Source organism: Lygodium microphyllum, chromosome 11 (assembly GCF_053477565.2).
Source record: "Lygodium microphyllum isolate KBCC chromosome 11, Lygodium_microphyllum_v1.1.10, whole genome shotgun sequence".
Taxonomy (NCBI): domain Eukaryota; kingdom Viridiplantae; phylum Streptophyta; class Polypodiopsida; order Schizaeales; family Lygodiaceae; genus Lygodium; species Lygodium microphyllum.
In genome coordinates, this window is record NC_141145.1 from 65,249,805 (window position 1) to 65,393,983 (window position 144,179).

General features: G+C 42.1%; 1 protein-coding gene across 3 annotated transcripts; it reads right to left on the reverse strand.

The window, feature by feature from the left end:
• Positions 1 to 9,828: 9,828 nt before the first annotated feature.
• Positions 9,829 to 88,983, reverse strand: AT-HF (HIS HF). 3 transcript variants are annotated; one of them, XM_087687661.1, is made up of 20 exons: positions 88,628 to 88,983; positions 88,445 to 88,527; positions 59,763 to 59,857; positions 59,488 to 59,591; positions 59,229 to 59,398; positions 59,038 to 59,152; positions 58,644 to 58,714; positions 52,295 to 52,348; positions 52,098 to 52,196; positions 51,832 to 51,894; positions 51,632 to 51,694; positions 51,454 to 51,536; positions 29,686 to 29,794; positions 29,472 to 29,525; positions 28,952 to 29,039; positions 28,789 to 28,826; positions 28,552 to 28,657; positions 10,766 to 10,932; positions 10,445 to 10,532; positions 9,829 to 10,349 (listed from the first exon to the last, which is right to left on the reverse strand). In XM_087687661.1, the coding sequence occupies exons 1-19, from the start codon at positions 88,809 to 88,811 to the stop codon at positions 10,473 to 10,475; spliced, it is 1,806 nt and encodes a 601-aa protein (XP_087543787.1). In that variant the 5' UTR covers positions 88,812 to 88,983; the 3' UTR covers positions 9,829 to 10,349; positions 10,445 to 10,472. The 3 variants fall into 3 exon arrangements, with proteins under 3 accessions (XP_087543787.1, XP_087543789.1, XP_087543788.1); XM_087687663.1 differs by having other exon boundaries at positions 59,743 to 59,857; XM_087687662.1 differs by having other exon boundaries at positions 58,656 to 58,714; positions 88,628 to 88,982.
• Between the last annotated feature and the right edge of the window lie 55,196 nt (positions 88,984 to 144,179).

Here is a 144,179-nt window from a genome sequence, read left to right on the forward strand (position 1 = left end):
TGATGACAAAAATGAGCATTTATTTATGGTGCAGCACATGAACAATTCTGTGGCAAGTGCAGAAGAAAGCAATGAAGTGTGGTATGTTGACTCAGGTGCATCAAACCACATGAGAGGTCATGCAGAATGGATGCAGGATGCAAGGAAAATGGAAAAACCAAGATTTGTAGAGACTGGTGATGATATTGCACATCCTATTATGCAGATTGAAAAAATTCCTTTATCTATGAAGGATGGGAAAAAGAAATACCTGTTAAATGTATTTCATGTCCCGAGTATCACCAAGAATCTGGTTTCTGTTGGTCAAATGGTTGAGCAGGGCTTGCAGGTCAAATTTAATCCTCATGGATGCTTTGTTGAGGATATGAAAAATAAAGGTCGCTTGATAGCAAAAGGAAAGAAGAAGGGCATAATGTTTACGTTGGATGCAGACATGTCTGAATTGAGTGCAGCAATGTTTGCACATGGGACTGGTGTAGTTGTAAATATTGATATCTGGCATAAACGCATTGGTCATGTTAATGTACATCGACTTAAATCAATGCAGGCCCAAAATATTATTGTAGGATTGCCTAAATTCAAGGTTGCAGAAATGCATAAGGTATGTGAAGCCTGTCAATTTGGAAAACAGGCAAGGAAACCATTTCCTAGACATGTTCAAGAGAGTAAGAAGCCATTGGAATTAATCCACTCTGATGTGTGGACTACTAAAGCTGCATATATTGGAGGCTGTCATTATTTTGTCACTTTTATTGATGACTATTGCAGAAAAGTTTGGGTGTATTTTATGAAAAAGAAAAGTGAAGTTTCTAGGCATTTCAAAACTCTTAAAGCTATGGTTGAAAAAGAAACAGGCCTGCAAATAAAATGCTTAAGGTCAGATGGAGGGGGAGAGTACCTCTCAAATGAGTTTGCAAGGTTCCTGCAGGAGCATGGCATAAAGCAGCAATATTCATGCAGTCATACCCCACAACAAAATGGAATTGCAGAAAGGAAAAACAGGCATATTGGAGAGGTATCTTGTGCCATGCTCAACGAAAAAGACCTGCTAGATTTTTATTGGGCTGAAGCAGTTGCTACAGCAGTCTACATAATGAATAGGACTCCCACTGCAGCAATACATGGCATGACTCCAGAGGAGAGGTATACTGGTAAGAAACCAGATATTTCTCATTTGAAAATTTTTGGTTGCATTGCCTATGTTCATATGCCAAATGAGTTGAGATCCAAGTTGGATCCAAAAGCTGAGAAGTGCATCTTTATTGGTTACTCTCTATAGAAAGGGTATAGATGCTATAACCCTTCTACTCGTAAGTTAACAGTGAGAAGAGATGTTGTTTTTGATGAGATGAGTAGCTGGTATAAACCAGTAAATGTGATTGATAATGTAGATGCACAAAATGGTAATGCTGCACAGAATTCACAGCAACAGTCACAAGATATTAGTGGGTTTGGAGTGTCCTCTAGCAGTGGTTCACATTCTTGGCCATGGATAGGTAGATTGAGATCAAGAGAATCTCCTCAAAGCAATGCAGATAGTGGTATGCAGGTTTCACGAAAAGGAAAAGAGAAGGTAGATCAGCCCATGTTAGATGTGAATGCAGGTCACTCTTATGTGGATGGTGAATCTAGTGGCTCAGAACAAAGCATTGATGATGAGTTGGGTATTCCTTCTATTGTTACACCTGGAGTTAAGAAGACCAGGGATGTTTTGAGAGCACCTGGGAGTGAACCTACTTTGCACAGGTCTACCAGAGCTAGGTATCCTGTGGATAGGCTAAAATATGATGGATTTACAGTCATTCACTATGCCTATATAGTCAAAGTGATACAGGAACCAGAACCCACTTCTTTTGAGCAAGCCATGGGAAAAGTAAAATGGGAGAAAGCCATGGATGAAGAAATGGATGCCTTGGAAGCAAATGCTACATGGGAATTGGTACCTTTGCCTAAAGATAAGAATGCAATTGGTTGTAAGTGGGTTTATAAGGTGAAGCACAATGCAGATGGTTCTGTGAATAGATACAAGGCAAGATTAGTAGTCAAGGGGTATACACAAACATATGGCATTGATTATGAAGAAACATTCAGCCCAGTTGCAAGGATGGCAACCGTAAGAGCAGTCATTGCTATGGCTGCATCAAAGGGATGGTCTTTACATCAGATGGATATAAAGAATGCCTTCTTGCATGGTGATTTGCAAGAAGAGGTCTATATGGAGCAGCCACCAGGTTATGTGCATGCTGTTCATCCTGAGTTTGTTTGCAGGTTGAAGAAAGCCTTGTATGGCTTGAAGCAAGCACCTAGAGCATGGTCTGACAAGATAGGTCAGTATCTTGTCACTATTGGCTTTCAGATTTCCAAGGCAGATTTCTCACTTTATGTGAGAAAAACAGAGAAAGGTATTATGCCACTTGTCATTTATGTTGATGATTTGATTATCACAGGTGATAGTGATGAAGATATCCTTCATGTGAAAATGTTATTGAAGCAGAAGTTTGAGATGAAGGATTTGGGAGAGCTGCGTTATTTCTTGGGCATTGAGGTGATTAGATCACCAAGTGGGATAGGGCTCTTGCAGAGGCAATATGGATTGGACATGCTGTCCAAATATGGGATGACAGGCTGTAAGCCTATTTTAGTTCCTTTGGAGCAGAATGTGAAGTTGAGTGCAGATGCAGGTGAGCTTCTGGAAGACCCTACTATGTATAAACACATAGTCGGAAGTTTGATTTATATGACTATTACCAGGCCAGATTTGAGCTATGCTATTGGATTGGTAAGTCAGTTTATGCAGGCTCCAAGGAAACTGCATTTGGATGCGGCTAGACGCATACTCAGGTATGTCAAGTCCACATTGCAGTATGGACTATTTTATGAGATTGGGGTTCAGATACAGTTGCATGGATACACTGATGCTGATTGGGCTGGTAGTATTTCTGATAGACGATCTACCAGTGGATATGTGTTCTCTTTTGGGAGTGCTGCAGTCACTTGGAGCAGCAAGAAACAACCTACAGTTGCCTTGTCGAGCACAGAGGTTGAGTACAGGGGTGCATCAATGGCTGCATGTGAGGTAGCTTGGTTGAAATTAGATGATGATTAAATAGGATCATTGGAGTTTGATAATATATTATGTGAGTACAAAAATATGTTATTTTGCAAATATTGCTAGTAGAGCATACCATACAAAAGAGTCCGATAATAAAGTACCTACATCTCTCTTTGAGGTTAGTTTGTATTCTTTGAAGATGTCATCCAGAGAATTGACTTGGTCTGTGTCTTTAGAGCTACACACAAACTTGTATGTTGTTTTTTAGGGAAACCTTGTAAAGAACTTGTCTACACAAATTGTGTGAGTCCCACAACAACCCACTCAAGATTTTAGTTGTGGGTGGAGAACATGCCTCAATGTATATCTTCTCTTGAAGTCTATATATGAACTTCCAAATGTGAGTAAGTTTTATCATGTAAGCCTATTTTGCCAATTAAAGCTTAGCTTTTTGTAACTTTATTTTTTGCACAAGATAAATCTCTAACTTTAAGATGTTTGAATGGACTACTAGATTATGTGTATAATCTAGAAGACCTTGACACCTGTTTCCAACAAACCTTAGCAATAAGGAACACAAAGAGAATGGTGGGGTGCTCCTTATTGTACGATGCACAAGATACAACTTACCATCAATCCATAGATCAATATTCTTTTTACCCTATGATCTCAATACTTCCATTACACTTTTTACATTATCAAAAACCTTGTTTCTTTTACAAATGTGTTCATACTCATCTTCCAAATGAATGTGGAGATGGTATAGACATCGTCTACAATCATTCGTGCTTGCAATAGAGTTAGCAAGAGTGATCCATACTTGCAATATGGATGTGGTTTAGATTTTGTTGAAACAAAATTTTGAAATGAAGAGGGAATATTTTGAGAGAGTCATTGAAGGAGAGATTCTAAGTGGTGGTGAGGCATTGAAGGTGACAAGTACATGTGACGCCTTCATAGTCAATGATAGACAATGAAAGTGCCAAGGTACAAAAGGGTGAAAACTCCTTGGATTGTGATTTTATTTCCAATCTTATTTTTTTAAAATTGCACAGCACTTTCTCTCTCCTCAATTTCTTATATTGTCAAAAAATGACCTCAAATCTCTCCTAATGTGGACTTTCCAATGTCTTTTGGTAATCTTCAAGAAGTTGTTGAAGCCTTCTCTTTACAATTTCATTTTGACTATACTTTCTTTCCTTAAATGGATAGTGTATTTAGGTCTTGGACTATCTTTTTTTTACTCCATCTTCTTGAAGCGCTTGATCTTGTGGAAATAACATATGGGACAATATCACCTCTTCTGTGTTACATGGTACGTTGATAATTGTCCTAGCATTCTCAAAGAATGCACTATTCTCAACTTTGCAAAGGAAGGAGAACCGCTCCTCTTCTAGGGATTCATCTATTGCGCTAACTTCAACACACATGTCCTTTGTAATATCTAAATATTCTAACTTTTCATCATCAATATCTTTGGTTTTTTCTAGATCAATTGGTATATCATGTCCATGTCTATATCTCTAGCTTTGCGTCGTCAATATCTCTAATATTCTTCTCTTGATTGGCCTTCATTTTCACTAAAATTACCAAAGACTTCCAAGAAGCCACCATTAAAGTATGTCTTAATATGGATGTCATTCACAGTTGAATTTCTCAAGAGATATCTACATTCTTCTTCATTTCATGCACTAGTTTATAATAACGATAGACTTATAGCCCAAGCTTAAAGGCCTCATATCGAGATAAAAGAAAGAGGAAAAGAGCAAGTAACTCATGAAATATTATTTCTACATCCTTGGATATTGAAGATTACCATGCTGATATGCTAGACACTCTTAGTAGGGTGGCTAAGACCAATATCCATGATGTAATGGACACTTGACTGGAGGTAGAGAGTCACGTTAATGATGGATTTGGAGATAGACTTGAGACAAAAGCATGTTCAAATTTTTTTCCTTATGTTATGCAACCTGAGATTGCATTGTTGGATGATAGTGGAGAGGAGGTAAACATATATATATATATATATATATAAGGGAGAGGATACATAGATAAGGGAGATGACATTTTGAGAAAAACTAAGTTGTTGTGATTGTTTGGTTGCCAGTCAATCCCTCTTTGTAGATTGATAACATATGCCAAGATTAGGGGTGTGACGGATGATGTTAGTCGTTTAAAAATAGCTTTTGGAACAGAGGGGTGTGTTGCAAAAAAGGTGCCCTTATTATCTATGTATGGACTTGTTTGGGTGAGGACAAAGTAGTTAGTGAGGGGATTATAGCACAATGGGATGCCATTTGGCAAGAGGTACACATGCAATTTGAAGAAAAGCTGCAAAAAACCCAAGAACTACAAGTTTTTTCAAGCAAAATGTTTCTTATTTTGGAGGGAAATCACTTAAGCCACATAATGCTACAACTAAAAGGAATAACTACCTCTTACCATGTATAAATGAAATTCTAGATTTTATTAGAAGATCGGAACCATATTCATGTGTCACCATCCACACAGCCTACCACATGTCATCTTTCTTACAATGCCAAAGGTATGGGTGCCATGTAGCAAGTAGGATGATGTTGACTCATACATGTGAGGTGAAAAGTATAAAATCAAGGTCCTATTTCTTTTTTTTTTTACTAGCTATCATTTCAGTCGACCACACATGCTGATTGCCCACATTCCTTCTAGGTTGTTGTTCCAACCTTACTTCCAGATTGCTACCCCCCAACCTTCCTTCTAGCTTGTTGCCCTCAACCTCCAACACATCTAGAGGTATGCCTTCCACAACCTTCAAAACATGGTTCAAGTATGTTTTGCCTTTGTTCAAAAACAAGACTCAACAATGTATAGGGTTTGAGTTCATAAAGGCCTAATGAATATTGTAAGTTATATAATGAAAGTGTTATACAATTGGAAGTATCATTCTAAAGATACTAATCTTAAATCAACAAAAGCACTCAAAAGGCACATGAAAATTGACAATATTAATAAGCTTAAAGCTTTGAAAATTTTACAATGCCTTACTAGTGTAGCTCATTATATATATACGATTTTCATGCTCTCCTTTCAATAAATTCACCATTAATCCTAATGGGGATCTCATATCCATGGTTACGAATAGAAGTTAAAGGGCTTCTCTTACATCTGTAAATGTTCATTTCTTATTTAGCAGCAAACACTTGGATCCTCATCCTCCAAATGGAAAGTTATAGTAAAGTGATTGTTACTATACTTAGGGTCTAAAGGTGCCCATGTACCCTTAGTATTTTTTTGTTTACTTGGAATAGCTATAATAATGAGGTTCTCTACCCATTTGCAAAGAAACAAATCACCCTTCTATACTTTCTCTGTTGACTTTTAGTCTGGTCCAAATGTATTAACTAATGTGATGATAAGATTTTCTTATGCAACGATATCATTTTTATTGTATGCAAATCAATTCCTTAAAATATTGATCCAAAAACATGAATTGGGATAAAGTAAAATAAAATCAATCTCGTTGATGTTCCCCCAATCTTCATTGAGCTTTAAATATATTTGATAACCTTTAGCTTGAAGCCATGGATGGTTTTATCATCAAGAGTATTCCAATTTACAAATGAATTGAGATTAGGTGAATGAAGCTCTAGTAAACATAAAATTATTTTCAATAAAGAAGGACGAAGAATGGTTGGGTAAATAAGGTTATCAAATTCAATATGCATGATGTTAAATGTACTTGTGAGTGACTCCAATAGCTATCATTCCACACTTGTTGATGCAAACAAATTTGCACAAAGTTCGCAAAGTTAGTCTAAAAGCTTGGTAGAACAATGAAAACTAAAATTTTAAAACATACTTAATGTGAAATTCCCATGAAAGGTAAATCTGATTGCCTTACAGTGATGTGGAAAGTGTTGTTACATAGAAGGCTCCAGGTGAAGATCCATTGTAGAATACACATGTTGAATGTTTGTTGACCATGTTTTATCATCTACCTTAAACCCTAGAATTCATCCTTTCTAGTGAAAGCCTACATTTTCTGTTTTCCATTTATTAATCTTCTAACGAGGTTTACAAGATGGAAACATTGTTATCCAATTATAGCTTGTGGGTTGTTGGATCCCACATATCATCCTCTCTTGTATTATACCATGTACATGCCTATAGAGAGTTAGATGGTCGCCTAGAAAACGCCATGGAAGTTTGGGGTATCGATGAGAAATGATGTTGGAATAGAGCAAAGGTAATAAATAAAGGAGTTTGAAAGAGCTAAGGCACCAAAACAATGAGAGGTACAAGATGAATGCATATGAAAAGGACGAACTACAAAATATTTCAAAATATCTCTCAGACTAAGATAAAATATTTTTCATTTTTTAAATTTTTAGGTGACTTAAAGGCACTTTCCAAAAATTCACAAGAAGGTGTTGAAAGCAAGAAAAGAAGAGCTGAAAAACATCATTATCAAGGATAAACCTTCTAGTTGGAATCACCTTGTGAGGACAAGTTAAGAGGCCTTTTCTAGAGGTAGATAAAGGTTGGATTAATTAATAAAGTCAAATGTTACATTGGACCACACATGGCAATGTTCTATTGTCCTATTCACTAGTGTAATCATTAGTGAGAACTAATTAAAAGACTCGTGCATCCTCAAAATTGGCCCTCATGATTAGTGGAGCACCAATCTATGCAAAATGAATGGGTAGCTTGCCTTTGAAACCCCCCAAACATGAGCCATTGCAAACATTAAGGATCCTAGCTTCTTGAAATAGTCAAGGTTTGCGCTTTATTAGTATACCAGATTATAACCTCATCCAACCGCCATGAACATGCACAATAGAACCAACAACAAAACATAAAAATAGTATACTAATGAGCAATACAAATAATGACCAAAATACACAAAACTTGAGTTTACAACTACCAAGAGCAACAAATTCATGGAGTTCAACCATATTATTGGCACATAAAAATGATGAAATTTTTTTGCCCAAATACATAGGTTGTTTCCATTCCAACATAAATCAAGTTGACAAAAACATTGTGCCTAGATGAACATGACATTTTCCCTTCTAGCACAAATCAAATTAATGAGATCGAGTTCCACTTTTATAAGGCCCCATAATCTATAGAGCACCATACCAATCATGTCTAAAAGAGCAAGAGTTGATAACATAGAGCTTCCCTATGACATGTCTAATTATGGCATATGGCGGGTCATACATAGAAATTGCCAACAAACCATTAATGTTGTCTGATGGTAGGTACAGAGCCATATTCTACAAGACATACAAAAGTACCTCTTAACTATAACATAACCTCATATTCTTGAAGCTAAAGCAAGTTTTAGAGATAAGTCCTTACACACCAGAATCCACATGAATTTTTTATTTCATATAGCTATCATTTACCTTATATATCACTTTTGACTATAGAGAAATATCCCATCAAAGCACAAGTAATTAAACCAAATCTTGAATACCCAAGACTTCGAGATTTGGAGTATCTCTTAAGTGAGTTTCCCGAGAAAACCTTGAACCCATTGTACATAATTTATCCTATTGTCAACAAAAGACGACCAAAAAACACATTGCCAAAAAAGCCCTTTACCATAATGTATATGAGATAGTTCAATGTTGTGTTGGACTCTTCATACACTAGAGTTTTATTATTACGTCTAAGAATACTTCTTGCATACAAAAATGTTACAATATAATGCCTTAGAGAGAATATCATTGCAACAAAATTCCTAGGACATATACATATACCATACCTACTATAGGATATCCCAAATACTCCCAATCTCTACACCTCAAAGCATCAAAAAAACGTTGAAGCCTACAAATGTGTGCAATGCATGCACACAAGTTGCCATGCAAGTGACTTCAACATCTCTTGCATAGACATGGTAGCCCATTTATATGTGTGCAATGCATGTACACATGTGAGCACAAGTTGCCATGTCAAAGATTCTGACATCTCCCGCACAGCCGTACTTTACCATTGTGTTTTTAAATTGGCTTTGCCATGAACTCTATCCTCCTAGGTTTTCATGACATACTGAATAGTGGTTTCGCAAAGAAAAAGGTGCTATTAAGAAAAAGGAGATGTCATAATAGACACAGAGGTTATACATAAAAGGTGGACAACATTGTGGTCTTATCTACAAGCTCTTGTCTACTCATGATCACACACAAACATACACATTCTTCCTTTTGATTCACTATGTATTGAACGATCTGATTGTAAAGGCATGAGTTTGCTCCTAAGCTGGTCTAATTTGCACATGAAAGTCTTTTCAAATCAAATTTAAGGGACATTTTTATCTTCACATATTTCATTTATACTAAGAAATATTGTGCTCCTCTAGTGGCATACTTTGTTGGTATGATGAAGCCGTTAATATCTTACTACGATTGGCTTCTCTTCGATCACATGCACATATTCAACAATACTACCTAGAGAAGTGCCAACGAATGGAGGAGAGACGTCTACTATTTATTAAGTGTGCATTCAAGCTACAAATGCTCCATACAAAACATTAAAATGGCAATGAGTAATGTACATGTTGGTAACATATGCTCGTCATAGAGATACTATCCCTCCCAACATTGCATCAAAAGAGAAAAGACTTGTCTTCATTAGTAGAAAACACATGAAAAATAAGAGACCTACATATGCAAGACAAAAAGATACAGCAACAGAAGGACAAGTCTTGATAAATCTATCATCATGATATGTGCACAATATGTACAACAAACTTATACAACAGATTCTTTAATGGAGCATAGTTTGCAATAAAATTTGCTCTATTGATATTGCTTTGAATGTTGAACTCTAGTATACATGGAGATGTTACACAAGTTTGATTTCTATTATCATTTCAGTAGCATGGTCTACTGTGTGGCTGAAGCATTACCTTTGGTTGTGCAGGCTGAAAATTCTGACTGTCTTTATTGGGCAACATTGTATACTGTATAATTTGGTGACTGCAAAATATTAAGCTCGAGTAGGGATGGATATCATGTCAAGGACCTCTACTGATTTAATATGCTGCCTGTTAACAAAACTAAATTTGAATTTGAACAACAATATGGCAGTTCAATGACCTTTGTTGTCGCTAATTTGTCAATCTCAGCCTCATGAATACTGAAGCATTCTAATTTCTTGCCGTGTCAGACTAGCTCACCTTTGATGTATCAAGTCAGAAAATGAAAACTCTGTCTGTTCTATGAAGTTTCAGCCTTGTTGCTGGATCCCGAGGAGCAGCTGTGTAATGAGCACAGACACCATGAAGTGCTCTTCGCTTTGCCTAGACCAACAACCAAATGTCAAATTATAGTTGAACAAATTTTCTTTTAAAGAGAAACTAGTGACAAAATATAAGCAGATCATTGCAAGTAATACATGGAAAACAGAAATCGATGTCCTCAAATTATAATCTGGTCTCGATGTTCTCCTTCAACAAGTGTTCTTTAACTGCTGCAATCTTCACCTGATAAAATGAAAAGCAATCACTCAACTCTGTGGTACTTAGTCTAAGCTTTCTACTTGCAAGGAAACATTCCAAAACACTCCATCAGCAAGTAATATTTTGCCATATTAATCTTGATAGGCAAAATAACTTAAACACAAACAAGTATAACCCACACTGTGGGAGCCAACACCTAAATTCCCTAATCACAATTTGAGTACTGATTACATCACCATAAAAAACCAAATGCATACCTCTTGCCTGTGAAAAATGCCGGCTGCAAGGGCAGCATTTGCAGATGTCTTATGGAAGACTTCTGAGAAGTGTTGTACACAACCAGCTCCACTGCTCGCAATTACAGGGATACTTACAGCACCAGAAACAAGCTTCACAAGATCAATATCAAATCCTTCTCTTTGTCCTGCAATCAATAAAACAGACATCAACCACAAAGAATTTCAGTTCAAAATTTATGCATTAGCAAAATTATCATGTTTTACTTCAACCACCTAAACTAGCATTATTCTCTATCTTTGTAGAGAATACGGTTAAATGCAATATAGGGATAGTGGTGGCTCTATTGTTTCATACGATTGGGGAGACTCCAGATAGAAATGCCACTCTATTTGTGCCTGTTACCTTTTGCTCCCATGGTCTTGATTCTTATTGATCTTGAAGAGAAAGAGGTTTTGGAATATCTGTACAGCTGCAGTGATGGAGCTATACAATCTTTTGCATATGTCCAGAGAGGTCATTTCATGCAGGCTTCTATGATTGCAGTTCATAGGCCGTCCCTGAGATGGATCTTCACGATAGCCCAAATCCCCCTTCCTACGTAGCTTGCTCTGTCTGGGGCGAGGCTTCCATAAGGCCCTAATCCAGAGCCCTCGAGGCTGCTAGGAGGAGATAGACCCTCAACCGGTGATCTAGAACCCCAAGGTCAGAGATCAGGAAGAGGCACAAATTGGCGAGCGCCCCCATATCCAACGGGCTGGTTGGGAGGCCGACCCGGCTCTACCATCAAGACATGGCGGGAGGTGTACAGGATGGTGGACGAGAAGATGCTGCAGCGAGTAGCATGCTGCCAAGGAGGAATGGAGCTGAGAAGAAGGGAGATAGACGCAGCAATACCTCAAGAGTGGCTTCCTCCCCCGATTCGAGAGCCAATAGAGCCTGGGGAGGTATGGGCCACTAGGTTCTCACCAGCAGGTATTTCCCTACAAGTGGCAGGTAGAGTGGGCAATGCCCCACCTGGGACCTTCACCGTGCAGAAGGGGGGCCGTTTGGCCCTTGACAGAGGGCAGCAGGATGAGGGGATAGCTGTCCTTTCATGGAGAAGGGTGCGGTGATTGGCCTTCAAGGAAAGACATGGCGGTTGGACCCTTATGTCTTCTAGGAGAAACTCATGGAGTGGCGCATCTAGATCTGGGACGGCAGGCCACTTAATGAGCTGGAGTGGGACCCGGGAGAGTGGCTATGGCCAACCACTGCGGTCGCCAAGAAGCCACCAAGGTTCCTAGAGTACACTGCCAAGATTGGTAGACACGTACTGATGCAAGAGAACATGGATTGGGCACTCTCACGTAGCAGGCATTGGGCAGAGGAGAGTATCACAAAGCCTTTCCGACGGTCCTTCTGGCACCGCCTATGGGATAGTTGGAGGCCGAGGAGGGTATTGTATTTTTTATGGCAGGTGGCACACGGAAGCTTGGCGGTGGGAAGTTGGCTAGCCTAGATGTAGAAGGAGGGAGGTTGTAAGCGCTGCACACAACAGTCTATGGAAACCCCAAAGCATTGCCTTTGGTCGTGCGAGGCGGCGCAGCTAGTGTGGAGAGAAGCATGCCGCATCTTTCGTCATATAGCACCCAGCCTTGGATGTATCTCATGGGGAGCTTTCTGCTGGCAGGCAATCAGCTAGGGCCATCACCTACTATATGAGGCCGGGATGCATGACACGATATTCATTATTGAGACAAGGTCATACGCAGTGGTCTGCTTGGAGGCTCTACCCAGTACTAAAGCCCACAGTAGACCACTCTAAGGTATGGGAGATCATAGGGAGTCTTACTGGATGGCATATCTCCAAGGTGTGGTGTCACGATGCTTTTGGTGGAGAGAGACTTTCAGCACAAGCGACCTTAGCAGAGCTCTTGACCTCCATCATCCACTTCCTCCGCGGCCGATGGGACTAAGTGGGGCGAATCCAGGGCTTGGCAGGAGCTCCGTTGTCATTTCTTGCGCACTTGGGGCAACTAGGACCTGTTTTTCGTGATGCAAGCAGGTCCCCCATCCCCCCTAGACCGCCGCCCTAAGAGGCTTGTACATCTAAAAGATCTGTGACTCTGCATCAGCTCCAGCTAGTCTGTTTGAGCATGAGCACTTCCTTGTATTCAAGATTTTTCTGAAGCAGCATAATTAGCCACATTTTATTTGCAAAAAAAAAAAACAATAATTGTGCCTTAATCCTTCTGACAGCAAGCATGGAACCACCATTTAGCAAGAGAATCAGTATAATGCATAAAGCAATTAGTATGTTTGTCTTATCCAAGGCTCGAACTACAGGATAGTATAATTTCTCTTGCATGTTATATCAGACGGAGAATAGTTTATTCCATTGTATAAAATGCTCCACCAATCCTACAATCTATCGTAACTTTTCAAAGCAGGAACTCAATGAAATGGCATCCAAAGCAATTTCCAAAGGGACCTATAGTGATCACCCGAACCATACATCCTTTGAGCATGTGCTCAATGTCCACGTCCGTGCACACTTTTCTGTGATAAATTGTACCATATGATATCAATGTACAAAGAGGTCAATGTTCCGTATGGACATAGCTATAACAAAAACATTGAAAGAAGACAAAATATTGATCCTGATAAAGGTCTTGGAGTCTAAGGCAATCGTATCATGACTGCTACATAGAGTCCTTAAAGAAGGGAAAAGATACAATAGGAAAGTCATCAAAGACCATATGGTTTAAGATTTCAAAATGGTTTGAAGAACTAGAAGCAAACTCAAGTGAAAATTGAGAAGAGACCTTCCAAACAAAAGATGGGATGAAACCAAGCTTTCTTCTCGAATAGGGTGGTAAATGCAGAGTCACAAATATATCAGATGTACAATCCTCTCAAGGCGGTCTAGGGGGGATGGGGGCAAGAAGCCATGGAGGGGGGGTGTAATGCCGTTTGGGACTACTTGCTTGCATCTCAAAAAACAAGTCCTGGTTAACCCAAGTGCGCATGAGATGATAACGGAGCTCCTGACGAGCCCTAGACTCGCCCTGCAAGTGATCCCATCGGCCGCAGAGGGAGGGGATGATGGAGGTCCAGAGCTCTGCTAAGGCCACCTGTACTAAAAGTCTCTCTCCGCCGAAAACCTCCTGACACCGCGCCTTCCAGATATGCCATCCAGTAAGACTCCCTATGATCTCCCATACTTCAGAGCAGTCTACTATGGGCTCCAATACTTGGCGGATGGGTAGAGCCTCCAAACCAACCACTATGCACGGCCCTACCTCGATAATGAATAGTGTGCCCTGCATCCGAGCCTCGTACAGAAGGTAACGGCTCTAGCTGACAGCCTGCCAACAGAAAGCTCCCCAAGAGATACATCCAAGACTGGGAGCCATGCAGCGAAGGATGCGGCCTGCTCCTCTCCACACTAGCTGCGCCGCCTCACACGACCAAAGGCAGTGCTTTGGGGTTTTTTCCGGAGGCTGCTATGTGAAACACTTACAACCTCCCTCCTTTTGCATATGGGCAAGCCAACTTCCCACCGCTAAGCCTCCATGTGCCACTAGCCATAAGAAATATGATACCCTCCTCGGTCTCCAACTATCCCATAGGCGGCACCAAAAGGTCCGTCAGAAAGGCTCCGTGATGCTGTGCTCCACCCAGTGCCTGCTATGCAACGGCACCCAATCCATATCCTTCTACATCAGTACGTGTCTACCAATCATAGCAATGTACTCCAGGAGCCTCGATGGCTTCTTGGCAACCGTTGTGGCCGGCCATAGCCACTCCCCTGGATTCCACTCCAGCTCATCAAGTGGTCTACCCTCCCAGATCCAAAGGCACCACTCCCTGAACTCCTCCCAGAAGACAAAAGTGTCTAAGCGCCATGTCTTCCCCTGAAGGCTGATCACTCGGATCCTCCACCATGACAGGACAGCAATCTTCTCATCCTGTTGCCCTCTGTCAAGAGCCAGACGCCTCCCCTTCTGCATGGTGAAGAAGGTCCCAGGTGAAGCGCCGCCCACTCTACCTGCCACCTGAAGGGGGATGCCTGCTGGTGAAAACCTAGCGGCCCATACCTCCCCGAGCTCTATCGGCTCTCGTATCGAGAAAGCAAGCCACTCCTGAGCTATTGCTGCATTTATCTCCCTTCTCCGCAACTCCACTCCTCTCTGGCAGCCTGGTACTCACTACAGCACCTCCTCGTCCACCATCCTGTACACCTCCCGCCATGTCCTGATGATACGAGCCGGGCTGGCCTCCCAACCAGCCCATTGAATGTGGGGGCACTCGCCAATCTGTGCCCCATCCCGATCTTTGACCTCGGGGTTCCAGATCACCGGGTGACGGTCTATCTCCTCGTAGCAGCCTAGGGGGCTCTGGATTAGGGCCTTACGGAGGTCCTGCCACACCCGGAGCAAGCTGCATAGGAAAGGTGATCTGGGGCGGTGGTCTGGGCTGACATGAAGATCCATCTCAAGGACGACCTCCACTCACCGGTCTACACTCCTAAAGACCCTCCTGCAATAGGACCTTCCAGGTTTGCCCTCCTGGAGTGAGGCCATGGACAACTAGCTTGCCCAAGAGGGCCATACTCTGATACTCTCGGTCTATGATCCCGAGCCCTCCCTCTAATCGATGCCATATGATGGTCGCCCACGCCACCTTGGCCCTAGAATCCCTAGAGCCGTCTGACCCGGACCAAAGGAAGTTCCACACTAGGCAGCGAAGCTGCACTACACAGGATGAGGAGAAGCACCAATACGAGGCGATGTACCAGGCCATCGCCAGAAGGACCTGGTTAACCACCAGGGCTCGGCCTGCTAGTGAGAGGCGAGCCGTGCTCCAATAGGTCAACTTCCTCCGAATAGAATCGAGGACTGGAAGAAACTACTGGGCAAGAGTGATGTCAAGTCCCACTTGGAACCCTAGGTAACGGCCGGCGGTCTGCCCTCTACTCACCCATCTAAATCCCAAGTGGACACCCCACTCCATGCTAGGGTCTGGGTCTGTGAGGAAACCAACCGACTTTCACCAGTTAATTTTCACTCCCGCTGCAGAACAGAAAACCTCAAGAGCCAGCCTCACTCTCTCCAGCATCAACTCATCGTCCTCTATGTAGAGTGTTGTATCATCTACATACTCAGAGTCTAACAACTCAATCTCATCCCTCACGGGAAGTCGGAGGCCGCGTAATCCACTCACCCATGACCTGAGGAAATGAGGCATCGCCTCTACAAAGAGCAGAAACAGGTATGGGGCCAGGGGGCAGCCCTGCTAGACCGATCTCTCCAGCCGAAACTCCTCTCCTTGCCTGCCACCTATGAGAACCCTACTGGTAGCCGATCCATAAAGTGTGGAGACCCCGTGGATCCATGCCTGGGGGAAGCCCAACCTCACCATGGTGCCCTCTAGGAAATCCCGGTCCACCCTATCGTAGGCTTTCTCAAAATCCAGGAGTAGTACGGGCAGTCCCTGCCCATTGTCCTGAGCCCACTCTATCGCCTCAAAGAAGGTGAATACATTGTCTAGGATGCTCCTATCGTGGACAAAGCCTGTCTGTGTGTCATGAAGGATGTCTGGAAGCACACGGCGTAGTCACCTACCAATCATCTTTGCCACTGCCTTATAGGCCACCGACAATAAAGTGATCTGTCTCCACTGGGAAAGCTCCAGTCGGTCTCCCCCTTTGGGGAGAAGACTGATGAGGCCTTCTGAAAGACTCCCTGGCATCTATCCCAAAGCGAAAATCTCCTGGAAGGCCATCAATAAGGGATCCTTCACCACCTCCCGGTAGGTAGTGAAGGCCTTAGAAAGGCTATCCTCTCCCAAGCATTTCTGCCCATCCTCTGTATGAAAAGCCTTCTCTAGTTTCTTCTCTGTGAAGGGGGCTAGGAGGGAGCGTCCCGTCTCCTCTATGACGAGGGATAGGATGTGATCCCAGACTTGCTATCTACATCGTTGTCCTCTAGCTGAGGTTGTCTCCTGCTGGAAAAGGCATTTGTAGTAGTCGGTGGCAATCTCCATCAACTCATCTAGGCTAGAACGAGTCCTCCCAAACTAATCCCGAAGGCTGCGTATCTGCTCTCCTACGGTGCGAGGCTGGTGCACCTAGAAGAACTCCCTGCACATCGTGTCCTCCTGCGCCCAGAAGGCTGCTGAGGTGCGGAAAGAGAGCTCCGAACGCCTGTCCTCTAGGCCAGCAATGGCTGCTCACGCACACACCTCCTGTGCGTGGAGGGTGGGATCCCCTGGTGCCTCTTGTAATAATCTCTACATGGCTGCAAGATCCCGCCGGAGTGCTCTCTCCTCCTCCCAGCACTATTGCCTGGCTTCTATGGCTGCCGCTTGGCAAATTCTACTCGACTCGGCTAGGACCTTTGCAACCTCCTCTGCGATCCGTGGGAACACTCCGCGCTCCGCAACTCCCAAATAAGACCACGGCCCACTGCAAAAAAACTCTTGTGGTAGCAGCTGCACCTATCTCGAGTAAGTATGGCGGGCGCCATGGACAGATGAACTAGTGGTTGTGTGCCGATGGGTGGAGGATGTTGGCGTCTGGGGCTCCTCACCTCCTGTGGGAGGAGATGGGATGGGTGGGGGGGACACTTGCTCTCCAGCTCCTTGCCGTGGCTATGTCTGAGGAGCTCCCTACAGCCCCCCTTACCGTCTCCCTCTCTATCATCTTTGTACTCATGTGAAGCCGTCTGTATCCACTTGAGGGCATGCCGACGGAGCCGCCCTAGCACCAAAGCACATGCACTCTGCTCCCTGGTGCCCAAAGTCATGGCAGCGCAGGCACTACCCTAGCTGCCTAGTTACAATGACCTACTGCCTAAAGGCGTATCCGCCTGCCTCAATCTCTAGGAACTGTGGGATATTCTTGACCTCTTCACTGCCATCCATACCCTTGGGACTCCTGCGGCGGCTGTCATTGCATTCCGCGGAAGACGCGGAAAGGACAATGCCAAAGAGCCATCCAAAGTCTTCCACCAACTGGCAATACTCTATCGCCAGGCCGGAAAGAGAAGGGTGACCAAACCGAGTGCCGAAGAAACCTATCGTGGAGTGCAAATGCCTCCACTGTGAAGCCATTGTACAAAGGGACCATGTATATAACCCCCTTCGTGGACCCATAAGGTAAACTAGCTAGTAACTCACGGGCTGCGTCTACTAAGCTGAGCCAAACCATGAAGATCCCTTGGCCCATTAGAACTGCCTCCACAATCTGCGTTGCGCCAATGCGCAGCGTGGAGTGAAGCCAGTCTCGAAGCTTGGCCCAGGATGGGAAATGTCCTACTACCTGACCATAGATCGCTATTTCCTTTAGCTCTAGCTGTATAGCCCGGACGGCTAAGAGCTGCTCCTCAGAGAGGACGACATGCAAGGTGTTTGATTGGGTGGGGGGGGAGGGAAAGGACCGATAGCAAGGAGGAGGAGCTACTGTTTTTAACGGTGGGGGAGGTGTTGGACTCCATGGATGGTGGCACCACACGGGGAGTGGTAGGTCTACCGGACAGGGCCGCAATTGCCGGGGCAAAGGTAGCGTGCGAGGGAGGGAGGGGGGGGATCTGGCATAGGGGGTTGGCCTGGCGGGGGGAGGGGACAACAGGGCGGGGGGTGGGTATGGCAGGAGGGCAGTGCGGAGAAGGGAGATGGCAGGGGCAGCTTGCCACAGGACAATAGGCGGGGAAGGGGCGCGATGGCAGCGGGCAGGTAAGGCAAGGCGGGCACAAGGGAGAGGCAGGGGGACTGGCACCCTGGAGCAATCGGAGGGTTGGGGGGGGAAGGGAGGGCTGGCGCGATGGAGCAATCAGGGGCCGGGGGCAGCAGCACGACATGACAGGCGGAGCTACAATCCATACTTGGTGGCAATAGATGTTGGCCACAAAAATTAATGTATGGGAAGCTAGATGATAAAGCCCTCAAATATATTTTTGCTAGATACAGTTCGGAGAGCAAAGGCTACTATTTGTATGATCCTCGTACTCAAAAGATTTTTGTCAACAGACATGTCATTTTTGCTAAAAATATGGCATTTTCTCAAGATCAGTTTGAGATGCCAACCACCAATGAGTTTGGTGATGTCTTTAAGGGCCTTTTGCCATTTGCATTGGGATCCAAGATTGATGCTTCTTTACCTCAACATACTAGAAAAGCTACTAAACATGCTACTCACAATCCAAGGGAGGAAATTTTGTGGATGGAAGTAGACACTCTTCTTGATAAGTATGCATTTTTGGTTGAGGATGAGTCTACATCATTTGATGACGCATAGTAGGATGTACACTGGTTGTAGGCCATGGAAGAGGAGTTGGACTCCATTGTTCCTAATGGTACTTCGGATCTTGTTAAGTTGTCACCTCGCAAGAAGGCTACTAGCACTAAATGGGTTTTTTAACTCAAATGCAAGGCTGATGGTTCAATTGACAAGTACAAGGCATAGCTGGTTGCCAAAGGTAATGCTCAAAAAAAGGGCATAGATTATGACGAGACTTTTGCTCCTACATCCCGCATGAGTACAGTTAGATGTTACTGCTATAGCTACTCATCATGGATGGAAAGTACATCAATTGAACATTAAGACAGCATTTCTTAATGGTGACCTTCATGAGGATGTCAATGCATCACAATCTCAAGGGTTTGTGGTTAAAGGCAAAGAGCACTTGGTTTGCAAGTTAAGCAAGGCTTTGTATGGCTTGAAACAAGCTCCTTGTGCATGGTACTCGAAGATAGATGCTTATCTAAACAGCAAAGGGTTCAAGAATAGCAAAATTGCTCCTAATCTATACATTATTGAATGAAGGGGGGGGACTTGCTGGTCATCATTCTTTTATGTGGATGATATGGTACTCATCGGACCTAAAGAGGACAGAATTGCACATTTTAAAGCTGAACTGAAGAATACATTTGCTATGTCAAATATGGGCCTTTTACATTACTATTTGGGGATATTTGTTCACCGAAAACTAGCATGGTATTATCATGTCACTATCACTGTATGTGGAAAAGCTTCTACATGGGTTTAACATGCAAGATTGTAAACCTATGAGTACTCCAATGGAGCCACGGCTAAATCTTTCTATACATGATGGTAGTGAGATGACTGGCATTGCACTTTAGAGCCAAGCCGTTGGATACCTTATTTATCTTTGCAACACACACCTTGACAAAAAGTTTGTAGTAACTCAAGTGAGTAGGTCTATGCACAGCTCATGTACAGTTCATTGGCAAGCTATTAAGCAGATCTTCCATTACTTGCAAGCTCCTCAAACATATGCCTTAATATTTTCGAAGGGGGGAGAGACACTTCCAACTACAAGCTTATAGCAAGTCAAATTGGGCTAGAGACTTAGATATTCGATAGGCTACTGGTGAATATTGTTTCTTTTTTATCTATTCATGCATTTCATGGCTTAGCAAGAAACAACCTACAGTGGCTACCTCGTCTAGTGAAGCTGAGTACAGGGCAGCCTTCACAGCAACTAAAGAATGTGTATAGCTGCATTGATTATTAGCTGATCTACAGATATTATTGGGGGGTCTGATACCCAATCTCTCGAACAGTCAGAGTGCTATTAATGTAGCATGAAATCTTGTGTTTCATGCACGCTTGGTTGTTATATTAATTGAGTAAGAATTTGCATCTCCTAGCTTGGGTAAAAGCACCTAAGTGAGTAGGTCAAACCGTTTTCAAGAGCTTCCAAACTGGCTTTAAAGCCAGGCCTTTCTTGGCTAGGTGCTTGCCTAGCATACAAGCATCAGCAAAGATAGCAGGGCAACAATTAACTAAAACCCCATGTGCATTTTGAATTCGACCATAAATTGCCTCATTGCAGAAGCTCCAAATCTTTTGCATCACCGGTCCCCTAATAATAGACCAATATTTAACAGAGCAATCATTTAAATTACCCTTGTCCCCAAATAGAATCTGCTTCCAAGTGATACCATCGTGAAGATTGATCCTGGCTGGTGTTCGCTTGACCTGCTGCCAGAGGCACTGCACTGTACTTCCTTGCGATCCCAAAACAAACACTTGGTATCCTCCTCTTTGATCTTGTAGAGAACACAAAGCGGGGGAAAATGCTGAAATTTACAGATCCTATCACGTGTGGCTAGCTTGTTAGCTGTCACTCTGCATAGGAGAATATCAAACAGTTAGAAGGGGTGGCCATGAGGGCACCTTTCAACCTCTTCTTCCATGTCATCATAGTTGCCCTTGGGTCATGCTTCTTCCATGTTCCAAAGCTCTTAGAAGCCAATGTGCATTAGGGGTCCGAACATCAGTGCTCTTCTTCATCAAGATGCTGGCTTTGTCATCCTTATTGGCCCAGTACATCAGAGGCTTGTTAGAGTCCACCAAACAGGAAGACGACCAGCTACCCTTGCCAGCTATCAGAGAGCACTCCGGCAGGACCTTGCAGCCACGCAGAGATTATTGCAAGAGGCACCAAGGGATCCCACCCTCCACGCACAGGAGGTGCGCATGCGAGCAGCCATTGCTGGCCTAGAGGACAGGCGCTCGGAGTTCTCTTTCCACACCTCAGGAGCCTTCTGGGCACGGAAGGGGGAAACGATGTGCAGGGAGTTCTTCCAAGTGAACCAGCCCTGCACCGCAGGAGAGCAGATACGCAGCCTTCGGAATCAGTATGGGAGGACCCATTCTAGCACAGATGAGGTGATGGAGATTGCCACCGACTATTACACGCGCCTTTTCCAGCAGGATGCAACTTCAGCTAGAGGATAGAGGTAGACAGCAGATATGGGATCACATCCCATCCCTCGTCACAGAGGAGATGGGACGCTCCCTCCTAGCCCCCTTCACATAGAAGGAACTCAAGAAGACTTTCCATACACAGGATGGGCAAAAATGCCCGGGGGAGGATGGCCTCTCTAAGGCCTTCTTCACTACCTACTGGGAAGTGGTGAAGGACCCCATACTGATGGCTTTCCAAGAGATTTTCACTTCAGGACAGATATCAGGGAGTCTCTCGGCAGGCCTTATCAGTCTTCTCCCCAAAGGGGAGACCAGTTGGAGCTCTCCGAGTGGAGACCGATCACCTTATTGTCAGTGGCCTACAAGGCACTGGCAAAGATGATTGGTAGGCGACTACGCCCCGTGCTTCCAGATATCATCCATGACACATAGACAAGCTTTGTCCAAGAGGAGCATCCTAGACAATGTATTTACCTTCTTTGAGGCAACAGAGTGGGCTCAGCACAGTGGGCAGAGACTGGCAATACTACTCTTGGATTTCGAGAAAGCTTATGAAAGGGTGGACTGGGATTTCCTAGAGGGCACCATGGTGAGATTGGGATTCCCCCAGGCTTGGATTCGTGGGGTATCCGGCCTATACAGATCGGCCATCAGCAAGGTTCTCATAGGCAGAAGGCGAGGGGAGGAGTTTCGGCAAGAGAGATCCGTTCGATAGGGCTGCCCCTTGGCCCCATACATATTCCTACTCTTCGCAAAGGCAATGTCTCACTTCCTCAGGTCACGTGTGAGTGGATTATGCGGCCTCCAACTTCCAGTGAGAGAGGAGACTGAGTTGTTAGACTCAAAGTACGCAGATGATACAACCCTCTACATAGAGGACGATGAGTTGATGCTTGAGAGAGTGAGGCTCGCTCTTGACATGTTCTGCTTTGCAACGAGAGCGAAAATCAACTGGCAAAAGTCGGTTGGTTTCCTCACAAACCCGAACTCCAGCACGAAATGGGGTGTCCACCTGGGATTTAGATGGGTGACCAGAGGGCAAACCGTCCAATACCTAGGGTTCCAGGTGGGACTCGACATCACTCCTACCCAGCAATTTCTTCCTGTCCTTGATTCTATTCGGAGGAAACTGACCTACTAGAGCACAGTTCGCCTCTCACTAGCCGGACAAGCCCTGGTGGTTAACCAGGTCCTCCTAGTGACGGCCTAGTACATCGCCTCGTGTTGGTGCTTCTCCTCATCGTGCAGAGTGCAGCTTTGCCGCCTAGCGTAGAATTTCCTTTGGTCAAGGTCTGATGGTTCCAGGGATTCCAGGGCCAAGGTGGTGTGGGCAACCATCATACGACATAGGTTAGAGGGAGGGCTTGGGATCATAGACCCAAAGTATCAGAGTATGGCCCTCTTGGGCAAGAAGCTAGTTGTCCACGGTCTCACACCAAGCGGGCAAACTTGGAAGGTCTTATTTCAGGAGGGCCTTCAGGATTGTAGACCAAGGCTTGGCGATGAGTGGAGGCCATCCCTTAGATGGATCTTCACGTCAGCCCAGATCACCCCCCTAGATCACCTTTCCTTCACAGCTTACTCTGCGTGTGGCAAGGCCTCCGTAAGGCCCTAATCCAGAGCCCCCCAAGCTGCCAAGAGGAAATAGACCGTCAGCCGGTGATCTGGAACCCCCAGGTCAAAGATCAAGAAGGGGCATAGATAGGTGAGCACCCCCACATCCAATGGGCTGGGTGGGAGGCCGGCCCAACTCGTACCATTAGGACATGGCGGGAGGTGTACAAGATGGCGGACGAGGAAGTGTTGCAGCAAGTATCAAGCTGCCAAAGAGGTGTGGAGTTGAGGAGAAGAGAGATAGACACAGAAATACCTCCGGAGTGGCTTGCTCCCCCGATACGATAGCCGACAAAGCCCGGGGAGGTATGGGAGCTAGGTTTTCACTAGCAGGCATCCTCCTTCAGGTGGCAGGTAGAGTGGATGGTGCCCCTCAAGGGACTTTCTTCGCCATTCAGGATGGGGGACATCTGGCAATTGATAGAGAACAGCAGAATGAGGGGATTGCCATCCTTTTGTGGAAGAGGATTCGGGTGGTGGGCCTTCAGGAGAATACATGGCGACTAGACCTCTATATTTTTTGGAAGGAGCTCAAGGAGTGGCGCCTTTAGATCTGGGAGAGCACACCACTTGATGAGTTGGAGTGGAATCCAGGAGACTGGCCTCTGCAATCGCCAAGAAGCCACCCAAGTTCCTAGAGTACACTACCAGGATTGGCAAACATGTAGTAATGCAGGAGGATATGGACTAGGCGCTATCACGCAGCAGGCACCGAGCGTAGCATAGCATCACGGAGCCCTTCCGACGGACCTTCTGGCGCCGCCTATGGGATAGTTGGAGGCCAAGGAGGATGTCATACTTTTTATGGCTGGTGGCACATGGAGACTTGGCAGTGGGAAGTTGGCTTGCCCAAATGTAGGAGGGAGGTTGTAAGCGCTGCACACAGCAGCCTTTGGAAACCCCAAAGCACTACCTTTGGTCATGTGAGGAGACGCAGCTCGTGTGGAGAGGAGCATGCCGCATCCTTCGTCGTATAGCACCCATCCTTGGGTGTATCTCATGGGGAGCTTTCTGATGCAAGCAGTCAGCCAAGGCCGTCACCTTTTGTATGAGGCCAGGATGCAGAACATGATATTCATGATCGAGGCAAGGTCGTGCACAGTGGTCGGTCTGGAGGCTCTACCCATCTGCCAGGTACTGGAGCCCATAGCAGACCACTCGAAGGTATGGGAGATCATAGGGAGTCTTACTGGATGGCATATATGGAAGGCGCAGTGTTAGGAAGCTTTTGGCGGAGAGAGACTTTCAGCACATGCGACCTTAGCAAAGCTCTAGACCTCCATTATCCACTCCCTCCGCGGCCGATGGGATCAGGTGCAGGGAAAATCCAGGGCTCACAAGGAGTTCCGTGGTCACTTCATGCGTACTTAGGGCGGCCAAGGTCTGTTCTTCGTGATGCAGGCAGGCAGCCCCAGTTGGCGATATAACCCCCCCCCCAATGGCTTCTTGCCCCCATCCCCCCCAGACCGCCTTGAGAGGCTTGTATACATGATCTATTGGTGTCTTTGCATCAGCTCCAGCTAGTCTGTTGAGCATGAGCACTTTGTTGTAATCAATTCTTTTGAGTAATATAATCAGCCATATTTTACTTGCAAAAAAAAAAAAATCCTTGCCAGCTATCCTTGGTTTTAGTCTTTAGAGAAGACCAATTGGAGCCAATCCGCTTCTTCCCTGCTCAGTCCGAACTGCCCTACAATGTACTCCATGTCCATGTAAGCCCTTTGTGCAAAGCCCCAAACATCAATCCAGGAAGCCACCCCTTTCTTATGAATCCTATGGCTGAGGGAAGGGTTGCTAGCTGCTGGTGGTTCATTTAACATTATCTGTGTACGCAGCCCTATTGACCCATATGTTGTGTAGCAGGGATGTATCTCCTTTCCCTCTTCCCACTCGTTTCCACTTGAGTTCAGGTATGACTTGAAGCCAAGCAGTTACCAGCTGTTGGGCTGTCTGAGAACCTTGGATATGTATTTGGAAACTCCACTGAATAGGATATCAGTCCAGCTGCAATTGGGCCACTTCTTCCTGTAGAACATGGCCTGAACAATCCAGTCAGAGAGCAGCTGAAAGGCTAACTGAATGGCTTTCTCCCAAAGGGACTCCAAGCCTAAACCACCTTCAGCTACAGGAGATGTGACTTGCTCCCAGGCTATTGCATGCCATCCCTTAGCATCGCCAAATGACCATAGAAGTTGCCTGAACGTAGCCTGCAGTTTGCTCCATCTTGAGAGGAAAGAAAGGGAAGAACTGTGGCAGAAAATAACATTATGGGGGAGAGTACGGTCTTCAGCAGCACCAAGTGTCCTACTAAGCCAAATGCAAATTCCATCTTGCTCTTGACCTTAGCTGTCATTTTCTCTAATGGCCAATCAAAGCATTGCCTGATAGTAACACCAACACCAATTGGGATTCCCAAATAACAGATCAATTGACTTTTGCCAATGATTTTGAAGCCCAACTGGACTACCCAATCCAGGCAATCATCCCAAGAAAGATAGAGAAGCTTTGACTTCTGCTTACTAATCTTGGAGCCTGAAAGAAAAGCAAACTCATCATAAACATTGAGAAGCTCCCGTGCAGAATCCTTATCAGCTTTGAGCAAATTTGAGCTATCATCCGCGAAGAGTTGGGCGCACAGATATTTCCGATCAGGGAGCACAAGTGCTTTGATCGTGCGCTCTCTAATTGCCAAATCTATATTAGAGAGTAGAGGTGGTGAGTAATTATACCAAACAATAGTGGCGCCAAAGGCAGCCCTGCCGGATGTTTCGCCATAGAGTGAAGCTCTCAGTGTTATAGGCATTGAGTGAGATTGTAGCAGTGATGTTGGTAAACAAGCTCCAAGCCATCTTGTAAAACATTTCACCAAAGCCACACTTCTGAAGCACTGTGGCAATGAACTCCCAGCATACTCTGTCATATGCTTTTTCAAGATCCATATTGAGGAGAATAAAGTTATCATCAGAGGTCATAGCATAATCTATCCCAAAGATTATGTTGAGGATGGCACCATGGATGTACGACCATGAATAAATCCAAACTGCCTACGATGCACAAGGTTAGAGAGTAGGTGCTTGATCCTAAGAGTCAGTGTCTTCGCCATTAGCTTGTGAGGCGCATTGAGCATAGTCAATGGCCGCCAATGGCTTCCGATTTAGGGACCAGCTTAACTACCCCTTCGTTGACAGCCTAGGATATCACTCCACTATTTCTGAAGTGGTTAAGTAGATCAGAAAGGTTTTTGGAGCAAGCATCTCATATGGTAGCAAAAAATTCTATCGCAAAACCATCAAGCCCTAGCTAGCTTGTCACATATGCTACTTCAAAGGCATTGCTGATAGACATAGAGAGTTGTTATGACTACTTTTCATTTTTAGGAGCTAGTACTCCATGGTTCATTATAATGGTCATTGTTGTATATACTATGATGAGTCATTATCATTGTATATTGTATTGTCCTAGATCACCCATGATCTTAGAGATGGTGTTAGTGGATTTATCTATTCATATGTAAGTCTATACATGTTTTGGTGGGCTAGGCACTATTTCACTAGTTGTGATTTAATCTATGCATTCTTCTCATGAGCCCTACAGTCATTATTTTATGGCTGACCAGCATTTCTAGGCCCATCAAATCACTTTGCATACTTCTATAACAAGTTGCATTGGAGAGAGGAAGCCGGTGCTAGTGCCCACACAATTGGTGACTCACTATTGTTTCTCTATTGCCTCTTGTCTTGGTAAATTGATCCCATTTCCTGAGCATTCTTCTGAGTTCTCTTTGCAGTGGTCTTCTTTTCTTTTGCAATGTTTCTCTTTTCTCTTATATCTTGTGTTGTGCAGTCCATTACAGCACATATACACACTTCCATTGGTGCACCCACATCTGACAAAATTGGCCCTTGATGTCATAGGTGCAACACAAAAGAAAGTAAGAGGAAACTCAGAAACTTACAATTTTATGGCCCAAATGTTGATGGAGGAGCTGAATGTCAAAAAATCAAAGAAAATTTTGTGCCAATCTCCAAATGTCACATAAAAGGATGAATTGGGTCTCAATGTCGATGAATTTTGGCAAATTGCACAAAATCCCCAAATGTATATGATGAAATTGGGTCAAATTCGGGCTCTAAAGTGAAAAGCCCCAAGTTTTGGCTAAGGGATTTTGAGAACTTTTGTGCAAAAATGGCAAATTCCCAAAACTTTCAGTCAAATTTAGAGATCCTGGACGAAACCCCAATTTTCTGGAAGAAATTGAGGGTTGCCTTGAAAATTCCCAATATTTGTGCCTATGAAGGGGCTATGTGAGAAACAAGGGTTTATTTTGTGGGAATAATGCTGATTAAGGCTGAGAAAATAATGATAAGTTAATGTTGAGGCTGTCAGAGCTGAATTGATGTGGCTTAGGCTGTCTCAACAAAAGTGTGGACTGTCGGGCAGAGAAGGGTATTTGAACGGGTGAAAACTGGGCACAGCATTCAACTAGGCAGAGATCAGGTTGTGAGCAAACAGGCAAAGACCAGGCCAGGACAGGGAAAGATCATGTGCTGGCTGCACAGTCAAGAAGCAAGCATGAGCAGACTAGCATGAGCAGTCTGCACAATCAGGTTTGCCCACGCAGACCGGAAGCAGGTGTGTAGAAGGCAACAACAAATCTGGAGCAGCAGTATCCGAGCTCGAGACTCAATGGCAGTTGCGGCAACGGCGGCTCACGAGCTGAGTGGTGGCAGAGAAGGTATGACTCTGATACCACTATTAGGTTAATGCTTAGACTGACAATGAACAGTGAACAGCAAGAGAAGAGAGAGTTGGAATGTCACATCCACTCATGTGAAAATAGAATGAAAGTACAATCCCTGAGGTACTAAAACTACCACACCCGGGTGATTGTTCACACAGGGAAAAAAATCTTCTCCAACTAGAAAGTAAAAAGTACCCATGGATAAGGAAGTCCTCATACGAAAACAAGGGAGGAACACAATAAGTGTAACAAAGAAAGAATCAATCTCCCAAAATATGCTGACAATCTATTGAGAAACCCACAAGCTGAAGTGCAAAACCATAAAATGGGAGGGATTCTTTCCAGACTTGCAATGCCTCTCCTTGCAAGAATAAAAACACGACACATGTGCACAAGCCAACAACTCGACACAAACCTCATACCAATCTAATGCAACCACCAACTACAGATTAAAAATCATATTCCTGTGACATCACAATACCCTTTCTCAGCCAATAAACTTACCCTTATCTACAAGAGAGACAAGAAAATCCCCAAACCACACTTACTCCCTCTAACCAGAGTGCCTAGACTCCTAATTTTGACATATTGAGAGTTTTTCTTTCTCTATTAGATGTATGAGCATTGTAAGGTTTTTTTTGTCTCATTTTTGAAGGCAGTAACATGTCTCAAAAGCCCCACAAGCATGAAAAACTAGACATGCTCACAAAAACAAAAAAAGGTGCAAATACCATCACAATCAATGCAATTCAGCAGTATCTCTCCTGCTCCAAGCTCCTCAACTGCTTTAGCAAGCTCATATGCACCGATTGGTCGACCTTCACGGCCCCCACTTACCTGAAGTGGCAGAGTAGAAGCAATAAGCTCTGTGATACAGAAGTAAAGTAGATATCCCAACTGAAGTAAAGGTAAGCAAACTTGTTAATTTTTTAATTTGCCTATACTATTTGAAGCCACATATCACTCACAGTGCATTGATACCAAACAAATTCCTCTCCATTAGGTCCTGTACAGAAAAAAGCATTAAGATGAGACATATTACAGAAGAGTAACATCACTTTTGCAATGATACACTTCGCAGAGTAGATAAGAAATCCTTCACAAGACAAGTCAGCAAATTTTTCATCTTACCTGGTTCTCTTGCTCTTATGGTTTTATAAGGTACATTCTCAGGGCTCTTCACATAAACACGTCGTGGGTCAATGCTCACCACTACAGCCTGACATTATCACTTCAGAATCAATATAAGTTATTCTTAAATGTCAGAAACTTTTAACATGCATGTAAACAAGCCACACTCATTAAATGGCTTTATAAGACAAGGCAGATTCCCAATCTGTGGGGATGCCTGTGGGTAAAATATTAAAAAACACTTCAAAATTTTTTAATTTGGTCAACTGAACTCCCTACTTTTCAAGGAAAACTCATGCTACAGACTCGCTTCTCCTCTCCGTTCAAAGTACAAGATCAAAAGGTTTACATTCAAGAATGTTTTCATTTGAATTAGTGGATGTTAGTGCTGATGGGTATATGTTCAAGACTATGAAGAACAAACATTTACAAACCCAATCAGAAATTTGAATGAATCTCAAAGCCTGAACTTCAGTGGTATGCTAATTAAAATGATATTTCAATTATGGTTAAAGCTTACCTGATTTCCATAAACATAAGAGATCTGCTCTAAACTGCTTTCTCCAGTCTTCACCTAAAGCAAGTAAAGATATAGATAGTCAAGGAATGGTTTTATAAACCAATCTTTTCTTATTTGAACCAGGCGAGCAAAGATATAAATAATCAAGGAATGATATTATAAACCAGGCTTTTCTTATTTGAACCCAAGGCCAGTAACAGCTTAAGCCACTGACCCCTGTTTTTAAATACTTCTCTGCAGCATACACTGCATCACTTCCAATAGAGATCTTGTCTGCTCCTGATCTAAAATACTCAGCAGCTACTTGAAGACTTGTATAATATCTGATACATGTAAGAAATCATGATCAGAAAGACAGCTAGTCAGACAAGAAATTTGTAAGAAATCTTGATCAGAAAGATAGCTAATCAGAAACACAAATAATTGCTCTAGCTGCATGTCCCTAAGAAATTTGTAATTCACCCCACATCAATATTTTCAAACAAGAAAAAAATTCCACGTTACATCTTGTGCTTGACTAGACAGCTGACGTTTTTGCATCTGCTGCTGACATTTGCTGGTCTTGCAGTTGAATTCAATTTTTGCACAAATCTGATCTTCCTCAATCTGCATTTCCAGCCAGTTTGTGTTTTCATCCTGAGCCAGACACATTCATAGAAAGGACCACAGATGGCAGCTGTCGTGCTTCTAACACTACACTCTGTTCACATCTATTCCTATCTTTGTGTTTTTTGGACTATTGTACTTGAACTGTTTGAACTCTTGACATTCAGCTGTTCATCCGAAGTGTCTCTCTCTCTCCTGCATTTTACCTTACTCTATCTTCTCTGCATCTGTGGGAGAAGCTTCAACTTATGCATGAGGCATGAGGCTCCATCAACCATGCAAGTTGTGACCTTCAATAGTCCGTTGCAAACAATCAGGTTCAAGCAACTGATATGATTCAGTCATTTCTTCTCTGATGGTGATGCTAACACCTATTATGAGCTCAGACATCACTGGCACGTATCTGTTTTGATCATATGACCTCTGTGTTGCTTGACCATAAGGGTTCATTGCATTTACAAGGGCAGTCATCATCTCAGTATGGCAGCAAACAAGACACTTTTGCCGCTTCAGAGAGGGGTGACAAGTAGAAGAAGAAAAAGAAGTCGCTGCTACCATTAAGATAAGAAGGGACACCTTCAAAAGGATTGCAAGAAACTAGTGACACTGCACAAGGAGAAGGAGAAGACGAAGAAGAATAAGAGTAAGGACCCCTCTGCACAAGTAGAAGGAGAAGAAGAAGAATAAGGGTAAGGACCCCTTTGACAAGCCATCATCAACTTCAAATTTAGACTTTGACTCAAGCCAAACAGCTAAGGCCACACAGACCCCTTTAACTTTCTAGCACTAGTGGTGGTGTTTGTGAGAGTGCACAATGGAAGAATGTGAACATGGAAAGAGAAGGAAAGAGAGAGACTGGTATGAAAGCAGAAAATAGAAGGAGAGATCTACACTGATCTAAAAATGGAATGCTAAGTACAATGTGGATTGATCAGTCTATGCATGCAGCCTGAAGCACCAACGAGGGCACCAAATCAAGCTGATGACAAAGGGGTATGCAGGCTGATGGGGGTAGAGTGTTGATCTGCAAAACAAGATAGCTTCCAAGTGAGGGGGGCTCCAAAACATTGACTAAATGTGGAGTGTAAGTTAGTCAAGTGAAAACTCACAATGACAAACCCTGGACCCCGAGATGTCAGTGGGTGTCAAACGCAAAAGTTGTAACAAGTTATATTGATCAAGTACAGGTGGTACACGTGGTGATAGTTTTTGGCCTATTGTTTTATTACCCATTAATGCCAATGGTGGCATTACGAACTACGCATCAATTATAATTAATTAATTAATGTCATCCAAGGGCTAATTAATACTCACAAGCACTTGGGAGTCAAAATGGCCTATCTAATTTAATCGTGAATGGGCACTACTAATTTTTTGGGCAAGGACAAACAACCTATTCAGAATTGAGTTGGGCATGTTACAGACTGAAGGGGAGAGAGAACAACCATTGTAGATATATTGAAGAGAGAGGAGGAGAAGCTGTTGCTGCAGCTGCCAATAGACAGGAGGCTATTCCAGCCAGCAAGCAGCTCAAGAGCTGCAAGCAACAACTGTACGATCCCCTATCATTGCAAGCTCTCACCTGCAAAAGGAAATTTCAGCTAGGCGCCTGCTGTTGTAGCAGGTGACTGCAATTTTTGGGCATGGAGCTTATAAAAGACTGCATGTGGGGCTGTCCTATCAAGAGAATCTGCTATTTGCCACTTTTTGGCGACAAAAATCAGAAATTTCTCTGCCCTCAGCATTTTGACCAACTAAGGGTCGGATTGGAGGCCAACCCTCTATTGGATCAAGGGGCAAATCAGATTGAAGGCTTGCTGGTCATTTTTGATAGGAAGGACATTGAAAAATGAAGAAGATTGGAGTAATCTAAGTGTGCTTCATCCAATTACAATAGAAATTAAGGAAATACCTCAAGAGGTGCCAATTTTTGGGGCCAATCGGTTGTCAACTAACCAAGTTTGATTGGTAAACTTCAAATTTCAGATTTGTGAATTTTATTACTTGCTGTAATTTGAGTTAAATCAGGTCATATACCTATGAGAGTGCACAATGGAAGGACGCGAACACGGAGAGAGAAAGAGACAGCAGGAAGGAGGAAGGAATCTGCACTAACTGAAAATGAATGTTGAATACGATAGTGTGGCCCGAGGTGTTAGTGAGGGAACCAGATCAGGCTGAGAATGATGATGGCAGCAGCACCACCACCGGAGTCGGAGGAGCAACTTGCAAAAGATGAATGCCAAAGCAAGGAGTAGATAGCAAGCTGAGAATGATGATAGAAGCAGCAGCACCAGAGACGGAGGCAAATGCCAGAGTTGAAGAAGCAACCGACAAAAGATGAATGCCAAAGTGAGGAGTGGACAGCTATAAATAGCTGAATGCCTCCAAATCTGGCCAACTGCCCAAAACAGCCTCTCAATCTGGCCAACCTGCAGTAAAATAGCTCCCGGCTGCAATAAATGCAATCCAACTGCATAGAAAAATCCCACAGATAATGACATGGCATCCTAGGCAGTCCAGAAGTAGGCAAGCATTGGCAGGGGGTGAATACCGATTGACTAACATAGGAAAAGTGCCAAAAATAGAAGAAACACACGCTAAAATGCTCGAGCTCCCATGTCTCTATTAGACTCTGACAAGAGCTCACAACTAGGAGATGGTAGAGAGGCAACCCTAAAAAAGGCAAGTTAACAATACCACCCTTTAAAAGAAGAGCAACCCCCAAATTGGCTGATTGTTGCAAAATAGTGCCCTAAATGTGGCCCATTACACCTAGTAAGTGCAAGGAATGCAACCGCCTCATCAAAAAGCTGATCATAAGCCCTAAATAGGGAAATCAAGTGTGAAAGCCTCCAAGCAGTCTAAAACTGAAGTGTACTAAGATAGATCACTGCGAGCTAGTGTGTGAACACACTAAAATTAACTAAAAATTGAAATGCACACTAATGCAAGGGCTGGAAACACTCAGCATTCCTCTGTCTCTATCAGACTCTGATGGAGCTCACAAGAAGAGATGAGCAACAAGAAAAATACATGCTAACACACTTTCAGATCTTGGGAAAGACCCAACATCCTCATGTGATGAAGCATAGAAGCCTAAGACAAAGGATTCGAGAAGAGATCTACTACATTGTCCTCCATGGGGTAGTAGACCACTACTAGCTCCAAATCCATGATCCACTCCTAAACATAATGGTACTAGACCTTGATGATTTTTGTGCAGGCATGTAACACTGGGTTCTTCACCAAAGCCAAGGCACTCTAGTTATCCACAAGTAGCTTTGTAGATCCTGTCTCTGTGTAGTAGGGCAAAGGGCACAATACTCAACCTCAGTAGAAAATAAGGTTGTAGTAAACTACTACTTGCTACTTGATGAGAGAGCTTCCAATCCAAGGGAGAAAGCAAAGCCTATAGTGGAGCGTTGAATGTCGACATCTCCACCCCAATCTAAGTCAGTCTTGTTGAGATGTTTGCAATCACACCTACTTCAGTCTCTTTGTAAGGAGCAATGAGGGCTCAAGACCAAAATCCCATATGCACAGTAGGAGAAAGTACCACCACTCAATTCCTATAAAGCATTGTACTTGCACTCTTTTTCTAAGGCAATGATAGTATTCTTTTCTTTCCAATAAAGTGTCTTGTCACTGTCAATACACAAGATTGTGTTTATGAGTCCAAGTCTCAATCTTGGAACCTAATTCACTTGTGTAACAACTTGTCTTTGTCAGGATCAATGTCTTCATGAGTTTCTTCCTTTTTCAACCTCCATAGCTTTCGCATCTGCCATGCTCTAGATCCCCCATATTTTACATGGTATCAGAGCCCAGTCTAGCATGACACAGCCTCTCTTGGTCCTTCTTTATCGTTTCCCAGCTCAGCTTGAGTTCATGACTTCAACTCTCAACTCTACCTTCACTTAAGCTTCCATGGCAGTCATAGCCAGCTGCACCCTGTCTGCTTGAAGCTCTTGTATCTCACTTCACAGGCCAAATCTTGCCAAGCTTCCTTCTGGAGAAGTGTTCCCTCGCTACTGATGCTTCTATGTATCATCTCAAAACTTGACATTGCCCCATCCACTACTCAGCATTGTCAATTTTCTAAGGTTCTATTCTGTGGCCTCCATAGCCAAGCAATACCTAGGCATCTTGAAGCTTATGGATCTCACACTACAGGCCACCATTCATCATGATGTCTTCTAGGGAAATCTTCCTCAACATCAGGCGCTTCTCTGTGGCACATCACGCTGCGACGTTGGTCATTCTATGCTTCAGCATTGCTGAAGATTTGTCATGCTGTCAAAACCTGCGCCTGTGCTTATCGAATGCTTTGATCCATCTCTGCGCAGCGCGATTTCAGTCATCATCATAGGTCAATGATAGCCCATGAAGTAAGCTTCATCCTCATATAAAAAGTTTTCAAAATCATCAAGTATAGCTCCCACAATCAGCAAAAAACCAGGGTTGGATCAAAACCCTAATCCAGGAAGCCATAGCCAAACTTCACCAAGCTCAAAAATCTCATCATTTTCTCTCTCCTGCCACCTAGAACAACCCACTGCCACTCCGATCTATTGTCCCACCATCAAATCAAGGAGGAGAAGAACCTGGTTTCGTTGAAGGAAGATCAACGACCCCGAACTAGAAGATTTGAGTTCGCGACATAAACCCGGACATAGTCTTTACATAGTGTGTTTTCACATTGTCATTACTTGTGTCTCTTGACACACTGTAATTTACTCTTCCATTGATAAAATCTGAGAATTCTAGAGTTTTTTACTGCTACTCCAGCCATCTAACATGGGCAAAGACTCTCCAACTGCTTGCTTCAAAGGAGTTGGGTTTCACACCTGGCAGACCCGCATCAAACTCAACCTAATGAAGAAGGACCTTTGGGCCATTACCACTGGAAAAGAAAAGAAACCTCGTGATGCGGACCTTGCTGTCACTTGGCAAAAGAACGGTGATAAGGCTCAAGCCATTATCAAACTGGAGCTAGACAACAACTATATCCACCACATGGATAACTATGAGACTTCACAAGATACATGGAAGAGACTTGACACCTTGTTTGGTGCACAGTCTAAATCATCAAAGTATGGTCTCTTGATTGAGTTTTTCAGGCTTGAAATGAAGTCTAGCACATCACTTGCCACACATCTGAATTACATGGAAGGACTTCTAACCCAACTTGCAAGAATCAACTTTAAAATGAATAACTGTGAGACTTTATAGGATACATGGAAGAGACTTGACACCTTGTTTGGTGCATAGTCTAAATCATCAAAGTATAGTCTCTTGATTGAGTTTTTCATGCTTGAAATGAAGTCCAGCACATCACTTGCCACACATCTGAATGACATGAAAGGACTTCTAACCCAACTTGTAGGAATCAACTTTAAAATGGAAGAAGATGTTTGCATCGGTGTTCTACTTAAGAGTTTACCTCCTGAATATAATAATGTATCAACAACTCTAATCAATATGCCAAACCCTAAACTTGTTGATATCCAAGCATCACTGTTAGAGGAGAAAAAGAAGCTAAAAACTACGGAAGAACCAAGCATCTCCAGAGATGAACATACATTATATGTTGGTAGCACGTACAAAGACGAGGAATCAGCTCTTCTGTGACTTCTGCAACAGGATTGAACACACCAAGAAGTTCTGCCACGCTAAAAAGATGTCCCAAAGGCCTATCTAGTTGTAGTCAAAGAAAAAGAAGAAAAATAAACAAAGAAAGAATAAGAAGAAGAGGACCACCAAGAGAAGGACAAATCTCATCAGTCCTATTCAAATAGACTTTTTTAGCTTTGTATTTCCTAGCCCTAGTGCTTCAAACATAAACTTATAAACTCCCCAAATAGGCCTTGTACTAAAGCCTCTATACACTTTGTGAGGTCCCTGCTACAGCCTCTGGATGACCATCATGTTTGTGGTACCCACACTTAGCCTTTTCTGCAACAGCCTCGGGCGTTTTGCCATATTTATGGTGTGCCCACACTTTGCAGGTGTTGCTTTCACTAAAGCCTCTATACGCTTTGTACTTCTGGTTGTGATTGAGGAGGGGTGTTGAGATGTTTGCAATCACACCTACTTCGATCTCTTTGTAAGGAGCAGTGAGGGCTCAAGACCAGAATCCCATATGCACAGTAGGAGAAAGTACCACCACTCAATTCCTATAAAGCATTGTGCTTGCACTCTTTTTCTAAGGCAATGATAGTATTCTTTTCTTTTCAATAAAGTATATTGTCACTGTCAATACACAAGATTGTGACTATGAGTCCAAGTCTCAAGCTTGGAATCTAATTCACTTGTGTAACAATTTGTCTTTATCAGGATCAATGTCTTCATGAGTTTCTTCTTCCTCTTTCAACCTCCATAGCTTCCGCATCTGCCATACTCTAGATCCCACATATTTTACAAGTCCAACCTACTAGAGTGCCTTTCTCTCCATACATGATCTTGTAGGATCCTATGAATAGCGGAAGACGCACAAAATAGCCTTCCAATAAGCCTGTAAAGGTGTCTTCATGAAAGAAATCAAAAATGCCATCATATACATGATGTCCAATCTCCTATGAATGAGCATGATCAAAGAGCCAACAAGGCACCTATAACAAGTGGCATTTGGAAGGGGATCACAAGCAAGAGATCACAAGGCATGATAAACATGATTGCTAATACCCCCTCTCAGATCCTAGATGTGGCGGAAGGCTAAGGAAGAAACGGATCCTGGGATAGCAAAAACAATGCCAAATTCAATGAAGTCTATTGATATCGACTGCTGATGAAGAAGCTCCTCATGATCCTGGGAAACCCCCTCTGAAACACTAGGGGCCAGAAATCCACATCCACATCACTGAGATTGTCCCTCTCTAAAAGGGATGGGGGGTACGAGGGAACCACCAAAGGAGAGGATGGGGGATGGGAAAGAACTTGTGCCATAGGTGATGCACAAGCAGGAATGGGTGTACTCTCTTGCCAATCTATCATGATAACAATCCCTATAGAAGAATCCTCAATACAAATGGCATATTTGGGAAAGACCACTCGGGTATCAAACTGAATAAGGCCATAAATTAAGAGGAGTGGAGCCCAAGTCCCAAACATAAAGGGCCTCTAAAAGGGAGCTTGAAGCGGGGTCGGGAAACAAAGGCAAAGTGCCAACACCAAAAATTGGCACCAATACAATGTCACCAACAGTGACTAAACCCTCAGAAGAGTGTAGATCTTGCAACAAATCACCTCGTGGAGTCATATGACTAGAAGCTCCACTATCAACCAGCCAAAGCCTCTCTAAAGACGAGGCAACCACTGAAGAAGGCTCCTCTAACTAAACAACAGGAAGGAACATGGACTCATGGGTAACCGCTAGAGTAGAGGTAGAAGGCTTGGATGTTTTAGCTCCATCCTTCGCTCTCGGACAAAGGTAAGGGTATTTCTTGCAACATTTCTCCTTTGGATGTGTCCCCTTCCTACAGTATGGGCATTTAGGCTTCTTCAAATCGGAGTCGGAGCTTGAAAAACTCTCATATCATTTAGCCTTGGACTTCCCTTTCTTCTTCTTCTCTCCTCCTGAAGCTACAACAAAAGCTTTGGTAGAGGTGGATCGACTGGCAGCCTCTCTGGCACACTCGTCATGCTCCAAACCAAGTGGGGCAAGCTCCTCCTATAGAAGCTTCTCACGGGTCCTCAATGTAGAAGACATTGAACCAAGAAAATGGTATTTGAGTCAAAAGAATAAAAGCCATATCCTCCGAAGAGATCATCCTACCAAGGGACATAAGCTCATCCCTCATATCCTCCAACTTGTTAATATGATCCCTCACGGAAGAAGAATCGTCAACAGTTAGCATTCGTAATTTCTTCTCGAAAGTAATCCGGTGGGCAAATGTCTTCTGATACTAAAAAGAAGCAAGCTTTGTCCACATTTCCGCTGCTTTCTGTAACCTATGCACGTGCACTAGGACAAAATCCTATAAGCTCATAAAGAGGAAAGATCGTGCTCTAAAGTTGAGTCCATCCCAGAAGGCTGCACGATCCATCCATGATCCAACAATGGGATCCTCCACTAGACAGGGAATAGGGTGGGTAACAAAATCCCAAAGATCGAAGGTATCAAGGATACACTCCACCTTACACAACCAAAGCGAGTAGTTTGAACCATCAAGCCAATCTTCTTTGGGCAACGAAGGGAGTATGGGCACCTATATAGACGGTGCCATGGATGGCATATGGAGACCAACACAACAAACCTTCTATGAGACATGGAGAGAATGGGGAGGGAAGGGTTCCTGAACAAACGGGGTAGATGATCTCTATTCTTCATGATCCACATGATAATCTCACCGCCATTTGGAGGACTACTGACAAAGCTCCTCATATGTATCATCAAAGCCACAAAACTAGTGTGAAGAAAAGTGTGGAGGCATTGCTAGGGTTTACATTGAGGAAGTATAGAGTGTACGACCACAACTGAAGCACAATCAGATAAACACAAACACAAAAAGTAAAACTCAAACCCTAAACGCAAAACTCAAACACAAAAAGAATAAGGGATAGAAAAAACACAACTTTGAAGTGAATAAATGTTGTAAATGAATATAAGAGTATATAGTGTACCCAAGGGGAGAGCAGTGTGTTGAAGAGTGACGTCCACCGGAGATGGATCCCAAGTGCTATGACCACCAATCAGAGTGATACAGTGAGAGAAACACCAAATACTAATCACCAAAGTATGAGGAGACTAAGGCGATTGCAGAGGAGGATGCTTGATGATGTGGACGAAGCAGCAAGATGTAGCAATAGAATGTTGTAGTAAAATGTCGCAATAGAACGTTGTAGTAAAACGCGCCAATAAAACACTGCAGTAGAACGCCAAAGTAAAACGCGGCAATAGAATGCCACAGTAAAATACCACCATCAAACCCGCAGTAGAATGCCGCAATAAAACACTGCAATAAAAGAGCAAACGAGGTGATGGCACCAATTGCGAACACTAGACCGCCACGTGGTGGGAGATTGAGAGCTGAGATTTGCACACAAGGGTGAGAAACCTGCACGAAAGAGATGAGACTAAATGGGGCAGCCTTGTCTATTTATAGATGAGAATGGACCCTCCCAAATTAGGATTTCACTGAACTCTCTCGAACCACTCCCCATTTTAGGGTTTTTCATTAAATTAAGCTTGTTTTGGGGCTGTTCAAGTGGCTAATCAGCATGGAATGCATTTCTTAGCTCAATACCCCCTCTCACGCCCAAAACAGGTGAAGAGAATGTCAATCCACTTTGCCCAAGGCATCCCACCCCAAAGCAGCCAGAGCATTGAACAAAGGGTATACAATAGTTGCCCACACTGGTCTACCAAGACTACAAAGGTGATAGTTATCGTACCGAGTCCAAGTAGTCACCCTAGAGAGGACAAGGCATCGGACAAAGGATGCTTGTCAGTTGCCCAATGGCCTACCAAGCCCTACAAAGGCGGATGGAACTACGATGAACTTGATTTTATTTTTTTAAGTAAGAGATGGTTTGCGGTTGATTGAGTAGAAGACAGGAGAATGAGAAGGGATGGTTAGGTCCAACCCATCCCAAAATACTCAAGCTACCCATCCACTTGAGGATGTAGATGATGAGGAAATGGGGAGGAAGTAATGGTAGTGTGGTGTACAAACCACCGGTGGAAACAACTTAGGATCCATCTAGTGGTGTGCTACACAATGAGAATGCTACATGCTGTGAAATGCTCATGCAGCAGATGCCACTTGTGTCAAAAGATTACGTACCAGCGAGATAGTAGGGTTGGTGGGGAGAAATAAGGAGTAAACTCGGCAAACATGGAGAAGAGAAGACAAGAGAGAAAAAACTCTAATGAATGGAATGATGAAGGTCCGAATCATGGAGTGAATGTGATATAAGGAAATAAGGGTGCCGTAGCACAAGGAAGATGATGAAGACAGCCACAACTCACGAACAACAATGTCCTCCTAAAGGGGTATGAGGGTAGTGGAGAGGCTAGAGAGAAGAGATGATGGACTGAATGAATCAACCGTGAGGAATGAATGAAAGAGTAGCCTATAAATAGGCACAGTCAATCTAGGATGGTGCCCCTTTTTGGGGCTGCAAATCCTAAACGCAAAACACAAAAACGCAAAAATGCAAACTGTGGGTGAAGAGTGAAGGGTTTCTCAACACCCCCTCTCAGGGCCAAAAAGGGTAACAAGAGAAGAGTGAGGTGGAGATGCAATGCTACATGCTGAAGAATGCTCATGCATCAAGTGCCACTTGGACAGTGTTCCTCGTGGGAAAATTATTCAGTTGCCCAAGCGCCCTAGTACAAAGATGATAAAAACATACAATGCATAGGAGGAATGTCGGACTTTGTGTGGTGCCGAGAACCATAAGGATATGCCCGTACTCAATCTCGAGAGGTGGCTCCATACTGACCAAGTGACCAAGGCAACAAGAAGAGGAGGAAGAAGATGTAGAAGATCCCGAAGATCCAAGATTTCCACCGCAAAGGGAACCTGCAATAAAGAATAGTAGATAGAGTGAACTGGAGAACCCGAAACACAACCTTGGAAGCGAAGCCACTAGCTCCGTGCATCCATGCTGGAAGGAATACGAAGGCCTCGTCACCAAGTTGCATCTGAACCTCCAAGGTCCCGATCTAGGTGGTACCTAAAGATCCTAAGTATCACTAGAAGAGATGACTGGTCGAAGACAGTCACCCCAAAAAGTAGAGGATGGCCGAAGAGCTTCATGTGGAGTAGGTTCCCCCTCTAAGGTGGGAGGTGGAGGGGCCCCCGCTGAAGTCGAAGAACCCTAAATGCAAAATGCAGAAATGCAAAAATGCAAACTACGGGTGAAGGATGAAGGGTTTCTCAACACCCCCTCTCAGGCCCAAAAAGGGAAATAAGAGAAGAGTGAGGTGGAGGTGCAATGCTACATGTTGAAGAATGCTCATGCAACAGGTGCCACTTGGACAGTGTCCCTCATGGGGAAATTGTTCACTTGCCCAAGCGCCCTAGTACAAAGATGATGAAAACATGCAATGCAGAGGAGGAGGAAGATGTAGAGAATCCCTAAGATCCAAGATTTCCACCGGAAAGGGAACCTGCAGTAAAGAACAATAGACAGAGTGAACTGGGAAACCCGAAACAAAACCTCGGAAGAGAAGCCACTAGCTCCGTGCATCCATGCTGGAAGGAATGCGAAGGCCTCATCACTAAGTCGCGGCTGAACCTCCGAGGTCCCAATCTAGGTGGTACTTGAAGATCCTGGGTATTGGTATAAGAGATGACTAGTTGAAGACAGCCACCCCAAGAAAGTAGAGGATGGGTGAAGAACTTCATGTGAAGTAGGTTCCCCCTCTGAGGTGGGAGGTGGAGGGGCCCTTGTTGAAGTCGAAGAAAAAGTAGATGCTCCCTCTGAGGGCAAAGAAATAACATCCCTTTCTTAATCCCCCTCTGAAGTAGATAGAGAATCCAAAAACTTATGGATCACGGACTCCGAAATGTTTGATGATGAAGGAAGTGCTGCTGGTCGTGCTGAAGAAGGTATTTGGGGTGCCAAAGAATTCCCAGAGGTGGCCTCTTGAACTTGAGCAGTCAAGGGTGGGGAAGGGTGGGCCTCAGAATGAGCAAGAGTTGGCCTCTTGAACCTGAGCAGTCGAGGGTGGGAAAGGGTGGGGCTCAGAATGAGCAAGAGGTGGGCAACAGTTGCTATCTCTCAGTGGAGCAGACTGGGTAGCCGAAGAAGAGGAAGGAGTCGAGCAGCCATTGTCTCTCGAAGAAGCAGACTGACGAGGAGACAGTATCAAACAATCCTTGTCTCTCGAAGGAGCGGACTGCAGATCCGTAGGTCGTAAAAGCCACTATACCTGAAAATAAGTGGGAGAAGACTGTTGCTGGCATTGTGACGATCTCCAGAAGGTCGTAGCGCCAATCGATCCTCCATGTGCTCGAAAGGACTTAGTGCACATCGGATGCGTCTTTTTGCCTTGAGCATAGTACTCTGATAGCTAATGTAGAAGAATCTTTGTGGCCAAGAAAGGAGAGGTGGCACAAGGAGTGCCTGGTGGAAGACACATATACTCCGGGGGGGTGGGGAGCAAAGGTCGAAGTTGGCAAGCATCGGTAGTGTGTCCAATGATGCCACAGTAGGAGCACCCAGTAGTCTAGATATCTATTGGTAAAGAAGCCATGGATACCAGTGTGCCTTGCTCAAGAAGGAAGAGGTCAACCACCATGAACCACGAACCACAATGTCCGCCTCAAGGGGTGTGAAGGCAGTGTGAAGCATGAACCGCAATGTTCGCCTCAAGGGGTGGGAGGATAGTGGAAGGGCTGAAAGTGAGCTGTTAGTGGGAGGAGGATACAACCAGCAGTAAGAAGTTTGCAACCAGTAGAAAAACGCAGGTGAGGAGAGAGAAATACTAAAAACGCAGGCAAGACAACCTACAGAAGAGAAAAAGACTAAAAACGCAGGCAACACAGCTTGTAAGAGAAAGAAAGACTAAAAATGTAAGCAACAAGAGAGAGAAAGACTAAAAACGCAAAATGCAAGCAGCAAGAGAGAGAAAGACTAAAAACGTAGACTGTAGGAGAGAAAAAGTCTAAAAATGCAGGAAAAAACAGCAGCAGCAGTCAATATGCTGAAATCAGCTCCAAATAGTGTGTGATAAGCTGGAAACAAGCGCCAAACTGTTCTAGACAGCAATGGCCAGCTTGGACCGTGATGTCCTCCGCGTTTAGGGTGTGGGTAGCAAGCTGAAATACCTGAAATCTGCAAAAACGAGATTGTTTCTAAATGGAGAGTGATCAGCAACAATCGTTCTGCTGTAAATAGCTGCAAACTATGGGTGGAAGGCTGGAAACAGACGCCATACTGTAGATGACAGCAAGGGACAACTGAGACTGCGATGTCCTCCGCGAAAGAGCTGAAACCTGCAAAAACGAGATTTTGATGCAACGGAAGAAGAAGAGAAGTGAATGCTGAACCCGCCACCGGTCTTTGCCTTCACTGGAGTAGAGGATCTTTGCCACTGTTTGAGCAGATCTAGCTCTGATACCATGTCAAAAGATGACGTATCAACAAGACAGTAGGATTTGCGGGGAGAAACACGGAGTGAACTCGACAAACATGAAGAAGAGAAGAGAAGAGAGAAAAAACTCTAATGAATGGAATGATGAAGTTCCGAATCATGGAGTGAATGTGATACAAGGGAACAAGGGTGCCGTAGCACAAGGAAGATGATGAAGACAGCCACAAACCATAAACAACAATGTCCTCCTGAAGGGGTGTGAGGGTAGTGGAGAGGCTAGAGAGAAGAGATGACGGACTGAATGAATCAGCCGTGAGGAATGAATGAAAGAGTGGCCTATAAATAGGCAGCTCCTCCCAAAGAATAGTATCCCAAACTCCAAAGGTAAGTGCACTGGTGTAGAAAATGTCATACTTAGAAGATGGGAGATGAGTGATGAGAGTCATGGCTATATCTTCGGATATTATCTTCCTACCCACTTCCAAGGGGTGCAAGCTCATCTTGTAATTCCTCAATTTTGTTCATATAATCCTTCATGGAAGGAGAATCATCAACAAATAACATTAGGGAATAAGACGTATTATTCTGAAGAGACAAGTGTGCCTACACTTGTCATTTTTTGTAGCCTCTAATTTCCACTTTTAAGCACCAAGGCCTACACCTATATATTGGAGGTCTCTCTCCTGATTTCCAATGAACTTTCTCTACTTAGCTTGGTCTAGCCCAAGCACTAAAGAAGAAAATCAGCTAGTTTAAGGAGTGTACAAAAATTCAGAATTGCAGCAAATCAGCCCTTTGTATATAGTTCACGCACTTGGTGCCGATGGCTTGTTTCAATAAATTCTTGTACAGGGAAGATGTTGGAATTCCCCTCTCCACATGATGCCAAATCTCTTCTTTCTCTCTCTCCCCTTTGTCTACTGATTTTTGTTGTGATAATTAATCAAGTTGGTTAAGTTCAAAGTATTGTCATGCTCACATTCTTCCCTGCACTTACATTAGGGACACTTGTCTCTTCAAAATGACATGTGGCTTATTCTAGATGCCACATGTTACTTTTTCCAAAGGAAGAAGCTTCAAAAACTTCTACTCTTAAAAACTCTCAAATGGTTAAGGATTTGAGATAGCCATTGAAGACAAAATTGTTCCTTTCAAAATTCTAGAGCCTTTGAGATAAACAAAATTTCCATTCGCGCAACCTCCAAAAAGAGTAACATCCTAAATTTTAGGAGTCACCAAATTTAGATTCTATAGAGCTTCATTATATAGATTCACCGATTCATGGTTTGTTGCTTTGATTATGAGTATCTAGTTTCACTTTCTAAAACCACTCATTATATGGGCTTCTAATGAATGTGACTACCCAAGTGTGAAAGTCTTAGTTATCTGAGTTTTCTAGTCAATTTGACCGCCCAATTAAACTTTTAACTTCTCTTAGACATCTCGTCAATGACGACCCAAGTATAATTATAGGGCATTCTCGCCATTGGCCACCCTTGAATTAAAAAATAAATATTTAATCATAATTTGAAAAACTCAAATAATACAAATCATCTTTCAAAGTATATAAGCATGAAATTAATTTGAATCCTTGAGCCAATATGTCTCAGTAACAATTGATACACAAAAGGTTGGTTACAAAAGGGAATAGTTTGTACCATGCACATAGTCCTTCTCAAGCAATGTGGAAAGAACACGCATCTGCATGGAGGGTGCCATAATGGCCAAACGAGATACTTCACTAGGACCTTGAGTAGAAATAAAGAGAGAAGGTGGGTGTGTATGGGGCCTTGGCCGCTCCAATCTTCTAGACTTGTCAATGCGCCAATCTCTATTTGACTGGGGCCCCGACCTTCAGTCTTCTTCACATCAATCCTCACAATCTTCGCAATTGTGACGGTCCTCACAATAATCTGACCAACAAGAGGGTCAGTCTACTAAGATTTGATGGTCTACATCACTATCATTAGACCAAGAGAATCGGTGATCTATTTATCTACACAAACACTCAAAGAATCTGTTGCATTTTATTGTCAGGCTGCCACATGCTGAAAGTAGCTCAAAGAATGCACAAAGAAGTATGTTGAGCACAATCATCAAGCAATTCCTACTTGCATAGAGGAAAATATTTTGGATACACAGTTGATACTCGAGAGGTTCTTTGCTCTTTTTTTGCTTTTCATGAGCAAGGTGTCATTCTCTTCTTCACCGATCCGATTCCCATGCTCACCCAAATCCGTCAATGGGGCTAGCATCTCTTCTTCAGGCTGATTGTGTCAAGGAGATATTTGCTGGCCCGCATAGTTTCTATGAGGTTGTGCTCCTTTCTACTTCAGCACGGGATTTTCTTCTCAATCAACAGCCTCTTTTCATTGATAAACAATTGGTACATGTTGTTTCATGGCGTCCAATGGCAAACTTCCAATGTTTGGTCAAGCACGCATGTCCAGTATGGGTGGAAGTAGAGAGTTGTCTGACCGTTTACTGAGCCCTTCTAAAGGATGCAATGGCTACAGTGGGTCACATGTTGGTGCTCCCATGTCCAAAGGCAGCAAACTGAAATCGACTGTGTATGCTATGGAATAGACCAACTTGTTGCACATCCATTGCAATGGTATGCGGCCTCTTTGGTTTCAGCTCAAGTGGGGTACTTTTGTCAGCCACTGTTTCTGTTGTGGTCAACTAGATCACTTCATGGCCGAAAGTCCAAACAGAAAGACTATATTCGTAGATCAGCCCATGGATAAGGACCAGAAACATGTCCCCACCTTTTGCAGAGCAACAGATTATTCAGCCCAATCAATCCAAAGGCAAACAACCAGCTCCTTCTACAGATCTAGAAACACAAGGATGGATGGAAGCCTGATGCCGTAAGGGAAAAGCAAAGGACACTTCCGTGCCCACAACATCTACTGGCCCTTCTATAGAAAATAAAAGGAGAAATCTGCACTAATGTGAAAATGAAATGCTGAAATGTGGACTGACCAGTCCCTACACACAGACCGAAGTATCAATGAGGGCACCAAATCAAGCTGATTATGGAGAAGTATGTAGGCTAACGGAGGTGAAATGTTGATCTTCAAAACAAGATAGCTACCATGTGTGTGTGTGTGTGTTTTTTTTGGTTGGGGGGGGTGGTATATGGGACACCATGTGTCATAGGGTTTGTACTATTTGTAATGTTTCTTGTAGTCTTCAGTCCAAGGACTCATTATTTAGTGGTTACTATTGGACTTTAGTCTTTATGTCTTATGGAATTTATGATTCCTCAGTCATAACTTTTACTACATTTCTCAATTTGTATTGTTTCTTGTAGCCTTCAATCTGAGTACTCATTATTCAGTGTTTACTGTTAGACTTTAAGTCTTTAAGTCGTACAACGTTTCTCAATCACCATTTGGCATTGATAATTACTATTTCTACTCTTCAATTCGAGTATTCATTATTCATTTATGTTTCAACTTTCAAGGCTCATGTATTGTTTTAAACTTTTATGGGATATTTTTAGAAGGTTTTCAAGTAAACCTATTGTGTTTGTTTAGTTTCTTTAAAGAGTATATTCAATTATGTGTAGAACACATAATTTTTAGGTCCTTGTCCCCATCCCCCATTCCCTATTTTCCTCCATTCCCCCATCCCTGGTGATTAGACGCTTTGGTGGTCTAAGTGAATCCATGGTCATGATATGCTTTCCACGAAGCTCAAGCATCGAGATTCAACTATTTCTACTCTTATGGTCAAGAATTGATACAATCAACATCGATATCAATGTCTTTCTGAGGCACCTTGGTGGTGGCTTGATCACCCATTGCTTGGCCATCCATGGTTCTCTCTAATTGCCATTTGTTGTATGTACTATGATGAGTCCTTTATCTTGCATATTTTCTTGTATTGATCACCATGACCTGAGAGAGGATATTAGCAAGGTACATATCATGGGTGCCAAAGTGTTTGTCCTAGGTGCAAGAACGTGCAATCAAAATGCATTTCAATTAAGAGTCTGGCACATTAAATGTGGTTGACTGGTATTTTCAGCCCCATTAAATGCTAGCTGACTGCATTTATTTCTTCCCATTTATATGCAGCCCCTCCTCCATACTCATTCATTCATCAAATACGAGCACACTACTTCCATTTGAGAAAGGGAAACTGATGCACTCTATTGGCTGTCCTAAGCCCATACCATTGTACTACCCCTGAGCCTTGGTATATAGATTCCATTTACCAAGTCTATGCTCACTGAGTACTTTTGTCTTCTTGCTTTTGTTCTTTTCTGTTCATTGTGTTTACAGCAGATCTATCAGTTGTTGAGAAACCCTTCATCCACAGTTTGTGTTTTTTTGCATTTCTGTATTTTGCGTTTAGGGTTTGCAGTCCCAAAAAGGGGCGCCATCCTAGACTGACTATGCCTATTTATAGACCACTCTCTCATTCATTCCTCACGGCTGATTCATTTAGTCCATCACCTCTTCTCTCCAGCCTCTCTATTGCCCTCACATCCCTTCAGGAGGACATTGTGGTTCGTGGTCCGTGGCTGTCTTCATCATCTTCCTTATGCTACGGCACTCTTGTTCCCTTGTATCACATTCACTCCATGATTCAGATCTTCATCATTCCATTTATCAGAGTTTCTTCTCTCCTCTTCTCTCCTCTCCTCCATGTTTGCCGAGTTCACTCTGTGTTCCTCCCCACAAACCCTATTGTCTTGCTAGTACGTTATCTTTTGACATGGTATCAAAGCTGGATCTGCTCAAACAATGACAAAGAGCCTCCACTCCAGTGACAGCAAAGACCGGTGGCAAGTTCGGCATCCACTTCTCTTCTTCTTCCGCTGTATCAAAATCTCGTTTTTGCAGGTTTCAAGTGTTTTCATCTTGCTGCCCACACCCCTTTCGCGGAGTACATTGCAGTCTCAACTGTCCCTTGCTGTCATCTACAATTTGGCGCCTGTTTCCAACCTTCCACCTGCAATTTGCAACTACTTAGAGCAAAGTGACTATTGCTGATCACTCTCCATTCTAGAAAACCTCATTTTTGCAGATTTCAAGTATTTCAGCTTGCTGTCCACACCCCGGACACAGAGCGTGTTCACACTACCCTCACACCCCATGAGGCAGACATTGCGGTTTGTGGTTTGTGGCTGATCTCTTCCACCTCTTCCTTCTTTAGCAAGACACACTGGTATCCATGGCTTCTTTACCAACAAATGACCAGACTACTGGGTGCTTGTACTGCAACACGAACGGTCATCCCACCGAAGATTGCCGACTTCGACCTTTGCTCCCCCCCCCCTCCAAAAGTATATGCGTCTTCCACCAGGCACTACTTGTGCCACCTCTCCTTTCTGGGCCACAGAGATCATTCTGCATCAGCTTTCAAAGTACTATGCTCAAGGCAATAAGACCCATCCGATACGCACTAAATCCTTTCGAGCACATGGAGGATCGATTGGCGCTACGACCTCCTGGAGATCGTCACAATGCCAACGGTAGTCTTCTCCCACCCTTTTTCGGATACAGTGGCTACCACAGCCCACAATCCTGTAGTCCACTCCATCGAGAGACAATGATTGTTTGATACCATCTCCTCGTCAATTCACTCCTTTGAGAGATAGTGGCTGCTCGACTCCTTCCTCTTCTTTTGCTTCCCGGTCCGCTACATTGAGAAGTAGCAACCGTTGCCACTCATTGCTCAATCCGAACCCCACCCTTCACCCTCGTCTACTCAAGTCGAGAGGCTACCTCTAGGAATTCTTCACCACCCCAAATACCTTCTTCGGCATGACCAGCAGCACTTCCTTCATCCTCAAACATTTCAAAGTCCATGATCCATGAGTTTTTGGATTTCCTATCTACCTCAGAGGGGGATTCAGAGGGGGATTCAGAGGGGGATGATCTTTCCTTGCCCTCCGAGAAGGCACCTATATCTACTGCGACTTCAGAGGGGGCTCTATTCCTCCAATTTCAAAGGGGGTCCCCACCCACCGCTCAGTCCTTCACACACCTAGGTAGAGGCCTTTTACCTTCTTCTACCCTTGGATGGGGTGACTTCCTTTCAGTAGTCATCTCACCTATTGATACCCAAGATCTCGAGGATCTACCTAGATTGGGACCTTGGAGGTTCAACCACGACTTGGTGACAAGGCCTTCATATTCCTTCTTGCATGGATGCAAGGAGCTAGTGGCTTCTCTCCCAAGGTTGAGTTTCAGGTTCTCCAATTCACTCTGTCTACTATTCATTACTGCAAGTTACCTTTCAGGTGGAAATCTTAGATCTTAGGGATCCTCTACATCTTCTTCCTCCTCTTCTTCTTACCTTGGTCACTTGATCAACATGGAGCCAACTCCCAAGATCGAGTACGGGCATATCCTTATGGTTCTCAGCACCACACAAAGTCCAACATTCCTCTTATGCATTGCATGTTTTTATCATCTTTGACTAGGGCGCTTGGGCAAGTGAACAATTTCCCCACGAGGGACACTATCTAAGTTGCACCTGCTACATGAGCATTCTTCAACATGTAGCATTCCATCTCCACCTCACTCTTGCATGGATGCAAGGAGCTAGTGGCTTCTCTCCCAAGGTTGAGTTTCAGGTTCTCCAATTCACTCTGTCTACTGTTCATTACTGCAAGTTACCTTTTAGGTGGAAATCTTGGATCTTAGGGATCCTCTACATCTTCTTCCTCCTCTTCTTCTTACCTTGGTCACTTGATCAACATGGAGCCAACTCCCAAGATCGAGTACGGGCATATTCCTTCTTGCATGGATGCAAGGAGCTAGTGGCTTCTCTCCCAAGGTTGAGTTTCAGGTTCTCCAATTCACTCTGTCTACTATTCATTACTGCAAGTTACCTTTCAGGTGGAAATCTTGGATCTTAGGGATCCTCTACATCTTCTTCCTCCTCTTCTTCTTACCTTGGTCACTTGATCAACATGGAGCCAACTCCCAAGATCGAGTACGGGCATATCCTTATGGTTCTCAGCACCACACAAAGTCCGACATTCCTCTTATGCATTGCATGTTTTTATCATCTTTGTACTAAGGCGCTTAGGCAAGTGAACAATTTCCCCACGAGGGACACTATCTAAGTTGCACCTGCTACATGAGCATTCTTCAACATGTAGCATTCCATCTCCACCTCACTCTTCTCTTCATCCCCTTTTTGGGCCTGAGAGGAGATGTTGAGAAACCCTTCACCCACAATTTGCGTTTTTTTGCATTTCTGCGTTTTGCATTTAGGGTTTGCAACCCCAAAAAGGGGCGCCATCCTAAACTGATTGTGCCTATTTATAGGCTACTCTCTCATTCATTCCTCATAGCCGATTCATTCAGCCTGTCACCTCTTCTCTCCAGCCTCTCCACTACCCTCACACCCCTTCAGGAGGACATTGCGGTTCATGGTCCGTGGCTGTCTTCATCATCTTCCTTGTGCTCTAGCACCCTTGTTCCCTTGTATCACATTCACTCCATGATTCAGATCTTCATCATTCCATTCATCAGAGTTTCTTCTCTCTTCTCTTTTCTTCTCCATGTTTGCCGAGTTCACTCCGTGTTCCTCCCCGCAAACCCTACTGTCTCGCTGATACGTCATCTTTTGACATCAGTGCCATCTCTTTGCTTGCATTGCTCCACAATTTTCTGATCACAATTGCAAACTTAAGTGTATAGAGCTAACAATACTAGAATTTCCTACGGCTATGCTTCTACTACAAACAATATGTCAAAATGGTTGGAATACTTGTTGAACTTTTTGCGCTAAATCAGGATACCAAATCAAGATGAACAGAAAGAGAAAGCTGTTGGGTGCCTTATTACAATCTCAGCCTCTTTCTTGGATAACATGTTTCTGCGAGTGCCCTAGTAGACTAAGACTAACAGTTAGGTGCCTGCATAATAAGTTCAGCCTGGAGCTAGCATGACATGACTTTATCAGCATGATACTTGATGTAGCTTAAAACCAGAAATGCTTTGAGAAAATTTCCAAATACATTGATCTGCAGCCACCATCTTTATGCTATGTGCCAGTGCAAGCCGCCATGAACATTGTAGACTTTTTGCCCAATCTCTCTCCTGTCTAAAACTGCATAGGTTTTCTTCATGTCTTCTTTCATTGAAATGGAAGTGACAACATGAAAATTTTCCACCAGTTGCATAAGCTTCACAGTTATGTTCCATTTTCCAGGTATAGTTGCCCACGTCTCAGAAAGCAAGATCCTTAGATTTTCACCATACATGTTAACTGGTAACAAAAGGCATCTTTACTACTTCCTGATCTACTCATCGTACAATTTTACTTGTAACAAACAGCAACCTGCATTAAAACTACCTTCCATTTTTATCTTTAAAATCCCGAATCCCTCCACCCACTGTCAAAGGAACGAAAACCTTTTCAGAAGTTCGGCGGAGAACCTAATCACAAAGCCCAGAAAATTCACAAACTCAGTTCAAACCTGAGACAACTTGGTCGGAGATTTCCACCATCAAAATGACAAAAAAGCTCTCACCTCAAGCATGGGCATATCACCCAGAGGAAAGTCTCGAAAACCAGTTATATTCAAAAATGTCACCTGCCATTTTAAATCAATGTAAGGCTGGTAACTCCTGCAAATTCATCGTGCAGACATGAAACATAGAACTCAATTTTTGTTGGGAATTGTAGCAGCCAATTCAACTGTTGTGGAGAAGTAGAGATTTAAAGAATCACTTCATCTGCTCCCTCAAGGTAATATCTGCTGGCAAGATCCACTGGTTTTCCAAGATTGCGAACCTAACACATTGCAAATTCATTCTGTAACATATAAACACAGTTGTACAGGGCAACACACCACAAAACACAAAAGAAGGATTCTTTAACCGTGGAAATCACATATAGCTTGCACAGCAAAACTTCCTCAGGATATTGATCTACAACAAATAAGTTTCAAATGCAAAATAACTACAGCAGATGATGAAAATCAAAGTACAATTTACCTCCCGTCCTTCATTCTGTTCACGGACATCATATTGATCACCTTTAGTAACAACAAGATCTCCACTATCATTTGACCGCACATCCAGACAAGCGATCACCTATCAGGCACATCTTTCCACTAAATTATCCTTTTGACACATATATCAAGGACCAAAGTACTAGTTTAAACAGCAATATTTGCAAGGTGAGCACACACCCTTTTTGCCAACACAGACTGTTTTCCCGGCTCATCGGTGAATTCCTCATCCTCCTGTGCACCCCATACCAGAAAACAAGCATTGTGTCACTATTAAAGTAATATGACATGCCCCTTAACAGAATCCATCATCTTACAATAATGTCCAGCTCTACACTTCAAATCTGGCCTTCCTTATTCAGCCTTCCTGATATGATGTCAGTCAGACAAAAGGACTTTACAGAAAACTACAAAACCATGGGTTCTACATATTGCAGGCAACATCCTTTATAATTCTAGCAGACTGCTTCTCTTGGTTTGGGAAATTCTTCATGGACCAACAAAAAAGAAAGCTGTCTAAGTGCAAATTTCTGCAAAGTGTTTGTTCCAGTTGTGCTTTATGGGATTAAGGCTTTTTGGAAATGTGATATGCACAAAAAAGGTTGGGAGATAAAGAGGGGGTGTGTAGCCAGTATCATAAGACCATGCACTCACTTAATAAGAATATCAATGTAAAGCATAAACAATCTCCAAGAGGGCAACCTATAGTAACTCCGGATGGGAACTAAAACCACACAAGAACACCCCAAAGCAAGCCGCCGCCACCACAACTCTTGCATCAAGGCATAGTTTACACTAAGTTAAAAAACATAGTGCTGCCGTCCCTGCAGATGCTGCATCCTATGTGATCTGCTAAGTCCATCCCAACTGATCTCTGGAAAGAAGGGACCCCAAATTCCTGCATGAGAGTCCGGAACTATCAAGGGACCTAAAATTCTGACAGATGTGAAGTCTGTGGCTCCTCCTAGACACCTGAATCTGCATCTCCCACTCACTCTCTTCAACATCCCCCTCTTGCTCTACAAAATCTAAAAGTGGCAACTAAGATCCTCAATGAAGAGGGAGGTGAAACCTCAAGGGATCCTGCCAGCTATCTGGAGGGGAAGCCTAAGGGAAAGGAGTGGCTCCTGAATAGTGAGAGGCTAGGCCTCCTTACTAATAGAACTAGGAGGAGGACCACCTAGTAGAGCCGTACAATGGACACTACCTCAAGAAAGATAACATCCTGGTCAATTGTGACCTTACCAAAGACAAGATCATAGAGACAATAGCCTTGAGTGCTATAGATGTAGCCACTGAAGATGTGAAGCTGGGACGCCCAACTCCCCCTTCTTCTCCTTAGGAACATGCAGATAAGCATTACAACCAAAAACATGAAAATAGAAATGGAGGGATTTCTCAGATGAAAAGCATCATAGGGAATCATGCTAGAAACAACTGCGTTCAAAGAATGGTTGCTTATGTGAACAGCAATGGACAGAGCCTCAACCCACAGAAGTATGAGACAGCTCATGATACTCAAGCATGGAGTGGGCCATCTCCAACATTGTCCTATTCCCTCACTCTACCACATCATTCTTAGATGGTGTGTCAAAATTAGCATACTCCACATGAAAGTAATGAGAAGGACAACCTCCGGTACTAATAGGAGGTAAACACCCCACCCAAAGCTGCTCTCAAAGTCTAAAATTTGTAAGTGGACTGCCTCTCTACCATGCTCCTCCAATCATAAAGGTGCTGAAAAGTCTCAGATTTGGCCTAAGAGGAGTGGTGGCTCAGCGAGAAGCCTTGTGTGAGAAAGGCTATTGATGTTTTGTGGCTTGTAGCAACTGAGACAAAGTGTCAATGGGCACACCCCAATATGTAGTAACCCCTCAACTAGATGCACACAGCCAAGTTGACGCAAGGCCTCATACTACAAGTGGCCATAAGATGCATGCCATAAAAGGCCCAACTTTGATGGAAGACCTCATGGTGGGCACCATTATGCATCACACCCTCCTAAAGACTAGTCCAAAAAGGCTCACCGATAGCCTCATCCTCAACCCACATGTAATGGTTAATGAAGATGATCCTAGTGCCTGAATGTGTAATCGCATAAACAGAACAAAAAACTAAACCCTAAATTGGAACATAAAGGACCTTTGGAACTGATCTCTGAACCTAAGGGTCTTAATAATAGAGGTATGGTGTCCACACCATGAACTAGCATTGAAGATGTGTCACCAATGGTGACAGACCGCCCCCCCCCCCCCCCCCCCCGGGTCCTAAACATCTTGTAGCCACTCTTGATAATGGTTAGTGGCACCACTATACACCAAGGCTTCGGCTGTAAAGATTCAAAGCTAACTCCCCCTTTGATCCAAGAAAAGTGACAAACACGGACTTTGGAGCTAGTAGCATAAAGGTAGAGTCCTTCACATGCGTGTCAAATACCTTAGCCTACTTAGAAGGACATAGGTGGTGATGTTTCTTCCAACAGTGATCCTCCGTATGAGTATCCTTTCTACAATAAGGGCACCTCTTGGAAGATCCTTCGTCCTCTTTCTTATCTTTGCTCTCATTTTCTTTCATACTTTCTATTTCTTTTTCCCTCTATTACATCCTTCGACATTCAGATGGGCACCCATAGCATTGATCAAAGTCTTGGATCATACCTAACTTAGGGTGAATGCACTAGGGCCACTTGGGTTTAGGAGAATTGAATCATATTATAGGGCACACGTCCCATTGCGCATATTCATTGTGTGATAACCACACTTGGACTTTAGGCCCAAAGGCCATTGCCTTCATACATTAGGACAATGTCATTTAGTGGCAATACCAATGAAAAACCCCCCAGGATCCAACCTCCACACAAGACACAACACAAGTTGTACCCTTGGCATCCCATACCACCATCCCACATTATCCCAATGTAAGGATGTGACAGCCTTTGGGCCCAAAGTCTAAGAGTGGTGATCACACAATGAATGTGCACAATGCTTCTTGAGTCCTATAAATAGGACTCAATTGCCCTAATCCCAAAGCATCCTTGGTGCAATCGCACTAAGTCACTTATGAACCAAGGTTGTGACCAATGTTGTGGACACCCATCCAAATGTCCAAGAATGTTACACCCTCCCTCACTAGAACCTGCTCACTTATGAACCAAGGTCTCTAAATATCGATCCTCCTTCTCAAGCATTATGGAATCAACTCCTCCCAAGTCAAAGTTTCATAAACCTAGAGTAAGAAAATTGGAATAAAAGACATCATACTTGGGAGAGGGAAGATAAGATAAGCAAGGTGACTACCAAGTCCCTACAATACACCACATCATGCCAACTCAAACCAAATCTACTCCATCTTGTTGATGTGCTTGCTCATGGTAGGAGACTCAAATAGGGACATCTGATCAAAGTTGCATCTCCAACATGAGCTGATGAGAGAACGTGTAAACCTTATAGAGATTCATGAGTTTCGTCCACACCTATGGTACAGTCTCAAGATCTTTCACATGAACCAACACATTGATAGTGCCATTAATGCCAATGTATGTCAAAGATCTAGCATTGACCCTATCTCACAAATCAAACCTAATCCTAATAAGCACAACCATTGGGTGTAGGAATCGAGTGGGAAATAAGGCGAGAGATGAATGTCCATGTCTCATGGGTAAGGGCCTTCACCTTCCACAAGGAAGAATTGGAGCAATCCAATTTGAGAGCCGCATATAGGTTTGGGGATAACAAGAACATGTGCCATCAATGCAAAAAGAGAGAAACTAGGTGACGCCTTGTGGCCATTGAAGTAGACCGAGAACAGGTGGTAGAAGAAGATGAGAGAGGTTTTCCAAATATATCCATGGTAAGAAATAAACCTCAAGAATTTATCTTCAAAGTTTTCGCATGCTTTCTCAATTAAAGCATGCCTCTCTCAATGATATAAGACAATTTATAAAGTGGAAGCAAGCAAATGCCTAAGCATAGAAGGAGTAGCTCCACCAAATGCAGCATGCACACCGTCAAAGGGGCTGTCTGTCAGAAGCGAATGCAGTAATGGAAGCAAAAAAGAATGCTGAAATAAACCGCTGAACAAGACAGAAGAGAAAGGAAAGAGAAAACATGAGAATACTGCAAAGGAGAACTCACAGATATGCATGGGAAATGGAATCCATATACCAAACACGAGATAGTCACGTAAAACAGAGTGACTGGCTGCGTGGGCACTGGCACTGGCTCCCTCTCTCCAACAAGGCATGCACTAGAATCTGCAAGTGATGAATAATGACAGAGGAGGAGAGAGCTTAAATATATAGCACAAAATAATGCCATAAATGTGACCAGGTCCAACAATAAATGCTGGAAATGCAGCAGCTTAAGCACAAAGATCTCTTTTGAAAATGCAGCCACCAGCCACATCAGGGATGAAATGCAGAACCATCAATGCTTCAGACTGAAAATGCAGCCACCAGCAGTCCAACAACAGGCAAAGCATCAACACCACTCCAGCTGAAAAACACAGCTTTCAATGTCACTTCCAGCAGTGGATGCAGCCACCAGCACATCATCAGATCGACAGCACAGCAGGGGCAGCCTTCAGGCAGTGATCAGCAGTCAGAACAGCAGGGAAATGCAGCTTCTTTGGGCACCAAAGATGGACCAGCACCTCACGAACAGCAGTGAAACTGAAATGCAAGGGTGAAGAAGAGTAGAAGCTATTTGCAAACAAGATGGACAGCAAGCCAAAGCACAGTAGAGGTGAAAAAGGGGCTGCTGCAATAGAGATACAGTCTGAAGAAGCTGCGATGAAGGGGTAGCAGCTGGAGGGGAGGTTAGGCAATGATACCATGTGAAAGATGGAAGTAAAAGAAGATCACTCAAGCAAGATGAAACAATGAAGACAATTAAGAAAGAACTCAGCCAAATACTAGATGAAAGCTGAATACAACAATCAGCCCCTCCACATGCTACAATGTGTAGCTGTAGTGAGGGAGCTACAAGTCAGAAGGTAAGAATTGATGAACTGACGGGTGTCTAGAAATAGGCAAGAAACCCTATAATACTCTCAGGTGACATCCCGGGCCAAAACCATGGATAGGGCCCAAAAATAAGGCCAAAAGACATTAAGACCAAAAGTGACCAAAATAAGTAGAAATAGGCAAGAAACCCTAAAATACTCTCAGGTGACATCCCGGGCCAAAACCATGGATAGGGCCCAAAAATAAGGCCAAAAGACATTAAGACCAAAAGTGACCAAAATAAGTAGACTTGAACAAAGCTCCTATTGTCCTTTACCGACTCAGTGTTGGGCTCAAACCAAGAGATGACCATGACCAGTAACAAGGAGTGTTGATGCCAAAATGTAACTCAGCATTCACGTATCACCACCTTTCCTTGCTAACTTTTGGAGGAGATTGGAGGACAAATATACACTTGGCAAGATTTCATTCTTTCTATCATTACCAGTGCACATGAGTTGAGCAATTGGTATTTGGCTTGCTAACAACAAAGACCCTATTCCTTCTATTAGATGTGGGAAGCCAGAGGAGACAAAGACATTGCATTTGGGATTTCCCTAGGGCTCCAGAGGTATGAAGGAAAGCCCTCAGGATGGTGTTTCGTGGCGCTACAAATTCCATGATTGTGATATGGGGGATAGTTGATTGGATCATGGATAGAGACCCGGCCTTCAATATGAGGATACGCAAGGATGTCATGCTTACCTTGTCCCCGGGCAGCTTGTGAGCAAGATCACCATGTCAAAGTTTTCACCAACAGCATGGACTTGGGGGCACTATCACAGATTGCAGCTTATAGCTAGCATCAATGCTTGTTACATTTGGACCACCAGATGCAGCCATACTATAGATTTATTGGACATATCCACTACAAAGATCCTCTGGATTTGGACACAGATTTTCCATACCATTTGGGGAGATGGGAGAGGATATAAGGCACTTCACACACTATGAGGAGGAGAGAGGATTTTCTCGGGACCTAGGGTTCTAGCACTTTCTTTCATTGTCAATGACACTATAGACCTCCCAATTGCTTATTTACCCAAGCGTAAAACAACTTTCCCTTTGTTGCATCTATTTTGTTTTGGAACATCCTTACAGGGCTGTTTTGGAATTCGTGCTTGGCGTTGGGATACTTTGTCCCAATGAGATTTATTATTAGAATCCTTCTTTTCTTAGGGGGTTTAAAAAAAGCTATGTCACACTACCCTTGCCAAGTTACATGCATCATATCCCAACTTGACTAGTCAATCAGGACATCAATGCTAATATTGCTGTCTATCTGCTAAAGTAATCTCCCATGCATGATAAGATGATTTTATATTGAGAGTAAGATGATTTTATATTGCTGTCTATCTGCTAAAGTAATGTCCCATGCACAATAAGATGACTTTATATTTATAACAAGCATTGGAAGTCAAAATTTTGACTGCAGGACAGGAAGTTTAACTACGAAGATAAAAATTGGCTTTCCAAGGGGTTAAGATTTGGAATGGCCGACAACTGAAGAACTCAGGAAGTGCTTACATTTCCAATTACCTTTCTTTTGACTGCTTGTTCTCCTTCCAAAAACTGTTGAACTATATCAAGCCCCACAACTACACATAGGAAGGCCACAAATTAGCATTTCAGACCATATTTACATATGTCAGAATGTGATCTACCACTTGTAACTGCACCTCATATGCAACACATACATACTCTTTACAGAACTTGACTATCTGCCTAAATTAATGAGCCATCTTTCACTAGTTGCTGACTATCTACATAACACAGCTATACTCTCTAAATCTCGGCCACCAAGCAACACCAAAGCATCTATCAACATACATGTACTGATGTAAAGTTTACACAGACCATTTTAGATTCACTGTGTTAAAGAGAACTTTCAGCAAGAGAACAAGAGCATTCCTTGTGTTACCTCCGCTTTTCTCAGGATGGAACTGAACTGCGTGTACATTTCCTTTTTGGACAGCAGCAATAAAGTCCCCACCATATTTGCATGTAGCAAGCACCCACTCTTTGTTGCCAGCAGACTGTCATCATACAGACAACAATAAGTGGCAAAATCTACAAGTACTATTAGCACATGTATTAACAATAAGGACATACAGGCATAGCCCGGTATGAGTGCACAAAGTAGACGTGCCGTCCTTGAACACCACTCAGGAGACTAGAAGGCTTTGCTATATGCAGTCTATTCCACCCAATGTGAGGAACCTTTATCCCTTGAGATGAATCAAAACGTTCGACATTGCCTGAAATGAGACCAAGTCCCTTCACTGCAACATAAAAATGCTTTCAATTAGCTTTTGCATATACACAGGCTGTTAGAAAGGACCACACTGCAGAACATAATAATTGTTCGTACCATTTCCATTTTCTTCACTGTAATCAAAAAGAAGCTGCATTCCAAGACAAATTCCTAAGAATGGCTTGTCTTGCCTAATATAGTCACACAATGCTTCAGCTAGTCTGTGATAATAATTAGGGCTGTTAGAAGTCACTAAAATAAAACCTTAGTTTCATACTCTTCTTCTTTTCTGTGAACAAATGAGTTGAGCCATCGATCATCAAGAATGTTATCATCAAAAATCGCACAAGTTTATAACCGAAATTTGCAAACCTGTACAAGCCTGGCATTACCCTTGTTTCTTGAGAGAGTCCATTGCAGCAGCAAATGCCCCCACCCCAGGAAAAATCAGACGATCTGCTTTTGCAATGTCCTCTGGCTGCTTTACCTGATCAAGAAAGAAGTACCAAATAAGCAATCTCTCTTTTGAATTCAAGATGCCCCATGACAACTTCCACATGGCATATTGCAATATTTTACAACGAAGAAACATCTGAGCCATTGTATGATACATCCTATTCACCTATTTTAAGATTGCATCAGATCTCATGCAAATGCAGAATAACATAGCTGCAAATTGCAAACATGTTTGTTTTTGGTGGGTGGGTGTGGGTATGGGTGTGGGTGTTGCATGTGTACGCATATTTATAGTTAGCCCAACAATGAATAACTCGCTATATAGGATCATATGAAAACCACAATTGCATTCAAAATATATTACAAGCATCGCGCTTCATATCCATCTGATAAATGGGCCAATGATGGTGGGCTGCAAGAGCCAAAACAGCCCAAATAGTAGACATGCAAGCCATTGGAGCAAAAGTTCTTGAATAATCCAATCCTACCCTTTGTGCAAATCCCATGGCAACAAGCCTCACCGTGTGCTTGTCCAAGGTGCCATCGGTCATGTATTTGGCCTCATAGACCCGCTTCACACCAATAACTTTCCACTCCGCTGGCACACGACCATTTCCCAAGTCCCATTATGCTTGACAAAATCCGTGCCACAACCATTTCCCAAGTCTCATTATGCTTGACAGAATCAAGCTCATCCTATATAGCACGGCACCAAACATCCAATGCCACAAACTCCTCAATAGGACTAGGCTTCCTATCCTTGAGATCCAAGTCATGACAACATAACTCACACAAGGTGAACACCTTGCTTCACCTACAACTTGGCTGATCAACAAGGTCCTCCAATGTCTCAGGAAAGGATATCACTTTTAAATCATGCATAAATTCCTGAAACCACCATGGAATCACGTAAGGTTGACTATTAAGGGTTGGAGGAGGCAAGGAAGGGGGAGGGGGAGGTGTTGAAAGCAAAGAAAGGGTTTGAAGAGGTATCCAGGAAGGTACAAGCAATGCCAAGGATGGGGGAGGGGGTGGAGTCAAAGAAGATCCACCTAAAGAAGAAGGACCATCAAGGGGAGGTTCGATGAAACTAGCCTTTCTCCTCAAAGAGGGTGGTAATAACCTGATTTATCAATAATTACAAAAGTAAATGAATCACATAAACTAAAATGATACCTGTATCACTTTAATCTTGGCCAATAGACAACCTATTGGCCCCAAAACTAGCACTCCTCATGGTATTTCTTTATTTTGAATTGCAAATGGATGGAGTACAGCTGAGATTCTCTAATCTCCTCCACTAATCCAAGTGCCTCTTGTTGTCATAAATTACCAGCAAGCCGGCTTTCATCCTACTCTTTGAGAGACAAATTTAGCCCCAAATTCAATATAGGCCAGCAGACGTCTTGAATCTCCTTGAAATCCTTCACTTTTAGCTGTTGGAGATTAATGGCCAATAAATTGGTCTAGGCTAAAATCTAACACTAAATACCACCTAGTATCTATCAAGCATAACTTATTACAACTTTTGCCTTCGGCACCAACTAATATCTTGATGTCCTAGGTCCCATATTGTGAAATAGCTAACCTACACCTCACATGTGCAAGTCACGTTTGCACATTTGATTAACTTTTAATCAAATGCTAAGCAAAGCATCAAAATTTCATGTCCTCATGACAAACCTCCCCCTTGATTGATTGCATTGCAATGTGTCAAAGCAAAACATACTACACCAGAATTTTCCAAAAAGCGTCAATAGTAAAAACAACATTGGTCATTGCTATTTAACCATGGTAATGTCAAACACTTGTTGCTAGAAATTTCTAGCCAACATAAATAAAACATAACACTCATAAAAAATCCAAAACTACTACCAGAAACCCATAAAATGCATTTCTCATAAGCATATCTCAACTATTCTAGCCAAATAACCATAGAAAAGCTGAGATGGAGCATAAAACATGATTGAACTACCAATGGCATCCATAAAACACATTATTATCACAAAACCAGTTGAATAACACTAAGAACTAATTATTGTCCATTGAAAACCAGCAATTGATAATCATGTGAGAGTGTGCAACGGAAGAAGAAACACAAACACAGAGGAAGAGAGAGAAAGCAAAAAATGAAGGAAGAAAATCTGCACTGACTGAAACGAATGCTGAATACAAAGGTGTGGACTGATCAGTCCCTGCACACAACCCAGAGCGTCAGTGAGAGCACCAGATCAGGCTAGAAGCAATGGCAGCACCAATGCCGGAGTGGGAGAGAAGGGAGAGTGTGCTAAAATCTGCAAGACAATATATAAGGGACTGATGTGGGGGATGGGGGGGGCTGCTATATATAGCCCCCCAGCCTCCAAACTGGCTAACGTGGCCCAAAACTGGCTGAATGCACCATAATGTCCATTCTGCCCATAATATGGACCGACTGCCTACACCCAGGAGCTGGCGGACTAGCCCAGGACAGGCTAACACCCCCTCTCAGATCCTGGGAGGGTCTGAAGATCTAACATCCGCATGTGATGAAGCAAAGAAGCTTGAGACAAAGGCTTCGAAGCCGCATTGTCCGCCGTGGGACAGTAGGCCACCACCAGCTCCGAATCCACGATCCGTTCTCAAACATAGTGGTACTTAACCTCAATGTGCTTCGTGCGAGCATGAAACACCGGGTTCTTTGCCAGAGAAGAGCACTCTAGTTGTCCACGCGCAACTCTGTAGGTCCTGTCGAAGAAAAGCCAATCTCTGCCAACATACGACAGAGCCAAACTACCTCCATAGCAGTAGAACATAAGGCTCGATACTCAGCCTCTGTCGAAGAAAGTGCCACAGTAGGCTGCTTCTTGCTGCTCCAAGAGACAGCACCGGATCCAAGGGTGAAAGCATAACATGTAGTGGATCGTCTAGAATCCACATCACCTGCCCAAGCAGAATCACTCCATCCAAAAAGAGTGGTCCCATCTCCATACAGGATCTCGTAGGATCGAGTCCCCTGCAAATACCGAATGACACGCAAGGCGGCGCCAGTGATCCTGAGTAGGAGTCTTCATGAAAGAAGACAACAAAGCCACCACAAAAGAGATATCCAGCCGAGTGTAAAGAAACCAGATAAGTGAGCCAACAAGGCACCTGTAACGGGTGGGGTCAAGAAGGAGAACTCCATCTGCCAAAACCTTGGACTCAGGGCCCATGGGGCATGAAATAGGAACTCACCTCGCATATCCTCCATCTTCGTGATGTGCTCCTTCATGGAAGAAGAATCATCAAGATTGAGCATCCGCAATTTCTTCTCCAACGAAATCTTGTGGGCGAATGTCTTATGTTGATACAAAGATGCACGCTTCTTCCACACTTCTGCCGCGGTCTTTAATGTATGAACATGAACAAGAACAGAGTCGTGAAGACTCATAAAGAGAAAGGAATGGGCTCAAGAGTTGAGCCTATCCCACAAGGCTCCACGGTCCATAGAAGCCCCATCTGACGGATCCACCGGGGGAAGGTTGATGGATGAAGAAACAAGCTTCCATAGGTCGAATGTGTCGAGGATACACTCCACCTTACACGTCCAGAGGGAGTAGTTGGAGCCATCCAACTTGTCTTCCTTCAGAAAGGAAGGGAGTATGGGCACCTGTATCAAGGGAAGCAAGGAAGGCATACGAACATCGGAAGCAGTCTTTGCCAATGGAACCTTCACAGTAGATGGAACCCTCTGAGATGCATGGACAGAGGAAGGACGGGTACGAGGAGACTCCTCCCGTCGTCGATCATGAAACTCCTAATAATCCCGTCTCCGCTCAGAGGAATGATGAGAATGAAGCTCATCCTCTGAGTCATCGAAGCCTGAAAACTAGTAAGACATCTTCCAAATCTGCAAACACCAAACAAAGTTTGTCGATGCCGAGGGATAACCACCAGAAGGGTCACCAACCACTGATCAGACCTGTGAACGGCAAGAAACTGAGGTCGCCAAGAACCAGAAGTTGTAAACGCAACTGGAGATGATGCAAACGCTGATGCAGAAGCCGTCAGACACCAAAACGCAGCCTGGGAGGGAGTCGCCTGCAAGAAGAGGGCCACCAGAGGGGGAGAAAACTGCCTGAAGAAAGCAAAACACCACCAGGAGGAGTGTCGCCCAGCTGATAGAAGGCCGCCTTGCAGCAAAACGCAACCAAGAGGAGGTAGATGGTGATGTGGCAGTCACTAGAGAAGGCGCCTATAGCAAACGCAAGGGTTGGGAGTTGCAAGAAGAGCCGTCTGGTTGATGGCGAAGGTATGGCAGCAGCAGAAGAAAGGGGATGGTGTCTTTCTCTGAAAGCTCTCCTCCATGCTCTCAGTTAGGCGATGATACCATGTGAGAGTGCGCAACGGAAGAAGAAACATGAGCACAGAGGAAGAGAGAGAAGGCAGAAAATGAAGGAAGAAAATCTGCACTGACTGAAATGAATGCTAAATACAAAGGTGTGGACTGATCAGTCCCTACACGCAGCCTGGAGCATCAATGAGGACACCAGATCAGGCTGGAAGCAATGGCAGCACCAATGCTGGAGTGGGAGAGAAGGGAGAGTGCTAAAATCTGCAAGACAATATATAAGAGACTAATGGGGGGGGGGGGGGGGGGTGGGGGGGGGCGCTGCTACATATAGCCCCACAACCTCCAAACTAGTCAACCTGGCCCAAAACTGGCTGACTGGCACAAAACTGGCCGACTGCACCATAATGTCAATCCTGCCCATAATATGGGCCGACTGCCTACACCCAGGAGCTAACCGACTGGCCCAAGACAGGCTAACAAATCAATCTCTATCATCCAATGATCATCACAAATGCAAACTAATGCATACTAATGCAAATGTATGGGTTTAGAGCTGCAATGAAAACCATATCAATCTCTATCATCCAATAATCATACACAAATGCAAACTGATACATACTAATGCAAATGTATAGATTTAGAGCTGCAATGAAAACCATACCAGTCTGCATATGAAACTCTTGTGACTAATACACTAAATAGTAACCTCATGGCAAAGATACCATCAACATAGTACCTTGGATACATGTTGAATACATCCAACTTTCCAAGATCCACTATACACAAGAGTTGTCCACCACTAGAGGAGTGGAAGTGCTACCTCCCCCCTAAACATCAAGCAATGCCCTAGATCCCTGCTTTGCTAAACTAAGCCTGCACGATCGGCTCTAAATGAAAAGCATTAAGGCAAAGCTGCAACAACTAAGAATAGTCTACCAAGTCATCCTCTTCCATCCACTCACCATCCATTGGTAATAATCCTAAAACTTCACCAAATACCTTCTCGAAACTTTACCTCTAATCTTTCGCTCTTTATGTACCAAAATCTGCTCAGATACCATTATCATCTAGCTCCTCAACCTCTAGCCAAATACACCCTCAGACACATCACCATGAAAAGGCCTCAACAAGCTCACATAAAAGGTATTGTGTATCCGCCAATATGGAGGCAATTTCAACCTATAAGCAACATCGTTGATCCTCTCCAACACCTAGAAGGACCCACAATATCTCATACTCAGCTTTGGATACAACCTCTTTCATCTTTTTCAGCCTTACCTTTTCAAAAGGCAACAATGCATAGTCGCCCTCTGCAAATTGCAAAGCACATCTATGGCGATCAACTACCTTCTTTTGCTTCTCTTGAAACCTCTGAAAAACATACTTAACCTTTACATAGGTTACATCCATATTTTCCACTGTTAGTAGTCTAGTCAGCTCGTGTAAATCTAGGATGTGCCAAGCATTACTAAGTTATTTAGGTTTTCTCTAATGGTTATTGAGGTGATTATTTTAGCATTTTATGCTGGACAACCAGCATTAAAATGCTATATATGTTGGCTCCCTCCTCCTCAGTCAGCCAGCTATCGCTTATTGATTCCAGTGCATGCCCTCTTGGAGTCACTATCATACGCAATTGTCCCATGTTTGGTATATGGATTCCATATTCCGAGCACATCTCTGAGTTTTCCTTGTTGCATTGTTCTTGTGTTTTCTCTTTTCTCTCTCTTCAATCTTGTGTTCAACAATATTTCAGCATTCTTTCATGCCCCCATTGCTGCATCCACTTCTGACATGGTATCAAATTTCAGGATCTACGTTCCTCGTGCAGTTTTCTACTGATTGCAAATCTTCTACTATTGGTTACTGATCTTCTCTTGCCCTCTGCTCATCAAGCGACTTGTATCTGCTGCAAATTGTTCTTTCTGCAATTTGCATTTACAGCATTAAATGTTCCTTCAGCCTGCATTTTGGCTGTCAGCATCTGCATTTTCAGTCTGATCAGCTTTTGCTACCTTGGGCGGCTACTGATTGGCAGGCAACTACTGGTTACTCCTTAGAAAACTTGGGTTTCAGGTTTGTGATGTTGGTACAATGCTGGGCGACCATTTTGTTGGTTGTTTTCTTTCAGAATTTCTTGATTTCAACATTTGTTTTTGTGATCAGCTTGCCCTACACTACATGTGAACTCCAGTCACAATGTAGTCTATGCTGTGCTTTGGCTATACTCTCTCTCTCTCCTCTTCTTTCCTTCATTTTCTCTTCCTACCCTCTCTAGATGGCTCCTCCCTATTGTTCTACTCATGACAAACTTCATGGCCCACATTACATAACATGGAGTGTTGTTATGAAAGTATCGTTTGTGCAAAAGCAGTATAAGTCAGCTCAAAGGGGTTTGCCCTGTGGTTGTCTTGTAAGCTATTCAATAAGTCCACATTGCTACTATGAGCTTATGATCCTAGACTAATTATGAAAATAAGACATTCTTGGTTAGAACATTAATAAGAATCTCATTAATGGCGCTTTTTATGCCATTTCCTTGATGGTAGTAAGGGTACTTCCAATGCAGGAGTAGCAACATGGATAGAAGATGTTTGATGACCTCATTTAGAAAATGAGTTCCTTGATCAATAACAATCTCAATGGGATAGCCAAAGTGTGAGATGACTTGCTCCCCTAAGAATTTCATCATAGTGTGAGCAACATTCTTACGAGTAACCCTAGCCTCTACCTAGTTAGTCATGTAGTTAGTGCAGTATTCTTCTTCATCTTATGCTTCCGTCCCTCCCCCTCTCTCTCTCTCTCTCTCTCTCTCTCTCTCTCTCTCTCTTTGTGTTTCTCTTCTATTGCGCGCTCACATGGTATTATCGCATAAGTGAGGACACTGTCTAGAGATTTCTTGCAAAGGAGCAGGTTTTTATCACAGAGGAGCAGCCCAAATTTATCAAACGCAGCTTTTTGCCTGTGTTTGTTGCACTCACTACCCATACAAGTGGTCCAATGCCCAATCAACCCTTCCAGAGACCAAGAGACATCATTTGGGACCAAGTGATCCTCTCCAAACATTAGGTGGCTCTAACACTCCACATTTTGCAACGAACACAAATTTGCATTGACAAGCGGCAACTTTCTAGCTCAAGGAGCAGCTTTTTTGGCATAGGCAATAGCTTCCTGATGCAAGTGACCCCTTTTGGTGGCAAGTGATAGCTTTTCTCTAACAAATGACACATCTATAGTCCATATAGCTAACTACCTTCTGTCTCCCACACTCTCTCCATCAAAACGCAACTTTCTGGTGATTGCAAGATCAAAGAGGTTGATCGGACTCGGAAGATTTTGAGACAAGAGTTTGACATGACAGATCTAGGGATCCTACACTTCTTCCTTCAATTGGAGATCTATCCGATAGCACAAGACATATTTATTTTGCAGCACAGGTACATTTCCGAGCTTCTCTCGAAGTTTGGTATGGCCGGTTGTCAACCTATTTCATGCCCCATGGATCCAAAGTCCAAGCTTTTGGTAGCCGAAGCTTCTCTTGCAGATGCCACCCGTGTCTTGTTGGCTCCCTCTCTAGCTTATTCACACTTGGTTGGATATTTCTTTTGTTGTGGTTCTACTGTCTTCTTTCATGAAGAGTCCCACTCAAGAGCATTGTAGCGGGGCCTTACATGTTCTTTGTTATTTGCAAGGGAACTCCTTGCAGGATCATGTATGGAGAGGAGGTTACTCTCTTTGGTTGGAGTGATTTTGATTGGGTAAGTGATGTGGATTTGAGACAATCCACTACAGGTTATGCCTTCTCCCTTGGATCAAGAGCTATCTCATGGTGCAACAAGAAGCAACGTACTGTGGCCCTTTCTTCTACAAAGGCAGAGTATCGTGCATTGTGTTCTATAGCTATGGAGATGGTTTTGCTTCATCGCATATTGGTAGAGATTGGGTTTCCCCAGCCTACACCTGCAGAGCCATGTGTGGACAACTAGAGTGCTCTAGATATGGTAAAAAACCCTATGTTTCATACTTGCACAAAGCACATAGAGGTTCAATATCACTATGCTCCAAAGCGGATCGTGGATTCTGAATTAGCAGTGGCGTATTGTCCCACCATGGACAATGCACCAGATCTCTTCACGAAGCCTTTGCCCAAGGCTTCTATGCTTCATCACATGAGGTTGTTGGGTCTTCAGACACTCCCAGGATCTGAGAGGGGGTGTTAGTCTACCTATGTTAGTCATGTCAATCTGTCATCTCCTAGTTGTGAGCTCCTATCGAAGTCTAATGGAGACATAGGAGCTCTAGCAGTTTAACTGCATTTTCTTCAGTTGTCAGCTTCCTGTGTGCATTCCTAGGTCGGTTTCTGATTTCCAATGTCCTACCTATACCTACCAAACATTGTCATTATCATCTAAGATTTTTCAGGGTTCTCCCCTATTTTTTCTAGCATTTTTCGGAGAGTATCCAGCATTTATTGCTAGTCGGCCAGCATTTATGACCCCTACTAGTGCAGGTCGGCCAGTTTTTTGTGTTGTTGCCTATTTATAGCCTCCCTTCCCCACTTGGCAGACACACTTTTCAATCTTCAATCTTCTATTTGCAGGTGCACACTCTAACACTCTTTGCTTGTTGCTGCCATCGTCATCAGCCTGATCTGGTGCCCTCACTAATACCTTGTGTTGTGTGCAAGGACTAGTCAATCCATCCCCATTGTATCAACATTCTTCTTCAATCAGTACAGTATTCTTCCTTCATCTTCTCCTGTGTGTGTGTGTGTGTGTGTGTGTGTGTGTCTCCCCCATTTCTCTTTCATTTTGCACTCTCACATAAACCCAAAGTGACTTGGATAAGCTAGTGGTGGTGAATTCAGAGAGCAATTGTCAATACGCAGCTAATTTGGCAGTAAAATCATCCCTCTCAGTGATTTTGAACTCTTAAAGCTCATGGATAAGGTTGATACGTTGGGTACAATTGCGAGGCGCGTAGTGGTCAACTAGATGTGCCCAATTCTCAAATGCAAGGTCAAGTGTTGGAGTTAAGAGTGAAATTCAAGCATAAGACCTTGCATCAACTCAACTATGGCTATGGCATTTCTGCTCTTCCAAGAGCAAACTACCTTATATGAGAACCAAGGGGGATCGGATTGAGATTCTTGCCCTTGAACAAGTTCCCACAAGCCTTGGGAATCCAAGACATGTTGCATCAAATTTGACCAAGTGGTAAATTTAGGCCCATTGAAACGAATCTTATCCGTAAATGCATGCTTGGCTGATGTAGATGGATGGATGGCTCAATGAGGAGGATAGGTCAGTGGCGTAGGATAGAAAGATAGAGAACTAGTGCTACATGAGGCATTGAAGTGCCTAGTATGGTGACTCTAGAGGTGTGCCCCAAAGGAGGTGATTGACTTGTGGATGGTCCATATGTTGAAAAGGTATAGAATGGCCCAATGGGTATTATTATGTTGGCAAATTGTGTGGTCACGTGAGAGATGGGAGAATAGGATGGAGCTTGAGACGCATGGATCAAATACCCATGTATATAGGTCCCCATGTATAGTTGGGTTGAGGGATAAATCCCCACCGTTGGTGTACCTCCACCACCTCGTGCAAAAGCAAAGGACCTAAAGGGGTTGGATGTGTTGAGAAACCCTTCACCCGCAGTTTGCTTTTTGCGTTTCTGCGTTTAGGGTTTGCAGCCCCAAAAAGGGGCGCCATCCTAGACTAGCTGTGCCCATTTATAGGCCACTCTCTCATTCATTCCTCACGGCTGATTCATTCAATCTGTCACCTCTTCTCTCCAACCTCTCCACTACCCTCACACCCCTTCAGGAGGACATTGCGGTTCGTGGTTCATGGCTGTCTTCATCATCTTCCTTGTGCTACGGCACCCTTGTTTCCTTGTATCACATTCACTCCATGGTTCAGAACTTCATCATTCCATTCATCAGAGTTTCTTCTCTCTTCTCTTCTCTTCTCCATGTTTGCTCAGTTCACTCCGTGTTCCTCCCCCCAAACCCTACTGTCTCGCTAGTACGTCATCTTTTGACATGGTATCAAAGCTGGATCTGCTCACCTAGCAACGAAGATCCTCCACTCCAATGAAGGCAACGACCGGTGGCGGGTTCGGCTTCCACTTCTCTTCTTCTTCCACTGCATCAAAATCTCGTTTTTGAGATTTCAGGCGTTTCAGCTTGCTGCCCACACCCCGTTCGCGGAGGACATCTCAGTGAAGCTGTCCATTGCTATCTCCATCAGTCGGCACCTGATTTCCAGCCCTCTTCATGCCAGTTTGGAGCTGATTCCAGCCAGGCGTTTGCTGTTCCTGTGCAGACCTATTGCCATACAGCCTGCCACATCATCACAATCCTATTGCCTGCGTTTTTAGTCTCTCTCTCCTACTGCCTGCATTTTGTAGTCTTTCTCTCTCCTACAGGCTGTCTTGCCCGCGTTTTGTAGTCTCTCTCTCTCTTGCAGGCTGTCCTACCTACGTTTTTAGTCTTTCTCTCACCTGCTGCCTACGTTTTTAGTCTTCCTCTCTCCTGTAGGCTATCCTACAGGCTGTCCTGCCTGCATTTTAGTCTTTCTCTCTTCTGCAAGCTGTCTTACCTACGTTTTTAGTCTTTCTCTCTCTTGCAGGCTGTGTTGCCTGCGTTTTTAGTCTTTCTCTCTCCTCACCTGCGTTTTTCTACTGGTTGCAATCTCTTACTGCTGGTCACATCCTCCTCCCACTGGCAGCTCACTTCCAACCCTCCCACCCCTTGAGGCGGACATTGTGGTTCGTGCTTCACACTACCCTCACACCCCTTGAGATGGACATTGCGGTTCGTAGTTCATGGTGGCTAATCTCTTCCTTCTTCAACAAGGCACACTGGTATCCATGGCTTCTTTACCAACAAATGACCAAACTACTGGGTGCTTCTACTGTGGCATCACCAGACACGCCACCAATGCTTGCCGACTTCGGCCCTTGCTCCCCACTCCCCTAGAGTATATACGTCTTCCACCGGGCACTCCTTGTGCCACCTCTCCTTTCTGGGCCACAGAGATTGTTCTGCATTGGCTATTAGAGTACTATGCTCAAGGCAATAAGACGCGTCCGATGCACACTAAGTCCTTTCGAGCACATGGAGGATTGATTGGCGCTACGACCTCCTGGAGATCGTCACAATGCCAACAGCAGTCTTCTCCCACTTATTTTCAGATATGGTGGCTTCCACGACCTATGGATCTGCAATCCGCTCCATCGAGAGACAGTGATTGTTTGATACCGTCTCCTTGTCAGTCTGCTCCTTCAAGAGAGTGACTGCTCGACTCCTTCCTCTTCTTCGGCTACCCAGTCTACTCCACTGAGAGACAGCGATTGTTGCCCACCTCTTGCTCATTCTGAGCCCCACCCTTCCCCACCCTTGACTACTCAGGTTCGAGAAGCTACCTTTGGGAGCTCTTCGGCACGACCGACGGCACTTCCTTCGTCATCAAACATTTCAGAGTCCATGATCCATGAGTTTTTGGATTCCCTATCTACTTCAGAGGGGAATTCAGAGGGGGATGTTATTTCTTTGCCCTCATAGGGGGCATCTACTTCTTCTTTGACTTCAACAGGGGCCCCTCCACCTCCCACCTCAGAGGAGGAACCTACTCCACGTGAAATTCTTCACCCATCCTCTACTTTCTTGGGGTGGCTGTCTTCAACCAGTCATCTCTTCTACTAATACCCAGGATCTTCATGTACCACCTAGATCGAGACCTTGGAGGTTCAGCCGCGACTTGGTGACGAGGCCTTCGTATTCCTTACAGTATGGATGCACAGAGCTAGTGGCTTCTCTCCCGAGGTGGTTGAGTTTCAGGTTCTCCAGTTCACTATGTCTATTGTTCCTTACTGTAGGTTACCTTTCCAGTGGAAATCTTGGATCTTAGGGATCCTCTACATCTTCTTGCCTTGGTCACTTGGTCAGCATGGAGCAACCTCCCGAGATTGAGTACGGGCATATCCTCATGGTTCTTGGCACCACACAAAGTCCGACATTCCTCCTATACATTGCATATTTTCATCATCTTTGTACTAGGGTGCTTGGGCAAGTGAACAATTTCCCCACGAGGAACACTGTCGAAGTGGCACCTACTGCATGAGCATTCTTTAGCATGTAGCATTGCATCTCCACCTCACTCTTCTCTTATTCCCCTTTTTGGGCCTGAGAGGGGGTGTTGAGAAACCCTTCACCCGCAGTTTGCGTTTTTGCGTTTCTGCATTTTACGTTTAGGATTTGCGTTTGGGGTTTGCAGCCCCAAAAAGGGGCACCATCCTAGACTGGATGTGCCCATTTATAGGCCACTCTCTCGTTCATTCCTCATGGCTGATTCATTCAGTCCGTCACCTCTTCTCTCCAACCTCTCCACTACCCTCACACGCTTTTTAGGAGGACATGGCGGTTTGTGGTTCGTGGCTATCTTCATCATCTTCCTTGTGCTACGGCACCCTTGTTCACTTGTATCACATTCACTCCATGATTCAGAACTTCATCATTCCATTCATCATAGTTTCTTCTCTCTTCTCTTCTCTTCTCAATGTTTGCCAAGTTCACTCTGTGTTCCTCCCCGCAAACCCTACTGTCTCACTAGTACGTCCTCTTTTGACAGGATGTGCCTATGTTTAAAATTCCCTCTAGTGTGTGTGGTTGGATAGATGGAATAGTGAATGGTGATGTGAAAAATGGTGTGAATGTAGATGTGGGTGCAGTAGAGATTTGAAATTGTAGTCAATGGAGATGAATGATTTTGAAGTTGAAATGATGATGCATCACTTCATTCTAACTTTGAGAACAAAACTTGGAAGGAAAACTTAAAGAAGGGAAATTTGAGCTTCTCTTATATGCATGCCTTCTTGTGTTTACATAAAAGTAATTGTCCTCTTCAAGGCTTAGATTGGTATGGATATGTTGAATAGTACCTTCTTCTTCAATATCACCAACATCTTGCAAGCAAGTAGAACCATGGGAACGAAAACAGAAGTAAACGCTTGTGTACTTGACACCAGAGTGGGAGGGGAAATAAATGAATGTTTGTATTCCATGTGTATTTGTTTGTCCAATAGGAGGGCCAGTCCTATCTGGAAGTGCTGTCCTTCTAGCAAAATCACTAGACTTATATGCAAAATCTAAGGGTGAATGAAAATGCTACCTCCGAATTGTTGTTGGGCTCAGTGCATGAGGATCAAATCATACTTGGCCCATGAGATCTCATAGGGCTTGTAGAGAGAAGCAAAGAGAGAGAAAGAGAGGAAGCAGAAGATGAAGGAAGAATACTACACTGACTGAAGAAGAATACTAATACAATGATGATGGACTGATCAATCCTTGCACACAACACAAAGCATCAATGAGGGCACTGGATCAAGCTCATGACGATGGCAGCACCAAGCACGGAAAGTCAGTGTTAGAGTGTGCACCTGCAAAGGGAAGACTAAAGACTAAAGAGTGTGTGTGTCTGCCAAGTGGGGGGGGTTGGCTTTAAATAGCCATAAATGCTCAAATTTCGCCGACTTGCATCAGTAGGTGCCAAAAAAGCTAGCCAACCAGCATTTATTATCTATGTTTCACTTTCAAATTGTACGCATAGATGGGAAAAAGAATCTGGTGGGTGGCTGATGCATTGTTATGTAAGCATCGGATTTCCGTTGTCACTATGGTATATCACATTAAATTGGATGCCATGAAAGATCAATATGCTATTGATCTGGATTTTGCGAATGTATATGATCAGCTTTGCAATGCCTAGAGGCATGAGCACTTTATGTTTAAAAATGGTTTCCTGATTCTGCCAAATTTGGGGCTTTTTCAAAATTTGGCATTCTTCATCGACATTGAGACTCAATTCATCACCAGGGGCAACATTCGGCATCATTCAAGTAAAAATTTCACCAAAAAATCTTTGAATTCCTCTTGAAATTTTTGAGTAAATTTGGGGCTTTTCAACATTTGGGCTCAGTTTCACCCCAATTTCTTCCGACTCGACATTAATTGGGTAAAAATTATATCCAATTTCTTTAATTTCTCTACAGTTTTCAAGTCAAATTTAGGGTTTTTGCCCAATTCCACCTCTGAGACACCTGAAATTTGGGGCTTTTGTCTCAATTCATTTCCTTTCGCCTCAACGTGCTCAAAGACCATATTATTTGGCTGCTGGTCTTGTTTTTTCCCAACATTGAAGACAAATCTTATTATTTTGGCACATTTATTGGGAGAATTCATCGAATTCTACTATTGTTCACATTATTGGAGCACTTTCAGCCATTAATCTCTAATTTCAGCATATTGCTAAGTACCACCTTGATCGGGTAATATTTTATTTCTGAAATAATTATTTTCTGCATACTTTTCTCTCTCCTCAGTAGGAAAATAGCAAGAAAGAATTATTATACTTCATATTATTCGACTTCATTGAGGTGGACAACATCTATTCTATCAATGGCTTATTATTATTCAAGCATGTATTTTCTCTCTTCACTTGAAAAATATTATTTAATTGTTGATTTCCACTCATGGCCAGCAATAATAATGTTTTGTTGGGCATGCTTGGCGTTGTTGAGCTAAAAATGCATTAGCTTCACTTAAACAGCCCCAAAACATGCTTAATTAATGAAGTAACCTTGTTTATTTAAAAGAAATACGTTCCTAGAGAGTGTCTGTGTCCCATAAGCACAAACCCACATGGGAGGGCCCAAACTTTCTATAAATAGGTATGCTGCCCTCCATTCAGCTAAACATCTCGTTTTTGCATGTTTCAGGTGTTTTCAGCTTGCTGCCCACACCCCTTTCGCAGAGGACATCACAGTCTCAGCTGTCCCTTGCTGTCATCTACAGTTTGGCGCCTATTTCCAGCCTTCCACCCGCAATTTGCAGCTGTTTACAGCAGAGCAACAGTTGTTGATCACTCTCCAGCTGCCGCCTGCTCAGTTTTCTCTCTCCTCCCTACTGTCGCAACATATTTCTCTCCTCTCAGCCTGCCGCAGCAAATTTTCTCTCTCCACTGCCTGCGTTTGCAGATTTTCTCTCCTCTACCTGCGTTCAACTGATTTCCTCTCTCCACAGCCTGTGTTTGCCGTTTACAGCTTGCATTTGCTGTTTTTCTCTCTCTACAGCCTGCATTTACTGCACACACTCTCTAGACTACCGTCTGCTTCAGGTTCAACCATACACAGGCTGTATTTATTGTTGTTCGACATCCGGAGGCTGCCTTGCTATGATTCAGGATCCATTCGGAGTACAGCATACTCTCCAGCTCATTACCCCTACCCTGATCCTTGAGATACACATGTTCAAGGTTCAATATTCATTCACTACATAGTGTGTTTGCTATATGAGCATTGTATATTCAGCAGTCATATCACTTTTTTTATTTTCTGTGTTCATTGTCTTTGAGTTACCCTAAACCTAACTGTGTTCTTTTATCAATCTATGCTTTGTCGTACAGTTTTGTTTGTGTTTCTGTGTTAGGGTATTTCTTTGCATAGTATCAAAGCAAGGTGCTCTAAGAGAAACCTAGACCTTGATCTGAAAGCTCTCTGCAAAAGCAAGAACAACAGTAGATTCAGACGACTTCGAACACAACAACATCAGTTTAATCTCCAGAAACATCTATGCTGAGAACTGAGCGAGAGTGGGTAGAACAACTTGCTCCACAAACTTCCGACATGGTGGAAGACACTTCTGACCACAAGGAAGAAACAAAGTTATGTAAGCTGTCCGATGAAGAATATCACATGATCATGGCTTACAGACAAAAGAAGATTGAGGAGCTCAACCGAAGGATTTCCCTTCAAGAAAAGCTACTCAATGAAGGTATACATGATTTTCTCTCTTCAGATTTTGCGCATGAGTCTCATGATGTTGCAGGGCCGTCAAGACCTCCCCACCACCCGAATCCTCCTCCACGAAATGGTGGCTATCCCCTCATCCTGCTGCCCTCTGTCAAGGGCCAGACGCCCCCCCTTCTGAATGGCGAAGAAAGTCCCCTGCGGGGCGCCGCCCACTCTACCTGTCACCTGTAGGGGATGCCTGCTGGTGAAAACCTAGTTGCCCATACCTCCTTGGGCTCTATTAGCTCTCGTATCGGGGGAGCAAGCCACTCTAGAGGTATTGCTGCATCTATCTCCCTTCTCCTCAACTCCACTCTTCTCTGGCAGCCTAGTACTCGCTACAGCACCTCCTCATCCGCCATCATGTACACATCCCGCCATGTCCTGATGGTACAAGCTGGGCCAGCCTCCCAACCAGCCCACTGGATGTGGGGGCGCTCGCTGATCTGTGCCCCTACCCGATCTTTGACCTAGGGATTCCAGATCACAAGCTAACCATCTATCTCCTCCTCACAGCCTAGGGGCTCTGGATTAGGGCCTTATGGAGGCCCTGCCACACGCAGAGTAAGCTACATAAGAAAGGTGATCTGGGGGGGGTAATCTGGGCTGACGTGAAGATCCATCTCAGGGATAGCCTCCACTCACCACCAAGCCTCAGTCTGCAGTCCTAGAGGCCCTCCTGCAATAAGACCTTCCAAGTTTGCAAGTACTTCTTCTACCCTTCCTTCTTTTCAGTTTACTTCTCAAAATCAAAATGAATTTGGTGTTCCTATTTCTTCATTACATGGTGCATCTTCATTATCATCTTTTCATTTTCAATCATTAAATGGAAAAAATGAACAAAATGCATCTTCACCTTTCACTCCACAAATTCAAAACCCACCCATCCCACCATCTTCTTTTGTTGCTTCTCCACTTCCATTCACACCATTCACATTCCCATTTCAGACACCTCATGTTGCACCGCACATCACACCGGGGGGTTATGAAAACATAAGCACACCTTTTAGGACCTCATCCTTGCCTCAACCGAGTGGTGTTCCACCTTCTTCTCACACACTTTCAGGATCATTGCAACCTGGATATCACTCCCAGTCTCTCCCAAGTGTGGATCAGTTGGTACCACAATTTGCCTCCATGGCCTTACCTAGTGGACCTTCTAGTCATCCTGCTATACCCTAGTCGAACTTTAGATTACTCGCAGTGAGGCACATCCTAATGGCCTATACCACATGACACTTTCTCGCTAAGCCGACAACCGAGGGCTCCGTGTTTCATAGCTTCCAGGCATTTGCCACATCTCAGGAGCCTACAAACAATGAGCATCTTTGGCATTTTCACTTAGGGCATCTTGGTTATGACTCTCTTTATGAGTTGTCATGCCATGAGCTGGTTGAGGGCCTTCCCTACTTGAAGCTAGCTCGCGATGTATGTAAAGCCTATCAACTCAAGAAGCAACACCGTACCCCTTTCCCTCAGCAGTCCACACATCGTGTTGAGGTGCCTCTTAGATTGATTCATGTTGATCTTTGTGGACCAACATCCACTGCCGCCTTGAACAGCACGTTGTACTTCTTTTTTATAGTGGATGATCATTCTAGATACATGTGGGTGTACTTCCTCAACCATAAGTCAGATGCTTTCACATATTTTTCTGCTTGGGTACTGTTGGTTCATAACCAAACTAAACATTGTGTTGGTTGCATAAGGAGTGATAGCAGTGGTTAGTTTATCTCCCAGAAGTTTTCCAAGTTTCTACAGCAACATGGCATCTCTCGCTAGCTCACCTCTACCAACTCCCCCTCTCAAAATGGAGTTGTAAAGCGTAGAAACCAGACAGTCATGGAAATGGCACGCTCTATGCTGTTTGCAATAGAGCTCCTTGAGCGCCTTTGGGTCGAGGCTGTTAACATTGCGGTGTACATTCTCAACCGGTGCCTAGCTGCAGCTCTTCCTCAGAAGACCCTGTATGAGGCATTCTTTGGCTCTCGGCCTGTTATTTCCCACTTTAGAGCTTCATGTATCGTGCCTACACACACACACCTGATGATAAGATAGAAAAGCTCACTCCTCGAGCCGATCTCATTATTTTTGTCGGATATTCCTTTGAAGCGAAAGCCTATAGTTTATTCAATCCTTGAACAAATAAGTGTTGGAGCTCAACTGGATGCAACATAAGTTCAAGGAGGAGTGAGCGTGGGAGTGTGACGGCTGGTGAGAGTCAGAGAGGGAGAGTGAAGTACAATTAGATTTGAGTGTACCAGCAATATGTTGGTACAAAAAGAATAAAATGTTTTTATACTCAGGGCACGTAAGGGTGTATTCACATGTACAACTAAATAATGTGTGTGTACTTTACACAGAGGTCAAATGGGCCTTTATCCCAATAACCTCCCACTTAAAGGTCCGAAGTGAACCTCTAACCAACACTCACTAGTCGTATGCAATGCTCATGCTTAGCTTTGCTAAGATTTTTAGTGAGAACATCTACAGGGTTGTCCTGTGTTTTGATCTTGGTCAATGTGATTTGACCATCTTCCGGAATCTGTCTGATAAAGTGATATCACACATCTATATGCTTTGTGCGTGAATGATACATGGCATTCTTAGCCAGATACACAGCGCTCTAGCTATCACATCCCAAAACTGCAGTGCCCATAGACATGCTAAGATCCTCTGCATGTCTACTCAACCATATAGCTTCCTTAGAAGCTTCAGTAGCTGATATGTATTCAGCTTCAGTGGTACTCAGTGGGACGATGTTCTGCAACTTGGAACACCAAGAAACAGCCCCACCAGCAACTGTAAAGACATACCCGCTGGTGAACCTTCGAGTGTCCAAGTCACCTGCCATGTCTGCATCACAATAACCCTACAAACTAAGTGCATCGTGCCCATAGCAAATACACTTTATTTGCGTACCCTTGAGGTATCTAAGAATACACTTAACAGCCTCCCAATGTGTTTTGCCAAGATTTGACATAAACCCGCTAACAACTCCCACTACATGAGCAATGTCTGGACGAGTAGCAACCATAGCATACATAAGAGAGCCACAAGCTAATGCATAAGAGACTCCCTTCATAGCATTTGCTTCCACGTCATCTTTTGGGTTGTTGGCTTTACTAAGCTTAATATAAGGAGATAAGGATACCCAAAATGGCTTAGCTTCAACCATATTAAATCTGTCCAGTACCTTTTCAATGTACTTTTCTTGAGATAAAAACAGTAATTTCTGCATTCTATCTCTACGAATCCTCATGCCCAAAATATGCTCTGCATTTCCCAAATCTTTCATGGAGAAAGCTGATTTCAACTGATTTTTGAGAGCATCCAAGCTAGTCTTTCTTTTCCCAGCTAGCAATATATCATCCACATACAAAACAAGTATGATGGGGCTGCCATCTGTATCCTTTTTCATGTACAAGCAATGATCTGCATGGCTGCGTGTAAAGTCATGAGATAGCATAAAAGTGTCAAACTTTTTGTACAACTGCTGTGGTGCTTGCTTCAGCCCATAAAGGCTGCATTTTAGTTTACACGCCATCTGTTCTTTTCCAGGAACTACAAAGCCCTTAGGTTGTTTCATGTAGATTTCCTCATCAATGTCACCATGCAAGAAAGTTATTTTTACATCCATTCGATACAAATCTAAGTCCAATACAGCAATGAGAGCAAAAAACACGCGTAGAGTGGTCATCTTCACAACAGGAGAGAAGACCACTTGGAAGTCAATCCCTCCCTTTTGTGCATACATACCCTTTGGCAACTAGTCTTGCCTTGTACTTGGATTTCCCATCAACTGTCTTTACTTTATACACCCATTTGTTTAGAAGTGGCTTCCTTCCCTTGGGCAAGGACACAAGATCCCAAGTATCATTTGCATACAGAGATTTAATCTCTTCCTGCATAGCCAGTTCCCACTTACTGCTGAATTTACATGACTTGGCCTCTTTGTATGTAAGAGGCTCACCCTCATCTGTAAGCATCACATAATGCAAGGAGGGGTCAAACCTATGTGGTTGCCTTCTTATGCGTGTAGACCTGCGTACCCAATGATCAACATTTTTAGGAATTGGATCTACATCTGAAAGTATATTATTTTCAGCATTTATTGGATGTTGTAAGCCATTTTCAGCAGCTCATGCTGTACACCACCTTCATTTTCATTACCAACACCTGCATTTTCATAATCAGCAAGTCTATCTTACTGTCTATGACCTCCTTGTGCTCCTATTTGCTGTCTATCATCATCTGGCTAAAAAATAACCGGCTGATCATCAGTTTCAGCCTGTGGTACAGCACCATGAGGCTCATTTTCTGAAGTAATAGGTGGCTGCAAACTCTAAAATTTGACCTTTTTTATATCTTCATTTAAAGCTAAAGTACCTTTCAGTAATTTTGCCTCATTAAACACAACATTACAACTGCAAATAATTTTCTTGGACTAAGGTAACCACACTCTGTAGCCAAATTCACCCTCATCATCATAGCCCATGAAAATGCCTTTGGTGGATTTCGGGTCAAGTTTGTTCCTCGACTCATCCCTAACATGCACAAAAGCATCAGACCAAACCTCCTCAGGAATGCCATTATTTAAGGACCTGTTTGGAGAGCGGTTGCAAATGTGAACCGCGGTTTTGAGTGCCTCTCCCCAAAATTCATGAGGGAGATTAGCAATGGACAGCATGCACCGCACTCTTTCACATAAAGTCCTATTATATCTTTCAGCCACCCCATTTGAAGAAGGGCTGTAAGGGGCTGTAAGCTCCCTCTTAATTCCATGCAAGTCACAAAAGAACTTGAATCTAGTTGATGTGAACTCACCCCCATTATCAGTTCTCAAGCATTTCAGCTTTCTACTTGTCTGAGTGGTCACAAATACATGAAAAGTTTTAAAAACAGCAAACATTTCACTTTTCTTTTTCAACAGGTATACCCAAATCTTTTTGGAACAATCATCTATAAAGAAGACAAAATATGCAGCACCACCCAATGATTTCACGGACATACTATATACATCAGAATGCATTAAGTTCAAGACATTGGACTTACAAGAGACACTAGAGAACGAAAAATCTTATTTGCTTTCCAAATTTACACTTATTACAGAAGTCAAGTTTAGAGCCTTTTCCATCGACCCTCTTCAGAGAGGTAAGGACATCAAGTCCTTTCTGGCTCATATGGCCTAATATCTTATGCCATAACTCCAAGTGACTGCAAATTTCAGCAATTGCGAGAAACTTGCCATTCAAGGCTTTACAATGCAAACAATACAAAGTGCCCTTCTTGGTTCCTTTTGCAATCAGCATGGAACCCTTTTTCACTTTCCACAAACCACCACCAAACAGTGTAGTGTAGCCATGTAAGTCAAGCTGACCAACAGATAGTAAACTCTTTTTAATGCCAGGCACATATCTAACATCTTTCAACACAAGATCTTGCCCATTGTCTAAAGACAAGTGTACACTGCCAATACCATCAATGTTGCAAGCATGGTTATTTCCAAGATACACCTTTCCATAACTGCTTGCATTGAACATAGCAAAACACTCCAAGCAAGGAGTTACATGGAAAGAGGCACCAGAGTCTACAATCCAAGTCTGAGTAACACCATCATCAATTGACGAAAGTGCATCAATCACATTAGCCTTTGTAATCTGCATATCTTACATGTAGCATACAAGGAATCATAATCAACTGCACATAATACATCAGCCTCTATATCTGAAAGCTCCTCTATGACCACACTAGAGGCCACATTGGCCTTTTCCTTGCCTTTGGCTGCCTCAGATGCATCTGTCTTATCCTCCTCCTTTTTATCTCCTGCATTCTTCTTTCTCTCTTGTTCCTTCTTGTAATACCAGCAATCAAGTTTCTTGTGGCCCTTCTGACCACAATGATAGCAAGTAATGTCACTCTTTTCCTTTCCTTTGCTCTTGCTCCTGTTTCTCTATCTTGCATTTGTATTTTTCTTTTCAGCCCTGCCTCTTACATTATAAGCTGAGTTGCTGCCTTCTCCACTAGACAAACATCTAATTTCTTCATTCAAGATTGAACCCCTCACTCCATCATATGAGAGATTGGGGTTATTGCTGAGTGAAACCACCAAGGTCTCCCAAGAGTCAGGTAGTGTCATGATCAAAAAGATCACCCTCAACTTATCATGAAAGTCCAAATTTGTGTCTTGGAGCACCAACTTACGCATTAAATGCGTCTAATTAACAGGTGTGGTGATCTCATAGGTAGTTTTCAGCTTCTCCCACATTGCATAACCTATATATAAACCCTTAATGTCAGTCAAGATGTCATCAGTGACACCCATCTTAATGTAAGCCACAGCCTTTTTATTTACTCTGGACCAATCTGCATCAGACATTAGTGCGGGTTTATCTTCCTACAAAGCATCCTCACAATCCTTTAGGAACAAAATGCCCTGCATACGGTCTTTCAAAAGGTCAAACCCATGACCATCAAACCATTTGATTTCCATCAAACTCTTGATGTCTAAACTGGAAGAAGTTGCAACCATTTTATCGCAAACACAAGAGTAAATGCCCCTGAACTGCAAAAACACAAGCTGAACCAGTAAACTCACTGCTGTTCTTCCTCAAACAGTAATAAATCTCTCTACTATTTGTACATGAGCCAGCCACCACACGGACAAAAATGCAGAAATTTACCAAATTCTGCACAGACCCCCAAAATTTGCAGAAATTTACCAAATTTTGCACAAACCCCCAAAATTTCAGGTCCAAAATTGCATAAATGTCAGCCAATCTGACCCAGCTAAGCAGAATTTTATCAATACATGAAAAGCTCCAATTTTCTGGGATCCAATGTCAAGAAATTTTACCCAAAATAGCAAAATTCTGACTAATTTGGCAAAATCCCCAAATTAATTGAGGTCACCACACGCAATGTCTGCAATTTTTGACTTGAAAATCACTGCCAAGAATAAAAGAGGTCAAATTTGGGAAAAGCCCCAAATTTTCAAGCTCTATGGATTGCTTGTCACCTAGCGCCCGTCAATTGCCTACTAACATCTGTTGACTAGGAACCGTTGGGATTGCCTTCACAGAACCTTAAGCTCTAATACCGGTTGTTGGAGCTCAATTGGATGTAGCAAAAGTTCAAGGAGTGAGCGTGAGAGTGTGACGGCTGGTGAGAGTCAGAGAGGGAGAGTGAAGTACGATTAGATTTGAGTGTACCAACAATATGTTGGTACACAAAGAATAAAATGTATTTATACTTAGGCCACGTAAGGGTACATTCACATGTACAGCTAAATAATGTGTGTGTACTTTACACGGAGGTCAAACGGGCCTTTATCCCAACAATAAGGTGATCGTTTAAAGAGACGTCCTTTTTTACAAAGGGATATCGTACAGTCCTCTATACCGGATTCCAATCCGATTCCTCCTTCCACATCATCGGAGATCGCGCCTACTAAGCCTAGTCTACTTCTTGCTCCTGACATTCCTGCAGATTCTTTAGCTCCTAGGTCCCCTCCGCGAGACCCGTTACCTCACTAGTACCAGCAAACTGTGCAGCATTCGGGGATCTTGCCATTGGATTCCACTTCGGAGGGACCTAGAAGATCTACCTGACTTGCTCCTCAAGTATCATTTGCGTCATTGTTTACAGCTGATTACATAGCGCATTCTGAGCTAGATACATGACAGTAGACTCTTTAGCATCCTCAATGGCGAGAGGCCATGGAGAAGGAGCTAGAGAGTATTGACCAAGAATATAAAGGAATGCCCAATCACACATTGTGACAATTGGAGTTCCCATTTGGTCTCTCTTTCTTTCTTACTCTTGCTCTCTCGCCATAGCTCTTCCAAGCAAGCTTTGATCCTTCTCACCTTTTAGTGGATATCATGCTGCTACACAGACACAGTGTGAAAAAACATGGAATGCATCATCATCCAGCTTTTTTATCGATCTAGAGAGTCGATGCAATCATAGTCATTAGTGCTAGTGTCTATAGTATGAATGGTTCAAAATACTAGATTTTTGGACAAGTTTAGCTTATTTTTTATATTTTAGATATCATTTCTTATAAATATCCTAAAAAGCTGTGGAAACTTCTAGAATAGGGCAGATCAGTCCACCCATTTCATGGAGGGAAGTTTGTAGGCCATCTTGTGGGCTACGCATTGATGCCCTTTGATCCATGATTCAGGCTCCCTAGGCATTTAAACTATCATTTATCACTGTTCAATCATAGAGTGGTTGGCTCTAGATCCACCATATTCGCAATAACTCTCGTGGCAATCTCTCTTATCAATTTCAACACATATCCCCCATATATTTCCTCTTCACTGACACCCACAAGTAGTCGGGATAGTTTGTCCGTTTTGTGATGTGTTGGATCTCACCATCCTTTTTTCGTTTTCACCCAGGGGCACAATTGCTCAATAGGATGCCAGCCATTATTCAACAAAAAAAATAAAAAGTCCAAAGTCGTTCCATCTGCCTTTGTAAGTCCTAGTAAGCCATTGGGCAACCAATGAGCACCCTTTGTCCGATAACCTTGGCCTCTCTAGGATGGCCCTTTTGGACTCCCTTGGTAAGATAACCATCGCCTCCGTAGTCTTGGTAGGTCACTGGACAGCCGATATGCACCTTTTGCTTGATGCCCTAACTACTTTGTGGTAGAGGATAATTATGGGCTTGAGCTATCTTTACAATCCTTACTAGTTTTAGCTTTGGGCTTGAGAGGGGGTGTTGAGCTTAAAAATATATTATATACTGATTAGCTCTTTTAAACAACTCGAAAACATACTTATTACCAAAAATTTCATTAAACAGTTCATGGTCCCAGAGAGTGTCTATGTCCCATAAGCCAAAACCCAATTTGGGAGAATGCCCTCTTCTATAAGTAGAGAGCCTACCCACCACTCAGCCCATCCTTGTTTTGCAAATTGTTGGAGCTTGTCCTCTGTTGTGCACCCCTCTTCCTAATGGATATCACAATTCAAGGTTATTGTCCACCCATATCCAGCCCTCCTCCATCAGCTGGTGGCTGTTTTCTGCCCTTCAAGCTTGCATTTACTGATCTACAGGCATCAGGCATTAGCTTCCAGCCATCGTCCACCACTGCCTCAAAATCACCAGAGTGCTGCATTTACCACTGACTAGACATCTGCAGCCTGTGTTTTCAATGCAGCAGCTGTCACCAACTTGCCACATCATCATTACTGCTATGTTTTGCTGTCTACAGTAGTTGCCTGCATCCTACTAACAGTTTCCAGCCTGCTGCCTACTGTCCTAGTCCTGTTCAGCACTATTCCAGACTCTCCATATCTGCATTTGCTGCTGCCATACACATTGGAAGGCTGTCTGTTGTGTTTCAGGATTCGTACAAAAACAACACACTCTCCAACTTAACATTCTCCTCAAGTCCTAGAGACACGTGAGTTTGAGGTTTTCTATTCACTCTGCATAGAGAGTTTACTGTATGAGCATTGTATTCATTCAGTATTCTTCATTCATCTTCTATGTTCATTGTCTTTGACAGTTACCCTAGCCCTACTGAGTTCTTTTATCATCATGTGCTTTGTTGTACGATTGTGTTTGTTATCTATAGACAAGTATTTCTTTACAATCCATGGCCCAAGGCCTTGGTCTCTTAGGGCGGGACCTTGTGGCTACATGAAGGCAAAGTTATATTCTCTTTCCTTGGCACTTTTTTGGCTTGAGAGGGGGTGATGAGCAAGTAAAATTAAAGGCCTCAATTACTAGAAATTTATCATGCATTTTGGCCTAATTTTAATTCCACCAAAACAGCTTTAGAAATAATAATTTTGAAAGAAATGATATTTTCACTGATTGTGGGCCACATGTCCAAATATCTCTTATAAAAAGATATGTTATGGGCATTCCTCCTTATCCTTCATCATTACCATTCTCGCTCTTGCCATCACTCACCAAAATCCTCCTTGCTGCCACCCATAAGCTCAAACTACTCCATCCCATCCACGACATTTCCAGAGACTCTCACATTATCAGCTGAAGTGCTGCCTGCTGTTCAACTATTGCTTGCTGTCCAGGGGATGTTGCCATCGTCCAAAGGCTACTGCTTGCTATGCAGTGCTGGCGCCCTACCAAGGAATGTTGCCACCTGCCTGATTAGCTGTCAACATCATCTATCACAATCATAAAGATCTAATAACCTACATTTTGCTGCTGCCTTACCCTAATGTGTCATTGTCATCAGCTGGTTCATCATTGCCATCATCCAAGGCAGTGTTATCAGCCTGCTATCTGCATTTAGCCTACCCGGCTCTTCATCAACATCCCAATTGCCCAAAAGACAATGTCTAAAATCCTTTTGGATATGATACACTCTCAAAGCTATTCTTGAGATCTATAACACCTCTGCCAACTCACCTCTATCCCAATCCTTGGCACACGGAGGTTCGAGACCCTTTGTGTTATTCATCATCTCTATCCCCCTTCGTCTTCATTTAGCATTCATCTCTTTTTTTATCATGTGTCATACACTCTATGTTTCCATATTTTCCCTACCATTTCTCACTAGGAACCTAAAATGCTAATCATTGAAAAACAAAATGTTGTTCTCAAAATGGTTAGTTTGCATCTTTACAATTTTGTTAAATTTAGTCATTTATGTTCTTGATAGTTTTCAGCCCGAGAAGGAAAGGCTTACACATTTGGATAGGTGCATGAGCAAGGAGTGAGAGCCTTTCCTTTTGCACCTTCAAGACTTACAATTTTTTTCATCTAGGAGAGCCTCCCCCCCTAAGCCCCCACCAAAAAAACATATTTTGAAACATTGTAGCCCCACCTAATTGGCTATTTCATTATAATTGTACTTGACACCTCCTTAGTCCAAAAAGTTAGGGAGGAGTTGTTCCCCTTGATTCCTTGCTATTATTATACTCCTCAATCAGAAATCTTGTAATCTGTAACTTGCCTTGGTGATCATTTCCACTAAGGTGTACTTATAACAAAATTTTCTCTTCTTGAAAAGACAAAAAAGGAAGCCTTAAGAGCAAATAGGCACCATGATGCTTGCCATTCAAACTTCCAAGTTTCCCTCTATTTGCCCCAATTCATAACATGTGGCTAGACACTTGTCTTGTCCTACTCCACTTTCATTATTGCATTTGAGACTTTCAAACTTCCAAGTTTTCCTCCATGTGTCCCAACTCATGACATGTGACTAGACACTCATCTTCTCTAACTCCATGCTGTGCTTGCACTTTCATTAATGCACTTTACACTAGTTTCCCTATAAAAAAGCTCTTTTCCTCTCATTCTACATCTAAGTTTCTTTGCTACAACCTTGTGCACAACGGCTGAAGATAATCCCCCAACATTGGTCTAGCCATCTCTACTATCATCTTCCACCTCTTCATCATCAAATCTTGATTTCTTCTTCTCTCATTTAAATTACCAAAATAGCAAACCTATAAAATCACTTTCAACATCTCCTTTAATCTCTTCTTTCCTTTCTAGGAGTTGCCTATTTCCAAACTTTGGTTTTTCTCTCATTTTTTTAGTAGCTATTTCTCAAAATTACATCTTGAGCCTCGTGTGTTCAATATTTCAATTTCTTTTTCTTTCGGCATTTTGCTTGCATCTTCATTTCCCTTTTCTTTTTTTATTTTTCCCTTGTTATTTTTCCCAAGGAAAATCTTATAGATTTAAGTAGGAGGCTTGATGCATCCTAAAGGATGTTACGAACAGCTCAATACAACCATTCTCTTGACTTATTGACTCAAATTTCAAGAGTACCCAATTTTAGACTCTTAGTTCCAAGAGACGTATCCTTTTATCAACTTATATGAGAGCTTTTTGCTTGACTTGATGGCAGCATTGTAGCTTTTGCTAGCCTTTGGCATATACACATTTCTTTTCAAATCACCAAAAATACTTAATTTTTCACATGAAGTCTTTTTTTCTTTCTAAGCACAAGTTACTTAAAGCTAGTACCTAATTCTTTTACATTAAGTCTTATTTTCTTTCCAAGCACAAGTTAAAGCTAGACTCTTATCTATGCATGATGGGGCGGACACAGTCAACAATTCCATTAAGGATAAAGCTTCCTAACAAAGGGCAAACTGATAATGTTATTATTATTTGTGATGAACCAATAATAAAATGTACAATTATACTAGTAAATCCCTATGTAGAAGTTAAGGAACTTTGAACAACCCTTTCCACAAAGCTAGACCTAGGTATAAAAGATGGTAAGGTGTTCATCTCAATTCCTCTAAATTTGAATTTATAAGATGGAATGGTGCTAATGCTGATTCATCTAGACTTAGATCGATATGATGGTAGGGTAATGCAAATTTGCCTAGAGGAAGGTGTGTGCCATGAGCTGTTGGCTCTCCTTAACACACAACGGTCTGAAAATCGGAATAGCTTAGGCCTTGGGAGATTAGAAGGTTCAAGGTGAGTTGATCAACTTACGTCCTGAATGCGATACCCTAAAAGATGGATTGCATTCCTAATACTGCAGACGTTTCCAGCTCCATAATCTAACAATGTTACAACTGCAAGAGCGACGCAATGTAAGGGAAAAGAATTAGGAGCAAACAAAAGGGACGCAAGTATAGCAGGGAATTACACAACTTGCTGGATTACTGATCTTACCTTTCTGGGATGAATCAGAGGACATAGCTAGGCACAAACTTCTGTAGCTTCGTCTTGGTTGGCGCTTTGGTAAGGGCACGTCTATAGCTAAGTGATCGATGGAGTGATTTGCAATAAAGCTCGAATGGCCGGGGTGGGATGGTAGGAGTCTCATGGCTGTCTCGCTAACCTTGCAGGCAGCCATTTATCTCGATGCCCTCTGCAGAAAACAGATACCCGATAGTCTGAGCTTGTTGCTAGTATTCTAAAATCGCCTCTGTTATCATTATTGTGCAACGGAGCAATGGATTATGCGACAGGTATGTCTTTGCCTATACATGTATTGCTTATATACTGTATAGATCTATGCTATATAGGTACCACGAAAGACAAACTATTTGGCTAGAATGATTAGCCAAAAAGCCAACTTTTACTTTTGTTTAGCCTATGAAGAGTACTCGATCAACAAAGTGGCATCAAAATTGTAAACAATACGGTTCACCTCTCAATGGCTGCTACCAAATGAAGTGGCACACGAGGATCACAAAAGAGTTATCTACTCGATTATTAATGGGCACTACTGGCTAGCTCACCTCACGGACACGACTCTATGATGCTTCTCCATGCTAACAAACTTAGGCTACTTCCCCAACAACAAGTCCATGGACCACAACCTTGCTATGCTTGCAATGTTGGTAGTGGTTAGCTAGTGCAATTGGGGGCTTATTTCCATTTTTTGTAGCTCCTATACTAATGCTTTGCCCAATGCATAATACAAGTAGAAAGCTTTGAGATCTGACATTGAGGTTTCCAATGCTGGAGCGAAATTGGTCATCCCTTCGAAAAGCTTCTCACCTTGTCCTTGATCCACCTCGCAAGTTTCTACATTTAACTCACCTACTTTGCCATCTTCCTAGTGCCTGTGCCTAATGTCACGATCATGATTGTAGCATCTTGTTGTGATTCTTCTCATGCACTCACCATTTCTACGAGCTTAATGGTGAAAATCGATAGGATACTCTCATTTATTCAAGAGAATAACTCACTATTGGTGCATCCGCCTCTCACATGGATGGCTATCCTGCACTCTCACTCTATCTCTTGCCTACTTTGCTCATCCTCCCATGAATGCAAGCAAACAAGGAAAGAAAATAAGGGAACCTATGAAATACCAACTAATGTGGCTTCTTCTTTTTTGTGGTCCAGATTTCAAAGGTAAGGCCTCAATTTTCATTTAACTCAAGTTGCACAAACAATGGATAGTCACATTGTGCTAGGTGGGTTATATAAGAGCTTAGAGACTTAAGAGTCATTTGTCGGGGGGGAGGCGGCAAAGCGCATTTCCGATAGTTCTAGAACTACTACAACAATTTAGATTTGGCATACGAAAATCTCTAGAACTACTATAATTGTTGTTCACTTCATTATACTAGGTATGCAAATAACCAAAAATTACACAAGCATAAATAAACTAGAGAGTACATGATACAAGAATTGGTGCACTTTTCCCCTATGCATGAGTGAGCACCTCCCTCATACATATTTATGGATTTGTATTCTTAGCTTTTGTGCTCAAGAATCACTAAAAACAACATTTTGGGCTTTTTGCTTTTCTAACATGAATGACATGCTTTTGGAGGGGGGAAATTTAGCTACCATCTAATGAATCTATTCTAATAAATCTATCATTACAAAATATTTGTATTATTCTTAGGTCTTAGTATAAGGTTACAAAAATGATAAATCTTCATGTGAGTGCATAATAAGTCCACACAATAGAAACACCCAAAAATAATAATAATTTCCATATACCAAAGTACACTCTTTTGATAAAATATAATATAAACTTGTATGCATATCTCCATCTAATTATTTTCTTATTGGAAACATAAGATGCATTAGTTCCCTACCATCTATCTACTAGGCACTATGCAACAAGTGTCATGTGCGATGCCTTGCATAACAAGTCATTACCATGCATCAAATAAATAATGAAAGTCCACAAGGGTAAATCAATAAATAACATATTATTTTGATATCAATTAATAAATTGATTATCATTACTACAAGAACCTTTGGAAGACCTTCTCATATATTGTAACCTTGTTCTTTGATTAGTATTTATATTTTGTTTGCATGATATATGAGATATGAATGTGTATATATACGTGTTATCAAAAGGAACTTACTTAACCTTAAAATCCTAAATATAATAGAAATTATCCAATCGCTAATTACTAGAAAATGAATAGATAGTTGGTTTTGAAAAATGCGATAAACTATTACGATAGTTTGATAAATATATAAATTCTTTTACAGTCACATTATGAAAGGAAATACAATTTGGCATAAACCATATAGAAGACCCATTAAACCATCCTCAAATTGAGGAGTATCCATAGGAGTCATGTAGGGGTTTTAGGATGCTTTGTATAAAAGTACCAAACACATGGTGAAGAGATAGTGCTATTACCTTTAAGCCAACTAATACAAATTAGTGAGAACTAAGAAGCATTAACAAGTTGAAAGCATCACGGGACAACCTTGTTCTTATCCCCTCCCACCATCTAGACAGTACTTGGTTTAAAGATGAAGATGCCATAGTATATTGTGAAGTGCAACAGCAGCCTTTCTCTCTTTTAGTACAATAGTAGCCTTGATCTCTTGAGGTGTTTTGGTGGGTGAAAGCATAGTAATGTGGTACCAAAATAGACTGTTCAGGGCACGATAAGAAAAAGTTGATACTAGTTGTAGATAGATTCATGATTAGATGGTTAAGGAATAAAGCTTTGGCACCTTGGAAAATTTTCATGCTTTTTTTTATAAAAAAATGTACATGAGTCCACTTATTACTTATCCTTTATATAATTGTTCAATAGTGGCCTAGTAATGACTTTGAGCTTCTCTCTCTCTCTCTCTCTCTCTCTCTCTCTCTCTCTCTCTCTCTCTCTCTCTCTCTCTCTCTCTCTCTCTCTCTCTCTCTCTCTCTCTCTCTCTCTCTCTCTCTCTCTCTCTCTCTCTCTCTCTCTCTCTCTCTCTCTCTCTCTCTCTCTCTCTCTCTCTCTCTCTCTCTCTCTCTCTCCCTCCTGCAGTCCCTCTCTCTCTTTTGCATATTTGCTTAGAAAGCCAACCGAAAGGATCATTCTCTCTCTTGAATTAGTGGTGCCTAGTAATCAACAAAAAGAGGGATTTCAGCTTGAGCCTTATCAAGAGTGCATCATCTTGACACAAAGTAGATGAATTCAAGGGGTGCTATTGGCATAGATGCATCCATTTTGATGCTCATCAAGAGACACCACTCATAGTTGAGCATGGCTGTGGGAATCACTAAATGTCAGTGCATGCTTGGATAAGACGATATGGAGTGCATCAACTTGGCACATAGCAAATGAATTCAAGGGGCATGCTTGGCATAGAGGCATCTTTTGATGCTCATCAATAGGCACTACTCACAATAGAGAAAGCCTATGGGAACCACCAAATGCTAGAGCATGCTTGGTTCAGACGATATGAAGCAAAGAGAAAAAGAAAATACCACCAAAAGGTACAAGAGAGAAGACTCCAATAGGTTACAGGTGAGGTTAGTGAAGAGGAGAGGAGGAGGATGGTTTGAAATGTGGCTAGGTTATTTGTGAAACAGACTTTTGGTATGGATGAAGTAGCAACGAAGGATATAGTTAGCCACATTTGCCATCTTCCATTGGTCAAAAATTCACACGTTCGCTGTAAGGATGAGAGGCCAAAGCAATTGAGGTGCTTATTTCAAGAGTGTGGTGTACCTTGAAATCAATAAAGCAACCCAACTGTTCAAGTGAACTATTTGTTGAAAGGTCTAGCATGTTCATGCTAATTAATGCACCCTCAAATGATACCACAAGGCCTCCTCTAATTGTTCGAGCAACATCTTGAGTTTTAAATATACATCGTAATAATCTTTATGGAGCAAGAACAAGGTTGGTTGCCATGGATGATGAAGATCTGCATTGAGATGTATGCAAAAGAAAAGGATGAACAAACAACATCACCAATGAAGTAAAGGAGTTAGTTTTTCAATATTGGGCTACAAACACGAGTCTCTCCAAACAATAATGATGTATGCAGAAAGCACATTGGAAGAAAATAATAGATAAAACATCCAATTCACCATCTTGAGATGTCTTGACTATGTTAGTGATTGAAATTTCCAAGTGATTAGATACATGTTTTTTTTTTGGTTGATTATATTTTATTACATTTGCAAAGTGTGGTAGCCATGAGCTCCATAGGCATCATCTTTGCTTCTTGAAGTAAAAAAAACTTATGATTGATTGGCAATTAGAAAATGCATGTGTTCATGTTTGGGGATTAAGAAGTGCACATGCACTATTAGTAACATTTGGTTTTGCTTTCCAATAAAACTAGGCAATATCTATTCAATCCTCTCACTAGGTAGGTGAATGCTCTATAACTAATGCCATGTTTCATAATAATGACTCCTTCGTTTGTAAGTACTTGAGCACCTACCTACTTGTCTTGTAGCTAGGTGACTAGTAGACCATAAACCATCTTGGCTTATGTTTCACCAACCTACATGAATGAGGCCTAACTAGGTAGCTTGCACCACAATTGAATCACCAAGTGACTACTTGTTCTTCTTATAGATTTTTTAGTGATGAATGAGCTAATTAGCTACAATTCTAGTTAAGGAACTACTTAGGAATTCCAATTAAAGCTAGAATACCTAGCTTGGTGGCTACAATTTTAAGTGTGTAACTAGTTGGTTTGCTAGATAGTTATTATATAAAAAAACTACCTAGGTGGCCATACTTCCAAGTGTGAAGCTATCTAGGTAGCCAATTACTAGTTCGATGATGAACAACTAGCTACCTTGCTAATATTCTAGTTACCTAGACCATATGGGTAGCTACTCAGTGGTTTTCAAGTTGAGAACTACTTAGGCTTGTAGTTAGGGGATGGCTATGTTAGGGAATGCTTTGTTCAATAGCTACTTTGTTAGTCATGAGATGATTGGTTGAAGGTACTACCTAGTTAGGGGATTCTTAGGGCAGGGGATGGGGACTACCTATTTAGTCAGGGGATGCTTGGTTTAAGAAACTAGCTAGCTAGTCAAGGGATGCTTGGTTCAGGAACTACATAGGTAGTCAGGGGATGCTTTAGGGATGGGAACTACCTTGTTAGCCAGTGGAAGGGTGGTGTGGGAGCTTTCGCTCAACCGCCAAGACCCATGGACTGCTTATTGTTTCAAGCGTTCCAAGCGAGCTCTAATGGCTACCTCTCACATAGCTGACACACCCTCGATCCTACAAGTGTAGTGAGCTTACCTTGATGCCAATATGAGTTGCCTCCTCTCTTCCACACTCCGGTAGCTCCACGATCCTAGATGCTAGCTCAAGCATGCTCAAGCCTCCTCCTTCTCCAAACTCCAACCACCATAGCAGTGCGCGCAAAAGAAGGAAAGAGAAGAGAGAGAAGAGAAGAGCTCTTGTTGGGCACACACCAAAGAATGAGCTTCCATTCACTTTTTGAACTTTATATATACAAACCCTAAAACCCCATGGGCATCCATCCTTTTTTACATGACCGGCCATTGTGGCAAGGTCCCTTTTTCTAATTCCCTCTTTTTGCTTCATGCCCTAGGCCTATATTTGTCTGTTCTTTTACAGCTGGCACAAGAGGGAGCTTGGTGCTCTTTTCCAAGAGTTTTTGGAGTTTTTGAGGCGCCTTTTGTTTAAAACTATGTTTTTGGCCCCAACTTAGCTTTGGAGCCCGCCTACGTGTCCTTGCTCCTTTTCCATCTTCTTTCTTCTTTTTCATTCGTCTGTCCACCTTCTTGGCTTGGGGTTAACATTACTTTTTCATTCGTCTTTCCGCCTTTTCGGTTTGAGGTTAACATTACCCCCCTTCGAGACGGGTGCCAGTCCCATGGCACTCTTGTCGACTATTTGTGTTTGAAGAGACAGTCGGCGGAGCAGTCATATGAGGGCCGGGCAGCATGTAGACTCGGGTGCTTGTGGAAGCGTGGCAGTAAGGTTGGTTGGAGAAGTAACGGATGTTGAGTGGGTGGGCGCACTTGGAAGGATAGGGGGTGGTGCTCCACCTAAGGAGGGGGATGTCTATCTTAGTGTGCAGTGTGAGTGGCTCAAGGTGACAGGTCTAACCATAGGCGAGTGGCCTCCCTAGGTATGTCCTACCCTTGATGGGCCCTAAGCGTGAAGTGGGGGAGCAAAAAGGGCTAGGGGGTTAGGAGTGGAGCCGACCGACCGAAGCCACTGGGCACGCCTAACTTGAGGACCCCTAGGTGCAGTGATTGTGCTTTATGTGGTGCTGGTTTTGTTTATTCCAGCATAAGGATCTGCCTGCGTGGTTTTTTTTTTTTTTTTTGGCACTACTAGGAGAACGACAGCCTGTACCTAATCTTCCTTGTTTGATGGAGGCGGAGAAGGGGGTCGGATGGACTTGCTAAAAAATTGACGGCTTTGCATGTACCCTTTGAGGTTCATGCGAACGTGGAGAGAGGTGGTGGAGAGGAAGGGATGGTTGCACCTAGTAAACTGGCTGTCGTTCATATCTTCTAGGAGAGCTAGGCAAAAGGAGGGAAGAAGGCTACCTCTCATCATTAGGCACGCCATGGCACAGCTATGAATAGCATAGGGGTCAAAAAAGAGGGGGGGTAAGCCACGCTCTTGTGGGGTCGGGTCCTGCTTGAGTAATAGCTTAAGTAGCCTAAGGTAATTACAGGTGGTTATAAAGGCGGGATTGGGACAGGAGGCGAAGTCCGCGAGAAAGCATGTCATGGAATCATTTAGGCTTCCTAAGTCAAAAAGGAGGGCATGCTCGAAGGAGGCGGCATTGGAGTTGTAGATGATGGGAAAATCATGCCGCCCATGGAGGGTGGCAACAAAATCCACACCTACCCTACGAGGATACACCATGAATGTGGGGTCGTTCCTCTTGTAGGGTAGGGTGTTGCAAAATGCCATCTAGGCGAGCATGCTAATATCGCATACTCGCCTTCTCCAAATAGGTTGGCAATTGTAGCCCTGTACAATGTATGGTATCTCAAACACCTTGTCTTACCAAAACTCTGCTTCCTCTGTGCCCCACAGAGTGGGGGTCTTCGCTCTTTCTTCCAGCCATTTTTGGCCCATCCGGCCGCCAGTCGCGATCACCTCCTCCATTACCTTAATTGGTAGGACCCTTCTCAGGCTGTTAGGCATGAGGAAATTGAAAGTGAAAGGGTCCTTTTCATTTTCTTGCCGTTTCCAAATCACCAACTCCGCGTGGAATCCCGCTGGGAGGTCATCGGGGCACGATGGGAGGGGTGTGGATGGCCGCACGACTGGTTTGGCTCTTAATTGTCTCTTGGTTTCTTTAACTAATTTCCTCCGAGCGCGGTTTGTCTATCTGAGGGCGGGTCGATTTGTTGCTATTCCTGATCATGCGGCGAGGGGGGTTGTGGGATTATTTCTTCGGTGGTTCTCCTTATGACGAATTCAATGTCAGCCTCCTCCCCTTGCCGATTGTCTAGTTGTCCTCCTTCCTCAAAGCCGAGTGCGTCCAACTCCTTGGGGGTTAGGCCGGCCAATAGTAGGTACTTTCGTTGTTCTTCTAAGCCCATCCTAACCTCCGCAGGTTGGGGTGACATCTATAGCCCCGCATGCAGGGCCCTGCGTGAGATGCTCGGCTTCTTCTACACCACCTCCAACGACTTCTTTCCCTCTGGCCGGGTCGTGTCCAATAACATGTTGAGGAAGGCCTATTGCTGGGCAGTGAAGGCTGTCTGGATGGCATCTGCTTTGCTTTCTGCCAGGATTTTTTCTTTTTCCGCCAAAGCAAGGCACCGCGCCAGTGCCTTCACCCGTTTCTCGTTCTGCGCGGCCCATTCCTCGGCCCTTTTGTTCATTCCTTCCATGCTCTCCCCTTGCTTCTGTGCTAGGGTTACGAGATTTTGCTCCTCGGCTATGAGTTCTTTGCTCATATTCTCGTGCTCTTTCCTTCCGAGGTGCAGTTGATCGGTCATAGACTCGATCTCTTTTCGCTGTTGCTCCCTCTCTTGTCTTCTCTCCTCTTCTTTGGCATTTAGTTCCTCCATCATTTGCTCAATGTTGGTGGTTTTCGCCTCCAGTCCCCCATGTTGCATTAGGAGGAGCTTGTATTCCCACTGCATTTGCACCAGTTCTTGATTTTTCTCCTCAAGCCACTGTTTGTAGCTTTCTTCCATGTCTTCCTTTGCTTTCAATTCTTGCTTGAGGTCAAAAATTTGTCGTTGTTGCATGGCTATTATGCAGGTTTTCTCCAGTTGAAAGGTGGCTACTGACTCTTTTTCTACCACCAACTTAGTCACCGCTATTCTCTTTTCCTCCTTCGCCCTCTCCAATTGGGAGAGTAGCTCGGTGACGTATTCATCGTAACTGCCTGGTGGTGTCATTGTTGCGTGGGTGGGGGTGGTCAAGGCCTCCACACGCGAAAGCTTCTGGTCCTGCCTCGACTCAACATCCGCGGCTGGCCTCTTTTGCCCCATGGCCATGGTTTCTGTGCTCTTCCCTTGGGCCATTTCTTTACTGATGAAGTATTGCATCTAGGCCACAAAGTTGGAAACTTCCATGCTGGTGGGGATGCTAGGGGTGAGCATAGTGGGTTTAGTGGAGGGTGGGGATAGGATGGAGGGGTGCTTTGCCTTTGCCTTCCAGGATTGCGGGCATCGTGACTTCTGGTACCTGTGCGCTAGAGCTAGGCCCTTCTTCCCTCAACTGGCTCTAGGCTCTTGGATCATCAGCCCTGCCTTGTTGCTCAATGGACCGGTGTGTGGCCTCAGCCAAGTCCTCCTCTTCCTTTCTTCTTAATTCCTCTTCTTCCCTCGCAGCTCTTCTTTGCCTTTCTTTTTCGGCCTTCCTGTATTCTTCCTCTAGTTTCTCATTTTCTTCCTGCTCCTCTCTTTTTCTCTTTTCAGCCTCCTGTTTCGACGCCTTTTTAGCCCTCTTGACTTGCTATGTTGTTTCTTCTTATTCATGCTTCCTCTTCTTCTCCCTCTCCTCGGCCTCCTTGAGGAATTGTCATTTTGCTTTTTCCAAATCCTCCTTCTCCTTCTTGCGGCCTTCATCCAGTTTCTTTTTCTTCTGTGCTGTCTTCTTCTTGGTTTTCTTGACATGCTCTTTGCTTGATTGCTCTTCTTGCCCCTATTCTTCCTTATCGATCTCAGTCCTTCACTGGACCTCTCTTGGTACTGATGAGGGGGTGACCTGTCGGGCGTTTCCCCTTCCCCCTCTTCTGCATCCTGCGTCTCTTTCACGGCCTCCTGGATGAGCACTGTTAAGATGCTTCCATAGGCGATGAACGAGGCCTTGGATGAGGCCTTCTTTCTTTCTATGGCCTTAGACGCTAGAGACTCTCCTCTTGTGGGTGTGCTTCCTAAAGCCAGTGCTTTAGCCACCTGGTCGATAGTTTTACGCACATAGCCGTTCCAATCGACTTCATGCAGGGTATGAGCTGCTACATTCTCCAACACAAGCACATTGATTCAGTGCATCAATGCATTGTAGCGCTGGCTAGAGAAGAGCGTGTGTACCAGTTTTGCTTGCAATCTGGTACATTGATTCGGTGCATCAATGCGTTGTAGCGCTGGTTGGAGAAGAGCGTGTGTACCAGTTTTGCTTGCAATCTGGTCTCTGCATCAGGGATATCTTGAATGCTGATGCCGTCATTTGTCAACACGTCCTCCTTTCTCATCCACAACATGGCGTACACATCTCTCTTCTGCTTCTTTTCTATTTTTAGTTCTAGTCCCAATGCCTTTTCCACCAAGGTGGGGGTTAAGCGAACCAGCACCTGCTTGGCATTTTGTCCCCTTCCTATTGTGATGGTGCCACACTCGTTCTCGGGGTCGTAAGACCTGAGAAATTCCACACACTTTGTGTGGTCGAGTTCTTGTGTGAATCTTTCTACGTACTTGGTGAAGTTGCATTTTTCAACGACTCTCCTGGCTGCCTCCTCCTTGGCCACCAATCCTTCTATGTTGTGAATGGTTCGGAATTTTAGTTGGTTGTAGGCACGGCTCTCCAGGGGGATGCTATACTGCGCTCTCTCCTCTTCCGTGAATGGAAGCTGGTGGGCACGGTCTTCTTGCGACATTTTTCGTTCCTGTCATGAATCCCAGTTTCCATTAATTCTTCCAAATTGACAATACAAAAACATCATAGACTGAAAAGGAAAGGCTTTATGTGTTTATTGAATGCAAGCCTTAAAATCCTATCCAATGTGGACCCCTTTTCAGCTTTAACTCTTTGCCTTTTATTTTAAAGTTCTCTTGACATTTTTCTACCTTGCTTGTTGCCTACGTGCTTATGCGTTTTGCTTGACTCCCACTGATTTTAATTGATCTCTTGATTCACCTTACTCCCCTTCCCCTCCCAGCTTGAGAAGAATCCTTACTAGGATTGAAGGTGTGGGAGGTTGAGGACCTTGGAATGGGTCTTAGGAGTCATCGGTGTAGGAACCAAGTGTAAAAATCGGGGTTGTACTCTAACTGAGATGTGCGATCGAGATCAAAAGGGCGAGTGCCAATGTGCGTTATGTAAGTGAGAACATCTGTTAGGAAGTCACCGGAGGCACCGCGGCTCAATGTGTAGCTCCTCCTCATATTTGCTTATCTCAATGGGCCTTTCTCGGGATATAATATAGGGCATTGCCAAGGAAGCTTTGAATATGTGCTTAGTTCTCAAGGTTCCAAAGATCCCTCAAATGGTGGGGCCCTAAGGGCCAGTAATGTAGCAACACGTATTTTTTTTGAGGAAACATTAAGCTATATTGCTAAAAAAGAAAAATTACAAAATTTGGACATGTGGGGTGGACTAGGTTTTCTAGTTGTGTGTGATATCCCGACTTTAATTTCAAATCTTTCTGAATTCTTGCAAAATGGACTTGAAGAACTCTAAACCATTAAATAGAGAAGGTCTCGAGAAAAATGCTCCAAGGTTCATAACCCGACATTTTCCTAGATTGATAAGGACCATAGCCATCTGTCACACAGAAGTTACTGTGTGAACGTGAGTCATGGGCCATAAGTCGAATTTGATCAAATCCATTTAAAACTTAGCAAAGCAAGACAAATCACAAAGATTTAAGCTTGAAAGCTTGTGCAAATAAAAAAGGAGAAGAAGACATTGACAAACATGCCACGTCCCCTCCCCCCTCCTTTTTTTTGCGATTTAAAAATGGCACCTTAAACCCCAAAATTTGGAGTCCCTGTTTATGGATGAAAAACCTTGAATTCTCCTTCTATAATTCAACAGTTAACTCCAGCAATACTCTTCTCAGTTCGATGAGAGGCTTGGATTGAAGCAAGATCATCCAAGAGCTAGGTGAATCAATCCATGGAATCTCTGGCAGCCTCTTTGGACCTCAAAGTTCAAATTGCCAACATCAAATTGCATCTTGAAAGCTTATGGATTGTTGATTTAGCAAGATACCCTCCATAAAGAGTTCTTCTTGGCCACAACTCTTCTTCAATTTAGCTATAAATATGAGGCATGAGGAACCGTTGAGGGCAGTCTTCGAGCAAGAGAGGAGAGGCCCTTCTCAAGAGTATAGAGCAGGAGGAAGTGGGGCAAGAGAAGTGCAAGGACAGGAACTCTCGTCATGAACACAATGAGGACATTTTGCAAACTCTTGGAATCAAATTCTCGATCCTTTCTATCCTGTTTCTCAGTGAAATCAAGACTCTCCTAAATTTTTCTAAATTCTTAGTGATTGCCTTCCCCATAAATATAAAATCTATCAATCTAATTACCCCCAAGCTCCTTCACCAAAATCCCCTTTTCAATCTTGCGATTAAAGGCCATGACCTCGAAGAAGAAAGTTACCAAGGTCACTGAGGCAGGAGCTGCCAATAACATTGTCGACACAATCACTACAAACGGAATGTGACGAGTACTAGGGTTACAAACGAAGCTGCAAATACCATCAACCAAGAAACCTTCATGGATCCCCAACCATTATATTTTTATAATAAAGACAGCTAGTAGGCTACCATCCCATGAATGGTAACAAAAGTTGCATAAGATTTTATCTAATTCTTGCATATAATCTTTTAAAGGAAATTTTAACTGCAAATTCCAAGGGATAACTTGGGTTTGTACAAGATGAACCCAAGCAAGTACAAGGAAGGTACTATGTCCCTAAGATACTTAATATTTCTAATTGAAACCTCTGATGGATAATCACGGATGCTAATTTTTGGTATATAAAAGACCTTGTGATGGAATTGTCGAAAAAATACTTTTCATAATAAAACTAACCAAGATTTCTTTTATCGTGCATAAGGACCCACGAAACTCCAAGGGAGTTATTCTTAAGAATAAAATTCTTGTTTCGATTCAGTCCAACTAGATCTCAAGGAAGGGAAAATCCGGGAAGTCTACTGGAAGGTATTGCAACTTACACTAAGTTTTGTCTCGATGTTATTTGTCTTGGAAATAAACTTGTTAAAAGTAATGCATTCAAAATAAGATGTTTGTGATTGTAAGTTAGGTATTGATCTTTTCCAAAATCATCAGGCTAAAAGATGGATAACTGAGTACAGATCGCCGACTAAGGCAGTATTTTGGTGAGCACAGAATGCCGATTGAGACAGTATTCTTAATGATGCTAAGCCTCCCCAAGGCTAGGGTGAATAAAATTTACTCCAAGGGGTTTTCTCTTTTTGTTTCGCGTTAGTGAGTATAGACCAATCATGACGCGAAAGGTCTCCTCGTATAGGAAACTCTAGTCAGTAGGAGGAGGTGAGGGTACCACGGGGCTCTGGTCATAAACTCCTTAGGCTCTTGTGAACTGCCAACTACCCTTCAATTTCTAGAATGTGTCCTAGAAGTTTCAACACTAGTTGGGGAATGGAACTTGGAGAGAATAATACGCTCTAACAGAAAACATTGTAAAAAGTCATTTTTTGAAAGGAACTATTAAGAAGGAATTGCTTTACCCTATTTTTGTGTCGTGAATTAAAGGCGTGTAATGAATTTGTATTAGGAGATAATTCAAAGGAGGTGTTTTTATATGTTGAACCTAAAGTGGCAGGTAATTAGGTAATTAAAAACACTTTCTCGAGGGAAGCGAGAGGATAGACCTTGACAGATCCAGACCTATGGTTGGGTGGTCTTGGTAAGTTGAGAGCTTTTCTAAGAAGGAATAAAAATAACATTTTTTATAAACCATTAGAGATTAGAAATCTTGATTTGCATCACTTTAGAACCCTAGGAAGAAGGGATTAAAGTTTCATACTTCTTCCATTCTCTTTGAACCTAGCGCAACGTAAGTCCATTTTAGTTAGCAATTCCTATGAGGGGATGGAATCTCAAATCATTGATACTAGTCAACCCTTAGTAGTTGATTTGACAAAAAAGACTTAGGTTGATCCTCGTGGGAATGGTCCGAACTTCCACTGCGGAGTAGAGACTCACGCAAGCCTAGCTAGCAAACTTCGAGGGTTTTCATCAAAATCTCGAACGGCACTTTCTAGGACATCTCTTCATGGGCTACTAAGAATGTACTACCAAGGAAAGCTGGGTCGGGCACGTTACACTGTGTGAGTCTTGTCTTGGTTGTTTCTAGCGAGACATGAAGTAAATGGTAGAGAGGATGAGGATGTGCAAAGGCCAACCAAAGTCTTTTTTCATATTCAACATTCATGATTCCATAGCCTTAAATTAGAGGTTTAGGGTTACTAAAATGGTGACTTCATCACCTTCTTAGCATGCATGCATCTTTGTTGATTTTCGATCAATGTTGCTCCATTTGTAGCCTGCTATTGGCTTCATTGACCAACATTTTGTTGATTTTCAACAGCCTCCATACCTCGATGATTTTTTGAATGCCGATGTTGTTAATGAAACACCCCATCCTAGGATTGAAAATCCAATACAAAGGTAGTAGCTCTCTTTGGTGAAATTTCTTGGGGGTCAATGCCTTTTTACACCTTGTAGCCATTCACTATTGCTTCCATTTTGGTGGAATATTACAACCACCAGGTATTTTTTTTAAAGCAAGTTGGCATTGTTATAGACACTAGTCACCACAGCTATAATGGTGAATGAAAATGGGAAGTAGATGCATAAGGCCAACCATATCAATAGCACAATCTAAATCAAACACATCACCAAAATTAGGAGCAATAAATTTCTTAGACTACTTTTCTATAGAGCTAGATGGATGTAATTGTGACAATGTGCAATAGAAGCATGCTATCATAATTGCTTTCCATACCCCAACAATGATAACTTGATGTTCATCCCATACCATATTATAGAATTTGGGAATCTCCCAAGTTCCACTTTCAAATAAGGAGTAAAGATTTGACCAAGTGGCTAAATCTTAACCCCATATTTGAGAGTGGGACTTGGGGGGATTGCTTATATAATATCTAAGGAAATTTTCACCTTCAAGTAAGGGGAAAATATTTGACCATGTGTCCAACTGTTAATCACATTAGAAATTCCTAAACTTTATGAAAATTCCCAAATTCCTAATATGTGGTTATTTGCGTATAGTAAAGGCCATTAGTCACATCATTGCCTCTATTAACAGAAATAATGAAGCCTTTACAATAAAAAAGTATATAAGAAGTAATGAATATTTTGGATTGCCAAAAATAGGCTGTCAAATGAGGTGCTAAATTGTAAGCTTACCCCTTTTGGATAAAGTTTAGTGGAGCAACTTCTTTTCCACAAAAGACATAGAGACTATGCTTAAAAACTCTATGCAAATTGAAAATTTCTCCATAGAGTCACTAACAAAGCCAAGTGCAAGACCCCTCTATGTTTAGAATGATTGTGCCCTCTGATCAATCTCTCATCAAATATTGACCTCTTCATCCAATGCCCATCCACATGTTACTGGTCCAATGGGTTGTTTAGAAGCACATCATTGCTAGATTATTGCAGACATTTTGCTATTTGACTTTGCTGATTTTGATGCTTCTAAAGCATGCCACTTCATTCCTTTCACAAAAGACAGAGACTATGCTCAAAGGAGTGTACAAATGTGAAAGTTATTCCATAAAGTTTTTAATGAAACTTGGTGTGAAACCCGAAAGCTTCAAGCCATCCTCACCTACTCTCGTGCTCTCTCGATCTCCTTCCATGGCACCTACTCTCTTATTGTTTGGTACATTTGCTCTCATTTACCTCCCACTTCATGCTTGCTCCCTCAACATGGCAGGTAAAGGAGTCTATCTAGTGATGGATGCCAGTTCTTTGCATGAGGTGCCATCTGACAACATGGTAGGTGTGGGCTATTTCTAAATTTCCGCCATGGTTCCCCCCCAAAAGAAGAAGAAGAAGAAGAAAGGAATAGAATTTTCATGCATCTAGAAGCTCTTGAAAGGAGCATTTGTAGTTTTCCAAAGGGGATGCCCTCAATACTAGTTTAAGTAAGGCTCAATGAACCCATAATGGGTCACCACCAACAAGTGAGAGGAAACTCCAAGAAGTGGAGAGTCATCATGTCATTGTTTGGTGATCCTCACGTGGTTTCATCCCCTAATTGGCCACCACCAAGCTAGAGAGGCCCCTCCCATGGGTGGCGAGCCCTTGTATCATTTTCGGAGGTGACCTTCGTGTGGTATAAGTCCACAATGGGTCACCACCAAAAGAGAGCGAGGTCCCCCCATGTGTGGCAAGCCCTTATATCACTTGGCTGGTAACCCTTGTGTGGTCTAAATCCATAGTGAGTCAACATCAAGAAAGAGAGGTCCATCCTTGGAGTGGAGATCACCCATATCACTTGGTGGTGATCCTCGTGCATAGTGAACCCCGAATGGGTCACCATGAAGTGAGAGGGACCCTTCTATCCTTGGTGAGCCCTTGTATCAGTTTTTGCTAGTGATCCTTTTGTGGTGTAAATCCACAACAAGTCACCATCAAGCAAGAGAGGCTCATCTCAGGAGAGGAGAGCCCCTATATCACATGTCAGTGGTGACCCTCATGTGTAGTGAACCCTAAATGGGTCACCATATTTCTTGGTGGTGACATTCATGTATGGTGAATCAAAAATAGGTCACCATGAAGCAAGGGAGGCCTCTCCCAATAGTGAAGGGTCCTCATATCAATTGGTCTTGATTCTCATGTGTGATAAACCTAAATGGGTCCCTACCAAGTGAGAGTTTGGAGAAATTTTGCACTTATTGCTTATTTTCTTGGTTACGAATAGAAAACAAGATGAAGTTTAAGGTGGAATTTGAGGATGATGTGGAGAAAAACCTAGGTAAAAAGCTTTTTACATCCCTCTACAATGCTCATACACATTCTTATGCTCTTAAGTTGTTGAGAGTATGTTTAATACATTGATTCCCATTGAGAATGTTTTGCACTCCTATAGGAATGTGTTGATTGTGCACATGGATGAATACTGAAGAATGGCTTCAATTAATATATTGCCCATAAAGGCAGAGGAATATGTTCATATAGATGACTTTGTGACTAACAAAGTTGCAAAGAGAAAACTAGCCATGGTGGTGCTGGATAAATCACCTAGCAATGCACACAAGGATAGAGTGAATTACTCAGTATACTAAAAAAGCTGTCTTCCATTACAATCTTCCTTTGCATTGCTTTGCTATTTGCATCTCCTTGTGAATGAAAATGACTCATGAGGGACTTCACAAGTATTGCATGTTGGGGATAGAAGATAACTTGTCATTACTATTAGATAGGTTGAAGTGGCAAACAAGATGATACCTTTTGATGCGCAGAAGGAGAGAGTGGAGGTTTCTCTACAAAGTTTTGATTGAGCCCTAGCTATTGCCCTTGATGACCTAGAGAATATTCAAGCAATTGATGCATGTGAGGAAGGAAGATTGTTTGTATATTGCATACCTACATTTATGATGTTAGATGAGTTAGACTATGCGTTATTGGATGATATAATGAATTTCCTAGACATTTGTTGTCATGCCGCTATGTGGACACAGTGTGAAAAACCTTGGAGGGCATCATCATCCAACTTTCTTATTAATCTAGTGATTCAATGTCATATTAGTCATTAGTGCTAGTGTCCATAGTATGGATAGTTTCAAAATATGGGATTTTTGAATAAGTTTAGCCTATTTTTGATATTTTGGATATTATTTATTGTAAATATCCTAAAAAGGTATAGAAAACTTCTAGAAGAGGGTGACATGCAAAAATCAAGTGGCTTTTCACCTAGTTTTGGGAGATCTCATGCAAAAATAAGGGCTTCCGAATGCGCATAGTGTGCGATTGCAGTTTTCAAGAAGCAAACATCACTCTGAATATGGAGAAGAAGGAGCGATCTAGGAAAATCCAAACTAGGTGTCTTGAGGTTTTACCCCCCTTTCAGAGCCAATTAAACAATAAGATTGGCTGTTTGAGTAGCACAAAAGAAACTAGTGTTTGGTGTGCGTTTTAATCTATTAAGAAGCTCCAAGAGATCTAATGCTTGGAGATTGCTTCTGAGTAGTCCTAGATATGGATTTTGTTTATCTTCTCAGGTTTTATCAATATATAATACTTTAAATAATTGAGCTTTGTCTTTATATTATGTAATAGCTTTGCTAGATTCGAATCCTTTGCCTATTCTTTTTCTTATATTCTATCTCTTATTTTCTACTTCCTTCTCTCTTTGATCAGTTTGGTGGATATGACCTTTGGACTAAAACCCCTCAACATTGGTGAACCCGATGTGAAAGGTCGTCAGAAGGAAAGACAGGATGGGAGAACCTTCAAGCACAATTTCTAGTGACGTTTTGTAGTAGTTAGTGCAAAATATGAACATACTTATGTAGGCACAACAACAACAAAGGTGATGCAGGCTTTTGCTCAAACTGTTGTGATGAATGCTCTATAAGCAATAGAGCATGAGATGAAGTTGTATAATGGTAGGAATGCATTTGCATATTTGCATACCTATGCTCAAAAGATGGAGTTCTTTGGGGTGGCTCAACTTGCATGGAGCCAATATTTTGTACGGGTCACTATATATGAATTGAAAGCCCGAGTTATTGAATTGTACATGCAGGATGTTGACTAGGTAGCTTTCAAGAAGACACTCAAGGAATAATTTTACATTGATGACACCAATTTGATTACCTGTTGTTGCAAGACTTTCTAGGAGTGGGCTCTATAACCCAATAAGGGTCTTGTGGCTCTACAAAGTTATTAAGAGATTTTGAAAGTCGGTTTGAGCAGTTAGATCTTGCAAAACAACAAGCTTTTGCAAGTCAAAAAATTGAATTGGTTCTACAAGTAGCATATCCTGAGATTCAAGAGAAGCTTGATGATTTGTTAGAGGATCAGACTACATAGAAATGGCTTAAAACAAAGTGGATGCATGTTAAGGATGTTGTTACTGTACTGGTGAACAAGCATAAAAGAAGAGAAAGATTACATGTATCTAGCTTGCCCATTGCTACGGGCAAAACAATTGATGTATTCAGCAAGCCACATGCTTATGTGGCTAACCCTATGGCTGCATTGTTATTCCCAGTGTTAGGGAAGATGTATTAGATATGAATTGATTAAAGGCATATGGGATCTTTAGTTAAAGCTCACAAAATCGGATGAGAAAGGACAAGAGGAAAGGGGATGGACACTAGCTCCTAAACCAGTGAAAAGATATATGTGGTGTGATAGTTTGCAGCATGAAAGGAAAGATTGTGTTGCTTATCAGGAGGCCTTGGCACAACAACTCATATTTTGGAAAGATGGCAAGATCTACACACAAGAAACGAGATTAGATCTTGCTTTGAATTTTGAAAAGGGAGGTATGCAAAAGTTGTTGGAAGACTTGGCTATCCAAAATGCTTTTATGGGCTGAACATGTTGTTACTTTTGGTCTACAGTTGGATAGAATGCCTAGCAAAGTGATGGTTGGTCCGAAGGCTGCAATATGGACACATGTTTTGTATGCAGCTAAAAAGAGGAAAGTTATTAATAGTGAAATGTCTCATGAAAGGCAAGATATTTGTGACATAACTGGCTGGGAATCACCAGTAGATGCATATTTAGCACAAGGAAAAACATGGATGTACTTATGGAAGAGAAATAGAAGAGAGATGAAGATAATGCAGGGATATCTAAGAGAATAACAAGAAGAATTGCGGATCAGCCTAAAGTTGAAAATCAGCCACCTCCCAAGCATGTTATGGAAGAGGTTGGTCACTCATGAGCAAAAACATGATAGTGGGAAAGAGAGCAAAAAGAAGGGAAAATAACTAGATATAAGCTACAATTTGATATTGAGATAACCCCATGGATGCCTTGGAAGATCCTGTAGTGGAAGAGTTCGCCCATGCATATGTAGATTTTCTTAATGCATTTGAAGAGGTTTACGAAGCTCATGTTTTACTTGATAAAGGGACTCAGAGGGAGATTGGTGAAGTGTTGGATGCATATGATTTGTAGGATACTGTTATTGTTTATGTAGTATTTCCATGTAATAAAAGTTAGTTGGTTAGTTCAAAAGTTAGTTAGTCAATTAATAAGTTAGTAAGATTACTAACTAAAGACTAACTAAGGTAAAAACTGACAAGCATTAATAGCTAATAATTTTCATTCAATTAAAAATATATTTAAAAAAATCAAGAGTCATAAATCTAACATTTTTGTTGGATTGATAAGGACCGTAGCCACCCTTCACAAAAAGTACAATGTGAACGAGACTTATTAGCCATATTAATCACTAGTATTAATGTGTATAGTTTGGGATGATCCAAAAATATTAGATTTTGGGCAAAACTAGTTTATTTTAGATATTATCCAAAAAAAAGATATGGAGATTTTTAGAATTGGATGCCATTTAAAAGAAAATACAAGTGATGTTTTAGCTAGTTTGGAGATTTTATATAAAGAAAAAAATAAAGAGAGGATTTGTGAAATCGCGTGCACTGCGATCGCAGTCTAGAGGCAGTAGATAGCACTTCAAACAAAGAAAATAAGAAGAAGAAGTGAACTAAGAGCTTTCTAATCAAGTGTCTTGAGGTTTTACCCCCCTTTTGGAGCCAATGCAACCATCAAATGTATGATCTAAGCCTCAAATCAATGAGTCTTCTAAGAGCCTCTCCATTCTTGTTCTCAAACTTATCCCCTCCTCTCTAATTCATTATAAATATGAGGCATGGGGAGGCACAAGGGAGCATAAGGAGACCCCGAAAGGCTGCAAGAGAGAGGGAGGGAGAGAGTATACTGCTCCAAGAGATTCTAAGAGAGAGCTTGAGAGAGAGAGAGAGAGAGAGAGAGAGAGAGAGAGAGAGAGAGAGAGAGAGAGAGAGAGAGAGAGAGAGAAGAGTTACCCCGAGAGGCTACACAATTTCCCTCTATCTCAATCCTCCAGTAAACCATCTTCTCTTTTGCTCTCCCATCTCGAATCTATTCCACCTTCTTAATCTCTTGAGTCTACTTGTGGACGATGGGATCCAAGGAAGCGAAGAATGTCGTGTGTAGATGACAATCCTTCAACCAGCAACAGAGCTTCGGGCGAAGGCATCACTGTCAATCCAATTGCGGTACCGATCGTAAGTAATGTATTTTCAAATTGATAGATGCTTGTTTTAATGCTCGCAAGAGATGCATTAGGCTCCATACCTTGTGGTGCTAGAATAGGTCATTGAAAAGGATAAGTCGCATCTCAAATATTCAAAGATGAAGTTTGTGAAGTGCTTGTATCAAAGGGAGTTAAATTGCACCTAGTTGCTATGTGATGAATCCATGCATAGCATAAGCAACATATGGGACACTAAAGTATTGAGCATCGATGAGTCTTTGATTAATCTTTACCGAGGATAATATTGTTTAAAGTTCGCAAATGCATATACACGGTACATACATGGGAGAGATTATGTAAACTTTACATCGATGGCATGCGACTCCTTGCCTTAGGAGAAAGGAAGATAAAGCCAAGAAAAAAATGTTGCATAGTAGGAAAATGCTAAAAGATAATTGTCACTTAGAGAAGAGGCATAAATGCTCTTGCTAGATTGATTAATTTGCATTGGAATGATAGGACTTACGTCATGTATAGTATTGGAATCTTTAGCATATGCCTTAGGCTAAAGGAGGGAATATTAAGTAAATTCTACTCTTTGGCCCCAAGGGGGAGAGCGAATATGCGATGGAATCATTGTTGCGTCTATTATTGTATTGTTTGGGAAAAATACAATTAGTTTTGTTCGTTGATTGAACAACACCCTAAATGTTTTTCTTTCAATCACGGGATTGTTGCATTGTGGTTTGGATAAATATTCCAAGGCTTGTGTCGATGGCAAATGCATGGCAGGGGTCTGTAATGACAAGTTGCCATGGGAATAAAGGAATGTTTTTCTAGAATATGATATTAGGGCTGATTGCTTTGATTGTGCTTGAATTTTAATTGGATTAATTAAGGAAGGATATTTTGCATGCATGGATCATCTCCAAGATCACATCGCGGATTATCACGAGAGGGAACTGCTTGATTCACAAGCCGATGGTCGAGTGGTGAAAAGACCAACCATGGAAATGGCATCTCACTCCTAGACCGCTTGTGGGTCAGGTGGAGCTTTGGACATCCCTTGCCTGTCTAGAATGGAGTTGGAGATCCCCGTGAGCCCAACGTTTGGGACGTTGGAAGATCCTATTCTAGATAAATGATGGAAATTTCGGTGCCATGAGATTTAGACTAGATACTTATGTTGGATAGAATGGATACATAATTCTCCTGTATGGGCAGGAGACAAAGATTAACTTAAAGATAAGTTAAGGAACTTGTTTGATAAAAGGACTGCTTGTTTTGTTTTTGTGTTAGTGCTTAAGTTATGTGAACGAACTCTGTGCCCTAAAAGGCTTAATTAATAAAGTTGATTTTAAATGTCGCACATAAATGTGGTAGGACCTAATTAGATAACTAAAGCTATCAAGAGAAGTGGGTGGACGGAATCCCCTGACGGGTCCGCCCTACGGTTGGGTGGTCCCAGAGAACTGGGAGGCTCCTCACAAGGATTTACCGTCGGATGACTTTAGGTATTGTTAAGTTAGAACCTGATTCATGCCATTTTAGGGGATCGGAATGGGACTATGCCCTACGGGCAAAGAGGTTGAGCGGTGCATCCCTCTCGTTTTCCATTCTCTATGAACCAAGTGCAATATAAATCTGCTTCGACTATGTTGTTCCTACTCAAAGTGGGTCATCTGGAGCTCGACGCTAGCTACTTCCTAGAGACTTGGATAATAGGAAAGAAACCTTGACTTCAGGTCGGTCCTAAGTGGGAACGGCTGGATACTTCTGCTTCGGGGCAGACTCAGGAAGACCTAGATCGCAAACCCTGTGGCATTCCTTGCGAGTGCTAGGTGGCGCTTTCTAGACTCCCCTCCCGATGGGCTACTAAGACGTGTCCCACAAGTGGTCAAGCGGACACGTTACAGTTGGTATTAGAGCGAAACTTCATGATGATACATGATTGATTAATGTTCGGTTCATAGACATATCCTAAACAGAATTAACCTGAGTGGTATGGCTTGATTGTTAGGCACCTTTTGCACCCACAAATGCTGACATGCAAGAGAAGAAATTTCTTCTCAAGCAAATTAAGGCACCCGAATTTGATGGAGAAGGGTTAGACGTCGCAGCATAAGCAAAGATATGGATTGAGACAATGGATGACTATTTCTTTACTTTGAGAACTGCCTCCATGAATCAAACAATGATTGGAAAACTGAAGTTAGTTGGCCAGGCTTGATTATGGTGGAAGAATGGTGCAAAGATCAAGGTATTTCTGAAGCTGTTGTTACATGGACTCAGTTGAAAGATGCTGTACGTGGACGATACCTTCCGCCAACCTACCAGACCTTGAAGATGAATGAATTCTTCAAGCTCAAGCAGCTGGAATTAACCCTGGAAGCTTACTACTCAAAGTTTGTAATCCTACTAAAATATGTGCTACCTATGGATATTGCATAGCAAGTATCCAAGTTTTGACATGGCATGAACACTACTTTGAACCACCGTCTTGAAGCAATGCGTCCAATGGACTTGCAAGACGCATTACTCCAAGTGAATCCAATCGCCCAAGAACTTAAATCGGGCAATTGTAGCAAAGATGACTATGGAGATCAGGATAAGAGATGCCATACGTGCGGAGAGATAGGGCACATCCATAGGAGATGTCCCTACCGTCAATGCTTCCATTGTAATGAGCTAGGACACATCCAAGCAGACTGCCCTGATCTAAGTCCAGAAGACACTAAGGCTCCAAGAAAACGAAGCTACATAGGTGTAGTCTATGGATATATAGACGAATCAGATGAAGACGAAGATCTAGAGCCCACTAAACCTTATTAGGAGGACTAAAATTCCTACAAGCTTAATCGACATGTAACACAATTGAGAATAAATCCTTCTCTTGTACCTATGGTTACTTTGAATAATATGAGTGCACTGCTTGAAACATTAAGAGTAGCGCAACGGATGCATGGTGGGTCTTACTCCATAGGTCATAAGCCCCATTAGTGCTTGTCTTCCCCAATTTCTCTCGAGATGAGGACATATCAATTTCTCTAAGGGGGGGAGGATGTAATATTTCCACGCAATAAAAGTTAGTTGGTTAGTTCGGAAGTTAGTTAGTCAATTAATAAGTTAGTCAGATTACTAACTAAAGACTAACTAAGGTAAAAATTGACTAGCATTAATAGCTAATAATTTTCATTCAATTAAAAATATATTTTAAAAAATCGAGAGTCATAAATCTGACATTTTTCTCAGATTGATAAGGACCGTAGCCACCCTTCACAAAAAGTACAATGTGAATGAGACATATTAGCCATATTAATCACTGGTATTAATGTGTATAGTTTAGGATGGTCCAAAAATATTAGATTTTGGGCAAAATTAGTTTATTTTAGATATTATCCAAAAAAAAGATATGGAGATTTTTAGAATTGGATGCCATTTAAAAGAAAAGGCAAGTGATGTTTTAGCTAGTTTGGAGATTTTATATAAAGAAAAAAATAAAGAGAGGATTTGTGAAATCGCGTGCACTGCGATCACAGTCTAGAGGCAGTAGATAGCACTTCGAACAGAGAAAAGAAGAAGAAGTGAACTAAGAGCTTTCTAACCAAGTGTCTTGAGGTTTTACCCCCCTTTTGGAGCCAATGCAACCATCAAATTTATGATCTAAGCATCAGATCACTGAGTCTTCTAAGAGCCTCTCCATTCTTGTTCTCAAACTTATCCTCTCCTCTCTAATTCATTATAAATATGAGGCATGGGGAGGCACAAGGGAGCATAAGGAGACCCCGAAAGGCTGCAAGAGAGAGGGAGGGAGAGAGTATACTACTCCAAGAGATTCGAAGAGAAAGCTTGAGAGAGAGAGAGAGAGAGAGAGAGAGAGAGAGAGAGAGACAGAGAGAGAGAGAGAGAGAGAGAGAGAGAGAGAGAGAGAGAGAAGAGTTACCCCGAGAGGGTGCACAATTTCCCTCTATCTCAATCCTCCATTTAACCATCTTCACTTTCGCTCTCCCACCTCGAATCTATTCCACCTTCTTAATCTCTTGAGTCTACTTGTGGACGATGGGCTCCAAGCGAAGAATGTCACGTGTAGATGACAATCCTACAACCAACAAACAGAGCTTCGGGCGAAGGCATCACTGTCAATCCAATTGCGGTACCGATCGTAAGTAATGTATTTTCAAATTGATAGATGCTTGTTTTAATGCTCGTAAGAGATGCATTAGGCTCCGTACCTTGTGGTGCTAGAATAGGTCATTGAAAAGGATAAGTCGCATCTTAAATATTCAAAGATGAAGTTTGTGAAGTGCTTGTATCAAAGGGAGTTAAATTGCACCTAGTTGCTATGTGATGAATCCATGCATAGCATAAGCAACATATGGGACACTAAAGTATTGAGCATCGATGAGTCTTTGATTAATCTTTACCGAGGATAATATTGTTTAAAGTTCGCAAATGCATATACACGGTACATACATGGGAGAGATTATGTAAACTTTACATCGATGGCATGCGACTCCTTGCCTTAGGAGAAAGGGAGATAAAGCCAAGAAAAAAATGTTGCATAGTAGAAAAATGCTAAAAGATAATTGTCACTTAGAGAAGAGGCATAAATGCTCTTGCTAGATTGATTAATTTGCATTGGAATGATAGGACTTACGTCATGTATAGTATTGGAACCTTTAGCATATGCCTTAGGCTAAAGGAGGGAATATTAAGTAAATTCTACTCTTTGGCCCCAAGGGGGAGAGCGAATATGCGATGAAATTATTATCGCGTCTATTATTGTATTGTTTGGGAAAAATACAATTAGTTTTGTTTGTTGATTGAACAACACCCTAAATATTTTTCTTTCAATCAAGGGATTGTTGCATTGTGATTTGGATAAATATTCAAAGTCTTGTGTCGATGGCAAATGCATGGTAGGGGTCTGTAATGACAAGTTGCCATGGGAATAAAGGAATGTTTTTCTAGAATATGATATTAGGGCTTATTGCTTTGATTGTGCTTGAATTTTAATTGGATTAATTAAGGAAGGATATTTTGCATGCGTGGATCATCTCCAAGATCACATCATGGATTATCCCAAGAGGGCACTGCTTGATTCACAGGCCGATGGTCAAGTGGTGAAAAGGCCAACCACGGAAATGACATCTCACTCCTAGACCACTCGTGGGTCAGGTGGAGCTTTGGACACCCCTTGCCTGTTCAGAATGGAGTTGGAGATCCCCATGAGCCCAACGTCTGGGACGTTGGAAGATCCTATTCTAGATAAAGGATGGAAATTTCGGTGCCATGAGATTTGGACCGGGTACTTCTATTGGACAGAAGGGATACATAATTCTCATGTATGGGTAGGAGACAAAGATTAATTTAAAGATAAGTTAAGGAACTTGTTTGATAAAAGGACTGCTTGTTTTGTTTTTGTGTTAGTGCTTAAGTTATGTGAACGAACTCTGCGCCCTAAAAGGCTTAATTAATGAGGCTGATTTTAAATGTCGCACATAAATGTGGTAGGACCTAATTAGACAACTAAAGTTATGAAGGGAAGCGGGTGGATGGAATCCCCCGATGGGTCCGTCCTATGGCTGGGTGGTCCCAGAGAACTGGGAGGCTTCTGATAAGGATTTATCGTCGGATGACTTTAGGTATTGTTAAGTTAGAACCCGATTCATGCCGTTTTAGGGAACCAGAATTGGACTATGCCCTACAGGCAGAGAGGTTGAGCTGTGCACCCCTCTCGTTTCCCATTCTCTATGAACCAAGTGCAGAATAAATCTACTTCGACTATGTTATTCCTACTCAAAGTGGGTCATCTGGAGCTCAACGCTAGCTACTTCCTAGAGAGTTGGTTGATAGGAAAGAAACCCTGACTTCAGGTCGGTCCTAAGTGGGAACGGCTGAATACTTTCGCTTCTGGTAGACTCGAGATGACCTAGATCGCAAATCCTGTGACATTCCTTGCGAGTGCTAGGTGGCACTTTCTAGACTGCCCTCCCGATGGGCTGCTCAGACGCGTCCCACAAGTGGTCAAGCGGACACGTTACAATTTAATAGTTCATGAGCTTGAGGATATGCCTTTAGAGGATACTAGATGTACTGCTCCATAGCTGGTAATTCTTTCGGATGCTTTGTTAAAGGCCTTGATGGGCAAGTTCAAAGATACTTCAAGATACTAACTACTGTACTATTTTTGGTGATGGTCAGCATGTGTTGGATGCAAGTGAGGCTCAATTTATATTTGATGCAATATAGAATTGTCATTATAAGCAGATTTCCATGCACTGGACTCTGAAAGAGTAGGCATCTTGTGATGTCTTTGTTGATGGGTGCATTGATAGCATGTATATGGAGATTCAATAGTATCTAGTATATGATGCACATCCAAGGCCTTACGACCCTAGAGGGGTACTAGATGTGGCTCAAGAGTTGTACAGATAATGAGTATTTTGATCGATGATTCATGGGGATGCCTACTTATGTGTATGATGAGCGACAAGTTGACGCTATGGGTGTTTGACTTGGGTGGCACATATAAGAGGATGTACAGGTTCAGAGGGGGTGGATGTCGTGTCGTTATGCGAACACAATGTGAAAAACCTTGGAGTGTATCATCATTCAGCTTTCTTATTAATCTAAAGAGTCAATGTCATATTAGTCATTAGTGTTAGTGTCCATAGTATGGATAGTTTCAAAATATAGGATTTTAAAATAAGTTTAGCCTAATCTTGATATTTTAAATATTATTTCTCGTAAATATCCTAAAAAGGTATAGAAAATTTTCTAGAATAGGGTGACATGCAAAAAGCAAGTGGCTTTTTAGCTAGTTTTTGGAGATCTCATGCAAAAAGAAGGGACTTCTGAATTCACATAGCACACGATCTTTTAGGCGTCAAACAACACTGTGGAATAGGGAGAAGAAGAATGAGTGATCTGGAAGAATCTAGACTATGTGCCCTAGGGTTTTACTCCCTTTTTAGGGTCAATGGAACCATTAAATTTTCCATTTGAGTAGCATAGAAGAAGCTAGTGTTTTGGTGTGCATTTTTTATCTACTAAGGAGCTCTAGGAGATCTAATGTTTGGAGATTGCTTCCGAGTAGTCCCACACAAGGATTTTGTTAATCTTCTTAGGTTCTATCAATGCATACTCCAAAATCATTGAGCTTTGTCTTTATATTGTGTAACAACTTTGGTAGATTTGAATCCCTTGTCTATTCTCTTTCTTCTCTTCTATATTCTATTCTCTACTTTCTTCTCTCTCTGATCCCCAATAGTGGATATGATCTTTCGACTAAAACCCTTCTGACACCATGAGGATTACAGTCTTGTTATCTTAGAAAAATTGAATGAGTTTGAATTAGGATGGGTAGTTGATGTGGTAGAGATCTACATCTCTTGGTTGACTCTACAATCAATGATGCAAAGTTTGTGAGACAAGTGAATGGATCCTTGAAAGCATTGAATTGGAGGCCAATGCTTACGAGGGGTGGCAATTACCCATTGAAGAAGAGAGAATCATAATAGTTGAAAGGCTCATCGTAGAACATGGGAAAGTTTGAGGCGTCAGTAGCACAAAAGGATGGGGGTCACACAATTGTAGAGTCGATATGTTTGCTTGAAAGTGATGAAAAGCAATGGGTATTTAGTTTGTGCTCTCCTTATTCTTGGTCAATGATGGTTTTTGGTTTTGTTTTCTAAGAATGTAGCTTTGCAACTAGGTCCTAGTTGATAGTGAGGACTTCATTACACAAGTAGAGGGCTCAAGGACTTCATTTGTCAGCACCTACAAGTCAACAAGGCACAAAAAGATGTGGCTCTTTAATAATACATTGAAAAATTATTGAATTGAATAAATGGTGTACATTGTGTTTGTGGTTACAAATTATATTTTCTAAAAATTAATATTCTCTAAAAAATATAAGGCTCTGCCTTTTTGCACCCAAGGTGCTGACCAGGTTTTGTGGAGGATGTGCCCTTCTCTAGAGAATGCAAAAAAAAACTTGATTGAAAATCAATTTTCACTGCAAGTGTTTGGCCTTGGGTATGGATACCAAGCTTTAGGGACACATCACTACTCATCACTACTCATCTCATGCTACTCATACCATTGTAGTGGGAGTTGAGGAGCCATACAAATTGCATCCTTATGAAAAAAGGCAAATTTTATGGTGGATGAAACATAGGGTTCTTGTAAAGTCACTCACTGCCTCCAACAATGCCAACACCACTTATATAGTAACCAACTTGAGTGGCAAAGAATATGAAACTATTCTCTTCGAGCCCATCTAGCTAGAATGAATCTTTGATCATCCACTTTTAGCCCCATCTTTGGCCTTTTCTCTCCCTAGAGGCAAACCATTATAAAATCTTTTCATTTGCACATGAGTTTTTGTATATTTCTTATCTATTTTGTTTCAATATTTGTAATGAAAGAGAAAAATTTCACTTCTTTTGAGCTTGTTCTATGCTAAATTAAAATTCAAAACAATTGGACAACTTCTAGTAGGCTATTTGACTTTTGTGCACCACCACCGTGTCTTGTATGTTTGAAGTATATGGTCCTATGCGACTTCTCCATTTCTTGGGTGGACCAAATCGACAAAGTCCCATACTACTACACAAACCAAGGACCACGACTATAAATAACATGATAGTTCCTTACCATAGTGTGTGAGATTGTTTACTCCCCATGCATCCTTTATAAGGTCTTGAATTTTTCAAGCACATCCTTGAAGGCCGAGAGATCCTCCTTGGACCACAGTGTTTTATCGACATATATAACCCTATATCTAATGCCTCCCAGGCTTCAACCTTCTTGCTTCTTACTCTTGCATTGTCCCCATTGTCTCTGATTGCATTATATAGCACTTTTCATTGGTTGTAATGAATGTAAGAAGAACATTTCATGGGTTCCTTTTACTTTTCAAAAGATACATCAATGCCATGTTAATAATTCCCTATTGGATTCAACTAGAGGGACAGAATAATAATTTGGACTGGGAGAATGGATTCTCAGGAAGCGATAAGTCATGGGAAGTTTAGAAAGTCCCCATTTTTGATAGCCATGACATTCATTTCGCCCCATTACTTTAATGTTGTATGCTGGCAAGACTTTGACCACTTCGTCATAAATATAGCGATTCTGTTGTACTTTTTGGTGTCCAATGTGTAGGATCGAATTTACACGAGCCTCATGGAAGATGAATAACTTGATAATCTTCAAGTCTTCCAACCATTTTGGCCTCTTCAAATTGTTTTGAAGATAGGCGAGTCGATTGGCATCTATGTAGTAGTATCCCACGCTCCAAGTCCAACGCCTTTCCACGTACAATGATGAAGGGTTGTAGAGTCGATCCAAGATCTCCATCATGTCATATCATCTACCATAACTTGAAGAGTTCATAGCCATCTTGAATATGATATGAAATACGAGGAACCTGCTCCATGTCTCGTAAGTCTATCCACAAATGAGTAAAGAAAAAAATATTTTCTAGCAAAAACAACACTTCACTCCTCCCGATTTATTCCTATCCTGATTGTTGGTTTAGCTCTGATACCAACTGTAACGTGCCCGCCTAATGAATGTCCAAGCACGCTTTTAGCGATCCATCGAGAAACAAATCTAAGCGTTTGTTCCCATGGAATGTTTCGGGGTTTGTTGCCTAGGGTTTCCCGAGTTTGCCTTGCAACGGAACGTTTGTGGTTAAACGCATTAGGATCGACTTGAAGTTTGGGTTCCTAGTGGCCAAGGTCTCCTAATAGCATTCTAGCATCGGATCCTGGACATCCTACTTTACACAAAGATACCCAACCAAAGCAGACCCATGCCACACTTGGTTCAAAGAGAATGGGAAATGAGAGGGATGCACCACTCAACCTCTTTGCCCGTAGGGCATAATCCCATTCTGATCCCCTAAAATGACATGAATTGGGTTCTAACTTACTGCTACCTAAAGATCGTATGACTGTAGAACCTTGTGAGAAGCTTCCCAATCTTCTAGGACCACTCTTCCATAGGATGGACTCGGTGGGGGTTCCGCTCACCCGCTTCCCTCAATAGGTGTTCTTTAGTTATCTAATTAGGTCTTATCACATTTACGTGTGACATTCAAAATCAAGTTCCTTAATTAGTCCTTTTAGGGAACATGTTTGTTTATGTAACTTATGGCATTGACATGAAAACAACTCAAAAAAGTTCCTTGGAAGAAAACTTTGTATTAGCATTTTAACTAAGATACAAGTCTTGCCCAAAAAGGACGATTCCTGCGATCTGTGAGGATGCATCTTATTTTCTTCAAGTTTCCGTCCTTGTACTAGTAAGAGGACCTTGAGAATCTATCTTGAGTCACGTAGATCGTTTGAGTAGGACCTGGAGGCAGGGAATTTATAGCTAGAGCCCCCTTGGAATCCAAAGGTCCTCCTACATTCAAACTAATCCACGGAGAGACCTCTTATTGCAAGTTCGGCCCACATTCCCATCATGGTTATTAAGAACCCCGTTGGATAGGGTTGGCAGCTGGGTGGGGGTAGCTTGGCGCACTCTCCATGAATGCAACCTGATTCATTATTCAAATTTCTTTTGTGAGCTTGGGTCATACATTCCTTTCATAGATAGTGATTCTAGATTTACAAGCACAGACAACAATGAAGGCGAATGCTCAAGACATTTGCTAAGGCGGAGTTCCCATCTTTGAAAGCTTAACATTGCCCTTCTTGGGTCTTTCTTGCCTTGGCATCAACTTCCATTATCTTTTGAGAGATAGAGAATACCCTCTTCCCGACCTCACTCATATGTAATAGGAGTGAGCAATTACACTATAGATTTTGGATGGTAGCCTCCCTAACTTACTAACCTTTGGTTCTTATCTTAAGATCCACGTCATAGATGATTCGAACTAGGATCTCAATTCATTAGTTGGTAACCATTTTCCCCACCTTAGAGTTTTATCGGGGTTCTAAGTTTACCCTAGGGTTTCCTTCCCTCAAGATAACAGGAGCTTTTGTTCATTCCTCTTGCAAGTCAAAAGAAAACTAAGCCCATTTACAATCCTTAACTAGTTGCGACCATCGAATGTAACATGGCGAATGGTCGTTCTTCTTGTGGATATGACATTTGAGTTTTCTTGTGTTAGCTTCGAGATGTATCATATTTTGAAAATGATATCTCCAAGAGTGTTTTGGACTCATCGCGGCTGGATATTGGGATAGAGATCAAAGAGCATGTTTACTTGACTCTAAGTCAAAATATGGTCGTAATAACAATTTGACCTATTTATGATTAAATTCTAGTTGAGTTGAATTAAATCCTAGCCTTACTTATCATATAGGTTTTCATTTATCGAACTTCCACTTGCAATTTAGTTTAGCAACTCACATGCGCATCTTAAATCTATCTTTTAAGATGAACCCCTATTATGTAGTGCAATTGAAATTGTCCATGGTGCCATGCAAATCTAGATGCAAGTCTTTCCTGAGTTGATGATACGATGCAGGATTCCCATTCATGAAAATTCATTCTAGTGCAGGTAAGCAAGTCATAAAGCGTGACCTAACTATTTAAGTGCGAGTGTACATAAGTTTATCGTAAATGCGAGTTAATTAGCTCTAATGGTCTATAGGATGCAATTGATCTACATGAAATATTTATGTACATTGGCAATCTATGATGCATTTGCAAAATTTTGAACCTAATACTTGGCTTAATACTACAACAATCCGTAGATGCTTAATCCGTTTGTACCAAATCATAGTCATTAAGCCTTTACAACTACCTTTCAAGCTATGCAAATTATGCGATGCGAAGTATGCTTACATGCTCGGCTCAAAATACTAGACATGGTAGTGGTACATGGTTTTGGAGTGTCGAATTAGCGTTTATTCCCGATAACCCGTTCGTGTTGGTGGTGGCATGTTTGCACGATCCTCCTTCCATAGTTGCGGCCTTCTCGGTTACTTGTGAGAGTTTGCGCTTCGGGGCCATTACGGATGATGGACCTAAAAATGGGCCGGCACTGGCTCATGCACTAGCCGGGCCTTGTCACTACGCACAAGACAACCCCTCGGCCTCGCGGCCAGGAGCGTCTATCAAAATCTCTGCCTTCCTAAACATTGCGTTTGTAATACATTGTAGTCCAACTGATCCTAACCCAATATTACTCCTCAGAGGGAGTCCCTTTCACATAGCCAAAAGGCTCGAATTACATACACATGGGGTTCCTCGTACGGCTGAATGCCGTCAACCCTCTGCGACTCTCCTACACCTTGGGGATTGGCCCCTCGATGCGTCGCTCGACATATAAACATTTTGCACAAAATCCACTCAAGGTACCATTTAATCGTATACAGGAATGCACCATTGTCCTTACTTCTCTTTTCCCTAGACCCCACGACTAGCCTATGGCTTAGGGTGTCTTGTCTCTCACTCAACGTAGGTCAAGGTCCTAATGAAAACAATTGTTGTGCATCCAGGATTTCTGATACCTTTAAATATTTCCATGATTTATGCATAGTGTGGATGCCAAGTGCTCAAACAGTTATGAAATCAATATCGTGCACATGTGGAAAACATCCTTTTAATGATTTTCAACTACCGTTCTTATGCGGCGTTGCATAGACCTAGCACCAAGGGAACCCTCGTGCTACTAGGCTCTTATTTTAATTATTACCCGTCCTAAATGCTATGCATAGAAATCAGCAACTTTTCCATCATCTCACACGGCATTTAGACATATTTTAACTACTCTACCCTCCCATCAATCAAATGTTGCATTGTTGTATAGACTTATAGGGCATTTTGCCATCATTTTATGTATAAAAAGCGGGAAAAACCACACTAGAACAAGAAGGTAGGGTTGAACTGAGGCAAATCCTCATGCTTCAGTCCCCACAAACATTCACAAACATTGCTCTTAATTATCATTAATTTTCCGCACCCAAAATGTATTTTTCTCAATTTTCCTTGTATTTTTCCTTATTTTATGCATTATTTTATTACTGAAAATTCAAGATAGGTTATGGGCTGTGGCCCTTAGTTCCTTCTTGCAGCAAAAATGAAAATTTAGTTGGTGTTCCTATTTACTTCCCCATTTTTATGCCAAAAAACCATCATTTTCCCTTGATTTTCCATATTTTACGTGTTTTAATATATTATTTTGAACCACAAGATGCATATTTTTCTGATTCTCTGATTATGACAAAAAAGAACTCATGGAAAACAGCAACATGAACAATTTTTAGCCAACATGAACAACATTTTATCAATCAAAAGCCATGAAATCTCAAATTTCCTTTGAAAATTTTGAATTACCGTTTATTTGCGTGTTTCGGGTTTCATGTCCATGGCTGCAAATCTGAAAATCAGCAGCACTTCATGTCCAGCACAATCACCAATCACCATTTCCAGCCCGTGGAGCAATCCGATCCATGCCGGACAAGCCTCCATCATTCTTTCTTTTTCCTTCTTCTTCCCACATGAACTTGCCCTTAGAAGAGAGAGAGGGAGGAGAGAGAAAGACTGGAATCAGAGATGTTCAAAGAGGGCATCATTGCGCGAGTGAATGGCGGCGATAGAGTCAGGATTCAGGAGGGAATGAGGGCCAATGATGATTGACATGGGTTGCATTGAGGCTGGAGATCACCATCAAGAGTATGGAGCGCAAATTTCGGGTGCAGTATGGCGCCTTCATCCTCCCCCTTTCTCTCACCACGATTTGATGCTAACTTTCATGTTGCATAAAATTTTTTGGGCTCCTAAGGGTCATGCCCACTTTGGCCAAAAATAAGTCCACCTCTTCGTATCTTGGCCGATTTCTTGGCCATTTCCCCGTCCGAACTCAGAATCGAGCTCTAAAAAATCCTGGGCGTTCGGCTTAGCATCCCGCATTGGCCAGTAGCTCGTGTCAACCCGCACGACTGTCTGAAAAATTATAAAAAATCAACAAGTGTCGCTCGGGCGCCTTTAAAGTACTTTGGCGCTTAAAATCGTCCTAGATTGAGCCGCCGCCATTGACGGTGAATATTTTTCCCTTGAAATTCATAATTTTTAGCTATTTTTAAGCACTTTCCGGGACCTAAATTCCGCTCTCATTGGCGAGCATGGGATAGGGCGACTCAGCCCGTCGAATCCACGAACATATCTGCACATAAACAACCAAAGAAGCATCAAACTGATACAAAACAGATAGATAATAAACTCAGCACAATGCTCCCCCTACCCCTGGACAGAACCAAGGCATGACATCCACAAGGAGTAGGCCTAGCATCATCTAATAGAAGATCCGAAGTGAGTCACGAACCAGCTGCTCCAACACAGCCAAACTAAAGAGAATTGTCAAAGAGGTTGCCCTAAGTGGTAGTCTGCGCTACTTACCAACTAAAAACAACTCAACGAGGAGCTCCTACAAGGCGAGGACTCCTATAGCCTGACCGAAGAATATTTGCTTTCAGTACATTTCTTCTTTTAGGGTTGTTATTGGATGAACATACTTGGGCATGTAAAAAGGAGGGAGCTGAGCGTAGTGACCCAAGGAGAACAGGGCATCGGCCTCAGGACCTGTCTCGGCACCCAAGAACCTACCAAGCCCTCGCAAGGCGACACTTAATCCTTTTTTAACGCTCACTTTTATTTTCGCTCCAACCTTCCTTGTTTTGTCATTTTTTTTTTCAGCAAGAAGCCACCCCTAGGAAGACAAGGTATCGGCCCCAGGTCTGACTCGTCCCCAGGAACCTACCAGGCCGTCGCAAGGCAATGATCAACTGCTTATATATTTTCATTTCATTTCTTTTCTTTGGATAGGGGTTAGAACCCCTTTTTACACACCTTCGTATTTATATTCATCTTTTAGGATGTTCAGGATTTCTTGGCATCATCATTATTATCTTTCGGCAGGCTTCTCTAACTGCCTCACTACTAATAAGAACTCCTAGAACGGCTACCTAGCAGGCTAGCAGAACAGGGCCACCAGGACTTCCTTCGAAAACAGGTCTTTCGGTGTCTGACAATGTCTTTGCAGGAGGCAATGACTACTCCGACCTCCCTCAAACATACTCAACCTAAACCTGGGACTTCATGCCTTGGTTGTCGGTCCCCAACAAAAATGTGTCCCCTCGACAAGTACAAATACACATATAACAGGAAAGAAAGGTACTCGTAAAGGAGAGATATCACCTGGATTGGCCACAAGAAGCTTCCCTCGCAGCAAAGGCTCCTCCAGGCTCACCAAATTCCATGAACCACGAAACCTGTCCAGCACAGAACTTAAAACAAAAACCCAATTAAACGCACCCGCACTAGACAGGGAAATGGCCCTCTTGGCCTAATGAAATCAAACACTTCGCTACAAAACTGAATCGGCCCTCTTGGCCTAATGAAATCAAACAATACTACATGATATCCTCCTGGAAACAACTATGATAGACATCAAAGCATACCATTCCCAGGGGAACAGGGCTTGTAGCCCTAAACTAAGTGTATTAAATTATGACCCATCCCTCCTGCATATATCGCAAGAGGTGTTCGCATCACATGTCATCTAAGCAGTCTATGGGTCCCAGATAATAAAGGGAGATGCATCTCGCTTACCCTCTGCATCATCCAGATCAACCATCGTCTGCCAAAGAGGGCATGTTCAAAAAGCATACCCCACAAACGACTAGGTCCTGTCTCACCATCAATAGATATATCGGGACAAGGGCCACAATTAAAGAAGAGGTCTTCTTCATACGAAAAATTAGCAAAAGAATCGGCAAACTGATTCCAATTCCGTGGAATCAGTTGAAAAGACACTCTATCGAATTCGTCTAGCAGGGCTATGGCAGTATGATGGTACATACAAAGGATGGGGTTTCGTACCATGTACGTCCCATTGAGTTGATTTAAAACCAATTGAGAGTCCCCTTTCACCAACAATTGGCGGATACCACCCCTCTTTGCAATATTCAAACCCATAATCAGGGCTTTGTATTCTGCCATATTATTGGTAAAATTCGCCCCGAGATAAGCATCTAACTTCATGACAATGCGTCATCGGGGGTCTCGGATGACAACTCCTACACTTCCTTTTTTGCATGCACCCCTGGACGCCCCATCAAAGTACAAGGTGTATGTCCATAAAGGGTTTACATATCCCGCCATCCGGAACTCTACTCGTAATTATGGTAATCGAAATTCAGCATATTCAACGGGTGGACTGTAGGCTCCATCCCTCCATCATCATTGAATTCAACAGGGATGCTCGTCAAAATTTGTAGGCAGTGATGGCAGAAGACCTTGATCTCCCAAATAAATGTCCCGCCTTCTTGCTCAATCACCTTGTATCCTTTGCTCCACCAAATGAGCTTTCCCTGATGATACCTCTGTTCCAAATATGGGTGTTCTAAATAAGGGATCAGACGACCCATCAACCTCTATCACGATTTCCTTGCAGATGTTTGATCGATCTCGCCTAGACCTGCAAGGCAGTCATAGCATTAGTGCAATCAGAAATAATAAGGTTTAATCTTATTAAGATTAACCTTATTTTTAAATTCTATCCCCTCAAGGTCAGCTAACAAGACTGTGGATTTATTCTTTCCTATTCTAACGATCCTATAGGGCCCATCCCATTTAGGCTCTAGCTTGCCTGGAAATAATTCACGTCGTGCATCATAATACAGAACAAGTTGTCCTTTCTTGAAGGTGTATTTCTTGGCTTTGAGGTCGTGTAGCTGCTTCATTCGGCGCTTCGCCACTTCTTGGTGCAATAAGCTCTGCAGCTTAAGCTCATCTAAATGTGCTAGTGTCGTCAAGCGCTCAAAAAGTGCATCTTCATCGCTCAAAGAATGATTGATGGCAAACCGAATAGTCGGCAGCTCAATTTCTAAAGGCAAGACACACTCCTCCCCATATACTAACTTGAACGGGGTATGGCCAGTGGCTCGTTTGAAAGTCGTATTATAGGCCCACACTGCCACGTATAACTTTTTATCCCAATCCCGTTTCTTTTCCGACACAATTTTGGACAGGATGCCCACAAGCTGCTTGTTGGTGCTCTCAACTTGCCCATTGGCTTGCGGATTATATGGGGTTGTCTTGTTATGCTTGATTTGCCACATCTCTGTCAAACCTTTGATCACCTTATTCAGGAAATGTGTTCCGCGGTCCGACACTAATTCTTTCGGTGGACCAAATCGGCATATTATCTGCTCTAAAAGGAAACTAGCAGTTTCTTTAGCATCATCTTTCCTTGTTGCACGTGCTTTTGACCACTTTGTGAAGTAGTCAGTTGCTACAATGATGTACCTTTTTTGTATAGTCGACGACGGAGTAATAGGACCCACAAAATCTATTCCCCACTTCTCAAATGTAAGTATCGCCATAATAGGGGTGAGTGGTCGTTTCCTATTCTCTCGACTATCATGTCATTGTCAAATATCGCATCTCTTAACATACGCAAATGCATCCTGGAAGATGGCAGACCACCAATAACCTGCTCTTAAAGCCTTTTGTGCTGTAAGCCGTTTAGCAAAATGGCCACCGCAAGCAGAATCATGGCACTCTTCCAAAATGAATGGCACTTCGTCAGGCATCACGCACCGGCGATAGATATCATCAACCCCTTGCCGATATAATGTACATGCGATTAAAGCAAACTTTAATGCTTGCTGCTTAATTTTCCTTCTCTCAGCTTTAGATAATTCAGATCCCGCCTCTCCTGTTGATAAATAATGCGTTATTGCAGCATACCAGGAGGGAATAGATGCCGTATCTATTTTAAATAACAACTCCATGTCACTACCTTCAACCACAGATTCTTTCAGCTCCCCAAAGTCTACAAGACATTCCACGATGCCTTGCAACCTTGGTGGCTTACTCTTGATTTCATAATCAAATTCCTGCAAAGTGATCAACCACTTCGCTAGACGATCAGGCGGCTGTAGCTTATTCATCAATAATCTAAGTCCCTCCGCCTTCGTATAAAGCACGACTTTCTCATAGAGAATATAATGCCTAAATTTCTTGGTCCCAAAGACCATCGCTAAACACAGCTTCTCCATGTAGGTATAATTGATTTCGGATACCCCCAGCTTCCGACTAGCAAAAGCAATCGGGTGGTACCACTTCTCTTCCCAAATTTGGGCTAAATAGCAGCTAATACTATACATGGTGGCTGCCGAAAATATATAGAACACCTCACCTCTTTTAGGTGCTTTTAAAACGGGCGCTCTTGCTAGCTCTTGTTTCACATCCTCGAATGCTACCTTACAAGGGTCATCCCATACAAACGAACAGCTAAAGGACAATAAATTTGTAAGCGGCAACGTTCTTTCTGCTAAGGCGTTGATAAATCTACGGTAGTAACCAATCGAAGACAGAAAGCTATGAACCTCTTTCGGAGTGCGTGGTGGACCCATGGCAACTATAACTTTAACCTTCTCGGGGTCTGTTGCAATTCCTACTGAACTGACCACATGACCCAGCAATAGCCCATAAGGTACTCCAAAAACACACTTCCGTGGGTTTAAGGCGATGCAGAATTGTCTACAGCGCTCAAAGCATTTTCTTAAAATGATCAACTGTCTTCCTCTCACAATGGCGGCCCCTAAGTCATCAATAAACACCTTCAACTCTTCAGGGGATATGTCACCGAATGTCTTATCTGCTGTTCGTTGCCACGAACCAGGTGCATTGCATAAAGCAAAGGCCATCACATGGTATGCAAAAGTACCAAATACAGTGATAAAAGTTGTTTTCAACTTATTCTCTTCTGTAATTGCCATTTGGTTGTATCCTGCAAAGCAATCCATAAACGAATATATCTCCCTACCCGCTAATTGATCCAAAATCTGGTCAATGAATGGCAACGGGTAGTAGTCCTTAACTGTCTGCTTATTCAGCTCCCTAAAGTCTACGCATAAACGGATTTGATTATTATTCTTCTTTCTTATCACAACCGGCGAACACCATTCCGTGTGTTGCACAGAAAAAATCAAACCCGCTTTTCGAAGCTTCTGTAACTCTTCAAACAGGCCGTCCCTCAGTTCGAAAGGCATACGCCTTACTTTCTGCCGTGCCGGACGACTGTCCTCTTTCAACGGAATTGTATGAACAGCAAGACTAGGAGGGATGCCTCTCAACTCATCATAACTCCAGACAAAGATATCACGGAATTCCTGGATCAAGGCCACATAGTCCTCCCTTTCTGCTGAGCTGAGCATAGAACCTAATTTGATTGGCTGCGAATCACCAGGCGTACCAAGGTCTAGCTCGATAACATTTGCATCTCTTATACGATCTTGGCCCTCTATCGGCTCATTCAAAGTGATCTGATAGATGTCCTCCGTGGTGGATCCCTCTTTGGACTCATCACTCGATGATGTCTCACTGGCAGATAAATCTTCTAGTGTCTCCAATTCTGTAGAAGATAGAGGAGCTCTCTCACTCTGCGGGGACTCAGGATAAGCATCAACCACCACACGCTGGGCACCTCTGCCGAATATTAGCCGACCGGCGGGTATATCTACTTGATAGTCCGCTTGCAAGATCCAAGGTCGTCCGAGTAATACTTGGTAACTTGGACGGCCTGCAAAACAAATCACCCTAAAGTCCAACAGGCATTCTACATTTGCAACAATGACATGGACCTTAGTAATGCAGCCTTCCGGCTGTCTCAAACTATCATCTGCCATTCTGAAAATTGTGGAGGTATCTTTCTGGATCGCAAGACCCAACAGTTCCATTAGTTCAGAACCCATAATGTTAATAGATGATCCCGTGTCGACAATGGCATAATCTACTAATATCCCATCGACATAGGCTGCAACCCTTAGGCAATGCTTCTCAGCATGCTCGAACCAGTCATCACCAACTCGTGCAATACCCAAAGGTTCTACGATATACCCGGTACGTAAAATCTTTCTAAATTCCTTGCGTACTCCTGGGGAAAGCTTAATAAGCTGTAAAAGATTCACATCCGACTTGACTTCGCAAAGAGAGCTCGCCAAATTGAATTCATGATAGTTTGATAGAGCTCGCTTTTCACGCCAAACCATCCGCTCTTTAGGTCGCTGAACTGGCTTCAATGCCTCCTTTTTAGCTTTCACCTTCTTCTTTGGTTCTTTATCCTTCTTAACATCAGCTTTACTCTCCACGGGCTTCAAAGGTCCCCCTTCCATGGAAGGATCTAAAACTTGCGTTCCTTTGTCGCCTTGTTTAGGGTTTCCTTCGACAGGCTTATCCTTGTCGGCTTCTCTACCCTTTTGACCTCTTGTAAGAACAGCTCGCAAATTAGAGGTTTCAACATCATTAATGCATACCGCCTCAATCAAACTAACCCCACTACCACTTGGTAGCTCCTCCACTGTAGTCTTTGGTCGTTGAAATATTTGTTTAGGCCCGTCCTCTCGCTGGGAATCATTTCCTTGGGCACGATGATTAACAGGCCCTGGTTGCCGACTACCTCGTTGGAGGGAACTGATCTTACTCCAGCAAGTAGCTGCTAAATGGCCGGATTTTCTACAAATGTCGCACTTAACATTTGGGCAATTTCTTGGATAGTGTTGCCCACCACACCATTTGCAACTAAACCTCAAAGGTGCACCCTCCTCTGGGTATCTACTTCCTATCAAATTTTGTTGTTTTTTAAGGAAGTTGACATCAACGGCTATTTGTCGATACTGCTCCGTAATCATGTCGGTATAATGCTTCATCATGTCCTTAACCTCGCCAAGAACATTGGAAGAACTCAACTCATAGCCTTGGTCATTACCACGTCGTTCCATCGGCCTAACAATTCGATTAGGCACAGGTTGTTGAACCACAGGCATGGTGTTAGAATTGACTGCCTGGCCTCCACCACTTGAAGCCATTTGACTGCCCGTAGGCATCGACATGCTAGGGGGAGCTGGTAATAAAGGCACATTCTGTATCATGTTCCCTCTCCCATTAGGGTTAGCCATCGCTATCCCTTGACCACTACTGCCCTTGGCCATTGCCATATTGTTTCCCAATACTAAACCCATATTTGAATTGCCTCGAGAAGCATAGGCTGCTTGTAGTCGGGATTCCACCTCTTGTGCTCGTGTAATGGCAGTATCTATATCCCCCAAGGGGACACTACTCAACTGCAATTGGATATTAAAGTCCAAACCATGTAGGAAATATTGCAATTGGGCAGCTGAGGGGATATGAATAGAGGTGTCCAACTTACGGAAAACCTCTTTTATTTTCTTCGCATAAGCACGAATATCCTCGTGTGGTTCTTGGCGGGTCACGTTGAGTACACGCAACCAATATTGCCCACCCCTTTCGGGGGCAAACTCCCTTCGGAAAGCTCCATAAAATGCATCAATATTCAATATGATTCCGGCTTCTAAACCATGATACCATATAGTGGCTCTTCCTTTGAGAGTCATATTGAAGAACATCATTAAATGTCCTTCTTCTTGAATGCGACAGTTAAACATCAGCTTTTGAAACTCCCTAATGTGGAGTTCCGCATCTTCCTCAACTAGCCCATTAAAAATGGGTAGCGGGTAACCTAGAGCCGGTAAATCCATCGTTCTTGCTGGAATTGCAATAGGCTGCACCATGACGAGGATTGGATTTACACTAGGAATAAGGGACGGTGGGGTTACACCTCCCGCACTTGACGTGGACTGGCTTATAGAAGGAAGGGAAGCACTAGAGCTTCCACCTTCTCCTAACTTACTGCTTGTGGTGCTAAGACCACTAGATCCACTCCCTCGTAAGGGTTCAGCACCGCTATGCTTAGGGGAATATCTCCTAAAAATTTCAGCACGTCGCCTAGCTCTTTCATCTCTTTCTTGCTTTTGGATTTCTACTAGACGATGCTTATCAATAAATAACGGATCAATCTCAGTATCCTTTGGCATAAACTGCTAGTTGGTCCTTAGACAACCAGGATTCGAGGACCGCCACTTTTAAGCAGCCCCCGGCAGATGCACCATTGATGGACCTAAAAACAGGCCGGCACTGGCTCATGCACTAGCCGGGCCTCGTCACTAAGCACAAGACAACCCCTCGGCCTCGCGGCCAGGAGCGTCTATCAAAATCTCTGCCTTCCTAAACATTGCGTTTGTAATACGTTGTAGTCCAATTGATCCTAACCCAATATTACTCCTCAGAGGGAGTCCCTTTCACATAGCCAAAAGGCTCGAATCACATACACATGGGGTTCCTCCTACGGCTGAATGCCGTCAACCCTCTACGACTCTCCTACACCTTGGGGATTGGCCCCTCGATGCGTCACTCGACATATAAACATTTCGCACAAAATCCACTCAAGGTACCATTTAATCGTATACAGGAATGTACCATTGTCCTTACTTCTCTTTTCCCTAGACCCCACGACTAGCCTATGGCTTAGGGTGTCCTGTCTCTCACTCAAGGTAGGTCAAGGTCCTAATGAAAACAATTGCTGTGCATCCAGGATTTCTGATACCTTTAAATATTTCCATGATTTATGCATAGTGTGGATGCCAAGTGCTCAAACAGTTATGAAATCAATATCGTGCACATGTGGAAAACATCCTTTTAATGATTTTCAACTACCGTTCTTATGCGGCGTTGCACAGACCTAGCACCAAGGGAACCCTCGTGCTACTAGGCTCTTATTTTAATTATTACCCGTCCTAAATGCTATGCATAGAAATCAGCAACTTTTCCATCATCTCACACGGCATTTAGACATATTTTAACTACTCTACCCTCCCATCAATCAAATGTTGCATTGTTGTATAGATTTATAGGGCATTTTGCGATCATTTTATGTATAAAAAGCGAGAAAAACCACACTAGAATAAGAAGGTAGGGTTGAACTAAGGCAAATCCTCATGCTTCAGTCCCCACAAACATTCACAAACATTGCTCTTAATTATCATTAATTTTCCGCACCCAAAATGCAATTTTCTCCTATTTTTAGTGATTTTTCTCAATTTTCCTTGTATTTTCCCTTATTTTATGCATTATTTTATTACTGAAAATTCAAGATAGGTTATGGGCTGTGGCCCTTAGTTCCTTCTTGCAGCAAAAATAAAAATTTAGTTGGTGTTCCTATTTACTTCCCCATTTTTATGCCAAAAAACCATCATTTTCCCTTGATTTTCCATATTTTACGTGTTTTAATATATTATTTTGAACCACAAGATGCATATTTTTCTGATTCTCTGATTATGACCAGCAAGAACTCATGGAAAACAGCAACATGAACAATTTTTAGCCCACATGAACAACATTTTATCAATCAAAAGCCATGAAATCTCAATTTTCCTTTGAAAATTTTGAATTACCGCTTATTTGCGTGTTTCGGGTTTTATGTCCATGGCTGCAAATCTGAAAATCAGCAGCACTTCATGTCTAGCACAATCACCAATCACCATTTCCAGCCCGTGGAGCAATCCGATCCATGCCGGACAAGCCTCCATCATTCTTTCTTTTTCCTTCTTCTTCCCACATGAACTTGCCTTTAGAAGAGAGAGAGGGAGGAGAGAGAAAGACTGAAATCAGAGATCTTCAAAGAGGGCATCATTGCGCGAGCGAAGGGCGGCGATAGAGTAAGGATTCAGGAGGGAATGAGGGCCAATGATGATTGACATGGGTTGCATTGAGCCTGGAGATCACCATCAAGAGCATGGAGCGCAAATTTCGGGCGCAGTATGGCGCCTTCATCCTCCCCCTTTCTCTCACCACGATTTGATGCTAACTTTCATGTTGCATAAAATTTTTTGGGCTCCCAAGGGTCGTGCCCACTTTGGCAAAAAATAAGTCCACATCTTCGTATCTTGACCGGTTTCTTGGCCATTTCCCCGTCCGGACTCGGAATCGAGCTTTGAAAAATCCTGGGTGTCCAGCTTAGCATCCCGCATTGGCCAGTAGCTTGTGTCAACCCGCACGACTATATGAAAAATTATGAAAAATCAACAAGTGTCGCTCGGGCGCCTTTAAAGCACTTTGGCGCTTAAAATCGTCCTAGATCGAGCCGTCGCCTTTGACGGTGAATATTTTTCCCCTGAAATTCATAAATTTTAGCTATTTTTAAGCATTTTCCGGGACCTAAATTCCACTCTCAACGGAGCTTAGAATACAACCTTCACTCCTCTCGGAGAACTCCTTGGTGCCAGAGTTCTCTACATCTTGTCTTGAATTTCGTGATCTCTTTGTCAACTAGAGGCAGTCAATGGAGAGATCTCAGTAGTGGTGATGGGAGAGAGGATGCTCAAGGCTTCATCTCAGTAAGGTATTGTCCTAGTGCCTCTACTCTCTCTCTCTCTCTCTCTTCCTCTCTTACTCTAAGTTTCCCCTTTGCTCTCCCTCCCTCTCTCTCTCTCTCTCTCCTTCACTACCTCTCCCTCTCCTTCTCTCCTTCACAAGTTGGGAGCAAGGGCGAGGGGGGAGAGAAGAATAGCGTGTGTGTTGAAAAAAGGAAGGGGGGAATTTATAAGGGGAAGATGGTAATAGTTGGGGGGAGAAAAAAAAGAAGATTATTGTGTTCCCCTCTTGCTTGAGGAGGGGGGGGGGGGGGTTAAAGGGGCGAGTTGGGTAATAATTGAGGGGGAAGGCATTGTAACAATGGACCCTTAGCTCCACTTCAACCACCTGTGCACCTGTCGCCATGTGGCCCAAAAAGGAGGGGTAGTGGGGGGTTGGAGGTGGCACATGTGTGCCCCTCCCCTTATTGAAAGCCCTTGTGATCCTTAGAAGCTCTACTACCCACCACATCACTCCCTATTGCCATCATGATCTCCTCTTCCATCGTTGTCTTCTTTACCTATGTCGACACTCAATTCAACTCCCCCTCCCTCTGCCAGGGCAACTGACGGCATTGACAGGGGGGCGACATTTAAATTTTTTTTTTGTTTGGTTTAAAAGGGGGGAGAATCTTACGGCAGCATATTACAAAGGAGTTCCTATTCATTAATGATTAAATTCATAGGGCTTAGGGACAACTTCTCCATTTGGAGCCATTGCAGAGTATTGTCAAGACAAGAATGACATTACAAATAATACGAATGAGTAATTCTCCATCCTAGATACCAGTACCAAACATTTTGTAGTGCCAATGAAGCTTTTGGGATATGCCTATCAAATATTTTAGCGTATTTAGATGAATTTCCACTGGGAAGAGGAGTTTTTCAAGATGGAAAGATGGAAAAGGAGTTGAAGTGTCACTATGGATGAGCCTCAGGTGTGGGTAAAAGAAAGAGTTATAAAATAAGAGAATCTTGAAAGTGTGAGTTTCACTTGTGTTTTTCTAAAACTATTTCTTCAAGTTCTTAAATAGTCCAGTTTAAATTACTCATTTGAGTTTTCACTTATTCTACATATATTACTTTAATATGATGTTGATGCCTTTTTAGGGCATTTTGATGGTACAATGTCTAAGTTTGGGCATGATTGCACTTTTCCATTATGTATCCAAGCTTGATCCAAAAATTGTGAAGATCTACCATACAGAGTACATTAATGAGCCAACTATGCCATTATCTATTCCCAACATTTTGTCCATATATTTTCTTGTTTTCTTGTCTTGATGGCTCATATGTTAGGGTTGTGATTCCCTATCATCTCTTTCAGCTTGGTTTAGTTTTCTTGGTTGTATTTAGGGTATTCATACATATGTGAAAATAGAGACAAAGTTATACTTATCGAAAAAAAAATTACAATTAGATTTTTTGACTATGATCTAGGATAAAAAAGGTTCAAGAAATGGAAACTTGTGGTGCTAAAATATTCATGGTTTGGTAGCTAATCACGAGATAAACCCCCATTGGAATGTTACAAGAGACAAAGATACCTTTTACACAACAAAATGAGCATAGTCTTGCTTGAAGACAAAGAGAAAGATGGGAAGAAGTAGGAAGCAACAAAAGTGGATACTTCTTATGCTCTTGTGCTTATTCTTTGGTAACCAATCCTCAAGAGAGCCCCCCATTCAAAGGCTATAGTAGACAGAGATATATCTTGGACAACAAAAGGAGTGCATTCTTGCTTGAAAACAAAGAGAAAAATAGAGAGTAATAAAAGAACAAGAAACACCATATTAGAGATTTTCAAAAATTCCCAAGTTCCATTTTTAATGAATGTCTTACTTTTGTGAATGTAAGAGAGCACTATGTTTGTTTATCTTTAAAGGGCACTTTGTATGTTACAAATATGAGATCACACATCTTGAGAGCTTAAATGATGAATGTAAGTTATGTGGCTATTAGGAGATTTTGATTTCACCTCTATCTTTTCTAGCATACTAACAAAATATAATATTGTATGGTGGTGGAAACATCAAGGATGCTTAACTAGTATATACCTAGGAAATTTTCAAGTTTAATGTAAGAATACAAAGGTTTGAAGTAGTGCAAAGAGAATTTAGAATACAAGAGTCTTAAAGATTATATGAAAATATGTTATCATGGCCAAAATTTATATTGTTATGGATTTGAAGATATTATAATATGAGTTTTTTCTTTTAAATATAGCATCATTTAAAGTGACATGTATAAGTTTCATGAACTAGGACATTAAAAGAGTCACCACTAACTAGGTGTGGTTTAATAACTTGATCTAATACCATATAATAATAAGTTTGGATAACCTATGATGTGATGGTTCTTTTTTTGTGTAAACCAATAGACACAAGTATGTTAAATAATTTCTCATCCCATTTGCATTTTTTGTATGTATATGCATGAAATATAAATATCTTTTGTTCAAAATTTCTATCTATCTTGACAATATATGGACAAGATGGATATTGGCTTTGGCCAAAATCAACTAGTTTCACACTTTGACTAGCTAAATGAACTTTCATGTCATAAAATGAATATTTATATACCAAGCTACAAGTTTATGATTTTTCTAAGACCAAAGATTTGACCTTTGACTAATGGTTTGTGTTTCCAAAGAAATAGACATAAATGTTATTATTAATTAAGACTTATTAGCTAGCTAAGACATAAAGTACAAAATTGGACTTAAACCACCTTATAAGAAATTTCAACACAATTAACTAATGTTATTGAAATAATAAAAAACATTAAGTAGATTCTTTCATTGATATTGGTGGCGTTTAAAAACACCAAGGTAACTACATAAAAAACTTTAAATTTCTAACAAGCATATATTTCATAGCCATGCAAAAGCCCTTGATGTAAGGGATATATTTACTATGGAAGTCAAAATTAGTCCATATGGAGTCCCTACCTTGCTGCATCATGTACATTGGAAAAATACAACTTTTGTAGATAGTAGCATTACCATTTATAAAATGTTTGTGATATCTTAAAACATGAGCAAGTTGCATTGCTTCCATATCTTTCAAAGTAGAGATTAAAGGAGTTTGCTTCAACTTGGATAATTGTGAGTTGTTCAATGTAAGTGACAGACGATGTGAGGCATTTGTTGAGTATGTTTGTATAATAGACGATCATAAAGTATAAAATAGGATTTAAACCACTTTATAAGAAATTTCAACACAATTAACTAATGTTATTGAAAAAATAAAAAACATTAAGTAGATTCTCTCATTGATATTGGTGGTGTTTAGAAACACCAAGGTAACTACATAAAACATTTTAAATTTCTAACAAGCATATATTTCATAGCCATGCAAAAGCCTTTAATATAAGGGACATATTTACTATGAAAGTCAAAATTAGTCCGTATAGAATCATCGCCTAGTTACATAATGTATATTGGGAAAATACAACTTTTGTAGATTTTGTATAAAACGTTTAGTTGCACTACCATTCATGAAATGTTTGTGATATCCTAACTCATGAGCAAGTTGTATTGCTTCCATATCTTTCAAAGTAGAGACTAAAGGAGTTTGTTTCAACATGGATAATTGTGAGCTGTTCAATGTAAGAGATGGATGATGTGAGGCAACTGTTGAGGATGTTTGTATAATAGATGGTCACTTGAAGCAAGAAGTAATTGAAGGTTGAACATATATACCATCTTTATCAATCATGGTCTCGTGCGGCGGTGCTGATGATGAAGATGAAACACCATCATTCTCTTCTCTAGTCCATTCATCAATGACAACCTTGAATTGAGCATACAATTCATGTCCATATTGAACTGGATCCTATCCATATCGATCAAACTTGATGACTTCATGTGCATCATGGTATTTGCTTAAGAGAGTCAAGTATGGTAGAAGTTCTTTGATCAAGATAGAGTCTTCACGATCAATATCAAATGTTTTTGGATAAATGCGATTCTCAACTGGATTTGGACATCTTTTGTAAGGACTGTCATCTATGAGAATAGTCTTGGTATGCTGACAAACATCTTCATATTGATCCTATACATCAAAGACTTGAACATTGCTTCTACTCCCATCTTATCTGGCCTATATATGATTTTGAGTCGATGTCTATGACATTTTTCTTGGCCCCAAATCATGAAGAAATGACACTTCCTTTTTGCATGGATCTCCAAGCACTTAATAATTGCCATGACATTCTTATGTAAAGTTGTTGACCAAACTCCCGCTTGGAATCTTGCAAATAAGGCTTCAAGAAACTCCATACATCCTGGTCGAAGAACAAGCCATTGCTTTTCCATTTGAAAGCTTTGAAACCTTTTAGACTTAGCAAAGCATCGTTGTTAAGAAGACCATTGAGATCAAGTATTACTCATAATTGTGTTGCATTTCTTATCAAAGACATATCAATCACATCATTGTGCTCTACTGTTGTTGAATTTGCTAGATATCCAACCATAGATGTCTTAGTTGAAGCTACAAAGAAGAAAAAGAAGCACATTAGATTCATTTACTTCCTCATCATTATACTTAATGTTTGCGCTATAAACTGGCATAGAACACTAAAGAAATTTAACTTCACATTGACAAATACATACATAGGTACTACTTAATAAATGATGTCTTAAGAAAAGAGGCATTTGACCACGTGGAAAAATCTAACCAAGAGTAATATCATGAGGTGAAAAAATATATATATGATGATTTCTTTGAAGTAAAATCTATTCTAATAAAGTCATTTTTCCATACCTACTTTTTATCGCTAATTATAAGTATACTTGAGATACTAACAATAGATTCTTGTAATTAGTTGCAAAAATTATCTTATCATTATAATATTAAACATACTTAGTTTCTAAAAAGGCTTTCAAAATGGCATGTACAAAGAAGGTGTTTATTAGTCCTAATTATTATTAAAAGAAAATTTAAATATGATACTTTTGACCATGTGACCAAAACTATGTCACATATAAGTGACACATGATAATTCAATTGAGCTAAGCTATACTCTATTTGGATAAGTTTTCATAGTTTCTTCTTAAGGACTAACCATTCTATTTTTGAACTAATTATATATCATATAGATATTTAAACTCATGAATTGTAACAAGGATTTTACCTTAATATTCCATATACACATCTCAAAAGATACATTGGGGTGAAATCTTTGTTGTAATATTTGCTACTAAGGTAAAACTCCTTTGGAGGTGCAATGAATATTTTTTGGGGTATGCAATGTATTGTTGGCTCTCTTATCCTAAGTTACATGTATAGACATACACTAGCGATGTGGTAAAAGAGGCTATAAGAGATAAGAGATTTGACCATGTGGACAAATCTAACCAAAACTAACGTGACAAGATCATTATACAAAACTAATAAGAGTTTAATTGAAATAAGATCTAAAATAGAATTAAGTAAATTTTGCATAGCTAGCTCAAACTTTTCATTAAGATAAGTATTCTTACACACTAGATTACAATTAAACAATTATCCTTACAAAGGATGATAAATTTTAATGAGCTCTTCAATACTATTTTAGCAAAATAAATACTTAAATAGTTTTTTTAAACCAAACATGCTTGGTACCTTTTTTAAAAAATTAAAAAACTAAAGACATAGTTTCTTTAAGTAATATCACCAAAGAAAGAAAATATTGCAAAAAAAATCAAAATTACATCAATCGGTCTTTCTTGATGAAAGGAGAAGGAACTAAGTTTAAACACCTAAAGTAGCATTTAATTTCTCTTTCATGATTAGACTTGCTATATCTTGGCTTGATTCTTCTATGCCCTCCTTAGGTAGTACTTTAAGAACTTGAACTTCAATAGGAGGAACCTCTTAGGAGTTTGAATTTTGTTTGGCACTCTCATGGACCCTCCACAATTGTGCTTCAGCCTCTCTTTGCTCTTGAGTGTTGCAAACCACTGCAATAGTCTTCATATGATTTACCAATGCCACCTTAGATGCAAGTCCACTTGCATATACATCAAATACAACCTCATGAGCATCATTGAATGCTTTGATTGTAGTTTCCATAACTTTCATTTTCTTTCTCAAAACAACCTTTGCAATCCTTTGTTCTTCTTTAAGATCTTCATCATTGCACTCCTTGTCCAAGCATTCAAAGTCCAAAATGGAAGGCTTGCTGACATTGTTTATATATTACTCAAATTGATGAAGCTTTTCTCCATGGTCACTAATTTCAAAACCACAAAAGAATCTATATATCCAAAAGCAAATGTTCTATCCATTGGTAGTAGGAGGTCAACACTACCAACTAGCATGTGATACTTGCAAGAAATGCTTTCAAGAGCATTTTTCAAAGCTTCCATTTGCTTTCAATCAAGAAATGATAACAACATGAATTGTTTAGGTTCAGATGTCATTTGTAGTAGAGTGAATACAACCTTTCCAAAATTTATAGAGTCCCATTTCATTCCCTCAACCCCATTTGCTACATCTAGAACAACAACCCCAATGATAATTGGATCTCTGTAAACATTATGTATAAGATCAAAGGTTTCTAGATTGCATCCGACAACATATACATGCCAAGGGGAAGTAGTGGAGGATTGAAGAGGATTTTAATTTTTTCCAATTAGGAAGTTCACAATATCTTTTGCTCCATTTCGTAGGGTCCCTGCATCAGCTCCATGTGTGAGCTTCTTTGATACCCAATCATTGCAAATGCCTAAAATATTTGTGTAGACTTCATCATCAATATCATAATCATCAACAAGCTCTTCCCAAGTCTTCTTCACAGTGCTACTTTCTAGAACTGAAGCATTGAAAATAGTGACTAATTCCTCATTTAGGACCCTATCTTGCTTGATTTTCTTAGCCCTTATTTACATGTCAATCATATCTTCCTTATCCCATTTGTTTCTAAGAAAAAGGATATGGCCTTCATTGATCTCCTCTTGTAGTGTAAGGATGTCTCCATCCTTTAAACCCATAAGGCAACGAAATGCAGCAAGAGAAGGTTGCCTTCCCTTTTTTCTTGAACTCTCCTCTTGGGATATAAGCTCACCTCTAGAGTATCTCTTCATGATTTTGATCCAACTATCAAATATTTCTTGGGAGCTAACAATCATATGGCAATCTCTAGATACCCAATTTTCTCCAATGTATGCCACAAATATTTGCAAAAAAAAGATCAAAATAGTGAGCATAGAACAAAAGAAAGAGCATCACACTAATCTTCACAAAAAGAGAAGGTAGGCTTATATATGATTACCTGCCATGGTACTCTTTGAGAGCTTGTCTTTGAAAGTCCTTGTTGGGGTTTTGGTGGAGAACCAAATGCTAGCCACCACTAATCTCTTAATTGTTGAAGTTGCTCAACATAAGGGGCATTCTTCATAACATTATGTGATTCCATATTTTTCATTCGTGAAAGCTCAATGCACATTTTCATAGGACAATCAACTAATATTCTAGCATTTCTCGTGGTATATAAATGCTTGGTTGCTAGATAACGTGTAGTATTACTGTGAATATATATCTTTGCGGCATGAATTGAGTGAAGCCTTGATATAATCCAGTAACTATAAGTGTCCAACTTATAAGCATCCACCTCATCACGATGCATGGGTCTCTTCTCATTGTTGTCTTGTACAAAAGGCATAAGATATGTTGTTGTTGTTGGATTCATGGGATTCTTTATGAAAGACTTGGTTAGCTTCTGTACATAATTCCAACACAATGACCTATAAGCATACAAAGGAGGTGCCTCATAACACCTATCAATGAGAATAGGAAATTGTGTTGTTGGATCAAATGGAAAGAATTTTTCAAACATGTGAAATCCTGATTCTTCCTTCTTTCCCTTCTTCTTAACTATCTCAAGAAAATCGAATGTTCTTTCTACTCCCTTGATGTAAAGAGAAATTATTGGCTTTGCAGGTGTAACTTCTAGCATGGAAGGTAAAGTGGCATTAATCTCAATAGTGTTAGCAGCCATACTGACAACAAGAGCTTGTGACGAGGAACTTCATTGAGGTGATTTTGACTTTGAGCTTGTGGGATCCAATGAATTATTTTCTTCTTGAGGAGAAGGTGAAAATCTCAAGTCTATTTGTTTATCTTGGAGCTTCATTCTTTTGTTGGGACGATCACCTTTTCTTGATAGGGAAAGTAGCTCACTATTTTGGATAGCTTGGAATGCTAATATAATGTCTTTTGTGCCTTTTACCTCCTCAAATAAGGTCCATCCCATTGTTTTCAAAGTGTATTCTTCGTCCTCTTTAATACGGGCAAAGTGAAATGACAAAGGATTAAGTTTGTATGCTACATTTTTCCCCTTGATCTTAACAAGATTACATGGTATTCCCTCTTTCCTAGCACATCCATCTGTTATCTTCTCTATGACACCATCTTGTTGAAAAAATACAATATCACTCTTTAAAGTAAATAAGAGAACATTGTCAGTCCTTTTTCCTTGACTATCATAAACATCGACATACCATGGATACACAAAATCACCGCTAACTCCATCAATGGTTTGGGTCTTTCTTTGCCATTGAATAGTTCTACAAAGAGAAAAAGTTGTCACACAAAAGTGGATTTAAAAATATTCAAAATTCACAAAACCCAAATAAATGTATAAGATTTTTAGGTTGAAAATTGAAAACACAACACAAGATTTTACGAAATACAAGACAAATGCACTCCAAAGGGACTCTTTCATAAAATGAAATATTGAAATTTGAGATTAAGTATGGTATGAGATCCAACCATAAATATATGCGCTTATGTATCAAATCTCATGGATTATTATGGCCCTAAGTTAGCATTGATTATGTTTCTCTTGCAAGAATCATATAGTAAAAACTTTGCCATAGACTTCGGTGAGAATATTAAATTCTATTAATAGTGAGACTTGACCATGGGCTTAACCAAATGGTCAAGTGATAATGAAATGTTGAGTGTGAGTGTGGTATGAAATATAGTGAAAAATCATTGTGGTTATGTAGAAAATGTCATGGATGATTTTGTCCCTAAGTTAACATTGGATTTCTTCTCCATGTAAGTTTCCTATGCAAAGCCTAGTCTTCCAAAGGGTGTTCCAATGTTGATGCCCATGTTTGAATACATTAAGGATCATCAAGAAGTAGTAAGTGGAGTTAAAGATTATTTGAAGTATTGGGAAAGATGATCAAATGTACAAGGACCTGAAGTAGAGTTCACAAAGTTTATAACACTAATGATTGATTATTGGAAACATATGATCTACGCTCTTCAAACTCCAAATGTCCAAGAAGATTTATTTTTCATAGATTGTTGGCCAAGAACACAAAGTGATGTAACCAATATAGATGTAGATAATGCAGATGACTTTATTGGATTGGAAGAGTTGAATGATCACTATTATGGTCCTCTGAGCAAACAACCCAAACATGCATTTGAACCAATGCTTGATGTTAAGAAAGATGACTTTGTGCTTGTTAGACCTTCACATCCAGTATATCCAATATGGCTTGGTGTTGCACAAAGTGAGGTCAATACAAATAGAAATTCTGAAAACTTCAATAAGGTATGTATACAATATTGGGCACCAGTTTGTAGTCGTCAAAATGCTACAGATGCAAAGGTGTATTTTAATTGTTGGGATAAATATTGGATGTGCAACAAAAAAGATCCTAAACGATGGGAAACAATAGATAGCATTATCTTCTCTTGGATGAAGAAAGGTACAAAATCTCCCAAAAAATTTAAAATTCCCCCAAAGGTTGTATTGAAGGCCAAAGAAAGTCTACAAGAATCCATCGACTGAAGATTTTCCTTGAGTATTTTCAAGGATATTAAAACTGTGTTTATTAACACCACCTTTTTGAGTTTTTTTCAATCTCTTGGAAACAACCATAAGTAGTAATCCATTGCACCAAGTTCCAAATAAATGAAATTCCCAAAATTCACGAAATCCATTTTGATTTGGTTTTCCCATATTGATGGGAAATTCCCAAAATCTTGAATATGGAGTTAAGGCTTTTAATTGACATTCGAGCAACATAATGAAAATAAAATCACATGTTCTACAAGAGCACTGCTCTCAATGAAGAATATTAAGTGACTTCATTGTGCAAAATAAAGTGATTAAAATCATATTTCTTATACAACTCTTATTGTATTAATGAGAAACTTCATATTGAGTAACATTTTGATCATTGTGTTTGATTCACTTTGTCATGCGTCTTGTTTAATGATTTTATAAAGCGCAACTATTTTCCATAGAAAATATTGAACATCTCATAGAGAAATTTTATTTTTCTTAGTCTACATATGACTTTGGTTTTAAAGTAGAATGCTTTTGCTTGGTGGCGGGACTTCTTCATTCTTCGTTTGTTCCATATTGACAATGGTCCTTAATTGTAAACAAAGAATGTTCCATGTCTTAATAAAATATGTTGTAGAAGGAAAAAAATCATGTGTAACATTTGGATCGTGTGTATTTTCTTCAAAGTATCACATTTCTTGTCTGACGATTTTATATATCATAGCTATTTTCTATAGATAGTATTCAAGATCTCATAGAGGAAATTTTCTTTTCTTAATCTATGACCATGAGAGATGACTTTTGATGCCAAGAAGTGCTTAAAAATAGCAAAAAATTACGAATTTTAGGGGAGAAATAGACTTCGACAAAGGTGGCAATGGCAATCAGTACAATTTTAAGCGGTTATGCCCGGAAAGTGCTTAAAAGAGCCACTCGACGGCAGTCAGAGAATTTTCATAATTTTTTGACATGATAGATGAGACCCTAGGAGATGCCTTGCAGTGAAAGACTTTAAGATGGACACCCAGGATTTTTCAGACCACGATTCG

Excerpts from the sequence above, each read along its gene's own strand:
- AT-HF (XM_087687661.1), bottom strand. The coding sequence starts at position 88,811 with ATGGCTGCCTGCAAGGTTAGCGAGACAGCCATGAGACTCCTACCATCC. Across the intron at positions 59,858-88,444 it reads TAGGGTATCGCATTCAGGAC|GTAAAGCAGCCAGAGGACAT; the intron begins GTAAGTTGATCA and ends TTTCTTGATCAG. Across the intron at positions 51,537-51,631 it reads GTGATATGCCCATGCTTGAG|GTTCTCCGCCGAACTTCTGA; the intron begins GTGAGAGCTTTT and ends CTTTGTGATTAG.